The sequence below is a fragment of the Oncorhynchus mykiss genome, chromosome 12, assembly GCF_013265735.2.
Source record: "Oncorhynchus mykiss isolate Arlee chromosome 12, USDA_OmykA_1.1, whole genome shotgun sequence".
NCBI lineage: Eukaryota > Metazoa > Chordata > Actinopteri > Salmoniformes > Salmonidae > Oncorhynchus > Oncorhynchus mykiss.
In genome coordinates, this window is record NC_048576.1 from 94,713,243 (window position 1) to 94,857,421 (window position 144,179).

At 45.3% G+C, this 144,179-nt stretch overlaps 1 protein-coding gene across 3 annotated transcripts; it reads right to left on the reverse strand.

The window, feature by feature from the left end:
* Positions 1–701: 701 nt before the first annotated feature.
* On the reverse strand, positions 702–73,029 carry LOC110485321 (protein tweety homolog 2-like). 3 transcript variants are annotated; one of them, XM_036939323.1, is made up of 15 exons: positions 72,547–73,029; positions 62,197–62,369; positions 48,110–48,221; positions 25,875–26,095; positions 22,479–22,574; positions 20,400–20,472; positions 15,387–15,456; positions 14,649–14,704; positions 13,758–13,850; positions 12,638–12,730; positions 12,261–12,403; positions 11,544–11,729; positions 9,640–9,718; positions 6,896–6,908; positions 702–2,361 (listed from the first exon to the last, which is right to left on the reverse strand). In XM_036939323.1, exons 1-15 carry the CDS (start codon positions 72,673–72,675, stop codon positions 2,321–2,323), a joined length of 1,578 nt encoding a protein of 525 aa, XP_036795218.1. In that variant the 5' UTR covers positions 72,676–73,029; the 3' UTR covers positions 702–2,320. The 3 variants fall into 3 exon arrangements, with proteins under 3 accessions (XP_036795218.1, XP_036795217.1, XP_036795219.1); XM_036939322.1 differs by lacking the exon at positions 6,896–6,908; XM_036939324.1 differs by lacking the exons at positions 6,896–6,908; positions 25,875–26,095; positions 48,110–48,221; positions 62,197–62,369; positions 72,547–73,029 and adding an exon at positions 25,606–25,644.
* Between the last annotated feature and the right edge of the window lie 71,150 nt (positions 73,030–144,179).

Here is a 144,179-nt window from a genome sequence, read left to right on the forward strand (position 1 = left end):
GACTGTTGAGGGCCCCTGCAGTACTGTGATGGGTTATCTGACTGTTGAGGGCCCCTGCAGTACTGTGATGGGTTATCTGACTGTTGAGGGCCCCTGCAGTACTGTGATTGTGTCCAACTCGTAGTAAACAAACAAACAAAAATAAAGTTAGAAGCAAAATATGAGTAATATGTCTGGTTGGGATTGTAAAAATGTCAAAGTGTTCTTTAAGACAGCATGAAGAGATATGTTAGGTTATGTCCAACTCGTGGTAAACAAACAAACATCCAATAAACATCACATCAGTGATAATACTAATAGTAATTCACCATCAACACCATTTCCGTTGTTGATGGTTTCCTCTCATCCTAATCCAGGGAATGTTTAACACGCTAATGTACAGGCAGTAGGCCGATAAGTCTAGAATCCAAAGGAAATATCGCTGTAATTCAGACGGTGCAACCCAATGCTCTCTCCATCCTCCTGAAGTGTGAACTCATTCACTACTCCCTACAAGTTCCAACGCATTGGATTGGTGTAGACTCGGGTTAGTGGAACAGTCATTTCCTTTCCATGCAGGGAAGTGAACAAGTGAGAGATTATTGGGACACAGCCACAGATTCAAGTGACACAATAGTGAACCAGAGCAATATTCAGTGTAGGTGCCAAGCTACGGTAAAGCCCTCGGCGTCGTCCTGAAATGAACTGGCATGGAACCGAAACTGAATATCACTGTTTTATTCCTTTTGATGATTCGCTGACACAATAATGAAACGGACTGATATTCAGTCGGAGATCCAGGCTAGAATTGAGCAGGACACAGCATGCAGGATGACACAGCATAGGAGAACAGAGAGAAACAGGTTACAGGAAATAAAGGCTTTAGAAACATCATCATGCATCCTTTCTCCTCAGTCCCCCTTACACATACATATAGAGTTACACGCTTAGAAAACAGGGTTCTAAATAGGGTTCTTCGGCAGTCCCCATAGGAGAATCCCTTTCGGTTCCAGGTAGAACCCTTTTTGGTTCCAGGTAGAACCCTTTCCGGTTCCAGGTAGAACACTTGAGTTCCATCCTTTTGGGGTTCTACATGGAGCCCCGAAAGGTTCTACCTGGAACCAGAAGGGTTCTACCTGGAACCATAAACGGTTCTTTAAAGGGTTCTCCTATGTGGACAGCCAAAGAACCCTTTTAGGTTCTAGACAGTACCTTTTTCTCTAAGAGTGTAGACATCATCACAATTTCAATGAATGATCTGTTTTCCAGTCACATTTAAAAAATAAGTCCATTATATTCTTCCTCGATATCAATGAATAACCTGACAGATAAGTGACAATAAATACGTGGTCCGTTTTCATCAAGTTTGACTCATCACTCTGACGGAAGACATCATGAAGACTTTGGGTTGTGTCAAATGTGTAAGAGCTGAGTCGTCGAGTGTAAGAGCTGTGTCGTCAATGTGTAAGAGCTGAGTCGTCGAGTGTAAGAGCTGTGTCGTCAATGTGTAAGAGCTGTGTCGTCAATGTGTAAGAGCTGTGTCGTCAAGTGTAAGAGCTGCGTCGTCAAGTGTAAGAGCTGTGTCGTCAAGTGTAAGAGCTGTGTCGTCAAGTGTAAGAGCTGCGTCGTCAAGTGTAAGAGCTGTGTCGTCAAGTGTAAGAGCTGTGTCGTCAAGTGCAAGAGCTGTGTCGTCAAGTGTAAGAGGAGCTGAATGCTAGACTGGTTAGATGACAGCTTGTAATAGCGATGACAGGTTGGGGAAGACTGAAGACAGTTCATGTAATAACCATTTATGGCTGTGAAGGAAATCGATCTGGTTATTTGCTGTCCCCTGAAATCCATCAAAGGTGACGTCACTCACAGGACAATATATAAACGTTCAACTTGGTTCATAACAATCATGTCTTCTGATCTGGCTCGAGACGAACACTCACATTTGAAGAAAACACATAACTGAATTGTTGGTTTGTTTGGGGAGAGATGCAAGTGCACTTTACACTCAGGGTTCTATGTAGTCTCCTGGTTTCTACACGTACAGTACAGGACTTTGAGAGTGTCAGTGTGTTCCTGAGCCATTGTTGACCCCATACCTCCTGCATTTAAGTAACAGATGGCCAGGAGAGCAGGATGAGACATCCATGGACAGGGTGATCTGTAAACTCTGCTTCCTCAGTACAGTGGTAGTCCCAGACAGACCCTTCCTCAGTACAGTGGTAGTCCCAGACAGACCCTTCCTCAGTACAGTGGTAGTCCCAGACAGACCCTTCCCGAGGGGGACCGGTAGGCCATAGTTGGGGGCTATACCTGCTGGAAGTCTGTCCCAAAGTGTCTGATCTGTGCGTCAGTCATAGACAGGTAGGTAGTTCTCATTCTGGGAGAATACTGCAGGAGGAAGGAACAAAACACACGTTAGATCCCATAACTGTGTGAAAGAAAAATGGTTTCAATCAAATCAATCAATCAAACTTTGAAACATTTTCAGACATTTGTTTTGATTAGGAGGTGCTAGGTGGTGGGTAAGTTAGAGAGTCGTACGACTCAGTGTTCTGAACTACAAGGTAGTTAAAGTCGGCAGGACACAGGTATAAAAAGATCCTATAGGTAACAATGTAGGCCTATCTAATATTAGTTTAAATATATATATTTCAAAAGAAAAGCCAATTGGATTGGATTGTAAACCTTGGGAGAAGGGGCGTGTGGCCGAAATTTGGGTTAGTGGCGGGAGGGCACATCACATGAAAAGTTCCACTCACAGGTTAACACACTGAGGACACAACATCGCCAGAGGTTAGAGGTCACAGAGCTTAGAGAGGTCACATTGGGGTCAGGACCAAACGAGCTAATAATGTGGGTTAATAACGGGTTAATAATGGTCAGTCTCCTTCCGGAGGTGTAGGGTTACAAAAGCAATAATTAGAACTAAGAACTAGAACTAAGAACTAGAACTAAGAATTACAAGTAAGACTTAGAACCACCTCTTATTAGACGGGCGGAAGGAGAATGAGAGCGGTACAACAAAGGAAACTATCCTCCTTAACAAAGGAAAGGGAGTGTAAAGGTACAGTAAGGTTGTGTGTAGTGTATCCTCCTTAACAAAGGAAAGGGAGTGTAAAGGTACAGTAAGGTTGTGTGTAGTGTATCCTCCTTAACAAAGGAAAGGGAGTGTAAAGGTACAGTAAGGTTGTGTGTAGTGTATCCTCCTTAACAAAGGAAAGGCAGTGTAAAGGTACAGTAAGGTTGTGTGTAGTGTATCCTCCTTAACAAAGGAAGGGGAGTGTAAAGGTACAGTAAGGTTGTGTGTAGTGTATCCTCCTTAACAAAGGAAAGGGAGTGTAAAGGTACAGTAAGGTTGTGTGTAGTGTATCCTCCTTAACAAAGGAAAGGGAGTGTAAAGGTACAGTAAGGTTGTGTGTAGTGTATCCTCCTTAACAAAGGAAAGGGAGTGTAAAGGTACAGTAAGGTTGTGTGTAGTGTATCCTCCTTAACAAAGGAAAGGGAGTGTAAAGGTACACAGTAAGGTTGTGTGTAGTGTATCCTCCTTAACAAAGGAAAGGGAGTGTAAAGGTACAGTAAGGTTGTGTGTAGTGTATCCTCCTTAACAAGGAAAGGCAGTGTAAAGGTACAGTAAGGTTGTGTGTAGTGTATCCTCCTTAACAAAGGAAAGGGAGTGTAAAGGTACAGTAAGGTTGTGTGTAGTGTATCCTCCTTAACAAAGGAAAGGCAGTGTAAAGGTACAGTAAGGTTGTGTGTAGTGTATCCTCCTTAACAAAGGAAAGGGAGTGTAAAGGTACAGTAAGGTTGTGTGTAGTGTATCCTCCTTAACAAAGGAGAGGGAGTGTAAAGGTACAGTAAGGTTGTGTGTAGTGTATCCTCCTTAACAAAGGAAAGGCAGTGTAAAGGTACAGTAAGGTTGTGTGTAGTGTATCCTCCTTAACAAAGGAAAGGGAGTGTAAAGGTACAGTAAGGTTGTGTGTAGTGTATCCTCCTTAACAAAGGAGAGGGAGTGTAAAGGTACAGTAAGGTTGTGTGTAGTGTATCCTCCTTAACAAAGGAAAGGGAGTGTAAAGGTACAGTAAGGTTGTGTGTAGTGTATCCTCCTTAACAAAGGAAAGGGAGTGTAAAGGTACACAGTAAGGTTGTGTGTAGTGTATCCTCCTTAACAAAGGAAAGGGAGTGTAAAGGTACAGTAAGGTTGTGTGTAGTGTATCCTCCTTAACAAAGGAAAGGCAGTGTAAAGGTACAGTAAGGTTGTGTGTAGTGTATCCTCCTTAACAAAGGAAAGGCAGTGTAAAGGTACAGTAAGGTTGTGTGTAGTGTATCCTCCTTAACAAAGGAAAGGCAGTGTAAAGGTACAGTAAGGTTGTGTGTAGTGTATCCTCCTTAACAAAGGAAAGGGAGTGTAAAGGTACAGTAAGGTTGTGTGTAGTGTATCCTCCTTAACAAAGGAAAGGGAGTGTAAAGGTACAGTAAGGTTGTGTGTAGTGTATCCTCCTTAACAAAGGAAAGGGAGTGTAAAGGTACAGTAAGGTTGTGTGTAGTGTATCCTCCTTAACAAAGGAAGGGGAGTGTAAAGGTACAGTAAGGTTGTGTGTAGTGTATCCTCCTTAACAAAGGAAGGGGAGTGTAAAGGTACAGTAAGGTTGTGTGTAGTGTATCCTCCTTAACAAAGGAAGGGGAGTGTAAAGGTACAGTAAGGTTGTGTGTAGTGTATCCTCCTTAACAAAGGAAAGGGAGTGTAAAGGTACAGTAAGGTTGTGTGTAGTGTATCCTCCTTAACAAAGGAAGGGGAGTGTAAAGGTACAGTAAGGTTGTGTGTAGTGTATCCTCCTTAACAAAGGAAAGGGGAGTGTAAAGGTACAGTAAGGTTGTGTGTAGTGTATCCTCCTTAACAAAGGAAAGGGAGTGTAAAGGTACAGTAAGGTTGTGTGTAGTGTATCCTCCTTAACAAAGGAAGGGGAGTGTAAAGGTACAGTAAGGTTGTGTGTAGTGTATCCTCCTTAACAAAGGAAAGGGGAGTGTAAAGGTACAGTAAGGTTGTGTGTAGTGTATCCTCCTTAACAAAGGAAAGGGAGTGTAAAGGTACAGTAAGGTTGTGTGTAGTGTATCCTCCTTAACAAAGGAAAGGGAGTGTAAAGGTACAGTAAGGTTGTGTGCAGTGTATCCTCCTTAACAAAGGAAAGGCAGTGTAAAGGTACAGTAAGGTTGTGTGTAGTGTATCCTCCTTAACAAAGGAAAGGGAGTGTAAAGGTACAGTAAGGTTGTGTGTAGTGTATCCTCCTTAACAAAGGAAGGGGAGTGTAAAGGTACAGTAAGGTTGTGTGTAGTGTATCCTCCTTAACAAAGGAAAGGGAGTGTAAAGGTACAGTAAGGTTGTGTGTAGTGTATCCTCCTTAACAAAGGAAAGGGAGTGTAAAGGTACAGTAAGGTTGTGTGTAGTGTATCCTCCTTAACAAAGGAAAGGGAGTGTAAAGGTACAGTAAGGTTGTGTGTAGTGTATCCTCCTTAACAAAGGAAAGGCAGTGTAAATGTACAGTAAGGTTGTGTGTAGTGTATCCTCCTTAACAAAGGAAAGGCAGTGTAAAGGTACACAGTAAGGTTGTGTGTAGTGTATCCTCCTTAACAAAGGAAGGGGAGTGTAAAGGTACAGTAAGGTTGTGTGTAGTGTATCCTCCTTAACAAAGGAAAGGGAGAGTAAAGGTACAGTAAGGTTGTGTGTAGTGTATCCTCCTTAACAAAGGAAAGGGAGTGTAAAGGTACAGTAAGGTTGTGTGTAGTGTATCCTCCTTAACAAAGGAAAGGCAGTGTAAAGGTACAGTAAGGTTGTGTGTAGTGTATCCTCCTTAACAAAGGAAAGGCAGTGTAAAGGTACAGTAAGGTTGTGTGTAGTGTATCCTCCTTAACAAAGGAAAGGCAGTGTAAAGGTACAGTAAGGTTGTGTGTAGTGTATCCTCCTTAACAAAGGAAAGGGAGTGTAAAGGTACAGTAAGGTTGTGTGTAGTGTATCCTCCTTAACAAAGGAAAGGGAGTGTAAAGGTACAGTAAGGTTGTGTGTAGTGTATCCTCCTTAACAAAGGAAAGGGAGTGTAAAGGTACAGTAAGGTTGTGTGTAGTGTATCCTCCTTAACAAAGGAAAGGGAGTGTAAAGGTACAGTAAGGTTGTGTGTAGTGTATCCTCCTTAACAAAGGAAGGGGAGTGTAAAGGTACAGTAAGGTTGTGTGTAGTGTATCCTCCTTAACAAAGGAAAGGGAGTGTAAAGGTACAGTAAGGTTGTGTGTAGTGTATCCTCCTTAACAAAGGAAAGGCAGTGTAAAGGTACAGTAAGGTTGTGTGTAGTGTATCCTCCTTAACAAAGGAAAGGGAGTGTAAAGGTACAGTAAGGTTGTGTGTAGTGTATCCTCCTTAACAAAGGAAAGGGAGTGTAAAGGTACAGTAAGGTTGTGTGTAGTGTATCCTCCTTAACAAAGGAAAGGGAGTGTAAAGGTACAGTAAGGTTGTGTGTAGTGTATCCTCCTTAACAAAGGAAAGGGAGTGTAAAGGTACAGTAAGGTTGTGTGTAGTGTATCCTCCTTAACAAAGGAAAGGGAGTGTAAAGGTACAGTAAGGTTGTGTGTAGTGTATCCTCCTTAACAAAGGAAGGGGAGTGTAAAGGTACAGTAAGGTTGTGTGTAGTGTATCCTCCTTAACAAAGGAAAGGGAGTGTAAAGGTACAGTAAGGTTGTGTGTAGTGTATCCTCCTTAACAAAGGAAAGGCAGTGTAAAGGTACAGTAAGGTTGTGTGTAGTGTATCCTCCTTAACAAAGGAAAGGGAGTGTAAAGGTACACAGTAAGGTTGTGTGTAGTGTATCCTCCTTAACAAAGGAAAGGGGAGTGTAAAGGTACAGTAAGGTTGTGTGCAGTGTACAACAGAACACTTACTGTTTCTAAATGTCTGCGGGTAACAGAAAAGATAAAAAATTAAGTTAGAAGCAAAATATGAGTAAGATGTCTGGCTAGGATTGTAAAAATGTCAAAGTGTTCTTAAAGACAGCATGAAGAGATATGTTAGGTTCTGGCCCATACCCTATATGGTAGATGTAGAAAAAACAAAAGGCCAGTATGATTGGCACACAAACAGGTTTTCGTCTCTGTCATTCGTACCAAAAATATTATATTTTTTACAATATAGGATGGACAACTGCATATTGGCAACGGCTTAGAAACATCAACGGCTTAGAAACATCAACGGCTTAGAAACATCAACGGCTTAGAAACATCAACGGCTTAGAAACATCAACGGCTTAGAAACATCAACGGCTTAGAAACATCCAGTAGAATATATAACGCTTCATGAATAAATAGGTTCCATCGATCCACATAAATCCACATCTGAATTGGATCTGTTTAAAAGACAGCTTCCTAGCATCTCGTCCCACTTGTTTCCTGATGCCAGAGACTGACCCTGTGTGTTAGCGGTAGCATCTCGTCCCACTTGTTTCCTGATGCCAGAGACTGACCCTGTGTGTTAGCGGTATCATCTAGTCCCACTTGTTTCCTGATGCCAGAGACTTGACCCTGTGTGTTAGCGGTAGCATCTAGTCCCACTTGTTTCCTGATGCCAGAGACTGACCCTGTGTGTTAGCGGTAGCATCTTGTCCCACTTGTTTCCTGATGCCAGAGACTGACCCTGTGTGTTAGCGGTAGCATCTTGTCCCACTTGTTTCCTGATGCCAGAGACTGACCCTGTGTGTTAGCGGTATCATTTATTAAACAGCGGCTGACATTGTAGCTGTTCAGTTCTAATAACACGACCACTGGGCCTCTCCTCTCATGGCAGGGTATACAGCACACCCTGTGTTCTGTAGAACAAGAAGTGCTCTTGTCTTGACTTCCGTGCAGACTTAAGTGCTCTGTAGTCTCCCTTGCGCGTGTGTGTCTGTCTGTGTGTAAGAAGAGACTAAGTGTTTTGACTCTGAAGAGTTTGATTCTCTCCCTGCACACAGCAGCACTAGAACAATGGTTCTGATTCACAGCAACATCCTGTAACATTACCAGTCAGGTCATACTGTAACATTACCATACTGTAAAATTACCATACTGTAACATTACCATACTGTAACATTACCATACTGTAACATTACCAGTCAGGTCATACTGTAACATTACCAGTCAGGTCATACTGTAACATTACCAGTCAGGTCATACTGTAACATTACCAGTCAGGTCATACTGTAACATTACCAGTCAGGGCATACTGTAACATTACCAGTCAGGCCATACTGTAATATTACCAGTCAGGCCATACTGTAACATTACCAGTCAGGCCACACTGTAACATTACCAGTCAGGCCATACTGTAACATTACAGTAGCATCTCTCGAGGGTCATTAGCAGGCTAGCCTCTCTCTACGGTCAGTAGCAGGCTAGCATCTCTCTACGGTCATTAGCAGGCTAGCCTCTCTCTACGGTCATTAGCAGGCTAGCATCTCTCTACGGTCATTAGCAGGCTATCCTCTCTCTACGGTCAGTAGCAGGTTAGCCTCTCCCTGGGGTCATTAGCAGGCTAGCATCTCTCTACGGTCATTAGCAGGCTAGCCTCTCTCTACGGTCATTAGCAGGCTAGTCTCTCTCTAGGGTCATTAGCAGGCTAGCCTCTCTCTACGGTCATTAGCAGGCTAGCATCTCTCTACGGTCATTAGCAGGCTAGCCTCTCTCTAGGGTCATTAGCAGGCTAGCATCTCTCTAGGGTCATTAGCAGGCTAGCATCTCTCTACGGTCATTAGCAGGCTAGCCTCTCTCTAGGGTCATTAGCAGGCTAGCATCTCTCTAGGGTCATTAGCAGGCTAGCGCCTCTCTACGGCCATTAGCAGGCTAGCGTCTCTCTAGGGTCATTAGCAGTCTAGCATCTCTCTAGGGTCATTAGTAGGCTAGCCTCTCTCTAGGGTCATTAGCAGGCTAGCATCTCTCTACGGTCATTAGCAGGCCTGCATCAGAGCATCAGGCCAAATAATGGCACAAGGGAGAAGAGCGTGTACTGTTTTGTCGGTATTTCAGTCCATGACCAGCAGAGAGCAGTCTTTCACCATAATGTGCAGTGGAAGGGCCAATCCCAAATCAACCCTAGTGGAAATCTGAGAGTATTTTATTGGTATAAGCAATATGACGCAACGTCCAGATAGCCTATCAGATAGCAAGGTGGATCACAAGTGCATAGGGCGCAGGTTTTAGGAGACGATTTAGGACTGGGCCAATTATCTGGACCAGACGCTCTTATCCAGAGAGATTTACAGGAGCAATTAGGGTTAAGTGCCTTGCTCAAGGGCACATCAAATAGTCAGCTCAGAGATTTGAACCAGTGACCTTACGGTTACTGGCCCAACACTCTTAACCGCTAGGCTACCTGCCTCCCACAGGAGGTTTCTGTCAGGTTGTGGATACTGTACGGTAGACACAGTGAAGGCAGCAGGGTGTCTTGGAGAATGTCTGTGGTCCTTCAGTACAATATGTGTTAGTGTTGATGCCATTATCTAACAAGGGGACCTGTCTGGTCTCTGGCTCTACACACAGTAACTCTATACATGAGTGTGTCTGTGGTCCCTCAGTAGAACGGAGCGCTGTTAATGTTAATGTCAGTGACATCATCACACGAGGGACCTGGCCTCTAATGTTAGTGGCCAACGCACCGAGGGTGGCGGGGATCCCCTCCCGATCAGAGGAACGTTCTCATAACGAGGGTTCCCTCCAAACAGCATGGACTGATTCCTATGGGAGAGAGACATTGGGAAGAGGAGAAAGAGAGAGTGAGGGGGGGTGGAGAGAGAGAGAGAGAGAGATAGAGAGAGAGAGGATGTAGAGAGAGAGGAGAGAGAAAGAGAGAGAGAGAAACAGACAGAAAGAGAGAGTGAGGGGAGGTGGAGAGAGAGAGAGAGAGAAAGAGAGGGGATGTAGAGAGAGGAGAGAGAAAGAGAGAGTGAGAGAAACAGACAGAAAGAGAGAGTGAGGGGGGTTGGAGAGAGAGAGAGAGAGAGAGAGAGAGAGAGAGAGAGGGGATGTAGAGAAAGAGGAGAGAGACAGAGAGAGTGAGAGAGGGAGTGAGAGAGGGAGAGAAAGAGTGAGAGTGAGAGAAAGAGAAACAGAGAGAGAGTCAACTTATCTGATAAAACAAACACAGTGCTGCTTATTCCAGACACACACACATGGGCACAGATACGGACAGGGACACGCAGACCTGGACACAGATACGGACAGGGACACGCAGACATGGGCACAGATACGGACAGGGACACGCAGACCTGGACACAGATACGGACAGGGACACACAGACCTAGACACAGATACGGACAGAGACACGCAGACCTGGACACAGATACGGACAGGGACACGCAGACCTGGACACAGATACGGACAGGGACACGCAGACCTGGACACAGATACGGACAGGGACACGCAGACCTGGACACAGATACGGACAGGGACACGCAGACACATGGACACAGACATGGACAGGGACATGCAGACACATGGACATAGATACGGACAGGGACACGCAGACACATGGACACAGACATGGACAGGGACACGCAGACACATGGACATAGATACGGACAGGGACACGCAGACACATGGACACAAACATGGACAGGGACACGCAGACACATGGACATAGATACGGACAGGGACACGCAGACACATGGACATAGATACGGACAGGGACACGCAGACACATCGACACAGACATGGACAGGGACACGCAGACACATGGACATAGATACGGACAGGGACACGCAGACACATGGACACAGACATGGACAGGGACACGCAGACACATGGACATAGATACGGACAGGGACACGCAGACACATGGACACAGACATGGACAGGGACACGCAGACACATGGACACAGATACGGACAGGGACACGCAGACACATGGACACAAACATGGACAGGGACACGCAGACACATGGACATAGATACGGACAGGGACACGCAGACACATGGACATAGATACGGACAGGGACACGCAGACACATGGACACAGACATGGACAGGGACACGCAGACACATGAACATAGATACGGACAGGGACACGCAGACACATGGACACAGACATGGACAGGGACACATGGACATAGATACGGACAGGGACACGCAGACACATGGACACAGACATGGACAGGGACACGCAGACACATGGACACAGATACGGACAGGGACACGCAGACCTGGACACAGATACGGACAGGGACACGCAGACACATGGACACAGATACGGACAGGGACACGCAAACACATGGACACAGATACGGACAGGGACACGCAGACACATGGACACAGATACGGACAGGGACACGCAGACACATGGACACAGACATGGACAGGGACACGCAGACACATGGACATAGATACGGACAGGGACACGCAGACCTGGACACAGATACGGACAGGGACACGCAGACACATGGACACAGATACGGACAGGGACACGCAGACCTGGACACAGATACGGACAGGGACACGCAGACACATGGACACAGATACGGACAGGGACACGCAGACACCCTACCGCACCTCCTCTCTCTACTTACATGTACTCTGAGGTGGGGAGGATGGCGGCAGTCTGTGGTGGAGGGTGTGGACTGGCCTGGCTGTCCAGACTGCTGCTGTAGCTACAGAAGCTCTGTACATGGCTGGCTCTACTGGGGTTGAAGGTCATATGACGGGCCTGGGGGTTAAACGGATCCTCCTCATCGATGTCGTCATAGGCCCTGTCCCTGAGATCACCACAGGGGAGAGCACAGTCAGTCAGAGCCAGGCTTTCTGTTAGTTTCATTTCAAGGAAGGGCACAATGGGGCCCAAAGCAACATCCAGGCCCTCTAGCATCAACATCCAGACCCTCTAGCATCAACATCCAGGCCCTCTAGCACACAGGAGGTTGGTGACACCTCTATTGGGGAGGACAGGCTCATGGTATTGGCTGGAGCTGGAGTCGGTGGAATTCTATGAAGTACATCAAACACATGGTTGCCATGGTTTCCAGGTGTTTGATGCCATTCCATTCGCTCTGTTTCCAGACATTATTATGAGCCGTCCTCCCCTCAGCAGCCTCCACTGGTCTAACATCAACATGGTTAATTGAAACCTATAAACACGAAAGAACCACTAGAGCAAACATCTTTTAGGCCGTGAATCTCCCAGTCCTTATTTGGTTAGGCTTAGGCGTAAAGGTCAAGGTTGGGGTTGGGGATGTGGTTACAGGTAGGTTGAACACACGCAGACCAGATACAGTGTTACCAGTGCCTACCTGCTGGTGATGAGGGTCCATGCCCGGGGGATGGCACACAGCATGGCACAGAAGGCACTGACCGACAGCAGAGAGAAGAGGCAGAGGTAGAGGAGACCCTCCACCCCGTCATAACACACCCCCATCAGACCATCGAGGTAGTTCTACAACAACAACATACCCTCACTGTTACCCTCACTGTTAAGGTTATAACTCATTTTCTATTTCTGGTATAGTCACAAAGTGGAGTGTTGTGAGATAATAGTTTTGGGGGGATTTCAAAGAACCTAAGAGCACCTTTTGTCTTTTCATTCAAGAGTCTCTGGGTATGTTCTCATTCTACAGACGCATTCTGACTGTAACCATGACGTCCTCTCGTGTCAGGGTAATCATCTCACCTTATGGAGCCCCCTGCAGTCTAGTAGGGCTGTTAACTGGTTCAGGTTGAACTCTGTAGAGTTCAGCAGGCGCTGGATGCCCAGAAGATCTCTCTGTAGACAAGGTATAAAGACAGTGTGAGGAAGAACACTCCTGTAACTCTATGTATCCTCCTGTAACTCTATGTATCCTCCTGTAGCACTATGTGTCCTCCTGTAGCACTATGTATCCCCCTGTAACACTATGTGTCCTCCTGTAACACTTTGTGTCCTCCTGTAACACTATGTGTCTCCCTGTAACACTTTGTGTCGTCCTGTAACACTATGTGTCCTCCTGTAGCACTATGTGTCCTCCTGTAACTCTGTGTCCTCCTGTAGCACTATGTGTCCTCCTGTAACTCTATGTGTCTTCCTGTAACACTATGTGTCCTCCTGTAACTCTATGTGTCCTCCTGTAACTCTATGTGTCCTCCTGTAACTCCATGTGTCCTCCTGTAGCACTATGTGTCCTCCTGTAGCACCATGTGTCCTCCTGTAGCACTATGTATCCTCCTGTAGCACTATGTGTCCTCCTGTAACTCCATGTGTCCTCCTGTAACTCTATGTGTCCTCCTGTAGCACTATGTGTCCTCCTGTAACTCTATGTGTCCTCCTGTAACTCTATGTGTCCTCCTGTAGCACTATGTGTCCTCCTGTAACTATATGTGTCCTCCTGTAGCACTATGAGTCCTCCTGTAACACTATGTGTCCTCCTGTAGCACTATGTGTCCTCCTGTAACTATATGTGTCCTCCTGTAGCACCACGTGTCCTCCTGTAACTCTATGTGTCCTCCTGTAGCACTATGTGTCCTCCTGTAGCACTATGTGCCCTCCTAGCTCTACTAGTCTAAGGATAACATTTCATTATTCTATACACAGTGGCACAGAGCACTAATTAACCCTAACATGTTAAACAGACATGCAGGCTTTGAGAATTCCTCTCCAGGAGGGCGTTAACAGCGTTTTAACACTCTGTCCTTACACGTTGAGAAGAGAACATTGTCACCATGAGCACCAGATGTTGAGCTCCATAGAGATCTATGTACTGAATATAATAAATATAATGTTATTTCTATGTTGACGGCTGCTCCATCCCCCCCACCTCAGCAGTAGGGAAGACAGGTACAGAGAACTGCAGTAGTCCTTGTATCTGGATCTGCATGGTGGTCAGAGACCTCTGGAAGATAGTCAGAGACTGACACGCACATACACACACACACACACACCACATGCACACACGCACAAATTGTAGAGTCAAAGTTGTGTGGAAACATGAGTGAAAATAAGTCATAAAGTGTGTCATTATGGACACTTAATGGAGGACACGTTCATTTCAGATGGAGGGCCCCAGATTATCCGGATTACCCCCCCCCCCCCCCCCCCCCCCCCCGCTCTGATCCCTAGCACAAATAACAGACAATATTTCCATTGGCTCAGCCATAAGAGGGCACATTATCCGTGTCTACTTAACAAGGCATAACACAAAGCTTTGAATGGATACTGCTGTGTGTGTGTGTGTGTGTGTGTGTGTGTGTGTGTGTGTGTGTGTGTGTGTGTCTACTGGCCATGAGGGTGTATCTACTGCTTGTATATTACCTCAATACACAGACCATTAATGCCCTTTCAGTACGTTATATCCCCGGCATGGTAAATAAATACAAGGGATTTGGGGATGGAGGGGGGGTTGGTCTCTGTGTGTGTGTGTGTGTGTGTGTGTGTGTGTGTGTGTGTCTGGACTGTGTAGTCCTTGAGGCAGACTATACACACTGTCTATGTCTACACCCCACGCATGATCTCCAAATCTCACAGATAAAAAGGACTTGGATCAAAGTGTATTTTTGTTATGAGCTTGAAGTCATTAAATTAGTAGCGCTGCTTTTTTTAATCCCCAGACGTTTTCATTAACATCTGCTTCTGAACTAATCAAACTAATGAAGGAAAACTACTGTAAAAACTAAAATATCACTAATGTGTTAGAACGTGATTTCAGTACCTGTTGGAAAGGGTTGGGTAGACTCTGACTGCAATACAGGTAGTAGTGTGTCACTTCTGTTAGGAGGAGAGAGAGAGGAGAGAGAGAGAGAGGGGGGGGAGAGAGCAAATGAGAGGGAGAGTGTGAGAGGAGAGAGAGGGTGGGAGAGAGAAAGGGGGAGACAAAGAGAGCGAAAGATGGATGGAAGTGGAGAGAGAGGCGAGAGAGTGGCAGGGAGAGAGAGATAGAGAGGGGGAGGGGGATAGGGAGAGAGGGGGGGAGAGAGAGAGTGAGAGAAGGAGAGAGGGACAGGAAGAGAGAGAGGGACAGAGAGGGGGGGGGAGATTGGAGAGCATGACAGAGAGAGAGAGAGAGAGAGAGAGAGTCAAACAACCAAAGCTCATCCCAATGAAGATGAACCCAAACACACACTGTACTAATTATGTTAATTCATTTTAGAAAGAAAAGACAACATAAACACATCTTAATTAACATGTAGGATTTGCTCTGAATCAGTGGTTATATCTGGCCAGTGGTTCTATCTGACCAGTGGTTCTATCTGACCAGTGGTTCTATCTGACCAGTGGTTCTATCTGACCAGTGGTTCTATCTGGCCAGTGGTTCTATCTGGCCAGTGATTCTGTCTGATCAGTGATTCTGTCTGACCAGTGTGAGCCAGTGTGGACTGTGAAGATTGCAGAAATCCCTGTGTTAGTCTGTTATTAGTCAAACTTAAACTTGAACTTGAAGGTACTTCACCTGCACTGAGGAACTCTTTGGTCCTGTTTGCTATGAACTTGTCTGGAGACACACAGAAGTCACTGGTGCCCTGAAGGGAAAACAAGATAATATACTGTCAGAAGTCACTGGTGCCCTGAAGGGGAAACAAGATAATATACTGTCAGAAGTCACTGGTGCCCTGAAGGGAAAACAAGATAATATACTGTCAGAAGTCACTGGTGCCCTGAAGGGGAAACAAGATAATATACTGTCAGAAGTCACTGGTGCCCTGAAGGGAAAACAAGATAATATACTGTCAGAAGTCACTGGTGCCCTGAAGGGAAAACAAGATAATATACTGTCAGAAGTCACTGGTGCCCTGAAGGGAAAACAAGATAATATACTGTCAGAAGTCACTGGTGCCCTGAAGGGGAAACAAGATAATATACTGTCAGAAGTCACCGGTGCCCTGAAGGGGAAACAAGATAATATACTGTCAGAAGTCACTGGTGCCCTGAAGGGAAAACAAGATAATATACTGTCAGAAGTCACTGGTGCCCTGAAGGGGAAACAAGATAATATACTGTCAGAAGTTACTGGTGCCCTGAAGGGGAAACAAGATAATATACTGTCAGAAGACACTGGTGCCCTGAAGGGAAAACAAGATAATATACTGTCAGAAGTCACTGGTGCCCTGAAGGGGAAACAAGATAATATACTGTCAGAAGTCACTGGTGCCCTGAAGGGGAAACAAGATAATATACTGTCAGAAGTCACTGGTGCCCTGCAGGGGAAACAAGATAATATACTGTCAGAAGTTACTGGTGCCCTGAAGGGGAAACAAGATAATATACTGTCAGAAGTCACTGGTGCCCTGAAGGGAAAACAAGATAATATACTGTCAGAAGTTACTGGTGCCCTGAAGGGGAAACAAGATAATATACTGTCAGAAGTCACTGGTGCCCTGAAGGGAAAACAAGATAATATACTGTCAGAAGTCACTGGTGCCCTGCAGGGGAAACAAGATAATATACTGTCAGAAGTTACTGGTGCCCTGAAGGGGAAACAAGATAATATACTGTCAGAAGTCACTGGTGCCCTGAAGGGAAAACAAGATAATATACTGTCAGAAGTTACTGGTGCCCTGAAGGGGAAACAAGATAATATACTGTCAGAAGTCACTGGTGCCCTGAAGGGAAAACAAGATAATATACTGTCAGAAGTTACTGGTGCCCTGAAGGGGAAACAAGATAATATACTGTCAGAAGTTACTGGTGCCCTGAAGGGGAAACAAGATAATATACTGTCAGAAGTCACTGGTGCCCTGAAGGGGAAACAAGATAATATACTGTCAGAAGTCACTGGTGCCCTGCAGGGGAAACAAGATAATATACTGTCAGAAGTCACTGGTGCCCTGAAGGGGAAACAAGATAAAATACTGTCAGAAGTCACTGGTGCCCTGAAGGGGAAACAAGATAATATACTGTCAGAAGTCACTGGTGCCCTGAAGGGGAAACAAGATAAAATACTGTCAGAAGTCACTGGTGCCCTGAAGGGGAAACAAGATAATATACTGTCAGAAGTCACTGGTGCCCTGAAGGGAAAACAAGATAATATACTGTCAGAAGTCACTGGTGCCCTGAAGGGGAAACAAGATAATATACTGTCAGAAGTCACTGGTGCCCTGCAGGGGAAACAAGATAATATACTGTCAGAAGTCACTGGTGCCCTGAAGGGGAAACAAGATAATATACTGTCAGAAGTCACCAGTGCCCTGAAGGGGAAACAAGATAATATACTGTCAGAAGTCACCAGTGCCCTGAAGGGGAAACAAGATAATATACTGTCAGAAGTCACTGGTGCCCTGAAGGGGAAACAAGATAATATACTGTCAGTGTTGGAGTCAACTCCATTCGAAATGGACAGTGATCTTACAGAACAAAGAAAATTGAGGACCCGTCATAAACACTTCAGACTCAAATCCCTTCCCAGAATCTCAATGACTGTTTTGTTTTATTAGACCGTCGATGGAGGCTGTGACAGAAAATAACATATTGTCAAAGTAAATCAACCACTGATCACACAAGAGGGCTGTTAGTAACAACAGTCTACACGCCTCTTTAACCTGTGCTGAACGTAGCAGAACCAACCATGGCATACAGTCTGTGCGTGTGTGTGTGTGTGTGTGTGTGTGTGTGTGTGTGTGTGTGTGTGTGTGTGTGTGTGTGTGTGTGTGTGTGTGTGTGTGTGTGTGTGGTTAGTGCTATCCGGGATCCTTGGGACATCCCAACCCTAAACTCTAACCATAACCCTAACCTTAACCCTTACCTCAACCATTTCACATTTCAATTTTAATGGGGTGACCTCAGAGTTAGATGTCCCAGGGAAACCAGATAGCAAGGACCGTGCATGCGTGTGCGTGTTTGTGTGTGTAGGGAGAGAGCCTGTTGATGTGCATGCATAAGCAGTTACTGGCAGGTCCAAAAAAATCCTCATACACATAGAAATACAATGACATGTCTAGAAGTTTAGAGGTAATCTATATAGTCATGATCTATTGACATTATATTTCTATGACCAAATATTTATCTCCCTCTCTTATTGTTGGGAGAGGAGGAGTTGAGGAATAGCAATGATCTGGGTTGAGGAGGAGGAGGAACAATGATCTGGGTTGAGGAGGAGGAGGAACAATGATCTGGGTTGAGGAGGAGGAGGAGGAACAATGATCTGGTTTGAGGAGGAGGGGGAACAATGATCTGGTTTGAGGAGGAGGAGGAGGAGGAACAATGATCTGGGTTGAGGAGGAACAATGATCTGGGTTGAGGAGGAGGAGGAGGAGAAGGAGGAGGAACAATGATCTGGTTTGAGGAGGAGAGGGAACAATGATCTGGTTTGAGGAGGTGGAGGAGGAGGAGGAGGAGGAGGAGGAGGAACAATGATCTGGGTTGAGGAGGAGGAGGAACAATGATCTGAGTTGAGGAGGAGGAGGAGGAACAATGATCTGGTTTGAGGAGGAGGAGGAACAATGATCTGGTTTGAGGAGGAGGAGGAGCAATGATCTGTTTCGAGGACGAGGAGGAGGAGGAGGAGGAGGAGGAACAATGATCTGGGTTGAGGAGGAGGAGGAGGAGGAGGAACAATGATCTGTTTCGAGGACGAGGAGGAACAATGATCTTGTGGATAAACTGGTCAGTGATGTCAACATGGCATGCATTACTGTAATTCTGACTGTTGTTGTGATACTGTTGCAGGGTATTTTCTGGTAAAATAAATGTAGACTCATGATTTCCTCATGTCACTCCCTCCCTCCCTCCCTCCCTCCCTCCCTCCCTCCCTCCCTCCCTCCCTCCCTCCCTCCCTCCCTCCCTCCCTCCCTCCCTCCCTCCTGCCTGCCTGCGTCAGAAGCACAGCTGCCCAGCCTCTGGATAATCCTAGTCCCATCATGCTGGCTCCTCTCTGGGATGGAGGGAGGGGGAGAGGGATCCTGAATGGCCCTGTTATTAACAAAGTCTGCCCCATTAACCCCACTAAGACTAGACATACTGTAGACACACATACACTACATGGCCAGGAGGAGGAGGAGGAACAATGATCTGGTTTGAGTAGGAGGAGGAACAATGATTTGGGTTGAGGAGGAGGAGGAACTCGTGATCTGGTTTGAGGAGGAGGAGAAGGAGGATGAGGAGGAGGAACAATGATCTGGGTTGAGGAGGAGGAGGAACAATGATCTGGTTTGAGGAGGAACAATGATCTGGTTCGAGGAGGAGGAACAATGATCTGGTTTGAGGAGGAGGAGGAGGAACAATGATTTGGGTTGAGGAGGAGGAGGAACAATGATCTGGTTCGAGGAGGAGGAACAATGATCTGGTTTGAGGAGGAGGAACAATGATCTGGTTTGAGGAGGAGGAACAATGATCTGGTTTGAGGAGGAGGAGGAGGAGGAACAATGATCTGGGTTGAGGAGGAGGAGGAGGAGGAGGAAGAGGAGGAGGAGGAGGAGGAGGAGGAACAATGATCTGGTTTGAGGAGGAGAGGGAACAATGATCTTGTGGATAAACTGGTCAGTGATGTCAACATGGCATACATTACTGTAATTCTGACTGTTGTTGTGATACTGTTGCAGGGTATTTTCTGGTAAAATAAATGTAGACTCATGATTTCCTCATGTCACTCCCTCCCTCCCTCCCTCCCTCCCTCCCTCCCTCCCTCCCTCTCCCTCCTCTCTCCTCCCTCCCTCCCTCCCTCCCTCCTGCATGCGTCAGAAGCACAGCTGCCCAGCCTCTAGATAATCCTAGTCCCATCATGCTGGCTCCTCTCTGGGATGGAGGGAGTGGGGAGAGGGATCCTGAAAGGCTCTGTTATTAACAAAGTCTGCCCTATTAACTGCACTAAGACTAGACATACTGTAGACACACATACACTACATGGCCAGTATGTGGACACCTGCTCCTCAAACAAACTGGCTCGCAGTCGGTGTTCCAATTCATCCCAAAGGTGGAGATGGAGTTGAGGTCAGGCTCTGTGCAAGCCAGTCAAGTTCTTCCAGCTTGTGTGGCCTACCACTTTGTGGCTGAGCCGTTGTTGCTCCTAGACGTTTCCACTTCACAATAACAGCACTTACGGTTGACCAGGGCAGTGCTAGCAGGGCAGATATTTAATGAACTGCCTTGGAGGAAAGGTATCATCCTATGACGGTGTCACATTGAAAGTCACTGAGCTCTTCATTAAATCCATTCTACTGCCAATGTTTGTATATGGTGTATGTATGGATGTATGCTCGACTTTATATACCTGTCAGCAATGGGTGTGGCTGAACTACCTGAATACACTCATTTGAAAGGGTGTCTACATACTTTTGCATAGATAGTGTATGTGTAGGACAGGTCATAGTTTGGTTGTTATCTGGCCAGATAATCAAATTATAACCAGTGAAAGACTGGCAATCAGAACACAACCTGACCATGACATCACTAAAGACATAGGAATGAGAACTTGAATCCGTTTTTTTAATTCGAGCATGTTTGGCGATGACGGGACAGAACAGACACTTACCACGGCAGTAGCAGTGCCTGCTCCCAGTGATGCCCAGCTCAGGACCAGAGATATCACCCCAAACACCATGATCCTGAAACAGACAGAGCGAGAGAGAGAGAGAGAGAGAGAGAGAGAGAGAGAGAGAAACAGGGCGAGGTAGAGAGAGAGAAAGAGAGAAAGAGAGAAACAGGGCAAGGTAGAGAGAGAGAGAAAGAGAAACAGGGAGAGGTAGAGAGAGAGCGAAAGAGCAAGACAGAAAGAGAGAAACAGGGAGAGGTAGAGAGAGAGAGACAGAAAGAGAGAAACAGGGAGAGGTAGAGAGAGAGACAGAAAGAGAGAAACATGGAGAGATAGAGAGAGAAAGAGAGAAACAGGGAGAGGTAGAGAGAGAGAGACAGAAAGAGAGAAACAGGGAGAAGTAGAGAGAGACAGAAAGAGAGAAACAGGGAGAGGTTGAGAGAGAGAAAGAGAGGAACAGGGAGAGGCAGAGAGAGAGAGAGAAACAGGAAGGGGTAGAGAGAGAGAAAGAGAGAAACAGGGAGAGGTAGAGAGAGAGACAGAAAGAGAGAAACAGGGAGAGGTAGAGAGAGAGAAAGAGAGAAACAGGGAGAGGTAGAGAGAGAGACAGAAAGAGAGAAACAGGGAGAGGTAGAGAGAGAGAGACAGAAAGAGAGAAACAGGGAGAGGTAGAGAGACAGAAAGAGAGAAACAGGGAAAGGTAGAGAGAGAGAGAAAGAGAGAAACAGGGAGAGGTAGAGAGAGATAAAGAGAGAAACAGGGAGAGGTAGAGAGAGAAAGAGAGAAACAGGGAGAGGTAGAGAGAGAGAAAGAGAGAAACAGGGAGAGGTAGAGAGAGAGAAATAGAGAAACAGGGAGAGGTAGAGAGAGAAGACAGAAAGAGAGAAACAAGCAGCGGTAGAGAGAGAGAGAGAGAGAGAGAGAGAGAAACAGGGAGAGGTAGAGAGAGAGAGAAAGAGAGAAATAGGGAGAGGTAGAGAGAGAGAGAAAGAGGGAGAGGTAGAGAGAGAGAGAAAGAGGGAGAGGTAGAGAGAGAAGACAGCAGCAGAAAGATAAATAGATTGAGTAAGAAAGCAAAGGGCTCCCAGATGGTTGTTAAAAGGCTGGGGATGGTTTCAGCTCATATCTCTCCTCTGGTAGTCTTACAGCAGCAGTAGAGTGGCTGAAAGCTCTTGATAATGAGTTAAGGGTATAGTAGTACACATACTGGAGAGCAGGCCGGTCGATAGACATTAGTGGACACCATCAGAGAGAAGAAGAGAAGTCTTCAGCAGAACTGTTCAACATCACTGATACAGTCAGACACAGACATATTAAAGGGGAATGAGATTTGAGGATAATTACTGGGATGTTGTTGACTTGTTTAAACTTTGCTGCTGGACACAGATATTGAATAGTGAGGTTGGTTTCTTGTTAAGTTTTGTGTCGAGTCTATATAACTGGGCTATTGTGTCCATTGTCCAGAGGGGGTAAGAAACCACCTCTACAGTAACTTACTGTATGTGGTTGGTAGTCACCTCAGCTCTACAGTAACTTACTGAATGTGGTTGGTAGTCACCTCAGAACTACAGTAACTTACTGTATGTGGTTAGTAGTCACCTCAGCTCTACAGTAACTTACTGTATGTGGTTGGTAGTCACCTCAGAACTACAGTAACTGTTACTGTATGTGGTTGGTAGTCATCTCAGCTCTACAGTAACCTACTGTATGTGGTTGGTAGTCATCTCAGCTCTACAGTAACCTACTGTATGTGGTTGGTAGTCACCTCAGAACTACAATAACCTACTGTATGTGGTTGGTAGTCACCTCAGAACTACAGTAACTTACTGTATGTGGTTGGTAGTCACCTCAGAACTACAGTAACTTACTGTACGTGGTTGGTAATCACCTCAGAACTACAGTAACTTACTGTACGTGGTTGGTAGTCGTCTCAGAACTACAGTAACTTACTGTACGTGGTTGGTAGTCGTCTCAGGGGAGATGGGTGATGAGATAATATGTGTTAATGTGTTTGTGTTAAAACCTGTCCATATCTGCTGATCAGCTTTACACAGAGCAGAGTGGGGACCAGTTACTTACATGGTGAGTAGCCACCGGGACTGCTTTGCCACCCCCAGACAGGCCACCAGGCATATAACCAGGTCTAGGATCAGCAGTAGCAGGTAGGTCAGCCACCTAGAGAACAGAGAGGGCACAGTGTTACAGGTCTAGGATCAGCAGTAGCAGGTATGTCAGCCACCTAGAGAACAGAGAGGGCACAGTGTTACAGGTCTAGGATCAGCAGTAGCAGGTAGAAGGGAGGGGGAACGAGCACCAAAACAAAGGCGCTGCAGATATGACCCAGGTACGGAGATGAAACTAGAGGTTTCTGTCTGAACGCTTGGATCAGGTGCCTCAGAGGGAGAGAATGCCTCTATACTGTGAGTGTAATGTTTACTGTTCGATTCTTTATTTCACCTCTGTGTGAATTGAAATTGAAAGGTTGTTTGAGTTTGAGTGAGTGAATAAATGAATGAGTAAGCAGAGTCTGTCTGTCTGTCTGTCTGTCTGTCTGTCTGTCTGTCTGTCTGTCTGTCTGTCTGTCTGTCTGTGGTCACATCTTTGTGTGTGTGTGTGTGTGTGTGTGTGTGTGTGTGTGTGTGTGTGTGTGTGTGTGTGTGTGTGTGTGTGTTAGTCTCTTAGTTAGATCTGCAGCAGGTCATTTCCAGTACGTTAAGTTAATAATTGAACAGGACAAATCCATGGACATAGATAATACATGTCCTACAGTGTCTCCTATAGGAACTAACCTCTCTCTCTCTGTCTGTCTGTCTGTCTGTCTGTCTGTCTGTCTGTCTGTCTGTCTGTCTGTCTGTCTGTCTGTCTGTCTGTCTGTCTGTCTGTCTGTCTGTCTTTCTTCTATGTAAATGTGTATTTGCAGTATGTGTGTGTGTGTGTGTGTGTGTGTGTGTGTGTGTGTGTGTGTGTGTGTGTGTGTGTGTGTGTGTGTGTGTGTGTGTGTGTGTATGTGTGTGTGGTGTCCACATAAAGCCACGTTTCCACTGCACTGGCCCCTGTGGAAAAATCATGAAGCTTCTAGCTTTCAATAAGAGGGATGTTGAGGTCAAAGTGCAAACCTACAGTCACCTCTAGCGCTATTGTGACATCATACTTGGCGAACTGGGGGAGAATCCATAGTGTGAGATTGTCTTGAAACGGAATGGAATGGGCCCCAAACCACTTATCTGTTTGGTAACCCCACACCACGATAGCCTGCAGTAAAATGACCACACATACCTTTATAGAGAAGAGACTGGGTGGGTGAGGAGCGGCACTAAGAGATCGCTATGCTATTACATTTGTCTGGAGAAATGTCTGTATAAATGCAGACAAATGTGTTTTAATGAAAGGAAGCAAAGGAGAAAGTGAGAGAGAGAAAGAGAGAGAGGTAGGAGGTGGGAGTGGGAGTGAGAGTGAGAGAAAGAGAGAGAGGTAGGGGGTGAGAGTGAGAGAAAGAGAGGTATGGGGTGGGAGTGAGAGTGAGAGAGAGAAAGAGAGAGAGGTAGGGGGTGGGAGTGAGAGAGAGAAAGAGAGAGAGGTAGGAGGTGGGGGTGGGAGTGATAGAAAGAGAGAGAGGTAGGGGTGGGAGTGGGAGTGAGTGAGAGAAAGAGAGAGAGGTAGGGGTGGGAGTGGGAGTGAGAGAAAGAGAGAGAGGTATGGGGTGGGAGTGGGAGGAAGAGAGAGAAAGAGAGAGAGGTAGGGGGTGGGAGTGGGAGTGAGAGAGAGAAAGAGAGAGAGGTAGGGGTGGGAGTGGGAGTGAGAGAAAGAGAGAGATATGGGGTGGGAGTGAGAGTGAGAGAGAGAAAGAGAGAGAGGTAGGGGTGGGAGTGGGAGTGAGAGAAAGAGAGAGAGGTATGGGGTGGGAGTGGGAGTGAGAGAAAGAGAGAGAGGTATGGGGTGGGAGTGAGAGTGAGAAAGAGAAAGAGAGAGAGGTAGGGGGTGGGAGTGGGAGTGAGAGAGAGAAAGAGAGAGAGGTAGGAGGTGGGGGTGGGAGTGAGAGAAAGAGAGAGAGGTAGGAGGTGGGAGTGGGAGTGAGAGAAAGAGAAAGAGAGAGAGGTAGGGGGTGGGAGTGGGAGTGAGAGTGAGAGAAAAAGAGAGAGGTAGGAGGTGGGAGTGAGAGAGAGAGGTATGGGGTGAGAGTGGGAGAAAGAGAGAGAGAGAGAGGTATGGGGTGGGAGTGGGAGTGAGAGTGAGAGTGAGAGTGAGAGAAAGAGGTAGGGGGTGGGAGTGGGAGTGAGAGTGAGAGTGAGAGAAAGAGAGAAAGGTAGGGGGTGGGTGTGGGAGTGAGAGTGAGAGTGAGAGAAAGAGAGAGAGGTAGGGGGTGGGAGTGGGAGTGAGAGTGAGAGAAAGAGAGAGGTAGGGGGTGGGAGTGGGAGTGAGAGTGAGAGAAAGAGAGAGAGGTAGGGGGTGGGAGTGGGAGTGAGAGAGAGAGGTAGGGGGTGGGAATGGGAGTGAGAGAAAGAGAGAGAGGTAGGGGGTGGGAGTGGGAGTGAGAGAACGAGAGAAAGAGAGAGAGAGGTAGGGGTGGGAGTGGGAGTGAGAGAACGAGAGAAAGAGAGAGAGGTAGGGGGTGGGAGTGAGAGAAAGAGAGAGAGGTAGGGGGTGGGAGTGGGAGTGAGAGAACGAGAGAAAGAGAGAGAGGTAGGGGTGGGAGTGGGAGTGAGAGTGAGAGAAAGAGAGAGAACAAGAGAAAGAGATAAATAAAGAGTGCCTTCCATCCCCCTCTGCCCTCAGTGAAACAACACCTCTTCATCAATACATACCGGATCCTCCACTGGCACAGTACCCCCTCTAGCAGTCACTTCATAACACACTGGCTCACCAGCCTTGGAAAACCAATATATATAGGTGTCAGATTACACCAGTCAGTCAGGCCGGAGCAACAGGCCCAGTCTAGAGCCTTGACTACAGTCAAGAGACACATAGACTGGCTGGTAGTCACCATGAGGAGTTATAATAGACATAGGTCAGTGACAGCAGCACTTCACTGGTCTGTCTGTCTGTCTGTCTGTCTGTCTGTCTGTCTGTCTGTCTGTCTGTCTGCCTGCCTGCCTGCCTGCCTGCCTGTCTGTCTGTCTGTAATCTGTCTGATCAGCGATGGCCGACAGGTCTGTCTGTCTGTCTGTCTGTCTGTCTGTCTGTCTGTCTGTCTGTCTCCTCCTCTCACCTGTAGTACTCTACGTAATCTGTCTGATCAGCGATGGCCGACAGGTCTGTCTGTCTGTCTGTCTGTCTGTCTGTCTGTCTCCTCCTCTCACCTGTAGTACTCTACGTAATCTGTCTGATCAGCGATGGCCGACAGGTCTGTCTGTCTGTCTGTCTGTCTGTCTGTCTGTCTCCTCCTCTCACCTGTAGTACTCTACGTGATCTGTCTGATCAGCGATGGCCGACAGGTCTGTCTGTCTGTCTGTCTGTCTGTCTGTCTCCTCCTCTCACCTGTAGTACTCTACGTAATCTGTCTGATCAGCGATGGCCGACAGGTCCACCTTGGCCTTGCTGAGGTCCGGCATGGCGGTCAGCTGTCTGATGATGTTGTCAGCCATCTGACCCATGAACCTCAAGGCCTGGACATAGTCTCCCCGCGCAGCAAAGATCTCATCCAGACGATTCAGGTGCTGCTGCAGACCCACCTCCATACTGCCCAGAGAACTGGAGACCTGGAAGAGAGAGAGAGAGAGATGAGATAGAGAAGATGGAGGGCGAGAGAGAGAGAGATGAGATAGAGAAGATGGTGGGCAGGAGAGAGAGAGATGAGATATAGAAGATGGAGGGCGAGAGAGAGAGATGGGATAGAGAAGGGGTCGAGAGAGACATGGAGAAGGGAAGAGAGATGGAGAAGGGGAGAGAAAATGAGAGCGAGAGAGAGAGGTTATTAACAACATCTCATTCAGGTCTTTTACATGCTGCTGCAGAACCACCTCCATAATAAAGGTGGAGAGAGAGAGAGAGAGAGAGAGAGAGAGAGACTAGAAGGACAAAGGGGAAGAGGGAGAGGGAGATTTATTGACTGTTCAATAGGGTTAAAGGGAGTGTTTTTGTACTAGAGAGATAGTTAACATGACAGGACAGATTTAGGAGTCATGTACAGCTCTGTATAATGTATGTACAGCACGTACGTGTGTGTGTGTGTGTGTGTGTGTGTGTGTGTGTGTGTGTGTGTGTGCACCGAAGTGAATGTTGGCATGTATATGCATATCTGTGATCTAGAATGGCCCTACTGAAGAGTTCAGTGACTTTCAACGTGGCACCACCATAGGATTGCCACCTGTCCAACAAGTCAGTTCATAAAATCTCTGCCCTGCTAGAGCTGCCCTGCACTCATCATCCTCAGCTTCCCATTGGCTCATTAATCATCCTCAGCTTCCCATTGGCTCATTCATCATCCTCAGCTTCCCATTGGCTCATTCATCATCCTCAGCTTCCCATTGGCTCATTCATCATCCTCTGCTTCCCATTGGCTCATTCATCATCCTCAGCATCCCATTGGCTCATTCATCATCCTCAGCATCCCATTGGCTCATTCATCATCCTCAGCTTCCCATTGGCTCATTCATCCCACCTCCCCACTGTACCTCTTCCCCAGGTCGTTGGTGTAAAAGAACATGTGTTAAAATCAACTTACCAGGTGAACTGAGGGTGTAGTGGCTCGGTTCTAACATCTACAGATGGCCACTTCTAGAGACACTTTCCCCGGCTCGGTTCCAACATCTACAGATGGCCACTTCTAGAGACACTTTCCCCGGCTCGGTTCCAACATCTACAGATGGCCACTTCTAGAGACGCTTTCACGGTTCCAACATCTACAGATGGCCACTTCTAGAGACGCTTTCACCGGCAGGGTTCCAACGTGTTTCCCCGTTAAAGGACTTGACAGAGTTCTTGTTCTTGTGTCAACTACTCACAAAAAGGTCCAGGTTTGTCGCACAGACTCCAGTTGATGAATGGTTCAACCGTTGCGCCACTCGGGCGGCCTCAAATCTAATCTTAACAACATCTTTCCAAGTTATGGAGTTGGAACTGTAGAACACTTCATCTTTATCATTGAACTGAATTGGAAATCAATATTTAAACATTTCCCAGTTTATTGGAATTTATTTGTAAAATAATTGACTGCGGGATTTCTTTAAAATCATTTAAACTTTCAAAAAGGGACTCGCACATCTGAGCTATCTTTGTTGTAGGTGCATGGTAACAGATGAATAAGATGAGAAAAAACATAAACCTCTTGCTAGTATCCTTATCCACTCCGCTGTCCCTGTGCCTGGGCTGCAGTCCTCTCTCTTCCCTCTCCTCTCTCTTCCCTCTCCTCTCTCTTCCCTCTCCTCTCTACTCCCTCTCCTCTCTCTTCCCTCTCCTCTCTCTTCCCTCTCCTCTCCTCTCTACTCCCTCTCCTCTCCTCTCTACTCCCTCTCCTCTCCTCTCTACTCCCTCTCCTCTCTCTTCCCTCTCCTCTCCTCTCCTCTCTATTCCCTCTCCTCTCTACTCCCTCTCCTCTCTCTTCCCTCTCCTCTCTCTTCCCTCTCCTCTCTACTCCCTCTCCTCTCTACTCCCTCTCCTCTCTCTTCCCTCTTCTCTCCTCTCTCTTCCCTCTCCTCACTCTTCCCTCTCCTCTCTACTCCCTCTCCTCTCTCTTCCCTCTCCTCTCTACTCTCTACTCCCTCTCCTCTCTACTCCCTCTCCTCTCTACTCCCTCTCCTCTCCTCTCTTCCCTCCACTCTCTACTCCCTCTCCTCTCCTCTCTCTCCTCTCTCTACTCCCTCTTCCCTCTCCTCTCTCTCCTCTCTACTCCCTCTCCTCTCTACTCCCTCTCCTCTCTCTTCCCTCTCCTCTTTCTTCCTCACTCTGCTTCTCTCTCCTCTTCCACTCTGCTGCTCTGCTGTCCCTGTGTCTGGGCTGCAGTCCTCTGGGTCTTCAGGGAAGTCTGGTCTCTTCTTCTCCTGGTCTTCAGGTTTACAGTGATCACAGCACAGACCATCCCCAGAAGAGCACAGCCCATCAGTGAAGAGTACACTCTGTAGAACGTGGAGTTGATGCCAAACGGGTCCCACACCAGCAAGAGGGTCTTAGTTACTGAGACGCACATCCCTTCATAGAAGACAGCACACCAGTACTCCCCACTGTCCGCCAGTGAGAGCTTAGAGAGGACCAGAAAGGAGGGAGGGTGAGATGCATTCATTCGGCCAACCAAGTCTTGGGGCAAGTTTGCTAGTTGTAATCTTGTGTCCAGAATGACATTGTCCACCTGAGCAGTCCGTCTGTACCACACTACCCTGTTAGACTCAGTGAGATTATAGTTACAGCCGAGAACAACCTCTTCTCCCTCTGAGAAAAACTCTGTGAGAGGCTCAGCCTTGGGGCACACCAGGAGAGCATAGCGTTTTGTGTATCTGTACGTTCCTTGTAACTTCTCAGAGCACCCATACCACCCTGAGTGGTTGAGCATCAGTGATGGGATGACCAGGGAGAAGTTCCCTGATGTTCTTCCGTCTGTCAGGTACATCTGCTTCCCTCCGCTAGTGAGATGACTGGGGACCCAGCTGATGTATCCAAAGCGGATACTCTCCCACCTCGTCTCTGTCCCAGTGGGGTCATCATGGTTAAAGCAGGGCAGTACAGCCTCCTCTCCTACTGAGAGAACAACATACTGTAACTTATGTCCCAGATTAAAGACCAGGCTGTAAACACAAAGCTGTCCCCCCAGTCCCATGCACCAGTAATACGACTCCAGGTCCTTTATGGTGATGTTGGCGATGTGGAGAGAGGAGCTGTTCTCAGCTAGCTGCACTCTGTTGTCTCCGTTTTCATCCTCCCTGAACCATCTGACTGTCATGTTGGCATCTTCCCTTGTGCCCTCACACTGCAACTCTACCCTGTGTCCTAAATTAACCTGCAGAATCGTTTCTTCATTTGATCCACTGCAGACTAGGAGGTCCTTGCTGTCCCGGCGTGACACCCTGCCATCTGTCCAACACTCCATCCTGTACCGTCCAGAGTCTGACTGAGTGAGACTGTTGACATAGAGAAGTGGTTTCTCCAGTACCAGTCGATCCCTAAACTCAGCAGCCAGGGTGGAATTCTCAAGTGGGTTTGAAGTGTTCCACAGTAGCAGGCTCTCTCCAGCTGAGGATCTTAACATCAAACAGTAGTCTTCTCCTTCATCATTAGGAATGTAAAAGGTACAGTTGTCTCCTTCATCTTTGATGTCCTGGTCTGTAAGGACAGTTCTGATTAGAACAGCCAGTTGAATGACGAGATGTATGAGCCAAGCCATTCTACTCTGAGAAGTCTGTCAAGCATGTGAATCTTATATGAGACATTTCTGTTATGTTTTCACTCTGATGATACAGTTGATCATATCTATTAATCTGAGTTTCTGGAGGCCGGAAGAGGCAGGGAAGAGTTAGCAGAGGTGTTAAAACACCACAGAAGACAACACGATGACGATGGTGGAAAGAGGTGTTTTTATTTTAACGTTGTGGTCTGAAGGTTGCGTATCTTTTAGATGTCCTTTCTGAGATCAGAAGTTTATCCTAATATTCTCTCCCTGCAGACACACAGGACAAGCAGTACTGCTTAGTTTATCTGTGACTCAGTATTCATTTACTTTATTCAACTTTATAGTTTTTTAATTATTATTTAACCTTTATTTATGTATATTGTTTCCATCCAAAGTTTTTATGAGAATAAAGTAATGCGCAGCCTACCTGCACAGTCTACCTGCACAGCCTACCTGCACAGCCTACCCGCACAGCCTACCCGCACAGCCTACCTGCACAGCCTACCTGCACAGCCTACAGCCTACCTGCACTGTACCTGTGAGCTGTTGGCTTGAGCACACACGCCAAGACCAGAGTAGGCAAATGTCCGTAACGCACCAGTTTTTGTGACGACTGTTGAAAATGGAAACTTTTGATGTTTATTCGGTACATGAAAACTCAGGTGAAAAAGTCCATTGTGTGTGTGCACTATGTCATCACATACTAATTTATATCCCCAACAAGTCTGTTTGGTGGAAACACCACCACTGGTTGGATAATGCTCTTTTTGTTTTATATTTGCATGAAAATCTGGTCGCCAACTGGATGGAAACCTAGCTACAGAGATAAAAATGTATTTCACAAGAAAGACCTGTTGGACAGTTTGCTTGAAGGGGACCATGGTTCTGCCGTGGGTAGCCTAAGAGCCCTGGCGTGTCCCTGTACCATAGGCGATTTGCCAAGGGGGATGGGGGGGACATGTCCCTCCTCAATATTCAGAACAGATCAATTCTTTATCCAAAATAATTTATTTAAAATGACATTTAAAAAAATGGGGTCCCCAGATATCACATGAACACGTCATAAACAACGGCATAAACAACGTCATAAACAACGTCATAAACAACGTCATAAACAACGTCATAAACAACGTCATGAACACGTCATAAACAACGTCATAAACAACGGCATAAACAACGGCATAAACAACGTCATAAACAACGTCATAAACAACGTCATAAACACGTCATAAACAACGTCATGAACACGTCATAAACACGTCATAAACAACGTCATAAACAACGGCATAAACAACGTCATAAACACGTCATAAACAACGTCATAAACAACGTCATAAACAACGTCATAAACAACGTCATAAACAACGTCATAAACAACGTCATAAACACGTCATAAACAACGTCATAAACAACGGCATAAACAACGTCATAAACACGTCATAAACAACGTCATAAACAACGTCATAAACACGTCATAAACACGTCATAAACAACGTCATAAACACGTCATAAACAACGTCATAAACAACGGCATAAACAATGTCATAAACAACGTCATAAACACGTCATAAACACGTCATAAACACGTCATAAACAACGTCATAAACAACGTCATAAACAACGTCATAAACAACGTCATAAACAACGTCATAAACACGCCATAAACACGTCATAAACACGTCATAAACAACGGCAAAATGTGTAGAATTGCAGGAAATCAGCTTTAACGGTTTGACTTTGTGCCCTAAAAATGGTCCAAATCCTTCTCTTTCTCAATGTTCAAACAGAAATAAATAGGGTGTGCCTTTGGTAAAAAAATATATATTTCTTAAGTGTATTAATTATGAAATGATGAAAAATATGAACAACATTCCACCCATGAGGCCACTGGAGGGCGATTTGGTCATTTGACGACAGGAAAGGGGAACCAGAATATAACGTTTTGAAAGTGATATTTTCACTGGACAGTTACTGTAAAACGTTTTCTCTCAGCTTCATGGCAAAATGTTTCACTCTGCCCCATGACAAAATGTGTAGAATTGCTAAAAATGTGCTTTAAAACTGCAACATTTTCTCTCGGACTCATGACAAAATGTGTAGAAATGTTTCTCTCTGCCAATGTACAAATGTGTTGAAATGTTTTTCTAAAATAAAAATCTTGGGGGTTGGGGGACAATCCACTTATCCATCCACTTATCCATCCACTTATCCATCCCCTTATCCATCCACTTATCCATCCCCTTATCAATCCACTTATCCATCCACTTATCCATCCACTTATCCATCCACTTATCCTTCCACTTATCCATCCACTTATCCATCCACTTATCCTTCCACTTATCCATCCACTTATCCTTCCACTTATCCATCCACTTATCCTTCCACTTATCCATCCACTTATCCATCCACGTATCCATCCACTTATCCTTCCACGTATCCATCCACGTATCCATCCACTTATCCATCCCCTTATCAATCCACTTATCCATCCACTTATCCATCCACTTATCCATCCACTTATCCTTCCACTTATCCATCCACTTATCCATCCACTTATCCATCCACTTATCCTTCCACTTATCCATCCACTTATCCATCCACTTATCCTTCCATTTATCAATCCACTTATCAATCCACGTATCCTTCCACTTATCCTTCCACTTATCCACCCACTTATCCATCCACTTATCCATCCACTATCCCATCCACTTATCCATCCACTTATCCTTCCACTTATCCTTCCACTTATCCACCCACTTATCCATCCACTTATCCATCCACTATCCATCCACTTATCCATCCACTTATCCATCCACTTATCCATCCACTTATCCTTCCATTGATACTGTTTTCAAATGACCCCTCCATATACAGTACTTCCCAAAATACCCCTCAAGAGAGGCATATACAGTAAGACATGTCAAATGGTTTAGAATAGCAGGAAATGCATTTTAAAAATGTTCCCAAAACAATTCAGGGGGAGGACCCCCCGTCGCCTGTTCTTCCTCCCCAATATCTACACCACAATTTTGCCCTTTATAGACACAGATTTAGACTTAGAGCAAAAGGTTACATAAGCCTCATGATCATCTTACAGAGTGATTTCTGGTTTTAAAATGTTCTTCATCAATGTGCGTTATAAGGAGGCGATTATTTACCTTTAGTTTAGTCAACTGAGAAATACATAAGTAACCCTAACCCTTTTTAAATTCAGTTGAAGAAAACTTTTAAATTGGAAAGAACATCATATCTTTGCAACCCTCATAAGACACAGAATCTTCAAACCACAAAACTTTAAAATACCCACTTGTTTTTCCATCATCAGCTTCCTGTTTTTACATGTGGTATTTAACCACGTCTGCTAGCTCTGCTCTGACACTTCAGCTCCTCAGAGGAAACCACATCTTATCAGAGTACTGCTAGGCGTTATCTAGGGATCTATGGGCTCTGGTCAAAAGTATATAGGGAATAGGGTGCCATTTGGCATGTAACCTATAACATGCTAATGTTGCCATGGTGAAGGGAGAGAGTAGTAATAACAAGATGTCTGTCTGTCCGTCCGTCCGTCCGCCCGCCTGCCCACCTACACCATGATGGCCATCATTTAGTTGTGCGGCTGCCAGCCAAATAACGTTGTACATCTGTTGTCATCAGATTCATGTATTTTCTGTGAACAGCCCCCACCCCCCCCCCGACACACGTCAATTTCTATGGGAACAAACACTGTTCATAATATTCTTGTTGGCAGAAAGAACATGTTGCAATTTTAGAGATAATTTTCTTGCAATTCTATACATTTTGCCATGTCTAATGTGTGTTCATGTGATATTTGAGTGACTCAAACATTACAACAAAATCTAAGGGCTAAAAACCATTAGCTGACATGGGCTAGTTGGTGGACATTTCTGACAGGTTATACATATCTCTCTAAGGTCTGTAATGACTGACATGACAAGAGGAACTGATGATGTGCTACCCAATTTCCAAAGTGCACCTTGTGCATTCTACTATTACAACTTCAAGAGACCCCCTTACGGGGCGCGCCCCGCAGTTTGGGAACCACTACTCTATAGCAGCAAAAAAAAAAAACACTGTTGACTTTCAATATAAAATGCAACCCCTGTCAATACACAGCTGGACTCACCTGCTCCCACTTTCATCGTTGTGCTCTTTACAAACACGTGATAGACCAGCTGTTCTGGCGAACTATAGTACGTTTTATAATGTGTAGTAAGAAAGCAGCCCATCTCCTGTTTCCATAGTGTGAGGAAGCTTAATGTACCAGTACACCACTTGGACAGGATGCTAGTCTACCCCCAATCTAGCGACTTAATGCACCAGTACACCACTTGGATAGGATGCGAGTCTACCCCCAATCTAGCTCCTTAATGCACCAGTACACCACTTGGACAGGATGCTAGTCTACCCCCAATCTAGCTCCTTAATGCTGAGCGCCAAGCAGTGACGCATTAGGCCACATTTTTACAGTCTTCGGTGTGACTCAGCTGGGGATTGAACTCATAACCCTTCACATTCTGAGGGCAGACCTCTAACCACAAGGCCACTGAGTCAGACAAAAGAAGAACGTGATCTGCTTTATATCCTAATGTAAGTAGAGTGGGTGTGGAGGGGTTGGAGGGAGGGAGGATAGGGAGAGAGCATATGTGTAATGATGTACACATGCACATGTGTGTGTGTGACTGTCAGATGTGGGGGGGTGTGGTGGGATACAGATGGTCGCGGGTTGATGATATCACAATGAGTGTATCTGCCATTGATACATTCCGTAGATTATAAATGACTGTCAAATAACTGTCAGCTTTGATTCAAATCAAATCAAATCAAATGTTATTTGTCACATACACATGGTTAGCAGATGTTAATGGTCACATACACATGGTTAGCAGATGTTAATGGTCACATACACATGGTTAGCAGATGTTAATGGTCACATACACATGGTTAGCAGATGTTAATGGTCACATACACATGGTTAGCAGATGTTAATGGTCACATACACATGGTTAGCAGATGTTAATGGTCACATACACATGGTTAGCAGATGTTAATGGTCACATACACGTGGTTAGCAGATGTTAATGCGAGTGTAGCGAAATGCTTGTGCTTCTAGTTCCGACAATGCATTAATAACCAACAAGTAATCTAACTAACAATTCCAAAACTACTGTCTTGTACACAGTGTAAGGGGATAAAGAATATGTACATAAGGATATATGAATGAGTGATGGTACAGAGCAGCATAGGCAAGATACAGTAGATGGTATTGAGTACAGTATATACATATGAGATGAGTATGTAAACAAAGTGGCATAGTTGAAGTGGCTAGTGATACATGTATTACATAAGGATACAGTCGATGATATAGAGTACAGTATATACGTATGCATATGGGATGAATAATGTAGGGTAAGTAACATTATATAAGGTAGCATTGTTTAAAGTGGCTAGTGATATATTTACATCATTTCCCATCAATTCCCATTATTAAAGTGGCTGGAGTTGAGTCAGTGTCAGTGTGTTGGCAGCAGCCACTCAATGTTAGTGGTGGCTGTTTAACAGTCTGATGGCCTTGAGATAGAAGCTGTTTTTCAGTCTCTCGGTCCCAGCTTTGATGCACCTGTACTGACCTCGCCTTCTGGATGATAGCGGGGTGAACAGGCAGTGGCTCGGGTGGTTGATATCCTTGATGATCTTTATGGCCTTCCTGTGACATCGGGTGGTGTAGGTGTCCTGGAGGGCAGGTAGTTTACCCCCGGTGATGCGTTGTGCAGACCTCACTACCCTCTGGAGAGCCTTACGGTTGAGGGCGGAGCAGTTGCCGTACCAGGCGGTGATACAGCCCGCCAGGATGCTCTCGATTGTGCATCTGTAGAAGTTTGTGAGTGCTTTTGGTGACAAGCCGAATTTCTTCAGCCTCCTGAGGTTGAAGAGGCGCTGCTGCGCCTTCTTCACAATGCTGTCTGTGTGAGTGGACCAATTCAGTTTGTCTGTGATGTGTATGCCGAGGAACTTAAAACTTGCTACCCTCTCCACTACTGTTCCATCGATGTGGATAGGGGGGTGTTCCCTCTGCTGTTTCCTGAAGTCCACAATCATCTCCTTAGTTTTGTTGACATTGAGTGCGAGGTTATTTTCCTGACACCACACTCCGAGGGCCCTCACCTCCTCCCTGTAGGCCGTCTCTGAAGATGTTGCAGGGTCTCCCTATCCAGCAGGACCTGAGCCAGGAGGACCTCAGCAGGACCCGAGCCAGGAGGACCTCAGCAGGACCTGAGCCAGGAGGACCTCAGCAGGACCTGAGCCAGGAGGCCCTCAGCAGGACCTGAGCCAGGAGGCCCTCAGCAGGACCTGAGCCAGGAGGACCTCAGCAGGACCTGAGCCAGGAGGACCTCAGCAGGACCTGAGCCAGGAGGACCTCAGCAGGACCTGAGCCAGGAGGACCTCAGCAAGACCTGAGCCAGGAGAACCTCAGCAGGACCTGAGCCAGGAGGCCCTCAGCAGGACCTGAGCCAGGAGGACCTCAGCAGGACCTGAGCCAGGAGGACCTCAGCAGGACAGTTTCCAACCAGACAGTTTCTGGACAAACCACCCGCAACACCTGCAAAATTAACACTTCTATGTCTAGTACTGACCTCTAGTAGAACTCTACCATGTCTAGTACTGACCTCTAGTAGAACTCTACCATGTCTAGTACTGACCTCTAGTAGAACTCTCCTATGTCTAGTACTGACCTCTAGCAGAACTCTACCATGTCTAGTACTGGTCTCTAGCAGAACTCTACTATGTCTAGTACTGGCCTCTAGCAGAACTCTCCCATGTCTAGTACTGGCCTCTAGCAGAACTCTACTATGTCTAGTACTGACCTCTAGCAGAACTCTACTATGTCTAGTACTGACCTCTAGCAGAACTCTCCCATGTCTAGTACTGGCCTCTAGCAGAACTCTCCCATGTCTAGTACTGGCCTCTAGCAGAACTCTACTATGTCTAGTACTGACCTCTAGCAGAACTCTACTATGTCTAGTACTGGCCTCTAGCAGAACTCTCCCATGTCTAGTACTGGCCTCTAGCAGAACTCTACTATGTCTAGTACTGACCTCTAGCAGAACTCTACTATGTCTAGTACTGACCTCTAGCAGAACTCTCCCATGTCTAGTACTGGCCTCTAGCAGAACTCTCCCATGTCTAGTACTGGCCTCTAGCAGAACTCTACTATGTCTAGTACTGACCTCTAGCAGAACTCTACTATGTCTAGTACTGACCTCTAGCAGAACTCTCCCATGTCTAGTACTGGCCTCTAGCAGAACTCTCCCATGTCTAGTACTGGCCTCTAGCAGAACTCTACTATGTCTAGTACTGACCTCTAGCAGAACTCTACTATGTCTAGTACTGACCTCTAGTAGAACTCTACCATGTCTAGTACTGGCCTCTAGCAGAACTCTACTATGTCTAGTACTGACCTCTAGCAGAACTCTCCCATGTCTAGTACTGGTCTCTAGCAGAACTCTACCATGTCTAGTACTGGCCTCTAGCAGAACTCTACTATGTCTAGTACTGACCTCTAGTAGAACTCTACCATGTCTAGTACTGGTCTCTAGCAGAACTCTACCATGTCTAGTACTGGCCTCTAGCAGAACTCTACTATGTCTAGTACTGGCCTCTAGCAGAACTCTACTATGTCTAGTACTGACCTCTAGCAGAACTCTCCTATGTCTAGTACTGGCCTCTAGCAGAACTCTCCATTTCCATGCTCCACCCAACTGTTAAATGACACACCATATAGCCCAGGGGCCTATGAAATGCCTACCTAAGAACATTATTAGAGCCAATGCCTTAAATCTGCGCCCCCAAATATTGTTGTTGTAGTATATACAGTACCAGTCAAAAGTTTGGACACACCTACTCATTCAAGGGTTTTTATATATTTAAAAACAGTTCAGCTAGTATCTTAGACTTGGCTATGTTGACAGTATCAAAACCAATCCTAGTTCAGCTAGTATCTTAGACTTGGCTATGTTGACAGTATCAAAACCAATCCTAGTTCAGCTAGTATCTTAGACTTGGCTATGTTGACAGTATCAAAACCAATCCTAGTTCAGCTAGTATCTTAGACTTGGCTATGTTGACAGTATCAAAACCAGTCCTAGTTCAGCTAGTATCTTAGACTAGGCTATGTTGACAGTATCAAAACCAGTCCTAGTTCAGCTAGTATCTTAGACTAGGCTATGTTGACAGTATCAAAACCAATCCAGTTATGTGCTAGTAAATTGCATCACCATGCTTCAGTCTCCACCTTGGTGTTGTTGACATTCTCCTCAGGCCCCCTCAGTTTCCTGAATGAGTCCCAGTAGTTAGCTAGTGTTGTAACGCCACAGTTTCCTGAGCTGCATAACACACACACTGACGCACACACACACACAAAATACCATACCATACAGAACCAATCAAATGTTTGAACACACCTACTCATTCAAGAGTTTTTCTGTATTTGTACTATTTTTTCTAAATTGCAGAATAATAGTGAAGACATCAAAATGATGAAATAACACACATGGAATCATATAGTAACCAAGAAAAAGTTCAACAAATCAAAATCCATTTTAGATTTTACATTCTTAAAAATAGCCACCCTTTGCATTGATGACAGCTTTGCACACTCCTGGCATTCTCTCAACCAGCTTCATGAGGTAGTCACCTGGAATGCATTTCAATTAACAGGTGTGCTTTGTTAAAAGTAAATTTGTGGAATTTCTTTCCTTCTTAATAATGCGTTTGAGGCAATTAGTTGTGTTGTGACAAGGTAGGGGTGGTATACAGAAGATACCCCTATTTGGTAAAATACCAAGTCCATATTATGGCAAGAACAGCTCAAATAAACAAAGAGAAACAACAGTCCATCATTACTTTGAGACAGAAAGTTTCTTCAAGTGCAGTCGCAAAAAACCATCAAGCGCAATGTAGAAAATAGTAAAAATAAAGAAAAACCCTTGAGTAGGTGTGTCTAAACTTTTGACTGGTAGTGTATATACAGTAAATAGTATTATTGTTCCTGCTGTATCGGTCAACAGTAGTGAAATTCATAGGGAAGAGAGTACCACTTGGAACACAGTAACCTGACAGTATGGAGCCAGAGAGAGCAGCTATGTGGTAAGACAGTAAGGACACAATGTAACACATCCTCGTCTCCTCCCCAGGTCCCTCGGGAAGGTCTCTGATTGCCAGGAAACTGCTCTGATGCCCTGCCCCCACCACACACCACAACGTTCATCTTTCACCCCAGCCCGACCAACAGGAAGGAGAGGTGGAAGCCTCACAGCCTTTAGGTCTACCTGGTCTGGAAGGAGAGGTGGAAGTCTCACAGCCTATAGGTCTATAGGTCTACCTGGTCTGGAAGGAGAGGAGGAAGCCTCACAGCCTATAGGTCTACCTGGTCTGGAAGGAGAGGTGGAAGTCTCACAGCCTATAGGTCTACCTGGTCTGGAAGGAGAGGTGGAAGCTTCACAGCCTATAGGTCTACCTGGTCTGGAAGGAGAGGTGGAAGCCTCACAGCCTATAGGTCTATAGGTCTACCTGGTCTGGAAGGAGAGGTGGAAGCCTCACAGCCTATAGGTCTATATGTCTACCTGGTCTGGAAGGAGAGGTGGAAGCCTCACAGCCTATAGGTCTACCTGGTCTGGAAGGAGAGGTGGAAGCTTCACAGCCTATAGGTCTACCTGGTCTGGAAGGAGAGGTGGAAGCCTCACAGCCTATAGGCCTATAGGTCTACCTGGCCTGGAAGGAGAGGTGGAAGCCTCACAGCCTATAGGTCTATAGGTCTACCTGGTCTGGAAGGAGAGGAGGAAGCCTCACAGCCTATAGGTCTATAGGTCTACCTGGCCTGGAAGGAGAGGTGGAAGCCTCACAGCCTATAGGTCTATAGGTCTACCTGGTCTGGAAGGAGAGGAGGAAGCCTCACAGCCTATAGGCCTATAGGTCTACCTGGTCTGGAAGGAGAGGAGGAAGCCTCACAGCCTATAGGCCTATAGGTCTACCTGGCCTGGAAGGAGAGGTGGAAGCCTCACAGCCTATAGGTCTATAGGTCTACCTGGTCTGGAAGGAGAGGAGGAAGCCTCACAGCCTATAGGTCTATAGGTCTACCTGGTCTGGAAGGAGAGGTGGAAGCCTCACAGCCTATAGGTCTACCTGGTCTGGAAGGAGAGGTGGAAGCCTCACAGCCTATAGGTCTACCTGGTCTGGAAGGAGAGGTGGAAGCCTCACAGCCTATAGGTCTATAGGTCTACCTGGTCTGGAAGGAGAGGTGGAAGCCTCACAGCCTATAGGTCTATAGGTCTACCTGGTCTGGAAGGAGAGATGGAAGCCTCACAGCCTATAGGTCTACCTGGTCTGGAAGGAGAGGTGGAAGCCTCACAGCCTATAGGTCTACCTGGTCTGGAAGGAGAGGTGGAAGCCTCACAGCCTATAGGTCTACCTGGTCTGGAAGGAGAGGTGGAAGCCTCACAGCCTATAGGTCTATAGGTCTACCTGGTCTGGAAGGAGAGGTGGAAGCCTCACAGCCTATAGGTCCACCTGGTCTGGAAGGAGAGGTGGAAGCCTCACAGCCTATAGGTCTGCCTGGTCTGGAAGGAGAGGTGGAAGCCTCACAGCCTATAGGTCTACCTGGTCTGGAAGGAGAGGTGGAAGCATATCTCTGGATCATACCGTACATGTATAAAGTAAACTATACATTCAGAGAGACACTGTATTCGGAGACATACTGTAAGTAAGATATATATATTGTATAGTGTCTGAGTCTCCAGCTAACTGGGGTCTTTCTCTGTTGTAAATTAAATCCAGAATTCATCAAATTCCATAACAGTCACACCGTATTGTTCTTTTTCATTGACGTCATGCAACCTCAAAAAAAATCTTTATTTGTCCTACTTCCTCATTGATTTCTTTTATATATATTTTTTTTGAATTTTACCCCTTTTTCTCCCCAATTTCGTGGTATCCAATTGTTGTAGTAGCTACTATCTTGTCTCAACGCTACAACTCCCGTACGGGCTCGGGAGAGACGAAGGCTGAATGTCATGCGTCCTCCGATACACAACCCAACCAGCCGTACTGCTTCTTAACACAGCACACCTCCAACCCGGAAGCCAGCCGCACCAATGTGTCGGAGGCTACACCGTGCACCTGGCAACCTTGGCTAGCGCGCACTGCGCCCGGCCCGCCACAGGAGTCGCTGGTGCGCGATGAGACAAGGAGATCCCTACCGACCAATCCCTCCCTAACCTGGACGACGCTAGGCCAATTGTGCGTCGCCCCACGGACCTCCCGGTCGCGGCCGGTTACGACAGAGCCTGGGCACGAACCCAGGGACTCTGATGGCACAGCTGGCAGTACCGTACAGCGCCCTTAACCACTGCGCCACCCGGGAGGCCCTCCTCATTGATTTCTAAGCAGCACACCCTGGTAACAAATGGCCTTCAGAGAACTTATGAGAGAAATGAAGAATTCCCCCCAAAAATAACCACATAGTGGTGGAGGTGTGGCTAACTATCAATGTAACGTATGGATCTGTTCGTCCCTGCATCTAACAGACTAGAACTGATAGTCTTGGGCCCTGTTCAGTAAGGGGCATGACATCCCAAAATGTTTTGTAACACAACATGAATATCTGTCTTCTTAAAGAGACAGGTAATACCTTCTCGTTTCGAAACGTTTCCACCTTCTGAACACTACCCAGGTAATGACTAGTCTAGCAGGTTTCCAGAGTAGAGTGGTTATTTACATGGGGCCGAGGCCTGCCGCCAAACCATCAGTGGCCCTGTGCCCCGTTTCACTCTGTGGCCCCTGACTGTGTGGGCCCTGGCTGTGTGGTTGTGTGGTCCCTGGCTGTGTGGCCCCTGACTGTGTGGCCCCTGGCTGTGTGGCCCCTGGCTGTGTGGTTGTGTGGCCCCTGGCTGTGTGGCCCCTGGCTGTGCGGACCCTGGCTGTGCGGCCCCTGGCTGTGTGGCACCTGGGCTGCTCTCAACTCAGTCTCTCACCACAGAGAGAAGAGGCTGCCAGCACTGTCACACAGTGACAGACACAGGTTGTGTCTCAAGTTGCACTCCATTCCCTAAATAGTGACCAGGCTGGTCAAAAGTAGTGCACTACATAGGGAATAGAGTGGCATTTGGGACACAAGACAGAGAGCTGATAGAACCACTGTTAATTTAAGAGGGGGGATTTTACCAGACAACACGCCCCAGCGTCATCAAACCAGATAAGCTGGTTGGAATAGGGAAGCATTTGAGGAGACATCTTAGGACCTTTGGGGAGATTCCAACACTCTACCTCAGTGCATTTACAACTGCCACAAATTATATTTATAAAACATGTTTGTTACTACTTCCTGTTCTGGTTTAAATAAGGAAGTCTCTGTTTGTTTCCCCGGAGGACTGTTCACTACAATCAATCCCAGCATAGATGGCAGGCCCCAGGAATCACACTGGACCACAATGGGAAACTCCCGGGACACAAAACAACCTGGAGGTACCCTGCCGTTCAAAAGTTTGGGGTCACTTAGAATTGTCCTTGTTTTTGAAAGAAAAGCATTTTTTTTTGTCCATTAAAATAACATCAAATTGATCAGAGATACAGTGTAGACATTGTTGTAAATTGCTATTGTAGTTGGAAATTTTCTGATTTCATGTGGAATATTTACACAGGTGCGTAGAGGCCCATTATCAGCAACCATCACTCCTGTGTTCCACTGGCACGTTGTGTTAGCTAATCCAAGATTATCATTTTAAAAGTCTAATTGATCATTAGAAAACCCTTTTGCAATCATGTTAGCTCAGCTGTAAACTGTTGCCCTGATTAAAGAAGCAATAAAACTGGCCTTCTTTAGACTAGTTGAGTATCTGGAGCATCTGGAGTGTGTGTGTGCTTGGTGTGAATGGTGTGTGTGTGCGTGGTATGTGTGTGTGAGTGATGTGTGTATGTGTGTGCATGTGTGAGTGGTGTGTGTATGTGTGTGTGTGTGCATGTGTGAGTGGTGTGTGTATGTGTGTGTGTGCATGTGTATAACCTGGATGTTTATAGGGAGTTATGAGAGTAATGTGTCCAGAAACACTGAAAGGAGCTGAACCACCATTAGTACAGACAGATGGAGAGATAATCCCTGTTCTACTTCCTGACTAACAGACCCTCTACTACCCCAGACTATTACTACCTTCTAACAGACCCTCTACTACCCCAGACTATTACTACCTTCTAACAGACCCTCTACTACCCCAGACTATTACTACCTTATAACTAACAGACCCTCTACTACCCCAGACTATTACTACCTTCTAACAGACCCTCTACTACCCCAGACTATTACTACCTTCTAACAGACCCTCTACTACCCCAGACTATTACTACCTTCTAACAGACCCTCTACTACCCCAGACTATTACTACCTTCTAACAGACCCTCTACTACCCCAGACTATTACTACCTTCTAACTAACAGACCCTCTACTACCCCAGACTATTACTACCTTCTAACAGACCCTCTACTACCCCAGACTATTACTACCTTCTAACTAACAGACCCTCTACTACCCCAGACTATTACTACCTTCTAACAGACCCTCTACTACCCCAGACTATTACTACCTTCTAACTAACAGACCCTCTACTACCCCAGACTATTACTACCTTCTAACAGACCCTCTACTACCCCAGCCTATTACTACCTTCTAACAGACCCTCTACTACCCCAGACTATTACTACCTTCTAACTAACAGACCCTCTACTACCCCAGACTATTACTACCTTCTAACAGACCCTCTACTACCCCAGACTATTACTACCTTCTAACAGACCCTCTACTACCCCAGACTATTACTACCTTCTAACAGACCCTCTACTACCCCAGACTATTACTACCTTCTAACAGACCCTCTACTACCCCAGACTATTACTACCTTCTAACAGACCCTCTACTACCCCAGACTATTACTACCTTCTAACAGACCCTCTACTACCCCAGACTATTACTACCTTCTAACAGACCCTCTACTACCCCAGACTATTACTACCTTCTAACTAACAGACCCTCTACTACCCCAGACTATTACTACCTTCTAACAGACCCTCTACTACCCCAGACTATTACTACCTTCTAACAGACCCTCTACTACCCCAGCCTATTACTACCTTCTAACAGACCCTCTACTACCCCAGACTATTACTACCTTCTAACAGACCCTCTACTACCCCAGACTATTACTACCTTCTAACAGACCCTCTACTACCCCAGACTATTACTACCTTCTAACAGACCCTCTACTACCCCAGACTATTACTACCTTCTAACAGACCCTCTACTACCCCAGACTATTACTACCTTCTAACTAACAGACCCTCTACTACCCCAGACTATTACTACCTTCTAACAGACCCTCTACTACCCCAGACTATTACTACCTTCTAACAGACCCTCTACTACCCCAGACTATTACTACCTTCTAACAGACCCTCTACTACCCCAGACTATTACTACCTTCTAACAGACCCTCTACTACCCCAGACTATTACTACCTTCTAACTAACAGACCCTCTACTACCCCAGACTATTACTACCTTCTAACAGACCCTCTACTACCCCAGACTATTACTACCTTCTAACAGACCCTCTACTACCCCAGACTATTACTACCTTCTAACAGACCCTCTACTACCCCAGACTATTACTACCTTCTAACAGACCCTCTACTACCCCAGACTATTACTACCTTCTAACTAACAGACCCTCTACTACCCCAGACTATTACTACCTTCTAACAGACCCTCTACTACCCCAGACTATTACTACCTTCTAACAGACCCTCTACTACCCCAGACTATTACTACCTTCTAACAGACCCTCTACTACCCCAGACTATTACTACCTTCTAACACCCTGCTACTGCACCTCACCCCTCTAACTCTCCCCTATTCATCACCCTGTTACTACACCTCACCCCTCTACCTCTCCTCTACCTCTCCTCTACCTCTTCTCTATTCATCACCCTGTTACTACACCTCACCCCTCTACCTCTCCTCTACCTCTCCTCTATTCATCACCCTGTTACTACACCTCACCCCTCTACCTCTCCTCTATTCATCACCCTGTTACTACACCTCACCCCTCTACCTCTCCTCTACCTCTCCTCTATTCATCACCCTGTTACTACACCTCACCCCTCTACCTCTCCTCTACCTCTTCTCTATTCATCACCCTGTTACTGCACCTCACCCCTCTACCTCTCCTCTACCTCTCCTCTATTCATCACCCTGTTACTACACCTCACCCCTCTACCTCTCCTCTACCTCTCCTCTACCTCTTCTCTATTCATCACCCTGTTACTACACCTCACCCCTCTACCTCTCCTCTACCTCTCCTCTACCTCTTCTCTATTCATCACCCTGTTACTGCACCTCACTCCTCTACCTCTCCTCTACCTCTCCTATATTCATCACCCTGTTACTGCACCTTACCCCTCTACCTCTCCTATATTCATCACCCTGTTACTGCACCTCACCCCTCTACCTCTCCTCTACCTCTCCTCTATTCATCACCCTGTTACTGCACCTCACCCCTCTACCTCTCCTCTACCTCTCCTCTATTCATCACCCTGTTACTGCACCTCACCCCTCTACCTCTCCTCTACCTCTCCTCTACCTCTCCTCTACCTCTCCTCTACCTCTTCTCTATTCATCACCCTGTTACTGCACCTCACCCCTCTACCTCTCCTCTATTCATCACCCTGTTACTACACCTCACCCCTCTACCTCTCCTCTATTCATCACCCTGTTACTGCACCTCACCCCTCTACCTCTCCTCTACCTCTCCTCTATTCATCACCCTGTTACTGCACCTCACCCCTCTACCTCTCCTCTACCTCTCCTCTATTCATCACCCTGTTACTGCACCTCACCCCTCTACCTCTCCTCTACCTCTCCTCTACCTCTCCTCTATTCATCACCCTGTTACTGCACCTCACCCCTCTACCTCTCCTCTACCTCTCCTCTATTCATCACCCTGTTACTGCACCTCACCCCTCTACCTCTCCTCTACCTCTCCTCTATTCATCACCCTGTTACTGCACCTCACCCCTCTACCTCTCTTCTACCTCTCCTCTACCTCTTCGCTATTCATCACCCTGTTACTGCACCTCACCCCTCTACCTCTCCTCTACCTCTCCTCTATTCATCACCCTGTTACTGCACCTCACCCCTTTACCATTTCTCTATTCCATCACCCCTGTTACTACACCCCCCCACTTCCATTCCATCCACCCCCTCTAAACCCCCACTTGAATTCCATCACCCCCCGCCACACTCCACGGGCTGGAAGCAGGTCACCACCAGAAGGGACCAGGCTCCACCACCAGTCACCCCCTACCAGGACTGGGGGATCATAAGGGGATAGAGCCCCCCCCCCCCCATTTTACTGGGACAGATGATGAACCCTCCATTAACAAAGGAAACCTTTGTTGCGTGTAAAATAAGCTGGTAGTTGTTATTTACCGAACTGGATAACAACAGACCACTACAGTGATATTTACAGAGTCCATAACAACATACCACTACAGTCATATTTACAGAGTCCATAGCAACAGACCACTACAGTGATATTTACAGAGTCCATAACAACAGACCACTACAGTGATATTTAAAGAGTACATAACAACATACCACTACAGCGATATTTACAGAGTCCATAACAACATACCACTACAGTGATATTTACAGAGTCCATAACAACAGACCACTACAGTGATATTTACAGAGTCCATAACAACAGACCACTACAGTCATATTTACAGAGTCCATAACAACAGACCACTACAGTCATATTTACAGAGTCCATAACAACATACCACTACAGTCATATTTACAGAGTCCATAACAACATACCACTACAGTGATATTTACAGAGTCCATAACAACAGACCACTACAGTCATATTTACAGAGTCCATAACAACAGACCACTACAGTCATATTTACAGAGTTCATAACAACATACCACTACAGTCATATTTACAGAGTCCATAACAACATACCACTACAGCGATATTTACAGAGTCCATAACAACAGACCACTACAGTGATATTTACAGAGTCCATAACAACAGACCACTACAGTGATATTTACAGAGTCCATAACAACAGACCACTACAGTCATATTTACAGAGTCCATAACAACAGACCACTACAGTCATATTTACAGAGTCCATAACAACATACCACTACAGTCATATTTACAGAGTCCATAACAACATACCACTACAGTGATATTTACAGAGTCCATAACAACAGACCACTACAGTCATATTTACAGAGTCCATAACAACAGACCACTACAGTCATATTTACAGAGTCCATAACAACATACCACTACAGTCATATTTACAGAGTCCATAACAACATACCACTACAGCGATATTTACAGAGTCCATAACAACAGACCACTACAGTGATATTTACAGAGTCCATAACAACAGACCACTACAGTGATATTTACAGAGTCCATAACAACAGACCACTACAGTGATATTTACAGAGTCCATAACAACAGACCACTACAGTGATATTTACAGAGTCCATAACAACAGACCACTACAGTCATATTTACAGAGTCCATAACAACAGACCACTACAGTGATATTTACAGAGTCCATAACAACAGACCACTACAGTGATATTTACAGAGTCCATAACAACAGACCACTACAGTCATATTTACAGAGTCCATAACAACATACCACTACAGTGATATTTACAGAGTCCATAACAACATACCACTACAGTGATATTTACAGAGTCCATAACAACAGACCACTACAGTGATATTTACAGAGTCCGTAACAACAGACCACTACAGTGATATTTACAGAGTCCATAACAACATACCACTACAGTCATATTTACAGAGTCCATAACAACAGACCACTACAGTCATATTTACAGAGTACATAACAACAGACCACTACAGTCATATTTACAGAGTCCGTAACAACAGACCACTACAGTCATATTTACAGAGTCCATAACAACATACCACTACAGTCATATTTACAGAGTCCATAACAACAGACCACTACAGTGATATTTACAGAGTCCATAACAACAGACCACTACAGTCATATTTACAGAGTCCATAACAACAGACCACTACATTGTAGCTAGAAGGACTGGGGTTATACAAGACAAATAGCTACTAGCTGTATTGAATATTGAAAAACAACATTTTAATGGGAGACTGGCATGAAAATGGAAGCTACGCACACTGACCTCAAGTTACAATTCTGCCCCTTAGCCAACTGTACCAGTGTACAGGACTCTACTGAGCTGTGTCCTGGTATCTTACCAAGCTGTTGAGGCCACCCAGAGTGTGGTTGGCATTGTGGAGGGAGTAGGTCAGCTGATACACCCCGTCATTGGTCTGACTGTTACCATAGAAACCCACTCCAACAGCAGAGCTGCAACAGAAGAAATCAACATTAAAAACAGAGAACTTTTTAACATTTCTTCATGTTCACATTGGAACTAAATCTTGGTCCAAATCAAGTATCAAACAAAATTGCTTTTACAAAATAGTCGCGGGAAAGATTTGAGGGGAGGGGCACTTTGTTTCATCTTCATCTGTAACTCAATCAAACCAATGAAAACGTCTGAATCAAAGGCACAAAGAAGAGTGCTATTGAACTGAGATGTATCCCACAATACTGCCTGTCTGCCATATGCAGCCTATTACACTGCAGCTCTCTATAGGAAGAAGAGAGGTCTCTGAAGGGTGATTATAGCTCTCGCCTATTACACTGCAGCTCTCTATAGGAAGAAGAGAGGTCTCTGAAGGGTGATTATAGATCTCGCCTTTCCTTCTCTCTTTTCTCCAATATATCCTCCTTCTTTCCTTCCTTCCGCTCATCTGTCTCCTCACCCCGTCGCTAGACTTCACACTGAGCAACATGTGTCATTGTGTCGTTGTGACACATTGGTTAAATATATCCTCTTTCTCTGTAGAGGAAACGTCTCTCTCTCTCAAGTACAGGACACTCTGATACCCTGTTTCACACAACTGAGCTAAGCTGAGCTGCACTGGCATGGTTACCTCTATACCAGGCGGTGTCAGAGGACCTGTATCCCAGAATGGACAGGCTGCTCTGACATGGATAATGACTCCAGTACATCACTGGGACCCAGCTCCCTGCCACCCAGGACCTCTATACCAGGCGGTGTCAGAGGACCTGTACCCCAGAATGGACAGGCTGCTCTGACATGGATAATGACTCCAGTACATCACTGGGACCCAGCTCCCTGCAATCCAGGACCTCTATACCAGGCGGTGTCAGAGGACCTGTACCCCAGAATGGACAGACTGCTCTGACATGGATAATGACTCCAGTACATCACTGGGGCCCAGCTCCCTGCCATCCAGGACCTCTATACCAGGCGGTGTCAGAGGACCTGTACCCCAGAATGGACAGGCTGCTCTGACATGGATAATGACTCCAGTACACCACTGGGACCCAGCTCCCTGCCATCCAGGACCTCTATACCAGGCGGTGTCAGAGGACCTGTACCCCAGAATGGACAGGCTGCTCTGACATGGATAATGACTCCAGTACATCACTGGGGCCCAGCTCCCTGCCATCCAGGACCTCTATACCAGGCGGTGTCAGAGGACCTGTACCCCAGAATGGACAGGCTGCTCTGACATGGATAATGACTCCAGTACACCACTGGGACCCAGCTCCCTGCCATCCAGGACCTCTATACCAGGCGGTGTCAGAGGACCTGTACCCCAGAATGGACAGGCTGCTCTGACATGGATAATGACTCCAGTACATCACTGGGGCCCAGCTCCCTGCCATCCAGGACCTCTATACCAGGTGGTGTCAGAGGACCTGTACCCCAGAATAGACAGGCTGCTCTGACATGGATAATGACTCCAGTACATCACTGGGACCCAGCTCCCTGCCATCCAGGACCTCTATACCAGGCGGTGTCACATTTTTTCCACATTTTGTTATATGACAGCCTTATTCTAAAATAGATTAAATACATTTTTCCCTCACCAATCTACACACAATACCCCATAATGACATCACAATACCCCATAAAAATACCCCGAAAACACCCTCAAGACACCCCCAAAACACCCTCAAGACACCCCCAAAACACCCCAAAAATACCCCAAAGCAAAAACCTTTTTTTATTTAGAAATGCACCTTTTTTGGTACCCTTCTCCAGATCTGTGTCTCGACACAATCCTGTCTCTGAGCTCGATGGATAATTCCTTCAACCCCATGGCTTGGTTCTTGCTCTGACATACACTGTCAACTGTGGGACCTCATATAGACAGGTGTGTGACTTTCCTAATCATCATGTAGGTGGACTCCAATCAAGTTGTAAAAATTAAATAATTGTTCTAATCACACCGGTTTGAGCGAACACTGCAGAGACCACTGTTGAATGATCACACTCGTGTGTTCGTAAGTGTCAACGGGTTAAATCAACCCAAATCCCCAAAACCACAGCCCCAAGGGACGAGACACGGACAGAAACCTGTCTGGCACCATGCATTCTCAACCTTCCTTTAGGCTGTGTTGTAACAGGACACGTTTGCCTAGACATTACAATGCTACTACCTCCCAGTAGACCTGTACTCATGTCCCCCATTAATAATTATACTTGTCCATCACATCTGGTACCAGTGAGGTCATTATGTTAGAGGTCATAGGTTAGACACACTGGGACAGGTTTTAGGGAGGTTCTGTGTCCCTGAGGATGTAAGTCATCAATCACTGTATTGGACAGTGTCACACCCTGACCATAGTTTGCTTTGTATGTTTCTATGTTTTGTTTGGTCAGGGTGTTATCTGAGTGGGCATTCTAAGTTGTGTGTCTAGTTTGTCTGTTTCTGTGTTTGGCCTGATATGCCTCAATCAGAGGCAGGTGTTAGTCATTGTCTCTGATTGGGAACCATATTTAGGTAGCCTGTTTGGTGTTGGGTTTTGTGGGTGATTGTCTCCTGTGTCAGTATTTGTACCACACGGGACTGTTTCGGGTTTTCACAGTTCTTGTAGTTTATTCATGTGTAGTTTCTTTATTAAAGAACCATGAATTATAACCACGCTGCATTTTGGTCCGCCTCTCCTTCCCAGGAAGAATCCCGTTACAGACAGAGCAGACCAGGATCTCTGTCATGGTGCACCAACCCCCATCCCACCCTGTATGCACACTGACCTTCATATCCATCAGTCATTCACTAGCTGCCAATGTTCTAGTCTGGTCACTAACTGTACATGTTCTAGAGTCTGGTCACTAACTAACTGCCAATGTTCTGGAGTCTGGTCACTAACTAACTGCCAATGTTCTGGAGTCTGGTCACTAACTAACTGCCAATGTTCTGGAGTCTGGTCACTAACTAACTGCACATGTTCTAGAGTCTGGTCACTACCTAACTGCCAATGTTCTGGAGTCTGGTCACTAACTGCACATGTTCTAGAGTCTGGTCACTAACTAACTGCCAATGTTCTGGAGTCTGGTCACTAACTAACTGCCAATGTTCTGGAGTCTGGTCACTAACTAACTGCACATGTTCTAGAGTCTGGTCACTAACTAACTGCCAATGTTCTGGAGTCTGGTCACTAACTGCACATGTTCTAGAGTCTGGTCACTAACTAACTGCCAATGTTCTGGAGTCTGGTCACTAACTAACTGCCAATGTTCTGGAGTCTGGTCACTAACTAACTGCCAATGTTCTAGAGTCTGGTCACTAACTGCACATGTTCTGGAGTCTGGTCACTAACTAACTGCCAATGTTCTAGAGTCTGGTCACTAACTGCACATGTTCTAGAGTCTGGTCACTAACTAACTGCCAATGTTCTGGAGTCTGGTCACTAACTAACTGCCAATGTTCTGGAGTCTGGTCACTAACTAACTGCCAATGTTCTGGAGTCTGGTCACTAACTAACTGCACATGTTCTAGAGTCTGGTCACTAACTAACTGCCAATGTTCTGGAGTCTGGTCACTAACTGCACATGTTCTAGAGTCTGGTCACTAACTAACTGCCAATGTTCTGGAGTCTGGTCACTAACTAACTGCCAATGTTCTGGAGTCTGGTCACTAACTAACTGCACATGTTCTAGAGTCTGGTCACTAACTAACTGCCAATGTTCTGGAGTCTGGTCACTAACTGCACATGTTCTAGAGTCTGGTCACTAACTAACTGCCAATGTTCTGGAGTCTGGTCACTAACTAACTGCCAATGTTCTGGAGTCTGGTCACTAACTAACTGCACATGTTCTAGAGTCTGGTCACTAACTAACTGCCAATGTTCTGGAGTCTGGTCACTAACTGCACATGTTCTAGAGTCTGGTCACTAACTAACTGCCAATGTTCTGGAGTCTGGTCACTAACTAACTGCCAATGTTCTGGAGTCTGGTCACTAACTAACTGCCAATGTTCTAGAGTCTGGTCACTAACTGCACATGTTCTGGAGTCTGGTCACTAACTAACTGCACATGTTCTAGAGTCTGGTCACTAACTGCACATCTTCTAGAGTCTGGTCACTAACTAACTGCCAATGTTCTAAAGTCTGGTCACTAACTGCACATGTTCTAGAGTCTGGTCACTAACTAACTGCCAATGTTCTAGAGTCTGGTCACTAACTGCACATGTTCTAGAGTCTGGTCACTAACTAACTGCCAATGTTCTAAAGTCTGGTCACTAACTGCACATGTTCTAGAGTCTGGTCACTAACTAACTGCCAATGTTCTGGAGTCTGGTCACTAACTAACTGCACATGTTCTAGAGTCTGGTCACTAACTAACTGCCGATGTTCTAGAGTCTGGTCACTAACTAACTGCACATGTTCTGGAGTCTGGTCACTAACTAACTGCACATGTTCTAGAGTCTGGTCACTAACTAACTGCACATGTTCTAGAGTCTGGTCACTAACTAACTGCACATGTTCTAGAGTCTGGTCACTAACTAACTGCCGATGTTCTAGAGTCTGGTCACTAACTAACTGCACATGTTCTGGAGTCTGGTCACTAACTAACTGCACATGTTCTGGAGTCTGGTCACTAACTAACTGCACATGTTCTAGAGTCTGGTCACTAACTAACTGCCAATGTTCTGGAGTCTGGTCACTAACTAACTGCCGATGTTCTGGAGTCTGGTCACTAACTAACTGCCGATGTTCTAGAGTCTGGTCACTAACTAACTGCACATGTTCTAGAGTCTGGTCACTAACTAACTGCCAATGTTCTGGAGTCTGGTCACTAACTGCACATGTTCTAGAGTCTGGTCACTAACTAACTGCCAATGTTCTGGAGTCTGGTCACTAACTAACTGCCAATGTTCTGGAGTCTGGTCACTAACTAACTGCCAATGTTCTAGAGTCTGGTCACTAACTGCACATGTTCTGGAGTCTGGTCACTAACTAACTGCCAATGTTCTAGAGTCTGGTCACTAACTGCACATGTTCTAGAGTCTGGTCACTAACTAACTGCCAATGTTCTGGAGTCTGGTCACTAACTAACTGCCAATGTTCTGGAGTCTGGTCACTAACTAACTGCCAATGTTCTGGAGTCTGGTCACTAACTAACTGCACATGTTCTAGAGTCTGGTCACTAACTAACTGCCAATGTTCTGGAGTCTGGTCACTAACTGCACATGTTCTAGAGTCTGGTCACTAACTAACTGCCAATGTTCTGGAGTCTGGTCACTAACTAACTGCCAATGTTCTGGAGTCTGGTCACTAACTAACTGCACATGTTCTAGAGTCTGGTCACTAACTAACTGCCAATGTTCTGGAGTCTGGTCACTAACTGCACATGTTCTAGAGTCTGGTCACTAACTAACTGCCAATGTTCTGGAGTCTGGTCACTAACTAACTGCCAATGTTCTGGAGTCTGGTCACTAACTAACTGCACATGTTCTAGAGTCTGGTCACTAACTAACTGCCAATGTTCTGGAGTCTGGTCACTAACTGCACATGTTCTAGAGTCTGGTCACTAACTAACTGCCAATGTTCTGGAGTCTGGTCACTAACTAACTGCCAATGTTCTGGAGTCTGGTCACTAACTAACTGCCAATGTTCTAGAGTCTGGTCACTAACTGCACATGTTCTGGAGTCTGGTCACTAACTAACTGCACATGTTCTAGAGTCTGGTCACTAACTGCACATCTTCTAGAGTCTGGTCACTAACTAACTGCCAATGTTCTAAAGTCTGGTCACTAACTGCACATGTTCTAGAGTCTGGTCACTAACTAACTGCCAATGTTCTAGAGTCTGGTCACTAACTGCACATGTTCTAGAGTCTGGTCACTAACTAACTGCCAATGTTCTAAAGTCTGGTCACTAACTGCACATGTTCTAGAGTCTGGTCACTAACTAACTGCCAATGTTCTGGAGTCTGGTCACTAACTAACTGCACATGTTCTAGAGTCTGGTCACTAACTAACTGCCGATGTTCTAGAGTCTGGTCACTAACTAACTGCACATGTTCTGGAGTCTGGTCACTAACTAACTGCACATGTTCTAGAGTCTGGTCACTAACTAACTGCACATGTTCTAGAGTCTGGTCACTAACTAACTGCACATGTTCTAGAGTCTGGTCACTAACTAACTGCCGATGTTCTAGAGTCTGGTCACTAACTAACTGCACATGTTCTGGAGTCTGGTCACTAACTAACTGCACATGTTCTGGAGTCTGGTCACTAACTAACTGCACATGTTCTAGAGTCTGGTCACTAACTAACTGCCAATGTTCTGGAGTCTGGTCACTAACTAACTGCCGATGTTCTAGAGTCTGGTCACTAACTAACTGCACATGTTCTAGAGTCTGGTCACTAACTAACTGCACATGTTCTGGAGTCTGGTCACTAACTAACTGCACATGTTCTAGAGTCTGGTCACTAACTAACTGCCAATGTTCTGGAGTCTGGTCACTAACTAACTGCCGATGTTCTGGAGTCTGGTCACTAACTGCACATGTTCTAGAGTCTGGTCACTAACTAACTGCCGATGTTCTAGAGTCTGGTCACTAACTAACTGCCGATGTTCTGGAGTCTGGTCACTAACTAACTGCCGATGTTCTAGAGTCTGGCCAGGAAAACAGAGAGAGGGAGAGTAGCAGAGCAGAGAAATGTGTGATTCAACACATTTAAATCATTGTTACTAGGTAGAACACTTTACTTCTGATGTAACTACCTACATTTTTGGTTTAATATGTTCAATGAACCACTTGTGGAGTATCACCACCTGCTGCAATAAAAGCATTATATTACGGTCCACACCACAGAATGAATACAAGACATCTTTAAACAGATGCAGGCGGCCAGATGGACAGAACAAGCATACTGTTATCACCCCCCACCGGAGAGCCAGAGGCAGGGAGGCGGGGAGTGGGAGAGGTGTTATGACGGAAGCACATCCTGTAAGTGTGTGTGTGTGTGTGTGAGAGGGAGAGGGGGAGAGAGAGAGAGAGAGAGATGTACCACTGTGCACCCTGTCTCTGGAGCATCATAACCATGATTGATACCAGTCTGTATCTCTACCATCCATTACTCCAGAACCCTGAGACTAGGATGGTCTGTATCTCTACCATCCATTACTCCAGAACCCTGAGACTAGGATGGTCTGTATCTCTACCATCCATTACTCAAGAACCCAGAGAGTAGGATGGTCTGTATCAAAACACAGGGTTGAACCCAAACAAACACATATACAAAACACAGGGTTGAACCCAAACAAACACTTAACAAAACACAGGGTAGAACCCAAACAAACACATAACAAAACACAGGGTAGAAACCCAAAACAAACACATATACAAAACACAGGGTTGAACCCTAACAAACACGTATACAAAACACAGGGTTGAACCCTAACAAACACCATACAAAACACAGGGTTGAACCCAAACAAACACATATACAAAACACAGGGTAGAAACCCAAAACAAACACGTATACAAAACACAGGGTTGAACCCTAACAAACACCATACAAAACACAGGGTTGAACCCAAACAAACACATATACAAAACACAGGGTAGAAACCCAAAACAAACACCATACAAAACACAGGGTAGAAACCCAAAACAAACACGTAACAAAACACAGGGTTGAACCCAAACAAACACATATACAAAACACAGGGTAGAACCCAAACAAACACATATACAAAACACAGGGTAGAAACCCAAAACAAACACCATACAAAACACAGGGTAGAAACCCAAAACAAACACGTAACAAAACACAGGGTAGAACCCAAACAAACACATATACAAAACACAGGGTAGCAACCCAAAACAAACACCATACAAAACACAGGGTAGAAACCCAAAACAAACACGTAACAAAACACAGGGTTGAACCCAAACAAACAAGTAACAAAACACAGGGTTGAACCCAAACAAACACATATACAAAACACAGGGTAGAAACCCAAAACAAACACCATACAAAACACAGGGTAGAAACCCAAACAAACACATATACAAAACACAGGGTAGAAACCCAAAACAAACACGTAACAAAACACAGGGTTGAACCCAAACAAACACATATACAAAACACAGGGTAGAAACCCAAAACAAACACCATACAAAACACAGGGTAGAAACCCAAAACAAACACGTAACAAAACACAGGGTAGAACCCAAACAAACACATATACAAAACACAGGGTAGAAACCCAAACAAACACATATACAAAACACAGGGTAGAAACCCAAACAAACACGTAACAAAACACAGGGTAGAAACCCAAACAAACACGTAACAAAACACAGGGTAGAAACCCAAAACAAAAGAGTGAGGAGCACCTCGAATAAATAACACGCGCCCACAATGTTGAACACACGGGACGAGACCCGTAATCATCTGCGCAATCCACAAGGGCACGAAAGACCAAACACACAGCACAGGCACTCACACACACCAACAGACATAGATACAATAATCTACCGCCCAATGGAAACCAAAGGGCACATATAATGGGGCAAAAAAGTATTTAGTCAGCCACCAATTGTGCAAGTTCTCCCACTTAAAAAGACGAGAGAGGCCTGTAATTTTCATCATAGGTACACTATGACAGACAAAATTAGAAAACAAATCCAGAAAATCACATTGTAGGATTTTTTATGAATTTATTTGCAAATGATGGTGGAAAATAAGTATTTGGTCAATAACAAAAGTTTATCTCAATACTTTGTTATATACCCTTTGTTGGCAATGACAGAGGTCAAACGTTTTCTGTAAGTCTTCACAAGGTTGAAGTGTACCTATGATGAAAATTACAGGCCTCTCTCATCTTTTTAAGTGGGAGAACTTGCAAAATTTGTGGCTGACTAAATAGTTTTTTGCCCCACTGTATATACCACTACAATCAGTGGGAATAGGGGCCAGGTGTGCGTAATGAAAGTTCTGGAGGGATCAGTGACAACACTACATTACCTCACTCCCTCTCTTGGCCTCTCTTTGTAAGTGACCTTGATTTAACACCTGTGTGTTTACCAGTTTCTTTATGAACATATTTAGTGAACTCCATGACAGTAGCTAAAGCAAAGTGCTATAGGTAGCAGCACACAAATGCATGCTGGGCCGGACATGCCCTGAGCTGGTGAACTGAGCGCTACTGGAGCGGTAATGGAGCGGAGGAGAAGAGCTCTGCACACCATCAAATTGGGCACGCTCCGCTCCTCTCTCCAGCTCCACTCCAGCTCCGCTCCTCACTCCAGCTCCACTCCGCTCCTCACTCCAGCTCCACTCTGCTCCTCACTCCAGCTCCACTCCACTCCTCACTCCAGCTCCACTCCGCTCCTCACTCCAGCTCCAGCTCCACTCCTCTCTCCAGCTCCACTCCTCTATCCAGCTCCACTCCACTCTTCGCTCCACTCCACTCCTCTCTCCAGCTCCACTCCTCTCTCCAGCTCCACTCCTCTATCCAGCTCCAGCTCCACTCCTCTCTCCAGCTCCACTCCTCTCTCCAGCTCCACTCCACTCCTCTCTCCAGCTCCACTCCACTCACATACTCTGACTCAATGATACAACAGTCACTACCTCCACCCATACCATCTAACATGTTAGGCCTGGTTGAATCATCTGAAAGAAATGTTATAATATCTGTACATTACAATTCTACCTGTGATTACAAAAGTACAATGATTCATTGCTTCAGCTTGAGATTAAGAATCAGTGGTAGACTTTGCAAGTGCATGAAGAGGTCAACTGTACAAAAGTCATATATGCCTGCTTGTTGAAACTATATTTTCAGTTCCTGTTGATGCTATGTTCCAGTCTTACTTCTGCTAGCACATGATAGCAATAGGAGGAAGAAGGATTGGGATAATAATAATAACCTGAACTCCGCCTAGCAGAAACATCTTATGTATTAGCAACTATTATTTATGAGTTTGTGTTGTATTAAAGTTAAGGGGCAACACCATCTTGAGAACTGAGTGTCTTGCTTGTAAATTGCTGTAAGTGTAAACTCCGGATCTCAATCCTTATTAAACAAACTAACTTCTGATCAAAGAAGTTTCCTGTGGTCTTTTGTATAACATAGGGCTGAATTCCCTTACAGATCCAACAGTCACTACCTCCACCCATACCATCTAACATGTTAGGCCTGGTTGAATGATCCAACAGTCACTACCTCCACCCATACCATCTAACATGTTAGGCCTGGTTGAATGATACGACAGTCCAAGTTAATCAGAATGATATATTCCAATTAGAGAAGGTAATAGAATGGAATAACATGATATAACAGGAAACTGCCCGGTGACATCATCCAATCATAAAAACCCTGTGACTCATAACACAAAGGACAGAGAAATAAAAAAGACAGGCTATTGGATTAAAGTCTTCGGGTTATAATAAAAACCATTAGACAACATAAAAACAACCGGCTATCAGTGGGCACTAGTCCTGGGGGCTGCAACGGGCATTACACACTTTTGTTCCAGCCCAGCACTAAACCCTACTAGCTATAGCGAATCAAGGACACCGTTTCCCTCCAAGGCAACGTTGAAACATTTTTCAGTAGAAGTCTCCTGTCCAACAACTCAGCCACCAGATGAGAGGAGCTACATCAGACAAACGACTGTTATTGAGCTTGTTGATTTATGGAAGACCACATCTGAAAATAACCTTGTACAGGAAACCAAACCACATTCCCAAATCACATTAACAAGAACAGGACCTCATTTAAGACCAGGACAGAGCATCCAGTCACTCAGGCTCTCGTGGAGAAGGTGAGTAGCTGAGAGGTGGAGGACGGAGGTCATTAATGTGTTAGTGTCACTAGGCTTTTCCCCTATTACAGCAACCACATGGACAATTACAGAAATCAAATCAAATTGTATTGGTCACATGCGCTGAATACAACAGGTGTAGAATTCACAGTGAAATGCTTACTTACATAAACACCATAAAACACATTCCCAAAGTTACATGACCAAGGTTCCAGGTTGGCTTGGCCATTCCCAAAGTTACATGACCAAGGTTCCAGGTTGGCTTGGCCATTCCCAAAGTTACATGACCAAGGTTCCAGGTTGGCTTGGCCATTCCCAAAGTTACATGACCAAGGTTCCAGGTGGGCTTGGCCATTCCCAAAGTTACATGACCAAGGTTCCAGGTTGGCTTGGCCATTCCCAAAGTTACATGACCAAGGTTCCAGGTTGGCTTGGACATTCCCAAAGTTACATGACCAAGGTTCCAGGTTGGCTTGACCGTTCCCAAAGTTACATGACCAAGGTTCCAGGTTGGCTTGGCCATTCCCAAAGTTACATGACCAAGGTTCCAGGTTGGCTTGGCGCCATTCCCAAAGTTACATGACCAAGGTTCCAGGTTGGCTTGGCGCCATTCCCAAAGTTTACATGACCAAGGTTCCAGGTTGGCTTGGCTGTAGAAAAGGGAAACTGATATTCGCCCAAAAGTCCAGGCACACATATTACAGTTGTATTTTATTTCCTACAGGAGTAGTTAACTGAAAGCTGTGAGCCTGTTTAGTTATATCACCACAATAGTAGAGGTTTTACTAGACCCAGCTGTACCGAGGAAAGGTGAAAGCCAACCAGAACCCAGACAGAAAAGGTTTCACACAGCACTTGTTGGTTAAATAAACATTTTATTATGCTTTTCAAAATTAGATAAGATAGTATTTCATATAAGGGTAGTAAGCTGAATGCTCTGTGATCCTGTTACAACGCAAAGTCACGTTTGCAGTCTGGCCCCAGACAGTGAAGGGTTAACACGTTTCATATCATAATACTAAGATAGTATTTCCTACAGGGGGGGGTAGGTTGCTGAATTGTGTGAGCTTTAAAATGTTAATGGAGTGACGTATAGCGAAACAGAGAGCCGTTCAGAGCCCAGACATTCAAGAGTTTACACAGCGCTCCTTGGTCAGGCTGAACAGCATCATGCCATAGCACTTAGCACCACACTAGGTTTGGTGTAAGAGAGACCAATCAGAGCTGGGATTGCCCCCCCCCCCCCCCGCCCTGGAATGTTATCAGCTAACTAACTCAATTACCTTCAGCACTTAGAGCTCTGTCACAAGATTAAGCTCTTCACAGTGCCAACTCAATCAAGCACTTTGGCGAGGGGGAATAATTTGATGTTCTATTTCATTGGGAGGAGGAATCATTTGTTGTTCTCTTTCATTCGAAGGAGGAATCATTTGTTGTTCTCTTTCATTCGGAGGAGGAATCATTTGTTGTTCTCGTTCATTGGTAGGAGGAATCATTTGTTGTTCTCTTTCATTGGGAGGAGGAATCATTTGTTGTTCTCTTTCATTGGTAGGAGGAATCATTTGTTGTTCTCTTTCATTCGGAGGAGGAATCATTTGTTGTTCTCTTTCATTCGGAGGAGGAATCATTTGTTGTTCTCGTTCATTGGTAGGGGGAATCATTTGTTGTTCTCTTTCATTGGGAGGAGGAATCATTTGTTGTTCTCTTTCATTGGTAGGAGGAATCATTTGTTGTTCTCTTTCATTCGGAGGAGGAATCATTTGTTGTTCTCTTTCATTTGGAGGAGGAATCATTTGTTGTTCTCTTTCAAGCCCTGTAGGTCCTATAGTGATGAGGTGGGCAGGTCCTATAGTGATGAGGTGGGCAGGTCCTATAGTGATGAGGTGGGCAGGTCCTATAGTGATGAGGTGGGCAGCCCAACAGGTCCTATAGTGATGAGATGGGCAGCCCAACAGGTCCTATAGTGATGAGGTGGGCAGCCCAACAGGTCCTATAGTGATGAGGTGGGCAGCCCTACAGGTCCTATAGTGATGAGGTGGGCAGGTCCTATAGTGATGAGGTGGGCAGCCCTACAGGTCCTATAGTGATGAGGTGGGCAGGTCCTATAGGGATGAGGTGGGCAGGTCCTATAGTGATGAGGTGGGCAGGTCCTATAGTGATGAGGTGGGCAGGTCCTATAGTGATGAGGTGGGCAGGTCCTATAGGGATGAGGTGGGCAGGTCCTATAGGGATGAGGTGGGCAGGTCCTATAGGGATGAGGTGGGCAGGTCCTATAGTGATGAGGTGGGCAGGTCCTATAGTGATGAGGTGGGCAGGTCCTATAGTGATGAGGTGGGCAGGTCCTATAGTGATGAGGTGGGCAGCCCAACATACAGATCCAAAAAGGGACTTTGTGCTTGTGGTAGTGAGACAACGCACAACATTGTGAATGTTGCAAACCACAATCTCAGAGGACAAAGGATAACGCCTCAATGGACACTGTTCTGTGCACACCCAGGACACATGAATAGATAGTGTAGGGTAATGTAGTCTAGTGATAGTGTAGGGTAGACAGTGCATAGTGTAGTCTGCTTTAGACACAATGAGAGCAGGACTGTCATCAGGGAACATGGTTAGTCACAGTGACCTCAGTCCACAACATCCTGTGTCAAAGTGGATCAGGCCAAAGTGACCATCTGGTCTCTTCAGCACATCAGCCTGTGTGTGTGAGTTAATGAGGTCAGAGGTCAACTCCTGAATGTCAAAGATCACATCAAAGCTTTTTCCAAGAACACAGGAGGGCGGTCTAGGGTTGTCCAATTCCCCTCCTGGAGTTTCACTCGAACCCTAAACACTTTATTTGACTAATTAGCTGCTGGCCAGGACCTTGATTAGCTATACCAGCTGTGGTACATCACTATCACAGAACCAGAGTTGTAGAACCCTGATCGAGACACTAAAGGAGCCCCACATACTAGATTTGGTTTGCTTCTAGTGGAACTTGGCTAGGTGAAGAGAACGTCTGTGCCTTGCATACTGCCTTTAAAAGACCTTGGCTTGTAATTCTGTAATATAAGACAACACCTCTCACCATAGGATGAACCTCACCCGGGACAGACTGAAGAAAGGTCCCTGTAACACTACTACTGTAGTACAGTACTGTTAGATACAATCAGTTACAGTGGTACCACTCACCATAGGATGAGCCCAGTGATGACAGCGGTCCAGGAGACACAGCAGGAGTCAGGCCTCTTGGTCTCCTCCTCCTCCTCCTTCCTGCAGCAGCACACACTGGTCAGGTAGACAGACAGCAGCAGGAGGCTCAGGACTAGTCCAGCAGCTGATATACAGGCTAGGAAGACCAGAGACTGGGGGAGGACGGGGAGGGAGGGAGGGAGGGAGGGAGGGAGGGAAACAGAGAGATGAGCATGTTATAATACATTTATTATTGACTAATAAGAAGAAAAATACAACTGCCACACTGAGAGAACTTATTTTGCAAAGCACCATTTCTTCAGACAACCAGCATTTATTATCATGTCAGGGCCTGAGTTGATACAAGCCCTGTGATTGGTTACTGTGTAGAGTGACCCCACTCTGACGGAAAGGGAGACACTGGAATCAAGTGAGTCTAATATGAAAATATATACTGGGTCAAAAGTCACGTTGGTTTCATCAGTCATCATCACTAGCAGGTCTCTGTGTGAAGCCAGAGATAGGGAGAGAGAGAAGGGGAGGGAGAGAGAGATGGGGGAGGGGAGAGAGAGAGAGACAGAGAGAGAGAGACAGAGAGAGAGAGAGACAGAGAGAGAGAGAGAGGGAGAGAGAGAGAGAGAGAGAGAGAGAGAGAGAAGGGGAGGGAGAGAGAGAAGGGGAGGGAGAGATAGATGGGGGAGGGGAGAGAGATAGAGACAGAGACAGAAAGAGAGAGAGAGAGCTGGGGGGAGGGGGTGGCTCACTGAATATACCCCAGGATTGTGTTCAGTAGGGTACGAAGTAGCAAGTATTAAAAATCCAAAAATGAACATGAAGGTTTCTCATTGGACAAGTATAGGTATTCATTCTCTGAGTTATCAGTTTGGTGTTTAATGAACATGACCTGGTGTTGCTGGTTTAAGAGGTACCGGGGGTCTAATGAATATGACCTGGTGTTGCTGGTTTAAGAAATACCTGGGGTCTAATGAACATGACCTGGTGTTGCTGGTTTAAGAGATACCTGGGGTGTAATGAACATGACCTGGTGTTGCTGGTTTAAGAGATACCTGGGGTCTAATGAATATGACCTGGTGTTGCTGGTTTAAGAGATACCTGGGGTCTAATGAATATGACCTGGTGTTGCTGGTTTAAGAGATACCTGGGGTCTAATGAACATGACCTGGTGTTGCTGGTTTAAGAGATACCTGGGGTGTAATGAACATGACCTGGTGTTGCTGGTTTAAGAGATACCTGGGGTCTAATGAATATGACCTGGTGTTGCTGGTTTAAGAGATACCTGGGGTCTAATGAATATGACCTGGTGTTGCTGGTTTAAGAGATACCTGGGGTGTAATGAACATGACCTGGTGTTGCTGGTTTAAGAGATACCTGGGGTCTAATGAATATGACCTGGTGTTGCTGGTTTAAGAGATACCTGGGGTGTAATGAACATGACCTGGTGTTGCTGGTTTAAGAGATACCTGGGGTCTAATGAATATGACCTGGTGTTGCTGGTTTAAGAGATACCTGGGGTCTAATGAACATGACCTGGTGTTGCTGGTTTAAGAGATACCTGGGGTCTAATGAATATGACCTGGTGTTGCTGGTTTAAGAGATACCTGGGGTCTAATGAACATGACCTGGTGTTGCTGGTTTAAGAGATACCTGGGGTGTAATGAACATGACCTGTTGTTGCTGGTTTAAGAGATACCTGGGGTCTAATGAATATGACCTGGTGTTACTGGTTTAAGAGATACCTGGGGTCTAATGAATATGACCTGGTGTTGCTGGTTTAAGAGATACCTGGGGTGTAATGAACATGACCTGGTGTTGCTGGTTTAAGAGATACCTGGGGTCTAATGAATATGACCTGGTGTTGCTGGTTTAAGAGATACCTGGGGTGTAATGAACATGACCTGTTGTTGCTGGTTTAAGAGATACCTGGGGTGTAATGAATATGACCTGGTGTTGCTGGTTTAAGAGATACCTGGGGTCTAATGAATATGACCTGGTGTTGCTGGTTTAAGAGATACCTGGGGTCTAATGAATATGACCTGGTGTTGCTGGTTTAAGAGATACCTGGGGTCTAATGAACATGACCTGGTGTTGCTGGTTTAAGAGATACCTGGGGTCTAATGAATATGACCTGGTGTTGCTGGTTTAAGAGATACCTGGGGTCTAATGAATATGACCTGGTGTTGCTGGTTTAAGAGATACCTGGGGTGTAATGAACATGACCTGGTGTTGCTGGTTTAAGAGATACCTGGGGTCTAATGAATATGACCTGGTGTTGCTGGTTTAAGAGATACCTGGGGTCTAATGAATATGACCTGGTGTTGCTGGTTTAAGAGATACCTGGGGTGTAATGAATATGACCTGGTGTTGCTGGTTTAAGAGGTACCTGGGGTCTAATGAATATGACCTGGTGTTGCTGGTTTAAGAGATACCTGGGGTCTAATGAATATGACCTGGTGTTGCTAGTTTAAGAGATTCCTGGGGTCTAATGAATATGACCTGGTGTTGCTGGTTTAAGAGATACCTGGGGTCTAATGAATATGACCTGGTGTTGCTGGTTTAAGAGATACCTGGGGTGTAATGAACATGACCTGGTGTTGCTGGTTTAAGAGATACCTGGGGTGTAATGAACATGACCTGGTGTTGCTGGTTTAAGAGATACCTGGGGTCTATTGGACTTCTACTATTAACATGTGTCATTCAACAGACACTTTTATCCGACGCAACTCACAGTCATGCTCGCCAACATGCATCCATCTTACATATGGGTGGCCCCGGGTCTCTGACCCACAACCCTGGTGGTGTAAGCACCACTCTCTACCATCTGACCCACAACCCTGGTGGTGTAAGCACCACTCTCTACCATCTGATCCACAACCCTGGTGGTGTAAGCACCACTCTCTACCATCTGACCCACAACCCTGGTGGTGTAAGCACCACTCTCTACCATCTGATCCACAACCCTGGTGGTGTAAGAACCACTCTCTACCATCTGATCCACAACCCTGGTGGTGTAAGCACCACTCTCTACCATCTGACCCACAACCCTGGTGGTGTAAGCACCACTCTCTACCATCTGATCCACAACCCTGGTGGTGTAAGCACCACTCTCTACCATCTGATCCACACAGGAGGTTGGGTGTTAGTGGAGGAAACAGTGCTGATCAGAGGCTGCTGGAGTCTCAGCTCAACGTCAGGTGACAAAACGGCCTCCCTCCAAAACAGTCTTGTGATTCCCTGACTGAGGTTACCCTCAGAGCATGAATGATGGAGGGGTAGCCAGGGTAGGAAAGGAGAGAGTGAGAGAGAGAGAGAGCGAGCGAAAGAGAGAGCGAGCGAGAGAGAGAGCGAGCGAGAGAGAGAGCGAGCGAGAGCGAGAGAGAGAGAGAGGGACAGAGAGAGAACGAGAGAGAGAGAGAGAGGGACAGAGAGAGAGAGAGAGAGAGAGAGAGAGAGAGAGAGAGAGAGAGAGAGAGAGAGAGAGAGAGAGAGGGACAGAGAGAGAGAGAGAGAGAGAGAGAGAGGGACAGAGATAGAACAAGAGAGAGAGAGAGAGAGAGAGAGAGAGAGAGAGAGAGAGAGAGAGAGAGAGAGAGAGGGGGACAGAGATAGAACGAGAGAGAGAGAGAGAGAGGGACAGAGAGGGGGGTATAGAAAGCAGAACATGGGGGGTCTACTGTAGCCATATGTCTTTGTTTTTGAGATTAGGTACGCCGGAAGTTTGTACCTTTCATTTCGATGAAAGTGATCAAACATAGTGTACTACACAAGTACAACTACACACAGCCATTTACAGAAATACAACTACACACACAGCCATTTACACAAGTACAACTACACTCAGCCATTTACAGAAATACAACTACACTCAGCCATTTACAGAAATACAAATACACACACAGCCATTTACAGAAGTTGACAAAAGTTCAGCCCATGGTTTGGAGTGTTGAGGAGTTCAAAATTCAAGAACTGAAATAAAAGCCAAGTGGAACCATGGGGTTTTGGCCAAATATGGTTGACTCTCAAATGGCACCCTATTCCCTATATAGTGCACTACTTTTGACTAGAGCCCTATGGGCCCATGTTGTTTCTCCACACTCCTACCTGGCATGGTTTCATGACTCTAACAAGTTACTGTTTGTCTCCACAGAACCTTTGCTGATTCAATTTGACTGATCAAGTTATGGGTTCTGGCATCATGTTCTGACCACGGTCTTGACCAAGGTTTCAGATTCAGACAGGGCCGAGCAGCGGAAACTAAAGTCTCATGTAATATTTCTCATCCAACCAGCGTCTAAATCACTGTAACTACCTGTATTTGGGGATCCCATGTGTCACAGTGGTCTAAGACCCTGGTTCCATTCCATCACAGTGGTCTAAGGCCTGGTTCCATTCCAAACTGTATCACAGTGGTCTAAGACCCTGGTTCCATTCAGACTGTATCACAGTGGTCTAAGACCCTGGTTCCATTCCAGACTGTATCACAGTGGTCTAAGACCCTGGTTCCATTCCAGACTGTATCACAGTGGTCTAAGACCCTGGTTCCAGTCCATCACAGTGGTCTAAGGCCCTGGTTCCATTCCAGACTGTATCACAGTGGTCTAAGACCCTGGTTCCATTCAGACTGTATCACAGTGGTCTAAGACCCTGGTTCCATTCCAGACTGTATCACAGTGGTCTAAGACCCTGGTTCCAGTCCATCACAGTGGTCTAAGACCCTGGTTCATTCCATCACAGTGGTCTAAGACACTGGTTCCATTCCAGACTGTATCACAGTGGTCTAAGGCCCTGGTTCCATTCCAGACTGTATCACAGTGGTCTAAGACCCTGGTTCCATTCCAGACTGTATCATAGTGGTCTAAGACCCTGGTTCCATTCAGACTGTATCACAGTGGTCTAAGGCCCTGGTTCCATTCCATCATAGTGGTCTAAGACCCTGTTTCCATTCCAGACTGTATCACAGTGGTCTAAGACCCTGGTTCCATTCCAGACTGTATCACAGTGGTCTAAGACCCTGGTTCCATTCCAGACTGTATCACAGTGGTCTAAGACCCTGGTTCCATTCCAGACTGTATCACAGTGGTCTAAGGCCCTGCATCTCAGTACTAGAGGAGTCACTACAGACCCTGGTTCCATTCCAGACTGTATCACAGTGGTCTAAGGCCCTGGTTCTATTCCAGACTGTATCACAGTGGTCTAAGACCCTGGTTCCAATCCAGGCTGTATCACAACCGGCCGTGATTGGGAGTCCCATAGGGCGGTGCACAATTTGCCCCGCGTCATCCGGGTTTGGCCGGTGTAGGCCGTCATTGTTAACTGACTTGCCTAGTTCAATATAATAAATGTAACCATGTAAGTCATTGAGAACACATCCTCTTCCACATCAATGACGGGGAAAGTAAGATAAAACTGCTATTCAAACTCCTGTGGTAAAACTCCTGGACCCAAACAAGAGTTCAACTGTACCAAGTCATTAAAGTGATCATATTCTGGGCTCTGTCCTCAACCCCACCTCTCCATCTGAAATGGTCCCGTTGGTCCAGAAGGATGTGCCAGCAGGAGGAAGGTCCACGTTGTTCAGAACTGCTTTAGAAGATAATCTGACCGTGTTACACATCATGTGGTCTTTAATCACAGAGGACAGACTATGGTGTTACACATCATGTGGTCTTTAATCACAGAGGACAGACTACGCTGTTACACATCATGTGGTCTTAATCACAGAGGACAGACTACAATGTTACACATCATGTGGTCTTAATCACAGAGGACAGACTACGCTGTTACACATCATGTGGTCTTAATCACAGAGGACAAACTACGGTGTTACACATCATGTAGTCTTAATCACAGAGGACAGAATACGGTGTTACACATCATGTGGTCTTAATCACAGAGGACAGACTACGCTGTTACACATCATGTAGTCTTAATCACAGAGGACAAACTACGCTGTTACACATCATGTGGTCTTAATCACAGAGGACAGACTACGCTGTTACACATCATGTGGTCTTAATCACAGAGGACAGACTACGGTAGTCTTTAATCACAGAGGACAGACTACGCTGTTATACATCATGTGGTCTTTAATCACAGAGGACAGACTACAGTGTTACACATCATGTGGTCTTTAATCACAGAGGACAGACTACAGTGTTACACATCATGTGGTCTTTAATCACAGAGGACAGACTACAGTGTTACACATCATGTGGTCTTTAATCACAGAGGACAGACTACGCTGTTACACATCATGTGGTCTTTAATCACAGAGGACAGACTACGCTGTTACACATCATGTAGTCTTTAATCACAGAGGACAGACTACAGTGTTACACATCATGTGGTCTTTAATCACAGAGGACAGACTACAGTGTTACACATCATGTGGTCTTTAATCACAGAGGACAGACTACGGTAGTCTTTAATCACAGAGGACAGACTATGGTGTTATACATCATGTGGTCTTAATCACAGAGGACAGACTACGGTAGTCTTTAATCACAGAGGACAGACTACAGTGTTACACATCATGTGGTCTTTAATCACAGAGGACAGACTACGGTAGTCTTTAATCACAGAGGACAGACTACGCTGTTACACATCATGTGGTCTTAATCACAGAGGACAGACTACGCTGTTACACATCATGTGGTCTTAATCACAGAGGACAGACTACGGTAGTCTTTAATCACAGAGGACAGACTACGCTGTTATACATCATGTGGTCTTTAATCACAGAGGACAGACTACAGTGTTACACATCATGTGGTCTTTAATCACAGAGGACAGACTACAGTGTTACACATCATGTGGTCTTTAATCACAGAGGACAAACTACGCTGTTACACATCATGTGGTCTTTAATCACAGAGGACAGACTACAGTGTTACACATCATGTGGTCTTTAATCACAGAGGACAGACTACAGTGTTACACATCATGTGGTCTTTAATCACAGAGGACAGACTACAGTGTTACACATCATGTGGTCTTTAATCACAGAGGACAGACTACAGTGTTACACATCATGTAGTCTTTAATCACAGAGGACAGACTACGGTAGTCTTTAATCACAGAGGACAGACTACGGTGTTATACATCATGTGGTCTTAATCACAGAGGACAGACTACGGTAGTCTTTAATCACAGAGGACAGACTACGCTGTTACACATCATGTGGTCTTAATCACAGAGGACAGACTACGCTGTTACACATCATGTGGTCTTTAATCACAGAGGACAGACTACGGTAGTCTTTAATCACAGAGGACAGACTACGCTGTTACTACTTACACAAACATACTAAACTCAGAGACAGACACACAGTCAGACAGAGAAGTGAATCTGTTAGCATCACACAGCCTCCATTGACCTGTCTATTCAGCAACGCAGGTCAATATGACAATGTAAAGTAGTATAGAGGTACTACAACACACAACAGCAGCATTCACAAACAACCCCCCACACAGAGAAGTGAATCTGTTAGCATCACACAATCACCGGGCTGTGAACGACAACAGCTTAGAAGATGTGGTTTACAACATCAGAGTCAGTAAAGAGGTGTTTTATGACATGTTTATGACTCATTTCTTTCCCACCTGTTCACATCAAATGGAACTTTTGTGTTTAGCTTTGAGGTACACGGAGAGAAACTCGAGCTGAAGTTATTTTCAAATAGGCACTTAGAGATGCCAAAAACATTTAACAAACTCTACAACACATCCAATTCACAGGACAAAAATCTAATCAAGGAGACGCAAAACCAACTAAATTACTGCACAATACGTACATTCTAGAAAAACCGCCACATTCCTCAGGAAGTAGTTCCCCGATCAGTAGTTTAAATGGCAATTGGACGCTATGGGACTTTAATGAGGACCAGACAACCTTTTTGATACAGGAAGCAGTGATGCATGTTAAAACTGTCGTCTGTGATGAAGCGACGGGCGCTCTGCTAGACGACATTCACTGCCAGACTAGTGGCTGCTGCAATCTGGTAAATGGTGTCACCATAGTCAAGAACTGGCAGGAAAGTTGACTGTACAATCTGCTTCCTGCTGTTTAGGGAGAGGCAATTCCTATTTCTAAAAAAAGTAGCCTACTTTAAATCATAGCTTTTTAACTAGCTCATCTGTATGTTTCTTAAACATTAAGTCTTTGTCAATCCAAATGCTCAGATATACAGGATATAGATGGGAACCTGATCAATGCAGGAGCTCATTTACAACATGTCATTTACAACTGCACACTGGCCAAGATACGCATATATAGTGTTATATAGTGGTAACCAGTGTTATGTAGTGGTAACCAGTGTTATGTAGTGGTAACCAGTGTTATGTAGTGGTAACCAGTGTTATGTAGTTATAACCAGTTTTATATAGTTATAGCCAGTGTCATGTAGTTATAACCAGTGTTATGTAGTGGTAACCAGTGTTATGTAGTGGTAACCAGTGTTATGTAGTGGTAACCAGTGTTATGTAGTGTTAACCTCTGTGTTATGTAGTTATAACCAGTTTTATATAGTTATAGCCAGTGTTATGTAGTGGTAACCAGTGTTATGTAGCTATAGCCAGTGTTATGTAGTGGTAACCAGTGTTATGTAGTGGTAACCAGTGTTATGTAGTGGTAACCAGTGTTATGTAGTGGTAACCAGCGTTATGTAGTGGTAACCAGTGTTATGTAGTGGTAACCAGTGTTATGTAGTGGTAACCAGTGTTATGTAGTGGTAACCAGTGTTATGTAGTGGTAACCAGTGTTATGTAGTGGTAACCAGTGTTATGTAGTTATAGCCAGTGTTATGTAGTGGTAACCAGTGTTATGTAGTGGTAACCAGTGTTATGTAGTGGTAACCAGTGTTATGTAGTGGTAACCAGTGTTATGTAGTGTTAACCTCTGTGTTATGTAGTTATAACCAGTGTTATGTAGTGGTAACCAGTGTTATGTAGTGGTAACCAGTGTTATGTAGTGGTAACCAGTGTTATGTAGTGGTAACCAGTGTTATGTAATGGTAACCAGTGTTATGTAGTGGTAACCAGTGTTATGTAGTGGTAACCAGTGTTATGTAGTGTTAACCTCTGTGTTATGTAGTTATAACCAGTTTTATATAGTTATAGCCAGTGTCATGTAGTGGTAGCCAGTGTTATGTAGTGGTAACCAGTGTTATGTAATGGTAACCAGTGTTATGTAGTGGTAACCAGTGTTATGTAGTGGTAGCCAGTGTTATGTAGTGGTAACCAGTGTTATGTAGTGTTAACCTCTGTGTTATGTAGTTATAACCAGTTGTATATAGTTACAGCCAGTGTCATGTAGTGGTAGCCAGTGTTATGTAGTTATAACCAGTGTTATGTAGTGTTAACCTCTGTGTTATGTAAGTTATAACCAGTTTTATATAGTTATAGCCAGTGTCATGTAGTGGTAACCAGTGTTATGTAGTGGTAACCAGTGTTATGTAGTGGTAACCAGTGTTATGTAGTGGTAACCAGTGTTATGTAGTGGTAACCAGTGTTATGTAGTGGTAACCAGTGTTATGTAGTGGTAACCAGTGTTATGTAGTGGTAACCAGTGTTATGTAGTGGTAACCAGTGTCATGTGGTGGTAACCAGTGTTATGTGGTGGTAACCAGTGTTATGTAGTGGTAGCCAGTGTTATGTAGTGGTAACCAGTGTTATGTAGTGGTAACCAGTGTTATGTAGTGGTAACCAGTGTTATGTAGTGGTAACCTCTGTGTGAACATCTCTGTGTGTGCCCCTGATCTCTGACACTGTGGCTACGTTCCAGGACGTCTTTATGCAGTCACGCTGCACATCTCACATCTCAGAACACTGCTATGGTGTGTAATGTGGCTATTGACAGGGTACACACTTCTCCTGGTGTAGTGAGATATGGGGCTGTGTCTAGCAAGTGTCCTGGAGCAGGAGTACTGATCTATATAGGATCAGTTTTGCCCCTTAGATCACAATGAATAGGATTACATGGACGGGACGGGGGACGGGACGGGGGACGGGGGGACGGGGGGGGCTGATCCTAGATCAGCAATCCTATTGTGAGAAGCTTAACACATATTCATCTATGGAGCACTACTGCAATAAAGAAGACAACCAGGAACATGCCCAGTCTCAGACACTGAAGGCTGGTAACAGACAACCAACCAGCCAGATTGGCACTAGTTTGGCTACCAGTAGTTTGGCTACCATCTTTGAACAACAAAGTCGTTTCAAATCATTTGTCTAGATATGTGGCCTGTCAGTGAAGGTCTTTCAGTGAGCCCTCTCTCTAGTCTAGAAGAGAAACGTGGCCGCGCTTTACGCGCAGCGGGTAGTAGGTACCAACCTGGTGGTAGCTCGCCTCCCCGGGTCTGAAGGTGTTATCAACGGGCTGGAAGGTGAAGTTGAAGTGGGGGAAATTGTGCAGCCAGTAGGTCCACCATGGAGCGATATAGTCCAGCCGTGCCGTGGCCATTCCTTATTACAAAAAGTGCTTCTGGACCCTTAAAATCTTAAGGACTCGAGAACCCGTCAATATAGCCTAATCCTCGGTTCTGGACAAAAACAAATCATGAATGCGCGACTTCTTGTTGGAAAACACTTTACAATGTAGCGCAGGAGAATAAACAATACAAAACTACTTCCTTTGACTCTTTGCCCTCAGAACAAGGCATTACAACAGCATTATCTCGGTATCTCCGTGGTCCCGTGTCGTGTTCTGCAGATAGACAGCTGTTTTAACTTCTCGGAGGCGCATTCACGGGTGAGCTCGTTCCAGTAGAAGCCGCTTTTTCTGACTGGACCGCGCGCGACGCGCACTCATCCAAGGCACGAGACTGACTGACGATAGCGCCCTTCAATACACAGTGCGTGACCGGTTTTAAACCATTTACAGCTGCGGCCAAGAAAGCATGACCTAGTGGACAATTATATGGCTACAGTGAAGACGATGCGGTTATTACATTCAGGTCATGAAATTAAATATATAATGATAATGGTATTAGAATAAAACCCATAGGCTCATATCTGGAATAAAACTGCCGGTTATCAGAGCAGAATGTATCTCATGTAATCCGACGGCTAAAACTGGATATAGCACTATAGTAGTGAACCATTCATGAAAGGCTGTGGTTTGTGTGAGTGTGGTGTAGGTTCTGATTAAACCAATCACGGCCGGATGTGATACAACCTGTTGTAGTTACGGGACATTCTGCTAACTGCCAACCTCGTTGTAGTTACGGGACATTCATGTGCTCATGGGGAAAGTGGGAAACGGTGAAGTCGGAAGCAATAAATCCAACTCAATGAATGCACCAGTAGCCCATTCACCATTTATATGACTATTTAAAAACCCAATTCAACCCACATGTGGAAGCAATGCATTTAAAATCACGGAGGATAACACAAAAACACGTTTAACAAAGTATTTCCAGTGGGATCCTCTTGCAGGCCTGCTATATAACATGACCACGGAGTAAAGTGTATGGATGCATGGATCATGTGTGTAGTGCTAATTAGTACTAAGGTAAGTAGACTGTTACACACATGTTATCTGATGTGTGTGCTGGCGTGAAGTTACTGAGATGAACGTGCATGAATGACTAGGCCTGTGTTCGTGTATAGGCCTATCGCCGTGTCAGTGCTTCTTACTCCGTAGGGCACGGAGTAGATATTGCACAGAGTAGATATTGTCATTTTCATGTGAGCTGTTTTACGGTCAGCTCAATGTAGGCTGATATCTCGGCTACCAGCCACTTGATTCATCTTGATAACTGATATTTTAAGATGCCTCCTGACATCAGTAACGGAATGCCTTATAGGCCTGCACCTGCTCTGGAATCCATAGGAAGTCCGGGGAAACTACAGGTGTACTGTAGTATCTATCTATCTATCTATCTATCTATCTATCTATCTATCTATCTATCTATCTATCTATCTATCTATCTATCTATCTATCTATCTATCTATCTATCTATCTATCTATCTATCTATCTATCTATCTATCTATCTATCTATCTATCTATCTATCTATCTATCTATCTATCTATCTATCTATCTATCTATCTATCTCCTCTAATCCGCATTTGATTGGCTAGTGGGGAATCTATTTCACTTCACATTAGTAATCATATTATTAAAACATACACAAACATTTTCTGGGTTTCTGAGGTCAATGAGATCAGGCCTACCATTAGACCTACAACAGAGCCAGAGAGAGAAAAAGTGTGTGTGAGAGAGAGAGACATAGAGAGAGAGAGACATAGCGAGAGAGAGGACAGACACACAGACAGGTGTAGATGAAGCTTGACCTCTGGTGGAGATTACAGAGAAGTGCAGCAAACAGATATGAGTTGATTAATGTCTCTCTCTTTCTCTCTTAGAGACTGACAAGGAGAGAATGAACCAGATGGTGGCAGCACAAGATAGCTCATGTAACCTAGTTCAGAGAGAGAGAGAGAGAGAGGGGGAGAGAGGGGGAGAGAGAGGACTGGAGAGAGAGAGAGAGAGAGGGAGAGAGAGAGAGAGGACTGGAGCGAGAGGGAGAGAGAGGACTGGAGAGAGAGGGGGAGAGAGAGAGAGTGGGGGAGAGAGGACTGGAGAGAGAGGGAAAGAGAGGACTGGAGAGAGAGGGAAAGAGAGGACTGGAGAGAGAGGGAAAGAGAGGACTGGAGAGAGAGGGAAAGAGAGGACTGGAGAGAGAGGGAAAGAGAGGACTGGAGAGAGAGAGAAAGAGAGGACTGGAGAGAGAGGGAAAGAGAGGACTGGAGAGAGAGGGAAAGAGAGGACTGGAGAGAGAGGGAAAGAGAGGACTGGAGAGAGAGGGAAAGAGAGGACTGGAGAGAGAGGGAAAGAGAGGACTGGAGAGAGAGAGAAAGAGAGGACTGGAGAGAGAGGGAAAGAGAGGACTGGAGAGAGAGGGAAAGAGAGGACTGGAGAGAGAGGGGAGAGAGAGAGAGTGGGAGAGAGAGAGAGGGAAAGAGAGGACTGGAGAGAGAGGGAAAGAGAGGACTGGAGAGAGAGGGAAAGAGAGGACTGGAGAGAGAGGGAAAGAGAGGACTGGAGAGAGAGGGAAAGAGAGGACTGGAGAGAGAGGGAGAGAGAGGACTGGAGAGAGAGGGGGAGAGAGAGAGAGTGGGGGAGAGAGAGAGGGAAAGAGAGGACTGGAGAGAGAGGGAAAGAGAGGACTGGAGAGAGAGGGAAAGAGAGGACTGGAGAGAGAGGGAAAGAGAGGACTGGAGAGAGAGGGAAAGAGAGGACTGGAGAGAGAGGGAAAGAGAGGACTGGAGAGAGAGGGAGAGAGAGGACTGGAGAGAGAGGGGGGGAGAGAGAGAGTGGGGGAGAGAGAGAAGGAAAGAGAGGACTGGAGAGAGAGGGAAAGAGAGGACTGGAGAGAGAGGGAAAGAGAGGACTGGAGAGAGAGGGAGAGGACTGGAGAGAGAGGGAAAGAGAGGACTGGAGAGAGAGGGAAAGAGAGGACTGGAGAGAGAGAGAAAGAAAGGACTGGAGAGAGAGGGAAAGGGAGGACTGGAGAGAGAGGGAAAGAGAGGACTGGAGAGAGAGGGAAAGAGAGGACTGGAGAGAGAGGGAAAGAGAGGACTGGAGAGAGAGGGAAAGAGAGGACTGGAGAGAGAGAGAAAGAGAGGACTCGAGAGAGAGGGAAAGAGAGGACTGGAGAGAGAGGGAAAGAGAGGACTGGAGAGAGAGGGAAAGAGAGGACTGGAGAGAGAGGGAAAGAGAGGACTGGAGAGAGAGGGAAAGAGAGGACAGGAGAGAGAGGGAAAGAGAGGACTGGAGAGAGAGGGAAAGAGAGGACTGGAGAGAGAGAGAAAGAGAGGACTGGAGAGAGAGGGAAAGAGAGGACTGGAGAGAGAGGGAAAGAGAGGACTGGAGAGAGAGGGAAAGAGAGGACTGGAGAGAGAGGGAAAGAGAGGACTGGAGAGAGAGGGAAAGAGAGGACTGGAGAGAGAGGGAAAGATAGGACAGGAGAGAGATGGAAAGAGAGGACTGGAGAGAGAGGGAAAGAGAGGACTGGAGAGAGAGAGAAAGAGAGGACTGGAGAGAGAGGGAAAGAGATGACTGGAGAGAGAGGGAAAGAGAGGACTGGAGAGAGAGGGAAAGAGAGGACTGGAGAGAGAGGGAGGGGGAGAGAGGGGGAAAGAGGGGACTGGAGATAGAGGGAAAGAGAGGACTGGAGAGAGAGGGAAAGAGAGGACTGGAGAGAGAGGGAAAGAGAGGACTGGAGAGAGAGGGAAAGAGAGGACTGGAGAGAGAGGGAGAGAGGGGGAGAGGGAGAGGACTGGAGAGAGAGAGAGAGGGAGAGAGAGCAAGAGAGAGTGAGGGAAAGAGAGGGGGAGAGAGAGAGGGAAAGAGAGGACTGGAGAGAGAGGGGGAAAGAGAGGACTGGAGAGAGAGTATGTAACCTAGTTCAGAGAGAGAGAGGGGGGAGAGAGTGAGTGAAAGAGAGGACTGGAGAGAGAGGGAAAGAGAGGACTGGAGGGAGAGGGAAAGAGAGGACTGGAGAGAGAGGGAAAGAGAGGACTGGAGAGAGAGGGAAAGAGAGGACTGGAGAGAGAGGGAAAGAGAGGACTGGAGAGAGAGGGAAAGAGAGGACTGGAGAGAGAGGGAAAGAGAGGACTGGAGAGAGAGGGAAAGAGAGGACTGGAGAGAGAGGGAAAGAGAGGACTGGAGAGAGAGGGAAAGAGAGGACTGGAGGGAGAGGGAAAGAGAGGACTGGAGAGAGAGTATGTAACCTAGTTCAGAGAGAGAGAGAGGTGGGAGAGAGAGAGGGAAAGAGAGGACTGGAGAGAGAGGGAAAGAGAGGACTGGAGGGAGAGGGAAAGAGAGAACTGGAAAGAGAGGGAAAGAGAGGACTGGAGAGAGAGTATGTAACCTAGTTCAGAGAGAGAGAGAGAGAGAGGGGGGGAGAGAGTGAGGGAAAGAGAGGACTGGAGAGAGAGGGAAAGAGAGGACTGGAGGGAGAGGGAATGAGAGAACTGGAAAGAGAGGGAAAGAGAGGACTGGAGAGAGAGGGAAAGAGAGGACTGGAGAGAGAGGGAAAGAGAGGACTGGAGAGAGAGGGGGAGAGAGATAGGGAAAGAGAGGACTGGAGAGAGAGTATGTAACCTAGTTCAGAGAGAGAGAGAGAGATGGGGAGAGAGTGAGGGAAAGAGAGGACTGGAGAGAGAGGGGGAGAGAGGGAAAGAGAGGACTGGAGAGAGAGGGAAAGAGAAAACTGGAGAAAGAGGGAGAGAGAGGACTGGAGAAAGAGGGAGAGAGAGGACTGGAGAGAGAGGGAAAGAGAGGACTGGAGAGAGAGGGAAAGCGAGAGAGAGAGTGGGTGCAGTCAAGCATCTCTTCACTCTTCATCTCTCTTCATCCATCAGAGTAATGTAGCAGAGAATTCCCATCCTATTCTAGTGTTATTGTATCTGAGAAGAATTATATTCCTGAACACCTCATTCTAAGTGCTCCTCTCTGTGTGTGTGTGTGTGTGTTTGTGCATTATACCGCCTGTGAAGTTAGATCTAATCCCAATGAACTGTAGCTTATCATGAATAATGGCATCTGGGACATAACCAAAGGGTCTCTTGGGGCAGCAGAGCAGAGCAGAACACTGGAGCTAATTTAGTGTTGGAGCAGAAACAATATCATGAAAGAAGTCTTTGAAGTAGACCTTGGTCCTGTGGTGTCTATGGTCCTGTTGTGTCTATGGTCCTGTGGTGTCTATGATCCTGTGGTGTCTATGGTCCTGTTGTGTCAATGGTCCTGTGGTGTCTATGATCCTGTGGTGTCTATGGTCCTGTGTCTATGATCCTGTGGTGTCTATGGTCCTGTGGTGTCTATGATCCTGTGTCTATGGTCCTGTGTCTATGGTCCTGTGGTGTCTATGGTCCTGTGGTGTCTATGATCCTGTGGTGTCTATGATCCTGTGGTGTCTATGGTCCTGTGGTGTCTATGGTCCTGTATCTATGGTCCTGTGTCTATGGTCCTGTGGTGTCTATGGTCCTGTGGTGTCTATGATCCTGTGGTGTCTATGATCCTGTGGTGTCTATGATCCTGTGGTGTCTATGATCCTGTGGTGTCTATGATCCTGTGGTGTTTATGGTCCTGTGTCTATGGTCCTATGTGGCTCAGTCAATTAGATCAGGGCACAGGAACAGTTCATGTGTTGTACAGTATGGTTGTGTTTTACAGAAGAGGAGTTGAGGAAGCTACCCAGCTAACAGTTCTACGGAGAGAGAATGTTTTTGTAATGTCACACGTAATGTTCCCTTAATGTTTGGGTGTCCAGTTTTCCATCAGTTAGGGGAACGTTCTATACGTATATGTTAGAAAGAACCTTCTGAGAACCTTTTTAGCAATTTTTGGAGAACATTACCTTAACATCAAACAGAACATACCCAGAATGTGGTTACCATGTTCTCAGAGAACAAGGGAATGGTATTTTGGAAACATTCCTGTGGAAACGTTAGTAAATGTCCTAATGAAACTTCCTCTTTGGGAAAGGTGGGGCACTAGCGCCCCATCTCGACAACACAGTGAAATTGCAGAGGGTGAAATTGAAAAATACAAAAATCATAATATTAAACATTCATAAAAATACAAGTGTCATACATCATTTAAAAGCTTAACTTCTTGTTAATCCAGCCTATTTGTCAGATTTCAAAAAGGCTTTACGGCAAAAGCACACCATGCAGTTATCTGAGGACAGCTCCCCGCATACAAAAGCATTAAAAACATTTTCCAAACCAGCAGAGGCGTCACAAAAGTCAGAAATGGCGATAAAATAAATCACTTACTGTCACGCCCTGGCCATAGAGAGGCTTTTATTCTCTATTTTGGTTAGGCCACGGTGTGACTAGGGTGGGCATTCTAGTTTCTTTATTTCTATGTTTCCTATTTCTTTGTGTTTGGCCGGGTGTGGTTCTCAATCAGAGGCAGCTGTCTATCGCTGTCTTTGATTGGGATTCATACTTAGGCAGCCTCTTTTGCATTTGTGGGTAGTTGACTTTGTTAGTGGCATTATTGCCCTCGTTAAGCTTCACGGTTGTTTCCTTGTTTTGTTGTTTTGTTGGCGACATTCATTTAAAATAAAAATAAATGTACGCTCATCACGCTGCGCTTTGGTCCGGTCATTTCCAGGAAGACGGTCGTGACACTTACCTTTGAAGATCTTCCTCTGTTTGCAATCCCAAGAGTTCCAGCTACACAACAAATGGTAATTTTGTTCAATAAAGTCCTTCTTTATATCCCAAAAAGTCAGTTTAGTTGGCGCTCTTGATTCAGTAATCCAACTGCATACAAAGGAATCCCAAAAGTTACCAATAAACTTAGTCCAAACAAGTCGAACAATGTTTCTAGTCAATCCTCAGGTACGCTAATATGTAAATAAACAATCAAATTTAAGATGGAGAATAGTGTGTTCAATAACGGAGATAATTAATGAAGTGATTCCCTCATCCACGTGCGCCACAAGACTATAGTCCAAATGAGAGCCACCTTGAAAAACTACAAATTCTAGCTCATTTTTTCAAAAAACAAGCTTAAAACCCTTTCTAAAGACTGACATCTTGTGGAAGCCATAGGAACTGCAATCTGGGACTATTTCCTTTGCATTTCCCATAGACAAGCATTTCAATGGGTGGTCACCTCAAAAAATAGATTTTCCGGATGGATTCTCCTCAGGTTTTCGCCTGCCATATCAGTTCTGTTATACTCATAGACATTATTGTAACAGTTTTAGAATCTCCTGCGTGTTTTCTATCCAATACTACCAATTATATGCATAACCTAGCTTCTGGGCCTGAGTAACAGGCTGTTTACTTTGGACACGTCAGTCATCCGAACTTCCGAATACTTCCCCTTATCCCTATTGGGAATAGGGTGCCATTTTGGAATGCATCTCCCTCCTTCATGGTTATTGCTATTTGGGATTTTCATCGACTTAAATCCTCTTTGCTCTATATTGAGAGATTTATACATATGAATTTTTTTATTTTTTTTATTTTACCTTTATTTAACCAGGCAAGTCAGTTAAGAACAAATTCTTATTTTCAATGACGGCCTAGGAACAGTGGGTTAACTGCCTGTTCAGGGGCAGAACGACAGATTTGTACCTTGTCAGCTCGGGGATTTGAACTTGCAACCTTCCGGTTACTAGCCCAATGCTCTAACCACTAGGCTACCCTGCCGCCCCGAATGAAGGAAGTGCATCCTAAATGACACCCTAGTCCCTATATAGTGCACTACATTCGACCAGGACCCATAGGGAGTAGGGTGCCATTAGGGATGCTGACCAGGTTTATGGCTCAACGGAGGGGTGTTACCCAATCAGACCGCCACGCTCTGGGACTGACCAGGTTTATGGCTCAACGGAGGGGTGTTACCCAATCAGACCGCCACGCTCTGGGACTGACCAGGTTTATGGCTCAACGGAGGGGTGTTACCCAATCAGACCGCCACGCTCTGGGACTGACCAGGTTTATGGCTCAACGGAGGGGTGTTACCCAATCAGACCGCCACGCTCTGGGACTGACCAGGTTTATGGCTCAACGGAGGGGTGTTACCCAATCAGACCGCCACGCTCTGGGACTGACCAGGTTTATGGCTCAACGGAGGGGTGTTACCCAATCAGACCGCCACGCTCTGGGACTGACCAGGTTTATGGCTCAACGGAGGGGTGTTACCCAATCAGACCGCCACGCTCTGGGACTGACCAGGTTTATGGCTCAACGGAGGGGTGTTACCCAATCAGACCGCCACGCTCTGGGACTGACCAGGTTTATGGCTCAACGGAGGGGTGTTACCCAATCAGACCGCCACGCTCTGGGACTGACCAGGTTTATGGCTCAACGGAGGGGTGTTACCCAATCAGACCGCCACGCTCTGGGACTGACCAGGTTTATGGCTCAACGGAGGGGTGTTACCCAATCAGACCGCCACGCTCTGGGACTGACCAGGTTTATGGCTCAACGGAGGGGTGTTACCCAATCAGACCGCCACGCTCTGGGACTCCTGAGATTGTGTTAAAGTTTAATATCAAAGTATGAAATCCTCTGGGATATTGTCTGTGTGTGTGTGTGTGTGTGTGTGTGTGTGTGTGTGTGTGTGTGTGTGTGTGTGTGTGTGTGTGTGTGTGTGTGTGTGTGTGTGTGTGAGAAAGTTTGTCTGTGTGTGTTTGTGTGAGAGAGTGTCTGATTCTGTGTGTGTGACTGTCTAATTGTGTGTGGGTGTAAGTGTGTGTACGTGTCTACATTGTGTGTAAGTATACATGCTTGCTTGAGGTTCACCGCCATCCAATTCTGTGGTCTTACAGTGTGATCTAGGGGGATTTATCTGTTTAGGTCATGATTCATTGACAGAGGGGATTTATCTGTTTAGGTCATGATTCATTGACAGAGGGGATTTGTCTGTTTAGGTCATGATTCATTGACAGAGCAGAGAGGATTTGTCTGCTTAGGTCATGATTCATTGACAGAGGGGATTTGTCTGTTTAGGTCATGATTCATTGACAGAGGGGATTTATCTGTTTAGGTCAGGTATCATGGAAAAGCTGCCAGTGAGATCGACTGCTGCGTAATGAATGAATAGGGACGTTGCCTGAATCCCAAATGGCATCCTATTCCCTATATAGTACACTACTTTTGAGCAGGGCGCAAAGGACACTCTTTTAAAGAAGTGCACTATATAGAGAATAGATACAGACTATGCGCTCTGAGGGAAACAATTAAACAGACAGTAGGTGTGCAGTTATTTGTCAGCGATATGCAGGGAAATGAGTCTCAGACAGACCTCGTTTTGACAGTGTTATTACTACGTTTTTAAATGAGTATTGATTTTGGGGATGATTAAACTGCGCTAATCAAACATATTCCTCTTTTTGAATTGTTCATTACTTTTCTAATCAAGGGCACGCAGAAACGTTTACTTGGGCCAACACACACACACACACACACACACACACACACACACACACACACAATATCATTACAAATGGTGTCTGATGGTCATAATTGCAGCAGCTTGTTATCGATCTACTGCAGAGGAGGGATAGAAAAAACTCTGCCTCCCTGGGCTTTGGTCAAATGGACTCTACTATATAGATAGGGATACTATATAGATAGAGATACTATATAGATAGGGATACTATATAGATAGGGATACTATATAGATAGGGATACTATATAGGGAATAGGGTGTCATTTGAGACACAACTAATAATTAGTCAATTTCATTGGCTATATTGGATTGTTTGTTTGTTTTTATGTGGCTTTGAGAGGTACCAGTGAAGCATTGAGGAAACAACCAGGAGGCTGTAGGTTGTATTACCTGGCTGATGGCATTGTGACAGCAGGCTGTAGGTTGTAATACCTGGCTGATAGCATTGAGATATGACACATAGCAGACTGTAGGTTGTATTGCCTGGCAACAGTGATACTGATCTAGGGCAGTAGTTCCCATACAGATGTGTCTAGTGCACCCTATGAGGTCTAGTGCACCCTATGAGGTCTAGTGCACCCTATGAGGTCTAGTGCACCCTATGAGGTCTAGTGCACCCTATGGGTCCTAGTGCACCCTATGGGTCCTAGTGCACCCTATGGGTCCTAGTGCACCCTATGGGTCCTAGTGCACCCTATGGGTCCTAGTGCACCCTATGGGTCCTAGTGCACCCTATGAGGTTTAGTGCACCCTATAGGTCCTAGTGCACCCTATGGGTCCTAGTGCACCCTATGGGTCCTAGTGCACCCTATGGGTCCTAGTGCACCCTATGGGTCCTAGTGCACCCTATGGGTCCTAGTGCACCCTATGGGTCCTAGTGCACGCTATGAGGTTTAGTGCACCCTATGGATTCTAGTGCATCCTATAAGGTTTAGTGCACCCTATGGAGTCTAGTGCATCCTTTGGAGTCTAGTGCACCCTATGGAGTCTAGTGCACCCTATGGAGTCTAGTGCACCCTATGGAGTCTAGTGCACCCTATGGGCCCTGGTCCAAAGTAGTGCACTGTTACAGTATGGGGAATAGGGTGCATTTGTGGACAGAGAAGAGCCCTAGCACGAGGGTGTACCGGTAGTGCAAGTCTCCCTCTTATGAGGGAGTGAAAAGAGTTTGGAAAATTTTTCATATGCAATCTTCAAATGTCTAAAGTCAGATTCAGATGGGAGTCACACAATAACATGGTCTCTGTGGTGGAACGTTTTTTCTGAATCAAGTTTCCTGATTTCAGATAGAAACTCTTCTGGCAAATCTTGTAAACGTCTTTACAGTTTTTTTCGATTGCTAAATGTGCAAAACTCTAACTACAGTCTGCACAGCAGCAGTTCATGTGGACCAAACTCTAGTTTGTTTTTCATTGCTTGAACACAGTTTTCAAAACTCTACACACTTATCCCATGACTTTAACCACAACCTGCACAACACTGTGGATTTACAGCACTTTGTTCAAATGCTAACACACTGCTGTCAAAACTGTGAACCACACATTCAAAACGGAATAGATTTCAGCCTTGTGCCTTTCAAACACTGCTGATTGCAATTTCAGCTGAAAGGCTAAGCAGGTGTCTTGTTTTAGACTTGTTAGTGAACACACACACATATTACAGTATATATAGGTAGAGCTCAGAAAGACTCATTTTGGAAATGGAACAAGGAACATGGGTTCGTGGAGGGAGAAGGATGGCAGGGAGAGGGCGGATGCGTGGAGGAAGACAAAGAAGACAAAGAGCTGTTATTTCAGATGAAATAAGGGCTACACTTATAGACCATGTCGTGAACCATGGTCTCTCATTGAGAGAGGCAGGGTTGAGGGTGCAACCCAATCTGCAAAGATCCACAGTGGCATCTGTAATGCGAATTTTCCATCATGCAAACAGGTGAGAGTTACATCCTTACAGTAAATGAAAACATTACAGGACTCTATTTTGTATTGCAATTATAGAATATTTACACAGATATATATTACAGTAAGTTTGACTGTAAAATATATTTTTACAACAGGACCCAAAGGCTGCCCCCAACAGGGGGAAGAGGAAAAATATTTTCAGATGCGCAGGAAAATGCTATTGTTGACATGGTTGTTGTCAACAATGCAATAAAACTGCGGGAGATTCAAGATAGAGTGCTGGCTGATAATGATATATTTGAAAATGTTAATTCTGTCAGCACAACAACTATTGCTCGAGTCCTAAAGAAACACCAAGTTACAATGAAACAGTTATACACTGTACCGTTCGAGAGAAACAGTGAACGGGTAAAAGAGCAAAGATACCAATATGTCCAGGTAAGACGTCTGAGGTTACGTACACAGCTATACAAAATATTTACAGTAAAAAAAAACACTAGCATTTCTACAGTAAAACTGTGCACTTACTGTTTTTCAGAGAGTAATGGAGGTGGAAGCACTGGAAAGACCACATTCATTTGTATTTATCGATGAAGCTGGATTTAACCTTGCCAAAACACGGCGCAGAGGAAGGAATGTTATAGGTCAAAGGGTCACTGTGGAGGTTCCAGGCCAAAGGGGGGGAAATATCACCATGTGTGCTGCAATGGCCAATGATGGTTTGCTTCTCAACACACCACTCATTGGCCCATACAACACAGAAAGGCTTATAGCTTTCCTAGAACAGCTCTATGCTCAGCTAGTGCCAGCAGAACAGGGGGAGCCCGTAAGAAACCCCCAAGTTTTTGTCATATTTTGCGATAACGTTGCTTTTCACCACTCTGCAGCTGTCACAGATTGGTTTGCAGCACATCACAGATTTATGGTTTTGTACCTGCCTGCATATTCACCCTTCCTCAACCCAATAGAGGAGTTTTTCTCTGCCTGGAGGTGGGAAGTGTTTGGTCACCACCCACATGACCAAATGTCTCTTTTGGAAGCCATGCGTGCCGGATGTGAGGACACGAGTCCAGAGGACTGCCAGGGATGGATAAGGCACTCCAGAAGGTTCTTCCCCAGGTGCATGGCAAGAGAAAACATTAGATGTGATGTTGAAGAAAACCTGTGGCCTGATGCTAGAGAGAGGCAGGATTAGCCCCTCAATTATTTGTTTGAATTACAGTATGTACTTTTAGTTTCTACCTTTTTTTTCTAATTTCTGTAATTCCGTAAATTACTACAGACTATTGAAGCAAACTGCTAATTTTCATTTACCTTAAAGAATTGTTATGTTCTAAAAAAAATATATAAATCATGTGAAAGAATGTCACTCTTTTCTTTGAAGAAAATATTACTTTGTATGAAGTCACTGAAATTGTTCAAACTGTAAAGATGAAAAGTTTGTATTTTCTGTATTGGTGTTTGATGCTAGTGTTTTTACTCTCAGTGTGTTCTGAGTGACAGTGTGTGTTATCTCAGTGAGGGTTGTGCATAGTGTTTGGCTGCACTGAGCGTGTTTTGAGCCATGTGTTAAGAGTTGTGTTGCTTGGAATGAGTTTTGCAGGTGATGTGAACTGTTTAGCTCAGGTGACTGTTGGTAGTGCAGACTGTAGTTAGAGTTTTGCACATGTGACTCCAGTTGTGCCCACTGTCGTTTAGCAATCGAAAAAAACTGTAAACTAACTATTATATTCATCTGACTATCCACAACAATCGTATTTTTGTGAGCATGCAACCGTAGTCATTGATGGTAGGAGTATTATCCATTGTCATAGCCTCCTCTACACGACTCTTTGGTGTGAGGTTGACGGTATGTCAATTGTGTGTGACTGTGTGTGTGTGTGACTGTGTGTGTGTGTGTGTGTGTGTGTGTGTGTGTGTGTGTGTGTGTGTGTGTGTGTGTGTGTGTGTGCGTGTGTGTGTGTGCGTGTGTGTGTGTGTGTGTGTGACTGTGTGTGTGTGTGACTGTGTGTGTGTGTGTGTGTGTGTGTGTGTGTGTGTGTGTGTGTGTGTGTGTGTGTGACTGTGTGTGTGTGTGTGACTGTGACTGTGTGTGTGTGTGTGTGTGTGTGTGCGTGTGTGTGTGTGTGTGTGTGTGTGTGTGTGTGTGTGTGTGTGTGTGTGCGTGTGTGTGTGTGTGTGTGTGTGTGTGTGTGTGTGTGTGTGTGTGTGTGTGTGTGTGTGACTGTGACTGTGTGTGTGTGTGTGTGTGTGTGTGCGTGTGTGTGTGTGCGTGTGTGTGTGTGTGTGAGAAACCATCTACAGGTCACATAAAGTACAAGCTACTGTACATGATACCTGTATGTAGTGATCTGGACAAAGTGAAGACAGGAGAGCATGTGGAGGTGAATGGCCTTGATGATGTGTTTGTATTTCAGACATTCCCCCTGTCTGTCTATATGGATGAATCCTTGTTGGGTAGACGGAGTCAGACTGTGTTCCAAATGGCACCATATTCCCTATGTAGTGCCCTGCTGTTGACCAGGGCCCAGGTAGTATATGCCCTATGTAGTGCACTGCTGTTGACCAGGGCCCAGGTAGTATATTCCCTATGTAGTGCACTGCTGTTGACCAGGGCCCAGGTAGTATATTCCCTATGTAGTGCACTGCTGTTGACCAGGGCCCAGGTAGTATATTCTCTATGTAGTGCACTGCTGTTGACCAGGGCCCAGGTAGTATATTCCCTATGTAGTGCACTGCTGTTGACCAGGGCCCAGGTAGTATATTCTCTATGTAGTGCACTGCTGTTGACCAGGGCCCAGGTAGTATATTCTCTATGTAGTGCCCAGCTGTTGACCAGGGCCCAGGTAGTATATTCCCTATGTAGTGCCCTGCTGTTGACCAGGGCCCAGGTAGTATATTCCCTATGTAGTGCCCTGCTGTTGACCAGGGCCCAGGTAGTATATTCCCTATGTAGTGCCCTGCTGTTGACCAGGGCCCAGGTAGTATATTCCCTATGTAGTGCCCTGCTGTTGACCAGGGCCCAGGTAGTATATTCTCTATGTAGTGCACTGCTGTTGACCAGGGCCCAGGTAGTATATTCCCTATGTAGTGCCCTGCTGTTGACCAGGGCCCAGGTAGTATATTCCCTATGTAGTGCCCTGCTGTTGACCAGGGCCCAGGTAGTATATTCCCTATGTAGTGCCCTGCTGTTGACCAGGGCCCAGGTAGTATATTCCCTATGTAGTGCACTGCTGTTGACCAGGGCCCAGGTAGTATATTCCCTATGTAGTGCCCTGCTGTTGACCAGGGCCCAGGTAGTATATTCCCTATGTAGTGCACTGCTGTTGACCAGGGCCCAGGTAGTATATTCCCTATGTAGTGCACTGCTGTTGACCAGGGCCCAGGTAGTATATTCCCTATGTAGTGCACTGCTGTTGACCAGGGCCCAGGTAGTATATTCCCTATGTAGTGCACTGCTTTTGACCAGGGCCCTGGTAGAGAAGGAGGGGTATGATGTAAAGTGAATGGGAAGAGGACTCATTGTTGAATCAGTTAACACGCACACACACACACACACGCGCACACACACGCGCGCGCACACACACCACAGATACCACTGTGTTGGGAGGATTTCTGCAACAGTGGCTGCGTTATTCTCTAAATCTGATGATATCCCTCAACGGGCTCTAATCGTTGCATTTCAAGTCGTTTTTTCTCCCCGTGTTTAAAAAGCAGTTAGTTGTATAATTAGAAGAGTAATAATGGAAATCAATGGAATGGAAAGACAGAGGTTAATTAAACACATAGTCTTCTCCCAAATGGCACCCTATTCCCTGTATAGCGCACTCCTTTTGACCAGGGTCCATAGGGAAGTAGAGCACCCTAAAGGGAACAGAGTGCCATTTGGAATCCAGACATAAGTCTTCCAGCTGGAATAATGTCCAGTTGTCTAGACAGCAGGAGAGAATAACAGGTATAACAAACAGACAGACAGATTTAACAGACAGACAGGTATAATAGACAGACAGACAGGCATAACAGACAGACAGGTATAACATTTTCTCTCTTCACCATTTGCTACCTCATCATCTTATGAGTTCTGACTGCTGGGCTGAACTTACGAGGCATGTATAGGTTACATTCTTCAAGAATCAATGGGTATTTAACATGCATTTAATAGTTCAAAACAGTTTGCTCCTTTAAAGATCCTTACATAACACCTAGCAGTACTCTGGTAATGATAAGATCTGGTTTCCTCTGCTAGATAACACCTAGCAGTACTCTGGTAATGATAAAATCTGGTTTCCTCTGCTAGATAACACCTAGCAGTGCCTTGGTAATGATGAGATGTGGTTTCCTCTGAGTAGCTGGAGGGTTGACATGTAAGATCAGAGCTAGCAGAGATGGTAAAATACCACAGATAAAAACATGTTGACGATGAAAAACAGGTATCTATTTTAAATGACAGAGCATGCACAGACCAGCTGGCTGGAGTGTTTACGGACATATTCAATCTCCCCTCTCCCAGTCTGCTGTCCCTACTTGCTTCAAGATGTCCACCATTGTTCCCGTACCCAAATCAAATCAAATCAAATTATTTATATAGCCCTTCGTACATCAGCTGATATCTCAAAGTGCTGTACAGAAACCCAGCCTAAAACCCCAAACAGCAAGCAATGCAGGTGTAGAAGCACGGTGGCTAGGAAAAACTCCCTAGAAAGGCCAAAACCTAGGAAGAAACCTAGAGAGGAACCAGGCTATGTGGGGTGGCCAGTCCTCTTCTGGCTGTGCCAGGTGGAGATTATAACAGAACATGGCCAAGATGTTCAAATGTTCATGAGTGACCAGCATGGTCCAATAATAATAAGGCAGAACAGTTGAAACTGGAGCAGCAGCACGGCCAGGTGGACTGGGGACAGCAAGGAGTCATCATGTCAGGTAGTCAGTCCTGAGGCATGGTCCTAGGGCTCAGGTCCTCCGAGAGAGAGAAAGAAACAGAGAAAGAGAGAATTAGAGAGAGCACACTTAAATTCACACAGGACACCGAATAGGACAGGAGAAGTACTCCAGATATAACAAACTGACCCTAGCACATAAACTACTGCAGCATAAATACTGGAGGTTGAGATAGGAGGGGTCAGGAGACACTGTGGCCCCATCCTCGGACACCCTCGGACAGGGCCAAACAGGAAGGATATAACCCCACCCACTTTGCCAAAGCACAGCCCCCACACCACTAGAGGGATATCTTCAACCACCAACTTACCATCCTGAGACCCAAGAAAGCAAAGGTAACTAACTGAACTAAATGACTATCGGGCCAAAGCACTCACCTCTGTCATCATGAAGTGCTTTGAGAGACAAGTCAAGGATCATATCACCTCTACCTTACCTGTCACCCTAGACCCACTTCAATTTGATTACCGCCCCAATAGATCCACAGACGGTGCAATCACCATCGCACTGCACACTGCCCTAACCCATCTGGACAAGAGGAATGCCCATGTAAGATTGCTGTTAATTGACTACAGCTCAGCCTTCAACACCATAGTACCCTCCAAGCTCATCATTAAGCTCGGGGCCCTGGGTCTGAACTCCGCCCTGTGCAACTGGGTCCTGGATTTCCTGACAGGCCGCCTGGTGAAGGTAGGAAACAACACCTCCACTTCGCTGATCCTCAACACTGGGGCCCCACAAGGGTGCATGCTCAGCCCCCTCCTGTACTCCCTGTTCACCCATGACTGCGTGGCCGAGCATGTCTCCAACTCAATCATCAAGTTTGCAGACGACACAACAGTAGTAGGCCTGATTACCAAGAACAACGAGAGCCCACATGGAGGAGGTGAGGCCCTGGCGGAGTGGTGTCAGGAAAATAACCTCTCCCTCAATGTCGACAAAACGATGGGGCTGATGGTGGACTTCAGGAGACAGCAGAGGGAGCACGCCTCCATCCACATCGACGGGACTGCAGTGGAGAAGGTGAAAAGCTTAAAGTTCCTCGGCGTACACATCACTGACAATCTGAAATGGTCCATCCACACAGACAATGTGGTGAAGAAGGCTGAACAGCACCTCTTCAACCTCAGGAGGCTGAAGAAATTCAGCTTGGCCCCTAAGACCCACAAACCTTTACAGATGCACCATTGAGAGCATCCTGTCGGGCTGAATCACCACCTGGTAAACCAACTACACCGCCCACAACCGCAGGGCTCTCCAGAGGTTGGTGCGGTCTGTCCAACGCATCACCTGGGGCACAGGAAGTCACAAGAAGGCCAAAAAGATAATTAAGGACATCATCCACCCGAGCCACGGCCCATTCACTCCGCTATCATCCAGAAGGCGAGGTCAGTACAGGTGCATCAAAGCTGGGACCGAGAGACTGAAAAACAGCTTCTCTCTCAAGGCCATCAGACTGTTAAATAGCCATCACTTGCCGACTACCACCCGGTTACGCAACCCAATGTACATAGACATGGAATCACTGGTCACTTTAATAACGGAACACTGGTCACTTTAATAATGGAACACTGGTCACTTTAATAATGGAACACTGGTCACTTTAATAATGGAACACTGGTCACTTTAATAATGGAACACTGGTCACTTTAATAATGGAACACGGGCCACTTTAATAATGGAACACTGGTCACTTTAATAATGGAACACTGGTCACTTTAATAATGGAACACTGGTCACTTTAATAATGGAACACTGGTCACTTTAATAATGGAACACTGGTCACTTTAATAATGGAACACTGGTCACTTTAATAATGGAACACTGGTCACTTTAATAATGGAACACTGGTCACTTTAATAATGGAACACTGGTCACTTTAATAATAGAACACTGGTCACTTTAATAATGGAACATTGGTCACTTTAATAATGGAACACTGGTCACTTTAATAATGGAACACTGGTCACGTTAATAATGGAACACTGGTCACTTTAATAATGGAACACTGGTCACTTTAATAATGGAACACTGGTCACTTTAATAATGGAACACTGGTCACTTTAATAATGGAACACTGGTCACTTTAATAATGGAACACTGGTCACGTTAATAATGGAACACTGGTCACTTTAATAATGGAACACTGGTCACTTTAATAATGGAACACTGTCACTTTAATAATGGAACACGGGTCACTTTAATAATGGAACACTAGTCACTTTAATAATGGAACACTGGTCACTTTAACAATGGAACATGGGTCACTTTAATAATGGAACACGGGTCACTTTAATAATGGAACACTGGTCACTTTAATAATGGAACACTGGTCACGTTAATAATGGAACACTGGTCACTTTAATAATGGAACACTGGTCACTTTAATAATGGAACACTGGTCACTTTAATAATGGAACACTGGTCACTTTAATAATGGAACACTGGTCACTTTAATAATGGAACACTGGTCACTTTAATAATGGAACACTGGTCACTTTAATAATGGAACACTGGTCACTTTAATAATGGAACACTGTCACTTTAATAATGGAACACGGGTCACTTTAATAATGGAACACTAGTCACTTTAATAATGGAACACTGGTCACTTTAACAATGGAACATGGGTCACTTTAATAATGGAACACGGGTCACTTTAATAATGGAACACTGGTCACTTTAATAATGTTCACATACTGTTTTACTCATGTCAGATATACATACTGTATTCTATTCTACTGTATTCTAGTTAATGCCACTCCGACATTGCTCGTCCTAATATTTATATATTTCTTATGTCCATTCTTTTACTTTTAGATTAGTGTGCATTGTGGTGAATTGTTAGATATTACTGCACTGTTGGAGCTAGCATTTCGCTACACCCGCAATAACATCTGCTAAATATCTGTGTGACCAATACAATTTGATTTGATTTGAAGGGTGGGCGGGTGCAACTTCATTTTTAGAAACATTTTCTTCACGTTTTGTCCCCTCAGTGTAATGTATACGACTGTCATAGATCTGTTAGCTTTGATTGGACTGGTCCCAGTAGATTGTCATCTACTGTTAGAAGCTTTTCAAGTTAATGTTTCTTTATTTGTAGAAATAGGAAAAGAAGCAGAGAAGCAGAACATGATCTACACCGTAATAAACAAACCAACATGTAAATACTCAACCACTTTGACTACTACTACTAATTATGCTGCTGCTACTACTACTACTAATTATACTGCTGCTACTACTACTACTAATTATGCTGCTGCTACTACTACTAATTATGCTGCTACTACTACTACTACTAATTATACTGCTGCTACTACTACTACTAATTATACTGCTACTACTACTACTACTAATTATGCTGCTACTACTACTACTACTAATTATGCTGCTACTACTACTAATTATGCTGCTACTACTACTAATTATGCTACTACTACTACTACTACTAATTATGCTACTACTACTACTAATTATACTGCTGCTACTACTACTACTAATTATGCTGCTGCTACTACTACTACTAATTATACTGCTGCTACTACTACTACTAATTATGCTGCTGCTACTACTACTACTAATTATACTGCTGCTACTACTACTACTACTAATTATGCTGCTGCTACTACTACTAATTATACTGCTGCTACTACTACTACTAATTATGCTGCTACTACTACTACTAATTATGCTGCTGCTACTACTACTAATTATACTGCTGCTACTACTACTAATTATACTGCTGTGACTACTACTACTACTACTAATTATGCTGCTACTACTACTACTACTAATTATACTGCTACTACTACTACTACTAATTATACTGCTGTGACTACTACTACTACTAATTATGCTGCTGCTACTACTACTACTAATTATGCTACTACTACTACTAATTATGCTGCTGCTACTACTACTACTAATTATGCTGCTACTACTACTACTACTAATTATACTGCTGCTACTACTACTACTAATTATGCTGCTACTACTACTACTACTAATTATGCTGCTACTACTACTACTACTAATTATACTGCTGTGACTACTACTACTACTAATTATGCTGCTGCTACTACTACTACTAATTATGCTGCTACTACTACTACTACTAATTATGCTGCTACTACTACTACTACTAATTATACTGCTGCTACTACTACCACAATTTACAATTCACTTCACGTAGACAGCAAACACTGGACATTAAACGTTATGTCAGGTTACATCAAGAAAGGTCAGGTTTAAGGTTACATCAGAAGGAGAGTTCAAAATGACTGTACCGATGTAGGATCTTAATTTGATCCAGTTTGCTACAGTAGGAAAATAATCCTGCAGCAACAGGAAATGTGAATTATTATGTGGATTGTAATTAATGGATGTTTTTGTAGGGGTTGATACGTTTTTCAGAAGGGAGTATGAAGTCTGAAAGTCCTAAGTGGAAATGACAAACTTCAGAAGCCTTTTTAACCCTCAAAAAAGTTATCCTGCTACAGGGTGATCAAATTAAGATCATACATCTGTATGTAGTATTGAAGTCAATTTTGTCAATCAATTCAACATAGAACTCTTATATTTAACATTGTGTATTCTGGCAGCAGAAAGTTCAATTTGTGCTGAGTCTAAGTATTTCTGTTTCTACTGAAATGTACTTTGTGCCAGAGTACAGATGTAGGATCTTAATTTGATCACTCTTTTGTTGTTTCTTCCTCTCTTCTAACATACATCAGGTCTTACAAGGTGGACATTTCCTTACTGCTAAAGTTTCACCTCAGAACCTTAAAATCACATCCATCTTCCTCTCTCTTTTTACTCAGCTCTGTCCACACCCTCCTCTTTCTTCTTCAGTCTCTTCCCTCACCCCTTTAGTCTTCTCTGTTTCCTCTCTCTCCTCACTCACTTCCCTTGTCTATCCTCTCTCTTCCCTCTCCACTTTCTTCCTCACTCTCCTCTCTCCTCTTCCACTCTGCTGCTCTGCTGTCCCTGTGTCTGGGCTGCAGTCCTCTGGGTCTTCAGGGAAGTCTGGTCTCTTCTTCTCCTGGTCTTCAGGTTCACAGTGATCACAGCACAGACCATCCCCAGCAGAGCACAGCCCATCAGTGAAGAGTACACTCTGTAGAACGTGGAGTTGATGCCAAACGGGTCCCACACCAGCAAGAGGGTCTTAGTTACTGAGACGCACATCTCTTCATAGAAGACAGCACACCAGTACTCCCCACTGTCCGCCAGTGAGAGGTTAGAGAGGACCAGAAAGGAGGGAGGGTGAGATGCATTCATTCGGCCATCCAAGTCTTGGGGCAAGTTTTTTAGTCGTAATCTTGTGTCCAGAATGGCATCGTCCACCTGAGCAGTCCGTCTGTACCACACCACCCTGTTAGACTCAGTGAGATTATAGTTACAGCCGAGAACAACCTCTTCTCCCTCTGAGAAAAACTCTGTGAGAGGCTCAGCCTTGGGGCACACCAGGAGATCATATTCTTTTATGTATTCAGCCTTTTTGGGGGGTTTACCAGAGCATTCATACCACCCTGAGTGTTTGAGCATCAGTGATGGAATGACCAGGGAGAAGTTCCCTGACGTTCTTCCGTCTGTCAGGTACATCTGCTTCCCTCCGCTAGTGAGATGACTGGGGACCCATCTGATGTATCCAAAGCGGCTGGTTAACCACACCGTCTCTGTCCCTTTGGGGTCATGGTTAAAGCAGGGCAGTACAGCCTCGTCTCCTACTGCGAGAACAACATACTGTCTCTTTCGCCTTGTATAAAATAGATGTCTAGAAACACAAAGCTGTCCCTCCAGTATCATGCACATGTAATATGACTTCAGATCCTCCATAGTAACGTTGATGAGGAGACAGAAGCTTTTCTCAACCAACTGCTCTCTACCGTCCAGTCTAGGGGCAGAGTCTCTCTCCCTGAACCATCTGACTGTCATGTTGGCACCACTCCTTGTACCCTCACACTGCAGCTTTACTGTCTCTCCTAAATGAACATGCAGAATCGTTTTTTCATTTGATCCACTGCAGACTAGGAGGTCCTTGCTGTCCCGGTGTGACACCCTGCCATCTGTCCAACACTCCATCCTGTACCGTCCAGAGTCTGACTGAGTGAGACTGTTGACATAGAGAAGTGGTTTCTCCAGTACCAGTCGATCCCTAAACTCAGCAGCCAGGGTGGAATTCTCAAGTGGGTTTGAAGTGTTCCACAGCAGCAGGCTCTCTCCAGCTGAGGATCTGAACATCAAACAGTATTCACCGTATTCACCATAATAATTTATGTTTAACAAGATATGGTATTCCCCTTCTTTCTTGATGTCCTGGTCTGTAAGGACGGTTCTGATCAGAACAGCCAATAGAATGCCGAGCTTCATGACCCAAGCCATTCTACTCTGAGAAGTCTGTCTGCCTGGTAATGCACACTGCTGCACACTGCTGTTTCTGCTTCGTTTAGGTCCCAACGTACAAGCCAGTGATCTTATATGAGTGATTATGACACCTCTCTCTCTCTCTCGCTGATCATATCTATTCATCTGAGTTGCTGAAGGCTGGAAGTGTCAGAGTAGAGTTAGCAGAATACCACACATAAAAACAAGGGTGAACTTTGTGGTTTGAAGGTTCTACATCTTTTAGGTTGATCCTAATATTCTCTCCCTGCAGACACACAGGACATGCAGTACTGCTTGGTTCATCTCTGACTCAGCATTAATCTATATTATTAAACTTGAAAAATAGGTAAATTGTTTCAGGTTATTCCAGTGGTTCCCAATCTGGGGGTCGTGACCCCATGTGGGGTAGCCTGATATGAAAATGGGTTTGCGGGAGAATTTCCTGAAAAACAACATACATATTATAATATATATTTGCATCTCAAAATCATTGTAATGTGGTTAACATAAAAAATATAAATGACAATTATTCAAATATAAAATATAAAATTCAACCAAGAGAGCGCCCTTAGATCATATTGACGAAAAACAGTCTCCATAGGATCGAATGGTGGGCTTTTATACAGATGGGGCCTCCGTCTATGGTGGGACGGTGGGCAGGCCTCTGCTCTCTAGTTATTAATGTGTCTGCCTCTGCCATATAGACACATTGTATGTGCAGAGAGCAACTGGCGGCAAAAGAGCTGTTCACAGAACTCTGAGATATACTGCAGCAGGTAGCTTCCATTGTAAACCACATCCACTGTAGACACGCCTGTTCACAGAACTCTGAGATATACGGCAGCAGGTAGCTTCCATTGTAAACCACATCCACTGTAGACACGCCTGTTCACAGAACTCTGAGATATACTGCAGCAGGTAGCTTCCATTGTAAACCACATCCACTGTAGACACGCCTGTTCACAGAACTCTGAGATATACTGCAGCAGGTAGCTTCCATTGTAAACCACATCCACTGTAGACACGCCTGTTCACAGAACTCTGAGATATACTGCAGCAGGTAGCTTCCATTGTAAACCACATCCACTGTGCACACGCCTGTTCACAGAACTCTGAGATACACTGCAGCAGGTAGCTTCCATTGTAAACCACATCCACTGTGCACACGCCTGTTCACAAAACTATGTGGAGACGTGGGATCAGAGCATGACGATGTTCTATTTCACACCGAGGCTTGGTGGTTGTCGAGGGGGAGTCTTGGAAAGATTTTTCACGTTAAGAGAGGAACTGTTGTCATTCAAAATGAATGTAAAAACACAGATTTGCTTGACTTTCTGTGTAATGAAAAGAAAATGTGTCTCCTTGCCTATATAACAGACATATTTGGGAAACTGAACGAACTGAATGCAAGCACACAGAGGATATACAACAACATTCTACAGGTGAGTGACGGAATCAGTGGATTCAGAGGAAACAATTCTTATTGGAGAGAGTATTTCAAAACGAACCCCGCCCCCTTCCCTTGGCTGTGCATGTTTCTAACAGAAAACAGCATCAGTAATTGTCCAACACCAGGGATGACTGCTCACCTCCCACGTTTGGAAGAGCTCTTTGGGACCTACTTCCCAATCCGTTTGACTGTGATCCTGGCTCAGTTGACATGCCGGTAAAATCGAATAGCTGATCGAGCTGTCATTTGACCGAATTCTGACCGACAACTCATTCACGGGTCACTACGGAGGAGTTTTTGTTTCTGACTCAAAGGGAATACTCTGCCGTCTCCGTCTGAGCACTAATGCAGCGTTCAAAACAACTGGGAACTCGCAACTTGAAAGTCGGAAAATCTCCGACTTCCGACTTTAGTGAGTTCAGGACAACTGGGAACTTTGAGAAAAATGAGCTCCGACGTTTTGAACAGTCATCCAACTAGGAATTCCAACTCGGGAACTCGGGCCTCTTTCAAGAACTCTGACTTCCAAAAATCGAATCAAATCCAACTTTATTTGTCACATGCACCGAAAACAACATGCGTAGACCTTACTGTGAAATGCTTATTTACAAGCCCTTAACCAACAGTGCAGTTCAAGAGGTGTTAAGAAAATATTTACCAAATAAACAAAAAATAATTAAAAGTAACACAATAAAATAACAATAACGAGGCTATATACAGGGGGTACCGGTACTGAGTCAGTGTGCGGGGGTACCTTGGCTTGGCTTGGAGGTACAGTATATGTCCTTGGTGCACAGGGTACTTGGACGTCTGTTCGAGCATGACCTGTACGTCAAGGCTGAGAAATGCCTGTTCTTCCAGCAGGCCGTCTCCTTCCTAGGGTATCGCATTTCCACATCTGGGGTGGAGATGGAGAGTGACCGCATTTCAGCCATGCGTAATTGTCCGATTCCACCACGGTAAAGGAGGTGCAGCGGTTTTTAGAGTTTGCCAATTACTACCGGAGATTTATCCGGGGTTTTGGCCAGGTGGCTGCTCCAATTACCTCACTGCTGAAGGGGGGTCCTGTACGTTTGCAGTGGTCGGCTGAGGTGGACAGGGCTTTTGGGCACCTAAGGGCTCTGTTGACCTCGGCTCCCGTGCTGGCCCATCCGGATCGCTTTTTGGTGTTCAAAATGGAGGTGGACGCGTCCGAGGCTGGGATAGGAGCCGTGCTCTCTCAGCGCTCGGGCACGCCACCGAAGCTCCGCCCCTGTACCTTCTCAAAGAAGCTCAGCCCGGCGGAGCAGAACTATGATGTGGGGGCCCGGGAGCTGTTGGCTGTGGTGAAGGCGTTGAAGGCATGGAGACATTGGCTTGAGGGGGCTGAACACCCTTTTCTCATCTGGACTGACCACCGCAACCTGGAGTAAATCCGGGCAGCTAGGAGACTGAATCCTCGTCAGGCAAGGTGGGCCATGTTCTTTACCCGTTTTCTGTTTACCCTGTCCTACAGACCCGGTTCCCAAAATGTTAAGGCAGACGCGCTGTCCCGGCTGTATGACACAGAGGAGCGGCCCATGGATCAGACTCCCATACTCCCGGCCTCCTGCCTGGTAGCACCGGTCGTGTGGGAACTGGACGCGGACATTGAGCAGGCGTTACGTACAGAACCCGCTCCCCTCCAGTGTCCCGTCGGGCAGCTGTCTGTCTGTCTGTCTGTCTGTCTGTCTGTCTGTCTAACACTGTGTGGAAGAACGACGAAGGAGAGCGAGAGAGGGGGAGAGAAAGAGGTTGAGACGGAGATGAGTGACAGAGAGAGAGAGACAGAGATAGAAAGAGAGTGAGACAGAGAGACAGAGAGATGAGAGAGAGCAAGAGGGAGAGAGAGAGAGGAGAGAGAGAGATACACAAAGAGAGAGATGCAGAGAGCGAGATCAGAGTGAGAGAGAGATGAGAGAGGCAGACATAAATGTTCCTGGCTTCGATTACAAGGACACATGAGGAGCAGAGCAACATCGTTCTCCATTCAGCTCCTCTTGTTGGGTGTTTTTATGTGGCAGTGGAGTGGAGAGGTTGAGAAGGGAGGGGAGAGGATAGGGAGTATGTTGAGGGTGGGGAGCATGTGAGAGTGATTTAGTGTACTCCAGGAATATGGTCTGGGTTCGTGTCTGTAGTCACAATTTAGATTTGAGAGAGAGAGAGAACTGCAATCAGAGAGGCGGTAATCAATTTCTGGAGTGTCTGTCTGTCTGAGGAGAGGCTTTGGACTGGGGCCATGGAGGAACAGAACAGAACAGTCATATGGTCCACACTTGGGTTCAAACACTATTCAAAATCATTTCCCATACTTTTTCTGTGCTGATTGAGCTTGCCTGGCATCATTTAACCAATAGAATAGTCACTTGAAGGCATACTCCGCCCATATGGCACTCCAGGCAGGCTAAAGCAAATGCTCAAAGTATTTGAAAGATTTCTAATGGTATTTGAACCCAGGTCTGCTGTGGTATCTTAGTCTATGCCGCTCTGACATTGCTCGTCCATATATTTATATTTTCTTAATTCCATTCCTTTACTTAGACTTGTGTGTATTGTATATATGTTGTGTAATTGTTAGATACTACTTGTTAGATATTACTGCCCTGTTGGAGCTAGAAACACAAGCATTTCTCTACACCTGCAATAACATCTGCTAAACACGGGTAAGTGACCAATACAATTTGATTTGCCTGGTCCATCGTGGTCTGGTCCATCGTGGTCTGGTCCATCGTGGTCTGGTCCATCGTGGCCTGGTCCATCGTGGCCTGGTCCATCGTGGCCTGGTCCATCGTGGTCTGGTCCATCGTGGTCTGGTCCATCGTGGTCTGGTCCATCATGATCTGGTCCATCATAGCCCTGCGGCTTCCTTGCACAAACACAATATACACTACTCAAACACAATATACACTACTCAAACACAATATACACTACTCAAACACAACATACAATATACACTGCTCAAACACAATATACAATATACACTGCCAAAACACAACATACACTGTTCAAAGCACAGGGAGCCATGTAACTGGGATTGTAATGCTCTGTTAGGCATCATGTGGTGGTTTATGTGTCTATTTGGTCGTTTTGTGGCTTTTTCCATTCATGTATGATGCTGTTCACGTCCTGTTGGTCTGCTGGACAGAATGATCCATGGGGGAGTCAATTAGACTGGAATCAGTAAAAATACATGTTCTGATCTAAAGTATCTAAAAAAACATCTTGTAATCTCTTTAAGTAACTCAAATCTAAACATTCATCTTCTGTAATGTATTCACAATTAAATCAGAGGCCAGTTGTTCTAGTCCAAGGAGCTGCCCATTGGAAGACGTATTTGCGCTAGCTACGTTTATCAGGACATTTCATTGGCTACTTTATTTCATGTTGATGACAGTAGGCCATCTGGGTCTTCATTAGTCCTAAACACAAGTGTGCTCCTGGCTGACAGAGAGACAGAACTGTAGTCTTTCCCCAAATGGCATCCTATTCCTTATACAGTACACTACTTTTGACCAGAGGCCTATGGGGAAATCCTAGGGTAGTACACTACTTTTGACCAGAGGCCTATGGGGAAACCCTAGGGTAGTGAGCTAAATAAGGAGCAGGGTGTCATTTGGGATGCCACCATGTGTTGATCCTCTGTGGATGAGCGAGGGAAGACAGATGGGCGTTACACTAAAGAGAGTGTTTTCACCATGAACACCATCAGTCTACATTACAAATAACCAGGATCTGCTGCTGTGGATGCTGCTTGGTACCAAGCACTCCATAATGCCAAGCACTCCCAGCTAGCAGTAGAGAACATTAGAGCTCTGAACACAAACCCAGCTAGCAGTAGAGAACATTAGAGCTCTGAACACAAACCCAGCTAGCAGTAGAGAACATTAGAGCTCTGTACACAAACCAAGCAGGCAGTAGAGACCATTAGAGCTCTGAACACAAACCCAGCTAGCAATAGAGAACATTAGAGCTCTGAACACAAACCCAGCTAGCAATAGTGAAGATTAGAGCTCTGTACACAAACCCAGCTAGCAATAGTGAAGATTAGAGCTCTGTACACAAACCCAGCTAGCAATAGAGAACATTAGAGCTCTATACGCAAACCCAGCTAGCAATAGAGAACATTAGAGCTCTGTACACAAACCCAGCAGGCAGTAGAGACCATTAGAGCTCTGAACACAAACCCAGCTAGCAATAGAGAACATTAGAGCTCTGTACACAAACCCAGCTAGCAATAGAGAACATTAGAGCTCTGTACACAAACCCAGCTAGCAGTAGAGAACATTAGAGCTCTGTACACAAACCCAGCAGGCAGTAGAGACCATTAGAGCTCTGTACACAAACCCAGCTAGCAATAGAGAACATTAGAGCTCTGTACACAAACCCAGCTAGCAATAGAGAAGATTATAGCTCTATACACAAACCCAGCTAGCAATAGAGAACATTAGAGCTCTGTACACAAACCCAGCTAGCAATAGAGAACATTAGAGCTCTGTACACAAACCCAGCTAGCAGTAGAGAACATTAGAGCTCTGAACACAAACCCAGCTAGCAAGAGAACATTAGAGCTCTGTACACAAACCCAGCTAGCAGTAGAGAACATTAGAGCTCTATACACAAACCCAGCTAGCAATAGAGAAGATTAGAGCTCTATACGCAAACCCAGCTAGCAATAGAGAACATTAGAGCTCTGTACACAAACCCAGCAGGCAGTAGAGACCATTAGAGCTCTGAACACAAACCCAGCTAGCAATAGAGAACATTCGAGCTCTGTACACAAACCCAGCTAGCAATAGAGAAGATTAGAGCTCTATACACAAACCCAGCTAGCAATAGAGAACATTAGAGCTCTGTACACAAACCCAGCTAGCAATAGAGAACATTAGAGCTCTGTACACAAACCCAGCTAGCAGTAGAGAACATTAGAGCTCTGAACACAAACCCAGCTAGCAAGAGAACATTAGAGCTCTGTACACAAACCCAGCTAGCAGTAGAGAACATTAGAGCTCTATACACAAACCCAGCTAGCAATAGAGAAGATTAGAGCTCTATACGCAAACCCAGCTAGCAATAGAGAACATTAGAGCTCTGTACACAAACCCAGCAGGCAGTAGAGACCATTAGAGCTCTGAACACAAACCCAGCTAGCAATAGAGAACATTCGAGCTCTGTACACAAACCCAGCTAGCAATAGAGAAGATTAGAGCTCTATACACAAACCCAGCTAGCAATAGAGAACATTAGAGCTCTGTACACAAATCCAGCTAGCAATAGAGAACATTAGAGCTCTGTACACAAACCCAGCAGTAGAGAACATTAGAGCTCTATTCCCAAACCCTGCTAGCGGACTCCGCTCCCAGGTGACCAGGCTACGGTACCCTGCCTTTAGTTTGGTAAACAGAGAGCATAGAGGCTGTATCTATGATACAATAAAATGATCAACACTAAGATGCATGTAGCTCTGGTGTGATCAATATAAGATTCTCTATGATGAAATTATAGAAGTATGACATTTATTTTTATTTAACTAGGCAAGTCAGAACAAGTTCATATTTACAATGGCAGCCTACCGGGGAGCAGTGGGTTAACTGGTCTAGGAACAGTGGGTTAACTACCTTGTTCAGGGGAACAGTGGGTTAACTGGTCTAGGAACAGTGGGTTAACTGCCTTGTTCAGGGGAACAGTGGGTTAACTGGTCTAGGAACAGTGGGTTAACTGCCTTGTTCAGTGGCAGAACGGCAGATTTTTACCTTGTCAGCTTGGGGATTCGATCTACCAACCTTTCGGTTACTGGCCCAACGCTCTAACCACTAGGCTACCTGCCGCCCCATGAAATATAGAAGTATGAAATATGAAAAATGTACTCCTAGAGGTGTGTTTATTACTGTGTGAGCCTGTCTGTGCTGGTATCAGACCCTCTAGCAACAAAACCAGTCAGAAACCAGATGTTCTGGTTATGTTCTCTTCACTCTGCTACCTCTGGTTGTTTACCCAAATGGTGCTTTATTAGCCCAATGGACACTGGTCTAAAGTAGTGCACTACAGAGGGATTAGCCCAATGGGCCCTGGTCTAATGTAGTGCACTACAGAGGGATTAGCCCAATGGATCCTGGTCTAATGTAGTGCACTACAGAGGGATTAGCCCAATGGGCCCTGGTCTAATGTAGTGCACTACAGAGGGATTAGCCCAATGGATCCTGGTCTAAAGTAGTGCACTACAGAGGGATTAGCCCAATGGGCCCTGGTCTAAAGTAGTGCACTACAGAGGGATTAGCCCAATGGATCCTGGTCTAAGGTAGGGCACTACAGATGGATTAGCACAATGGACCCTGGTCTAAAGTAGTGCACTACAGAGGGATTAGCCCAATGGGCCCTGGTCTAAAGTAGTGCACTACAGAGGGATTAGCCCAATGGGCCCTGGTCTAATGTAGTGCACTACAGAGGGATTAGCCCAATGGACCCTGGTCTAAAGTAGTGCACTACAGAGAGATTAGCCCAATGGGCCCTGGTCTAATGTAGTGCACTACAGAGGGATTAGCCCAATGGGCCCTGGTCTAATGTAGTGCACTACAGAGGGATTAGCCCAATGGGCCCTGGTCTAATTTAGTGCACTACAGAGGGATTAGCCCAATGGACCCTGGTCTAATGTAGTGCACTACAGAGGGATTAGCCCAATGGGCCCTGGTCTAATTTAGTGCACTACAGAGGGATTAGCCCAATGGACCCTGGTCTAATGTAGTACACTACAGAGGGAATAGGGTACCATTTGAGATGCAGACAGTCTTTTCCTGCCTGGTGACCAGCAGACGTCAAAGGGAGGCGTAAATGTAATCACTACAACACAGCTGGAGACATAATGAACCAGAGAGGAAGGTGTTTTACTGGCAAGCCGTCTGTCTGTCTGTAACTTTCTGTCTGTCTGTACCTGTCTCTCTCAGCCTGTCTGTCTCTCTGTCTCTCTGTCTGTCTGTGTATGTGTGCCTGTCTGTGTGTGCCTGCCTGTCTGTCTGCATGTGCATTGAGAGGAGAGGACATGAGAGGAGAAGTAAGGAGGAGAGGAGAGAAAAGAAGAAGGAAGGAGAAGGAAGGTGAGAAGTGAAGGAGGGAATGAGAGGAGAGAAGGGAGGAGAGGAGAAGGAGAGAAGAAGAGAAGGAGAGAAGGAGAGAAGAAGGGAGAAGAAGGAAGGAGAGAAGAGAAGGGAGGAGAGACGAAGGAAGGAGAGAAGAAGGGAGGAGAAGAAAGGAGAGAAGAGAAGGGAGGAGAGAAGAAGGAAGGAGAGAAGAAGGAGAGAAGAGAAGGGAGGAGAGAAGAAGGAGAGAAGAAGAGGAGGAGAGAAGGAGAGAAGAGAAGGGAGGAGAGAAGAAGGAAGGAGAGAAGAAGGGAGGAGAAGGAAGGAGAGAAGAGAAGGGAGGAGAGAAGAAGGAGAGAAGAAGAGAAGGAGAGAAGGAGAGAAGAGAAGGGAGGAGAGAAGAATGAAGGAGAGAAGAAGGGAGGAGAAGGAAGGAGAGAAGAGAAGGCAGGAGAAAAGAAGGAAGGAGAGAAGAGGAGATGTAGTCTTGTAGTATCTCTGTTTCATCTATCAGACGAACCAACATCAGAGCTGCCCACCCGCTGCCCGTCATATGGTCTTTAAATCAACCTGGTCGACTGGACAGATGTAATAATGAGACTGTATGATCCTCTGGAGCGCGGGACCGAACACACTGCAATGTACATGTAGCATCAGGAGAGAGAGATAGATCAAGGAGAGACTCCTCAGAGCTCCCTGTCTCCACAGCATCCTGCCTTCCTCACATCAATACCATGCATTTTAATTAGGCCTGTGTCCCAAATGGCATCCTACTCCTTATGTAGTGCACTATTTCTGACCGGGACCCATAGGGTTCAGGTCAAACGTAGTGCACTATATAGGGAATAGGTTTGCCATTTTGGACACAAACCTCTGTGTAGCAGCTCTGCTCTGCACACCTCCTAATTTAAACAGCGAGCTTCAATCCCTCCCTCAAAAGAGGCGTAACAGGATGACATGATGAGACAGCGAGCGTATGTACTGTAAAATGAGTCATTTGATGTCCCGGGTCTGTCTGTGTAATCAAACACTGATAACATGGTCTCTGGATGTCACTGATGTAGAGACAGGGTTTGTGTCCCAAATGGCAGCCTATTTCCTATATTGTGCACTACTTTTAACCAGGGGCTTGGTACTATAGTGCACTATATAAGGCAATAGGGTGCCCGTTGGGATGCGGCCTAGGAACTCTCCCTCTCCCTCATTATTGGCGATGTGCGCTGGTTGTAGCAGGGGGACAGAGATAGGAGTGACACACACAGTCAATGAACTTGGGCTGAACATGACAAGGTGTCAGCAGATGGGTTAGAGACAGGAGACTAGCAGTCTACATGCTATACAGCAGATGGGTTAGAGACTAGCGGTCTACATGCTATACAGCAGATGGGTTAGAGACTAGCAGTCTACATTATATACAGCAGATTAATTAGACTAGCAGTCTACATTATATACAGCAGATGAGTTAGAGACTAGCAGTCTACATTATATACAGCAGATGGGTTAGAGAATAGCAGTCTACATTATTAACAGCAGATGATTTAGAGACTAGCAGTCTACATTATTAACAGCAGATGAGTTAGAGACTAGCAGTCTACATGATATACAGCAGATGGGTTAGAGACTAGCAGTCTACATTATATACAGCAGATGAGTTAGAGACTAGCAGTCTACATGATATACAGCAGATGAGTTAGAGACTAGCAGTCTACATGATATACAGCAGATGAGTTAGAGACTAGCAGTCTACATGATATACAGCAGATGAGTTAGAGACTAGCAGTCTACATGATGTACAACAGATGAGTTAGAGACTAGCAGTCTACATTATATACAGCAGATGAGTTAGAGACTAGCAGTCTACGTTATATACAGCAGATGTGCTAGAGACTAGCAGTCTACATGATATACAGCAGATGGGTTAGAGACTAGCAGTCTACATTATATACAGCAGATGGGTTAGAGACAGGGGACTAGCAGTCTACATGATATACAGCAGATGGGTTAGAGACTAGCAGTCTACATTATATACAGCAGATGAGTTAGAGACTAGCAGTCTACATGATATACAGCAGATGGGTTAGAGACTAGCAACTACATTATATACAGCAGATGGGTTAGAGACTAGCAGTCTACATGACATACAACAGATGGGTTAGAGACAGGAGACTAGCAGTCTACATTATATACAGCAGATGGGTTAGAGACTAGCAGTCTACATGACATACAACAGATGGGTTAGAGACAGGAGACTAGCAGTCTACATTATATACAGCAGATGGGTTAGAGACTAGCAGTCTACATTATATACAGCAGATGGGTTAGAGACTAGCAGTCTACATTATATACAGCAGATGAGTTAGAGACAGGAGACTAGCAGTCTACATGATATACAGCAGATGGGTTAGAGACTAGCAGTCTACATTAAATACAGCAGATGGGTTAGAGACTAGCAGTCTACATTAAATACAGCAGATGGGTTAGAGACTAGCAGTCTACGTTATATACAGCAGATGTGCTAGAGACTAGCAGTCTACATGATATACAGCAGATGGGTTAGAGACTAGCAGTCTACATGCTATACAGCAGATGGGTTAGAGACTAGCAGTCTACATTATATACAGCAGATGAGTTAGAGACTAGCAGTCTACATGATATACAGCAGATGGGTTAGAGACTAGCAGTCTACATTATATACAGCAGATGGGTTAGAGACAGGAGACTAGCAGTCTACATGAAATACAGCAGATGGGTTAGAGACTAGCAGTCTACATGATATACAGCAGATGGGTTAGAGACTAGCAGTCTACATTATATACAGCAGATGGGTTTGAGACCAGGAGACTAGCAGCCTACATGAAATACAGCAGATGGGTTAGAGACTAGCAGTCTACATGAAATACAGCAGATGGGTTAGAGACTAGCAGTCTACATTATATACAGCAGATGAGTTAGAGACTAGCAGTCTACATAGTATACAGCAGATGGGTTAGAGACTAGCAGTCTACATAGTATACAGCAGATAGGTTAGATACCAGGAGACTAGCAGCCTACATGATATACAGCAGATAGGTTAGAGACCAGGAGACTAGCAGCCTACATGATATACAGCAGATAGGTTAGGGACCAGGAGACTAGCAGTCTACATGATATACAGCAGATAGGTTAGAGACCAGGAGACTAGCAGTCTACATTATATACAGCAGATGAGTTAGAGACCAGGAGACTAGCAGCCTACATGATATACAGCAGATGAGTTAGAGACTAGCAGTCTACATAGTATACAGCAGATAGGTTAGAGACCAGGAGACTAGCAGTCTACATGATATACAGCAGATGGGTTAGAGACTAGAAGCCTACATGATATACAGCAGATAGGTTAGAGACTAGCAGCCTACATGAGGTACGGAAAGATATCATGGATGGAGCTGACATTGTGTTATTTCAATGGCCATCCATATAATTGGAATGGTACAACCATGGCCAATATGACAGAGTTTTATAGCTATGGCAGGGCTCTCCAACCATGTTCCTGGAGAGCTACCGTCCTGTAGGTTTTCACTCCCAACCTATTCACGAACAACTCTAATAATTAGCTGAATCAGGTTAGTTACAACAACTGGGATAGGTGCACAAACCTACAGGATTGTTCTCTCCAGGAACAGGGTTAGAAAGGCCTGCCTTATGGCCCACAGGAACAGGGTTAGAAAGGCCTACCTAATGGCCCACAAGAACAGGGTTGAAAAAGGCCTGCCCTATGGCCCACAGGAACAGGGTTAGAAAGGCCTGCCTAATGGCCCACAGGAACAGGGTTAGAAAGGCCTGCCTAATGGCCCACAGGAACAGGGTTAGAAAGGCCTGCCTAATGGCCCACAGGAACAGGGTTAGAAAGGCCTGCCTAATGGCCCACAGGAACAGGGTTAGAAAGGCCTGCCTAATGGCCCACAGGAACAGGGTTAGAAAGGCCTGCCTAATGGCCCACAGGAACAGGGTTAGAAAGGCCTGCCTAATGGCCCACAGGAACAGGGTTAGAAAGGCCTGCCTAATGCCCCATGGGTACAACACCATGTTACAGTACATTTATTGTTATGTTTCATTCTGATGTTGCTTGTTCTCCCTTACATCTACCTTCAGAGAACAATGAACAAGGTGTTTGAGAGACAGAGAGAGAGACACACACAGAGAGAGAGAGACACACAGAGAGAGAGAGACACACAGAGAGAGAGAGACACACAGAGAGAGAGAGAGAGAGAGAGAGAGAGAGAGAGAGAGAGAGAGAGAGAGAGAGAGAGAGAGATTATGAGAAGTGTGGGGCTGTATTGTCGGAAGAGAACACTAGGTGATTCTCCACACAATAACATTTCCTCCGGTCGTGTCCCTGTTCAAGCAGACGACGTGAATAAATCCCTAGAGGTGTAGCTTTCTGGGTAGCGGAAGATATCAACAAAAATAGAAGAGGAATTGATGAGTTTCATACATAGTTCAACATTCCCCCGGGTGAGACATCCATCTGAGCCAGGAGAGTGTTGTTCTAACGAGATGACTCCTCCTCCTCTTGTAATGGATTTCACTCTGGAGAGACAAAGCCCACGTCCCAAGATGGAACACTATTCTTTATAGAGCCCTAATGGACCCTTGTCAAAAGTAGTGCACTATATAGGGAATAGGGTGCTGTTTGGGAAGCAACCCAAAGTGATCTAGCTGCATCAATTCCCTTGTTTACAGAAAATGATAACATTGTCACCCTCCTCCACCCCCAGACAGACAGGCACAGCAGCTGATGCATTATTGCGGGAATCAATCCTCTCCTCGGCCTCACGATCCACTTCCTCGTTTGTCAACCCGAGCAAAGACCTTTTCACTGTGTTTTTTTATTTTCTCTCTCTCTCAGCTCCCCTGGGGGAAAGAACTGTACAGATTGCTGCGAAAGTTTGGCAGAGAGAGGAGTAATGAGATAGATACCCATTTCATTTGGCACTCACTTAGAACATCACTTTGTGCACACTCAGCCATCCAGGCAGTAGTGGAGAGTGTCAGACAGCCACGTACCTCAGTGTCCTTTCACCTGAAACACTCTTCTCCCTTGAAGCCTTTGCCTAAGAGCATTGCCAGAGGTTGTAGAGACAGGCTGAAGTGTCTACCAGGGGCAGAGAGAAAACATCGTAGGCAGGTTAGTGTTGTCTACCAGGGGGAGAGAGAAGACATCGTAGGCAGGTTAGTGTTGTCTACCAGGGGCAGAGAGAAGACATCATAGGCAGGTTAGTGTTGTCTACCAGGGGGAGAGAGAAGACATCGTAGGCAGGTTAGAGTTGTCTACCAGGGGCAGAGAGAAGACATCGTAGGCAGGTTGGTGTTGTCTACCAGGGGGAGAGAGAAGACATCGTAGGCAGGTTAGTGTTGTCTACCAGGGGGAGAGAGAAGACATCGTAGGCAGGTTAGTGTTGTCTACCAGGGGGAGAGAGAAGACATCGTAGGCAGGTTAGTGTTGTCTACCAGGGGGAGAGAGAAGACAGCGTAGGCAGGTTAGTGTTGTCTACCAGGGGCAGAGAGAAGACATCATAGGCAGGTTAGTGTTGTCTACCAGGGGGAGAGAGAAGACATCGTAGGCAGGTTAGAGTTGTCTACCAGGGGCAGAGAGAAGACATCGTAGGCAGGTTGGTGTTGTCTACCAGGGGGAGAGAGAAGACATCGTAGGCAGGTTAGTGTTGTCTACCAGGGGAGAGAGAAGACATCGTAGGCAGGTTAGTGTTGTCTACCAGGGGGAGAGAGAAGACATCGTAGGCAGGTTAGTGTTGTCTACCAGGGGGAGAGAGAAGACAGCGTAGGCAGGTTAGTGTTGTCTACCAGGGGGAGAGAGAAGACATCGTAGGCAGGTTAGAGTGTTAGAGGCAGGTTAGTGTTGTCTACCAGGGGGAGAGAGAAGACATCGTAGGCAGGTTAGTGTTGTCTACCAGGGGGAGAGAGAAGACATCGTAGGCAGGTTAGTGTTGTCTACCAGGGGCAGAGAGAAGACATCATAGACAGGTTAGTGTTGTCTACAAGGGGGAGAGAGAAGACATTGTAGGCAGGTTAGTGTTGTCTACCAGGGCGAGAGAGAAGACAGCGTAGGCAGGTTAGTGTTGTCTACCAGGGGCAGAGAGAAGACATCGTAGGCAGGTTAGTGTTGTCTACCAGGGGCAGAGAGAAGACATCGTAGGCAGGTTAGTGTTGTCTACCAGGGGGAGAGAGAAGACATCGTAGGCAGGTTAGAGGGTTAGAGGCAGGTTAGAGCGTTAGAGGTAGGTCAGTGTTGTATACCACGGGGAGAGTGGAAGTTGTACATTAGAGGCTGGTTAGACCATGTGCCATGGGTATAGAGGCCATGATGGGAGAAGCCTGGAGAGGAGAGGCCTGGCGCATCATGCTCATGTTGATTAATCGACTTCTCTCAGCCTACTGGAAGTTGGAGACTAGAGGCAGGATAGACTGTGTGCCAGAGGCATTTGTAGAGCCAGGTTAGTGTGGTGCCTCAGGCCCAGAAACAGAGGCCTGGAGCATCATGCTCATGTTGATTAATGGACCTCAGAACCTGAGTGAAAAATGATACCAGGGCTCAGTGTTACTGAGCGAGCAGCACGCAGCGGCTCCACACCACAACAACAGCTACAGCTTAGCACCACGCTGGCAGCAGGACTCACCGTTCAGCTCAGCATAACTTTACAGCTTAGCACCATGCTGGCAGCAGGACTCACCGTTCAGCTCAGCATAACTTTACAGCTTAGCACCACGCTGGCAGCAAGACTCACCGTTCAGCTCAGCATAACTTTACAGTTTAGCACCACGCTGGCAGCAGGACTCACCGTTCAGCTCAGCATAACTTTACAGCTTAGCACCACGCTGGCAGCAGGACTCACCGTTCAGCTCAGCATAACTTTACAGCTTAGCACCACGCTGGCAGCAGGACTCACCGTTCAGCTCAGCATAACTTTACAGCTTAGCACCACGCTGGCAGCAGGACTCACCGTTCAGCATAACTTTACAGCTTAGCACCACGCTGGCAGCAGGACTCACCGTTCAGCTCAGCATAACTTTACAGCTTAGCACCACGCTGGCAGCAGGACTCACCGTTCAGCTCAGCATAACTTTACAGCTTAGCACCACGCTGGCAGCAGGACTCACCGTTCAGCTCAGCATAACTTTACAGCTTAGCACCACGCTGGCAGCAGGACTCACCGTTCAGCTCAGCATAACTTTACAGCTTAGCACCACGCTGGCAGCAGGACTCACCGTTCAGCATAACTTTACAGCTTAGCACCACGCTGGCAGCAGGACTCACCGTTCAGCTCAGCATAACTTTACAGTTTAGCACCACGCTGGCAGCAGGACTCACCGTTCAGCTCAGCATAACTTTACAGCTTAGCACCACGCTGGCAGCAGGACTCACCGTTCAGCTCAGCATAACTTTACAGTTTAGCACCACGCTGGCAGCAGGACTCACCGTTCAGCTCAGCATAACTTTACAGCTTTTCTGTTATCTGGACCTTCATACCTTTAACTCCAATACACTCAATTCCAGAGGTTTATGATTATGAAATGATGACAAGCCATTTCACAAGAATCTTATCTATGATAATGAAACCCTCTATAACTCTGGATTTCTGAGAAACTGCTGCTACTGAGGTTGATAGGCATCATGATAAACCCCATGTGTGTCCCAAATGGCACCCTTTTCCCTTTATAGTGCACTACGTTTGGGGCTTCTGGGGGCTTCAACTTATTAGTGCATCTGCTACTGGGAAGAGGAGAGACAGAGACTGGTGATGCATGCTGGGTGAATGAGTTGAACTGTAGTAGGGCTGCTGCTACTGGGAAGAGGAGAGACAGAGAGAGACTGGTGATGCATGCTGGGTGAATGAGTTGAACTGTAGTAGTGCTGCTGCTACTGGGAAGAGGAGAGACAGAGACTGGTGATGCATGCTGGGGGAATGAGTTAAACTGTAGTAGGGCTGCTGCTGCTGGGAAGAGGAGAGATAGAGACTGGTGATGCATGCTGGGTGAATGAGTTGAACTGTAGTAGGGCTGCTGCTACTGGGAAGAGGAGAGACAGAGAGAGACTGGTGATGCATGCTGGGTGAATGAGTTAAACTGTAGTAGGGCTGCTGCTACTGGGAAGAGGAGAGACAGAGAGAGACTGGTGATGCATGCTGGGTGAAGGAGTTGAACTGTAGTAGGGCTGCTGCTACTGGGAAGAGGAGAGACAGAGACTGGTGATGCATGCTGGGGGAATGAGTTAAACTGTAGTAGGGCTGCTGCTGCTGGGAAGAGGAGAGATAGAGACTGGTGATGCATGCTGGGTGAATCAGTTGAACTGTCGTAGGGCTGCTGCTACTGGGAAGAGGAGAGACAGAGACTGGTGATGCATGCTGGGTGAAGGAGTTGAACTGTCGTAGGGCTGCTGCTACTGGGAAAAGGAGAGACAGAGACTGGTGATGCATGCTGGGTGAAGGAGTTGAACTGTAGTAGGGCTGCTGCTACTGGGAAGAGGAGAGACTGAGACTGGTGATGCATGCTGGGTGAATGAGTTAAACTGTAGTAGGGCTGCTGCTACCGGGAAGAGGAGAGACAGAGAGAGACTGGTGATGCATGCTGGGGGAATGAGTTGAACTGTAGTAGGGCTGCTGCTACTGGGAAGAGGAGAGACTGGTGATGCATGCTGGGTGAATGAGTTAAACTGTAGTAGGGCTGCTGCTACTGGGAAAAGGAGAGACAGAGACTGGTGATGCATGCTGGGTGAAGGAGTTGAACTGTAGTAGGGCTGCTGCTACTGGGAAGAGGAGAGACAGAGAGAGACTGGTGATGCATGCTGGGTGAATGAGTTGAACTGTAGTAGGGCTGCTGCTACTGGGAAGAGGAGAGATTGATAGAGACTGGTGATGCATGCTGGGTGAATGAGTTGAACTGTAGTAGGGCTGCTGCTACTGGGAAGAGGAGAGACAGAGACTGGTGATGCATGCTGGGTGAAGGAGTTGAACTGTAGTAGGGCTGCTGCTACTGGGAAGAGGAGAGATAGAGAGAGACTGGTGATGCATGCTGGGTGAAGGAGTTGAACTGTAGTAGGGCTGCTGCTACTGGGAAGAGGAGAGACAGAGAGAGACTGGTGATGCATGCTGGGTGAAGGAGTTGAACTGTAGTAGGGCTGCTGCTACTGGGAAGAGGAGAGACAGAGACTGGTGATGCATGCTGGGTGAATAAGTTGAACTGTAGTAGGGCTGCTGCTACTGGGAAGAGGAGAGATAGAGAGAGACTGGTGATGCATGCTGGGTGAAGGAGTTGAACTGTAGTAGGGCTGCTGCTACTGGGAAGAGGAGAGACAGAGACTGGTAATGCATGCTGGGTGAATAAGTTGAACTGTAGTAGTGCTGCTGCTACTGGGAAGAGGAGAGATAGAGACTGGTGATGCATGCTGGGTGAAGGAGTTGAACTGTAGTAGGGCTGCTGCTACTGGGAAGAGGAGAGACAGAGACTGGTGATGCATGCTGGGTGAAGGAGTTGAACTGTAGTAGGGCTGCTGCTACTGGGAAGAGGAGAGACAGAGACTGGTGATGCATGCTGGGTGAAGGAGTTGAACTGTAGTAGGGCTGCTGCTACTGGGAAGAGGAGAGACAGAGACTGGTGATGCATGCTGGGTGAAGGAGTTGAACTGTAGTAGTGCTGCTGCTACTGGGAAGAGGAGAGACTGGTGATGCATGCTGGGTGAAGGAGTTGAACTGTAGTAGTGCTGCTGCTACTGGGAAGAGGAGAGACAGATGATGCAGGATACATTCATTGCACAAAGTATTTGTTTGACTGCCCCTGTTCTCATTTAACACTGTGTTATGCATGAAGATGAGCAATGTCCCTAACAAATGCTATTTTATATGTATGTATGAATGACTATGGTTATATCCTCTGAGACACAGAGAGAGGACTTGCTGTCATGTCCTCTTGGGTTCGCCTCCTGAAAATGCTCCTGTTTGGAACACAGTGTTAACCAAGACAAGATATATGCTATTTCAGAATCATATTAGCCTTTAAATGATTGTAATCATTTTTACCAAAAAGCCATGCGTCAGTTGTGGATAATGTGCTCGTCTAATGTATAATTTGTGTTGTGATAATGTCTGTATTTGATGCTACATGGAATCAGTATCAGGGAAGTCATTTCCTCAGCAGGTGTGCCAGCCACAGGTGTAGATAACATTCCATTACAGGAATAAGACCTTTCCAGAAAGATTTGTTCAATAACTGCTTTTTAAAACATATGTTTGAAATTTGTAGTCTACCCTTCATGTCCTCTCACAACCTCTTTCCATCTCTCTCTTTTTTTTGTCTCCCTCTTTATCTCTCTATCTAGATTTCTCTTTCTCCGTCTCTCTCAACAGGTCTCCGTTTACGCCTCACATCTCTCTCTCTCTGTCTCTCTCGGTCTATTTCTCTGTCTCTCTCTCTGTCTCTCTGTATCTCTCAATCTATTTCTCTGTCTGTCTCTCTCTCTCTCTCTCTCTCTCTCTCTCTCTGTCTTCATGTCTCACATCTCTATATCGCTGCAACACGGTGATATGGAAATTGAGTGGGAGGTAGGAGGGCAGGGGAGCCAGGTAAGATGTTAGAGTCTGGAAGTGGACCTCCCCCCCAAAAAACAACCATTTACGCCTCTCTCTCTTTTCTCTCTCTCTATCTCAACAATAGTATTGTTAAAATATGTTATTTGTTTTGGGGTCCACTTCCAGACTCTAACATCTTACCTGGCTGTGTTTGAGTGATATAGAGATGTGAGACAGAGAGACAGAGACAGAGAGCGAGAGAGAGAGAGAGAGAGACCTCATCACCCCTCTCAGGTCTGTAGTTCCAACACCTCATCACCCCTCTCAGGTCTGTAGTTCCAACACCTCATCACCCCTCTCTGGTCTGTAGTTCCAACACCTCCTCACCCCTCTCAGGTCTGTAGTTCCAGCACCTCATCACCCCTCTCAGGTCTGTAGTTCCAGCACCTCATCACCCCTCTCAGGTCTGTAGTTCCAGCACCTCATCACCCCTCTCAGGTCTGTAGTTCCAGCACCTCATCACCCCTCTCAGGTCTGTAGTTCCAGCACCTCATCACCCCTCTCAGGTCTGTAGTTCCAACACCTCATCACCCCTCTCAGGTCTGTAGTTCCAGCACCTCATCACCCCTCTCAGGTCTGTAGTTCCAGCACCTCATCACCCCTCTCAGATCTGTAGTTACAGCACCTCATCACCCCTCTCAGGTCTGTAGTTCCAGCACCTCATCATCCCTCTCAGGTCTGTAGTTCCAACACCTTACAGCAATAATGACAGGCCTCTAACACCATATAACATAACTGCAGAACATGCCCCGATAGATAGGGCAGCCGTGCTTGTAGTTCCTAGGCAACTTTACAGTATTTTGTTTTTTTTATGTTATTCACAAGCATTTCATTTTCACAACTGCAGAACATCATCCCTCTCAGGTCTCCAACACTGTACAGCAATAACTACAGAACATCATTCCTCTCAGGTCTCCAACACCATACAGCAATAACTACAGAACATCATCTCTTCTCAGGTCTCCAACACAGTACAGCAACAACTCCAGAACATCATCCCTCTCAGGTCTCCAACACCATACAGCAATAACTACAGAACATCATCCCTCTCAGGTCTCCAACACGGTACAGCAACAACTCCAGAACATCATCCCTCTCAGGTCTCCAACACCGTACAGCAACAACTACAGAACATCATCCCTCTCAGGTCTGTAGTCCCAACACCTTGAAGACAACAACAGTGAAGACAGACATTACATCACTGTGAGAGAGTAGAGCTTTAGGGCAGCTGTCCCGTCCAGACTGTCAGACGTAGCTCATCTCATTATGCTGTGTTCTGTGGTTCAGGTTGAACCAGCTTGGTTCCAGAAAGACCAGGTCACATCTAAACTGACAGGTCCACGGAGGTGGTGACAGCTGGACAGGAAACAGATGGACAGGAAACAGATGGGATTGAAACTGGGGGAAGACATTTTGAGGTGAACACATTTCGGCCGTCTGAAAGTAATGAGAAATGAATGAGGATATAATAGTAAGCTAGCAGTTTTTCTATTGGTAATAATTCAACGTAATGATAGCAGTGATTTTAGACCAATTTGAGCATTTTTTTTTTGGTGTGAGGAAGGTTGGATAAGAATCCATGCAGGGTGACAAGGTGACGTTATTATGTGGAAGATATTGATGTGGAAGGACACAAATCGTCCAATCAAAATTGAATATGCTCTGCCCCAAACAACCCATTAGTCGATCAGTGATTAAACACGCAATTGTATGACTCATGAATCTGTTGGACTGCTCAACACCCCCTGTATATTAGGTGGGAGTCATGAGAACGGTACACCACCTGTATATTAGGTGGGAGTCATGAGAATGGTACACCACCTGTATATTAGGTGGGAGTCATGACAACGGTACACCACCTGTATATTAGGTGGGAGTCATGACAACGGTATGGTACACCACCTGTATATTAGGTGGGAGTCATGACAACGGTACACCACCTGTATATTAAGTGGGAGTCATGACAACGGTACACCACCTGTATATTAGGTGGGAGTCATGACAACGGTACACCACCTGTATATTAAGTGGGAGTCATGACAACGGTACACCACCTGTATATTAGGTGGGAGTCATGAGAACGGTACGGTACACCACCTGTATATTAGGTGGGAGTCATGACAACGGTACACCACCTGTATATTAGGTGGGAGTCATGAGAACGGTACACCACCTGTATATTAGGTGGGAGTCATGAGAACGGTACACCACCTGTATATTAGGTGGGAGTCATGACAACGGTACACCACCTGTATATTAGGTGGGAGTCATGAGAACGGTACACCACCTGTATATTAGGTAGGAGTCATGACAACGGTACACCACCTGTATATTAGGTGGGAGTCATGACAACGGTACACCACCTGTATATTAGGTGGGAGTCATGACAACGGTATGGTACACCACCTGTATATTAGGTGGGAGTCATGACAACGGTACACCACCTGTATATTAGGTGGGAGTCATGAGAACGGTACACCACCTGTATATTAGGTGGGAGTCATGACAACGGTACACCACCTGTATATTAGGTGGGAGTCATGACAACGGTACACCACCTGTATATTAGGTGGGAGTCATGACAACGGTACGGTACACCACCTGTATATTAGGTGGGAGTCATGAGAACGGTACACCACCTGTATATTAGGTGGGAGTCATGACAACGGTACACCACCTGTATATTAGGTGGGAGTCATGACAACGGTACACCACCTGTATATTTGTTGGGAGTCATGAGAACGGTACACCACCTGTATATTAGGTGGGAGTCATGAGAACGGTACACCACCTGTATATTAGGTGGGAGTCATGACAACGGTACACCACCTGTATATTAGGTGGGAGTCATGAGAACGGTACACCACCTGTATATTAGGTGGGAGTCATGACAACGGTACACCACCTGTATATTAGGTGGGAGTCATGACAACGGTACACCACCTGTATATTAGGTGGGAGTCATGAGAACGGTACGGTACACCACCTGTATATTAGGTGGGAGTCATGACAACGGTACACCACCTGTATATTAGGTGGGAGTCATGACAACGGTACACCACCTGTAGATTAGGTGGGAGTCATGAGAACGGTACACCACCTGTATATTAGGTGGGAGTCATGAGAACGGTACACCACCTGTATATTAGGTGGGAGTCATGACAACGGTACACCACCTGTATATTAGGTGGGAGTCATGAGAACGGGCTAGTGCTGTAACCTACAGTATGATTGACAGCACCAGACCATACCTACTAAATAACGATTTCTCTCTTGCTCCCTGTCTCTTTCCAGAACCAACCGCTGTACATAAGAGAATCACAGTGCAGTAGAGAGGAATGCATTCAGTCAAGGAGAGATAACCGAGGAGGAAGATAGCGAGGTTAATAAAATATAAATCAGTACATCTTCCATTTTGTTTTTCTTTATTGGACGTTGTAAGGACTGGTCTTCGGTCAACAGGGCCCCTCCTGATGTTATTTCATTTCTGTGTGTGTCTGTGTCTGTGTCTGTGTGTGAGTACATCCTTCTGGAAATGTCCCCCGTGAGAGGTCAGACATCAATCTACAGTTTGTTCCTTTCATGAAGGACTGGTCGTTGATTTAGGAAACAGAAAGTCTTTTTGGGGGAGGGACAGAAAACAGTATTTGTCCAGGCGGTACACTTGGTAGTTCTTTATTAAGTAATACATTACACAATGTCAACATCGAAATGGTGTGTGGTCATCACTACAACAAAGTACTGTGTTCCAAATTGCATCCGACTATCTATATAGTGTACAACTTTAGGCCAGGATGCATAGGCCTCTGGTCTGAAGTAGTGCACTGCACAGGGAATAGGGTGCCATTGGGAACGCAGGGGGGAACCGTAACGATAGTTTCTTCCCCAGCTACGACACCTACAGTATACAAAGTATTTTCTGAGCACAATAAATGATCATCCCAATAGACATCATGAAGACCATTCTCCCCAAAAAGACAATATTAAAAACACCCTACAAAAACAACAAGTTAATCATTAAAAAAAAGCACATCTCTTTTCTGGCGTATTGGACTGTCAAGGAGCACAGGAGCATTGCTGAAAAATACTTTCTACAGATAAAAAGACAGTTTGGAAGAAGGAAGATTCACCTCAGCAGTGAAGAATAGGCCAACACGGTACGGTAGTCCAGTCTATGAATGGCACAGTTCTGTATCGGACTCAACGCACTTGGTTTTTAGACACTTGAGAACGATGAAGAGAGACATTCTGTATATACAGGAGAGAGAGAGACATTCTGTATATACAGGAGAGAGAGAGAGAGAGATACTGTATATACAGGAGAGAGAGAGAGAGACATACTGTATATACAGGAGAGAGAGAGAGAGACATACTGTATATACAGGAGAGAGAGAGAGAGACAGAGACATACTGTATATACAGGAGAGAGAGAGAGAGACATACTGTATATACAGGAGAGAGAGAGAGAGACATTCTGTATATACAGGAGAGAGAGAGAGAGAGACATACTGTATATACAGGAGAGAGAGAGAGAGACAGAGACATACTGTATATACAGGAGAGAGAGAGAGAGAGAGAGAGACATACTGTATATACAGGAGAGAGAGAGAGAGACATTCTGTATATACAGGAGAGAGAGAGAGAGAGACATACTGTATATACAGGAGAGAGAGAGACACACTGTATATACAGGAGAGAGAGAGACATACTGTATATACAGGAGAGAGAGAGACATAATGTATATACAGGAGAGAGAGAGAGAGAGACATACTGTATATACAGGAGAGAGAGAGAGAGAGAGACATACTGTATATACAGGAGAGAGAGAGAGAGAGAGAGACATACTGTATATACAGGAGAGAGAGAGAGAGACAGAGAGACATACTGTATATACAGGAGAGAGAGAGAGAGCGAGATAGACATACTGTATATACAGGAGAGAGAGAGAGAGCGAGAGAGACATACTGTATATACAGGAGAGAGAGAGAGAGAGAGAGAGATACTGTATATACAGGAGAGAGAGAGAGAGAGAGAGACATACTGTATATACAGGAGAGAGAGAGAGAGAGACATACTGTATATACAGGAGAGAGAGAGAGAGCGAGAGAGACATACTGTATATACAGGAGAGAGAGAGAGAGCGAGAGAGACATACTGTATATACAGGAGAGAGAGAGAGAGACATACTGTATATACAGGAGAGAGAGGCTGCATAGCCTGTATCCTCACAACCTGCCTGGCACCCTATTATCTATGGACACTATTCCCCCTGGTCAGCAGTAGTGCACTATGGAGGGAATAGGGTGCCATCTGGAACACAGCCTATGAGCCCTTTTCCCATCCAAGCCACTGTGTTAGGATAAGGATGAAGTAGTGCACTATGAACATGGGACACAGCCGATGAGCCCTTTTCCCATCCAAGCCACTGTGTTAGGATAAGGATGATCAGGTTTCATACCTGGTACATTCTGGTGTCATCCTGTAAGCACCGTTATATTGACAATTTGGCATGAAAAAAGAACGTTGTCTCTAGCTCCGCTCTCATCTCTCTCTCTCTGCCCCCCTCCGTATCGGTCCCCCTCCTCTCTCCACAACAAACATCATTTCCCCTCACAGCAGAGTGTTCCCGGTGGTACAGTCTCTCCACAACAAACATCATTTCCCCTCACAGCAGAGTGTTCCCGGTGGTACAGTCTCTTCTCCGGTATGAATACGTTTCCACCTACTCCCTGCGTGATCTTCCAGTTTTCAAAAGGCCACTTGGTGGCATGAACAATGTGTTCGTGTTTGTGCATACATACTGCCTGCTGGGCCTAGCCTACTGCCTGTTCCCTCCCCAGCTGGAGCTCTGCATATACAGCAGCAGGACAGGGTCATGTTCATTAGGGCACACCGTTTCAAGATGTTTTACAACAGAAAAGGAAAACAAGTATTATTGCCACAAGGACGTGAAATACAGGATACGCGTCACATGCCTTCCTGCTTGGCTCCAGGGTGCTGATTCTATTGGCTGTAAGGCACAGGGCGGGTCCAGGGTGTGTGTCTTGTTAGATGGCTGGATCCCAGGTGATCCACCCATGGGAGAGTGGCCTACCGGTCCTATTGTTCACAGCTCTCTGTACAGCTGCCATGGGAATGAGAGCAGGTCTGACCTCAGGGAGTCACAGCTCTGTGAGAGAGGAGGTATGGAGGACAAATGACTTCTGTTCCTGATACACGGATTACTTCTTCACTGTGTTAGGAATGTTGATTACATAATGTACATTACACATTTAGTCTTTATTCATTCATGTTGATTAATGCGTTATAGTATGCCGTGAAACATTGTATACCTGTCTGGTTAGTGCCAACTTGCTCTGTAATATCATAACATGAAATTACTAATTTTGTCTTAGATGACGCATTAACATACAGTATAAAACAGCCGCTATGTTCCAATGTTCACATTAGCATACCCTTTAGAACACATGGCCAGGTAGGATCCTAGTAAGGGCACTGGGACACAGCTGGTGTTCAGAACACATGGCCAGGTAGGATCCTAGTAAGGGCACTGGGACACAGCTGGTGTTTTGACATCCTTATTTCCCCTGAGGTTGTCATCTCTGAAATACTTACAGACAAACATGCGGATGCACATTCCACACATGGCACAGACGTTGGCAATCTGAAGAGCCCGCCCACACTCTCCACTCATCACGCAGTTCCTGGTCTTCAGACAGCACGTCTTACAGCCGCTGTCCCCCCTGTGCTTCGTGTCCCCCTCTCCTTCCCCGTCAGACCCGCTGAAGCAGCAGCCCATGTCTGGCTGGCTGTCGGGTGAGTTCTGAAAGAGAGGAGGGAAAAGTTTCCATAAATGTATTAATATCAAATCAATATAGTGATTTGCCAATGTTTTCAGCTGTCTGGTCACTGCCGAGAGAGCGAAGGGGGGGGGGGACACCCTCTACCTGAAGACATGGACTAAACCACATCTAGTGACATCAGAGGAACCCTCTACCTGAAGACATGGACTAAACCACATCTAGTGACATCACAGAGGAACCCTCTACCTGAAGACATGGACTAAACCACATCTAGTGACATCACAGAGGAACCCTCTACCTGAAGACATGGACTAAACCCCATCTAGTGACATCACAGAGGAACCCTCTACCTGAAGACATGGACTAAACCACATCTAGTGACATCACAGAGGAACCCTCTACCTGAAGACATGGACTAAACCACATCTAGTGACATCACAGAGGGACCCTCTACCTGAAGACATGGACTAAACCCCATCTAGTGACATCACAGAGGAACCCTCTACCTGAAGACATGGACTAAACCACATCTAGTGACATCACAGAGGAACCCTCTACCTGAAGACATGGACTAAACCACATCTAGTGACATCACAGAGGGACCCTCTACCTGAAGACATGGACTAAACCACATCTAGTGACATCAGAGGAACCCTCTACCTGAAGACATGGACTAAACCACATCTAGTGACATCAGAGGAACCCTCTACCTGAAGACATGGACTAAACCACATCTAGTGACATCACAGAGGAACCCTCTACCTGAAGACATGGACTAAACCACATCTAGTGACATCACAGAGGGACCCTCTACCTGAAGATATGGACTAAACCACATCTAGTGACATCAGAGGAACCCTCTACCTGAAGACATGGACTAAACCACACCAGAGACACACCCACATACTCAGCACCACAATCAACAGAGTTCCCCTCCGTGGAATTGAACCCTATACTAACCCTTATTAGGCACAGTATGATGGAGTCATTTACCATGGTAGATATAAGTTAATTGTAATATGATTACCAGTTCTGATTTGCTGCTAGATCTAGCTACACAGTCATCCTTTCATCAAATACCTGTTTATATCTAAAACTAGGGCACCGTTTTTGGAATTAGGAACTGAAGCCACCAGAGAACTTTCTAATTTAAATAAATGGGGTAAACATCCCGATTGGCTGCCTGTGCTGTTTAAACATCCCGATTGGCTGCCTGTGCTGTTTAAACATCCCGATTGACTGCCTGTGCTGTTTAAAACCACAGCTGTTAATGAAGTACATTTTACCACATATTTTGTTGCCTTGAACGTAGGTGGGGAGATAACTTGGTAGAAGAAGAATGGAGCGTTGCTAAGGATACAACAGATATTTGTAGAGGGAAGGTGCCCTTCAGTAAAATAGTTAAATAGTCAAAAACAACGAGGACTTCATATAATGAAAAATACTCTGTTATGAACAATGAGTCTGTATTGAAGACGACAGTGAAGAACTGTACAAGGCTGAGGCACAGTGAAATTGGTCATTAAAGCAAAAACAAAAACAAGAGAATTGTATAGTATTGTTTTTTTCAATGTTACCTTTCACCGCTTCAACAGGTTCGACTCCCACTCCTATATCAAAAAATATCCTTTATATAAAAAAAAATAAAACACTTCTAACTTTCTCTTAAAGTAAACTAAAAGTGATTGTTTTCTAAGTATTGTCTTATTCGCAGAGCAGCTCTTGGTGTGTGTGGATCATCATCCTTCCTGAAGTGTCTCTTGACACAGTGAAACGGAGGTAACACCTCTCAGAGGTAGATGCCAGACAGGATGGGTGTGTATTCAGGTTTTTCTTCTTTGTCCCAGCCAAACGCACCGCCCAATAACACATACCAGTTTAATTCAGTGGAGGCTGGTGAGGGAAGGATAGTTCATAATTATGGCTGGAATCAGACCACATGTTTAATACTGTTCCATTTGTACCATTACAGCCTTTACTATGAGCCCATCCTCCTTCATGTAAAATGGCCACCGGTGATTCACAGCAGCAAATATTTCACACCAAGGTGAGTGAGCGGTTTATAAGCTGCTGTCACTGAGGTTGAGGGACTGGTGGCACTGATGAACACCTGGTGGAAAAACTGGAAGGCATGCTGCTAAAGGACAGTCTAGAACAGGGCAGAGCTGCTAAAGGACAGTCTAGAACAGGGCAGGGCTGCTAAAGGACAGTCTAGAACAGGACAGAGCTGCTAAAGGACAGTCTAGAACAGGACAGAGCTGCTAAAGGAGAGTCTAGAACAGGGCAGAGCTGCTAAAGGACAGTCTAGAACAGGGCAGAGCTGCTAAAGGAGAGTCTAGAACAGGACAGAGCTGCTAAAGGACAGTCTAGAACAGGGCAGAGCTGCTAAAGGAGAGTCTAGAACAGGACAGAGCTGCTAAAGGACAGTCTAGAACAGGACAGAGCTGCTAAAGGAGAGTCTAGAACAGGGCAGAGCTGCTAAAGGAGAGTCTAGAACAGGACAGAGCTGCTAAAGGACAGTCTAGAACAGGGCAGAGCTGCTAAAGGAGAGTCTAGAACAGGACAGAGCTGCTAAAGGACAGTCTAGAACAGGGCAGAGCTGCTAAAGGACAGTCTAGAACAGGACAGAGCTGCTAAAGGACAGTCTAGAACAGGGCAGAGCTGCTAAAGGACAGTCTAGAACAGGACAGAGCTGCTAAAGGACAGTCTAGAACAGGGCAGAGCTGCTAAAGGAGAGTCTAGAACAGGACAGAGCTGCTAAAGGACAGTCTAGAACAGGGCAGAGCTGCTAAAGGAGAGTCTAGAACAGGACAGAGCTGCTAAAGGACAGTCTAGAACAGGGCAGAGCTGCTAAAGGAGAGTCTAGAACAGGGCAGAGCTGCTAAAGGACAGTCTAGAACAGGACAGAGCTGCTAAAGGACAGTCTAGAACAGGACAGAGCTGCTAAAGGAGAGTCTAGAACAGGGCAGAGCTGCTAAAGGAGAGTCTAGAACAGGGCAGAGCTGCTAAAGGACAGTCTAGAACAGGGCAGAGCTGCTAAAGGACAGTCTAGAACAGGGCAGAGCTGCTAAAGGAGAGTCTAGAACAGGGCAGAGCTGCTAAAGGAGAGTCTAGAACAGGACAGAGCTGCTTGCTAAAGGACAGTCTAGAACAGGACAGAGCTGCTAAAGGAGAGTCTAGAATAGGGCAGAGCTCCTAAAGGAGAGTCTAGAACAGGGCAGAGCTGCTAAAGGACAGTCTAGAACAGGGCAGAGCTGCTAAAGGAGAGTCTAGAACAGGGCAGAGCTGCTAAAGGAGAGTCTAGAACAGGGCAGAGCTGCTAAAGGAGAGTCTAGAACAGGGCAGAGCTGCTAAAGGACAGTCTAGAACAGGGCAGAGCTGCTAAAGGAGAGTCTAGAACAGGGCAGAGCTGCTAAAGGAGAGTCTAGAACAGGGCAGAGCTGCTAAAGGAGAGTCTAGAACAGGGCAGAGCTGCTAAAGGAGAGTCTAGAACAGGGCAGAGCTGCTAAAGGAGAGTCTAGAACAGGGCAGAGCTGCTAAAGGAGAGTCTAGAACAGGACAGAGCTGCTAAAGGACAGTCTAGAACAGGATAGAGCTGCTAAAGGACAGTCTAGAACAGGGCAGAGCTGCTAAAGGAGAGTCTAGAACAGGGCAGAGCTGCTAAAGGACAGTCTAGAACAGGGCAGAGCTGCTAAAGGAGAGTCTAGAACAAGGCAGAGCTGCTAAAGGAGAGTCTAGAACAGGGCAGAGCTGCTAAAGGAGAGTCTAGAACAGGACAGAGCTGCTAAAGGACAGTCTAGAACAGGACAGAGCTGCTAAAGGACAGTCTAGAACAGGGCAGAGCTGCTAAAGGAGAGTCTAGAACAGGGCAGAGCTGCTAAAGGAGAGTCTAGAACAGGGCAGAGCTGCTAAAGGACAGTCTAGAACAGGGCAGAGCTGCTAAAGGAGAGTCTAGAACAGGGCAGAGCTGCTAAAGGATAGTCTAGAACAGGGCAGAGCTGCTAAAGGACAGTCTAGAACAGGGCAGAGCTGCTAAAGGAGAGTCTAGAACAGGACAGAGCTGCTAAAGGACAGCCTAGAACAGGGCAGAGCTGCTAAAGGAGAGTCTAGAACAGGGCAGAGCTGCTAAAGGAGAGTCTAGAACAGGGCAGAGTTGCTAAAGGAGAGTCTAGAACAGGGCAGAGCTGCTAAAGGAGAGTCTAGAACAGGGCAGAGCTGCTAAAGGAGAGTCTAGAACAGGGCAGAGCTGCTAAAGGAGAGTCTAGAACAGGGCAGAGCTGCTAAAGGAGAGTCTAGAACAGGGCAGAGCTGCTAAAGGACAGTCTAGAACAGGGCAGAGCTGCTAAAGGAGAGTCTAGAACAGGGCAGAGCTGCTAAAGGACAGTCTAGAACAGGGCAGAGCTGATAAAGGACAGTCTAGAACAGGGCAGAGCTGCTAAAGGAGAGTCTAGAACAGGGCAGAGCTGCTAAAGGAGAGTCTAGAACAGGGCAGAGCTGCTAAAGGAGAGTCTAGAACAGGACAGAGCTGCTAAAGGAGAGTCTAGAACAGGGCAGAGCTGCTAAAGGAGAGTCTAGAACAGGGCAGAGCTGCTAAAGGACAGTCTAGAACAGGGCAGAGCTGCTAAAGGAGAGTCTAGAACAGAACAGGGCAGGGCAGAACAGAACAGAACAGCAATGAGGCAGGCAAGCCTGGTCCTGGTGCACCGCAGGCACTTCATGTTTTTGGTTCAACTGACCTGGAAGACCAGGTGTGTTGAATTTAATCAATCGCTGAACTGATTGATTAGCTCAGTTGGGGTACCTGGCTGGATCAACATTCTGCAGTACCTGAGGCACTCCAGGAACAGGGTTGCCTTCCCCTGGTATTGAAGGTTGGCTCCCAAGTGGTGCAGTGGTCTAAAGCACTGCATCTCAGTGCTAGAGGCATCAGTACAGACCCTGGTTCAATTCCAGGCTGTATCACAACCGGCCGTGATTGGGAGTTACATAGGGCAGCGCACAATTGGCCCAGCATCATCCAGGTTAGGGTTTGGCCGGGGTAGACAGTCATTGTATATAACAAATGTGTTCTTAACTGACTTGACTAGTTAAATAAGTAACAATTGTATGGGCTACCACAGTTGTGTGTCAACAAGGACAGAGGACAAGCTAGAGTACAGTTTAAAGGGGTAGGTAAATAAATCAATGGCTCATCAACATTACTGGCGGTTCCAGCTTGCAGATAGCCGTTCAGATGATGGCAGTGTTAAGGGGAAGCAGGACACGTTCTACCAACCTTTACTTAGCGATACTATCTCAATTCCCAACTTGGAAAGCCACAGCTGTCTTCTAAACTGCCATGGCAAATAGCAGGTGGAATGTTGACATGTATAAATATTTACCTTCAGGTGAGTGTATTTAAGGCCTGTCTGCACCACTGATTGCCTTCAGGTGAGTGTATTTAAGGTCAGTCTGCACCACTGATTGCCTTCAGGTGAGTGTATTTAAGGTCAGGCTCCACCACTGATTGCCTTCAGGTGAGTGTATTTAAGGTCAGGCTCCACCACTGATTGCCTTCAGGTGAGTGTATTTAAGGCCTGTCTGCACCACTGATTACCTTCAGGTGAGTGTATTTAAGGCCAGTCTGCACCACTGATTACCTTCAGGTGAGTGTATTTAAGGTCAGGCTCCACCACTGATTGCCTTCAGGTGAGTGTATTTAAGGTCAGGCTCCACCACTGATTACCTTCAGGTGAGTGTATTTAAGGTCAGGCTCCACCACTGATTGCCTTCAGGTGAGTGTATTTAAGGTCAGTCTGCACCACTGATTGCCTTCAGGTGAGTGTATTTAAGGTCAGTCTGCACCACTGATTGCCTTCAGGTGAGTGTATTTAAGGTCAGGCTCCACCACTGATTGCCTTCAGGTGAGTGTATTTAAGGCCTGTCTGCACCACTGATTACCTTCAGGTGAGTGTATTTAAGGTCAGGCTCCACCACTGATTACCTTCAGGTGAGTGTATTTAAGGTCAGGCTCCACCACTGATTACCTTCAGGTGAGTGCATTTAAGGCCAGTCTGCACCACTGATTACCTTCAGGTGAGTGTATTTAAGGTCAGGCTCCACCACTGATTACCTTCAGGTGAGTGTATTTAAGGTCAGTCTGCACCACTGATTGCCTTCAGGTGAGTGTATTTAAGGTCAGTCTGCACCACTGATTGCCTTCAGGTGAGTGTATTTAAGGCCAGGCTCCACCACTGATTGCCTTCAGGTGAGTGTATTTAAGGTCAGTCTGCACCACTGATTGCCTTCAGGTGAGTGTATTTAAGGCCAGACTGCACCACTGATTGCCTTCAGGTGAGTGTATTTAAGGTCAGGCTCCACCACTGATTACCTTCAGGTGAGTGTATTTAAGGTCAGTCTGCACCACTGATTGCCTTCAGGTGAGTGTATTTAAGGCCAGTCTGCACCACTGATTACCTTCAGGTGAGTGTATTTAAGGTCAGTCTGCACCACTGATTGCCTTCAGGTGAGTGTATTTAAGGTCAGGCTCCACCACTGATTACCTTCAGGTGAGTGTATTTAAGGTCAGGCTCCACCACTGATTACCTTCAGGTGAGTGTATTTAAGGCCAGTCTGCACCACTGATTACCTTCAGGTGAGTGTATTTAAGGTCAGGCTCCACCACTGATTACCTTCAGGTGAGTGTATTTAAGGTCAGTCTGCACCACTGATTGCCTTCAGGTGAGTGTATTTAAGGTCAGTCTGCACCACTGATTGCCTTCAGGTGAGTGTATTTAAGGCCAGGCTCCACCACTGATTGCCTTCAGGTGAGTGTATTTAAGGTCAGTCTGCACCACTGATTGCCTTCAGGTGAGTGTATTTAAGGCCAGACTGCACCACTGATTGCCTTCAGGTGAGTGTATTTAACGTCAGGCTCCACCACTGATTACCTTCAGGTGAGTGTATTTAAGGTCAGTCTGCACCACTGATTGCCTTCAGGTGAGTGTATTTAAGGTCAGGCTCCACCACTGATTACCTTCAGGTGAGTGTATTTAAGGTCAGTCTGCACCACTGATTACCTTCAGGTGAGTGTATTTAAGGTCAGGCTCCACCACTGATTACCTTCAGGTGAGTGTATTTAAGGTCAGGCTCCACCACTGATTACCTTCAGGTGAGTGTATTTAAGGTCAGGCTCCACCACTGATTGCCTTCAGGTGAGTGTATTTAAGGCCAGGCTCCACCACTGATTGCCTTCAGGTGAGTGTATTTAAGGTCAGGCTCCACCACTGATTACCTTCAGGTGAGTGTATTTAAGGCCAGTCTGCACCACTGATTACCTTCAGGTGAGTGTGTTTAAGGTCAGGCTCCACCACTGATTACCTTCAGGTGAGTGTATTTAAGGCCAGTCTCCACCACTGATTACCTTCAGGTGAGTGTATTTAAGGTCAGGCTCCACCACTGATTACCTTCAGGTGAGTGTATTTAAGGTCAAGCTCCACCACTGATTGCCTTCAGGTGAGTGTATTTAAGGTCAGGCTCCACCACTGATTACCTTCAGGTGAGTGTATTTAAGGTCAGGCTCCACCACTGATTGCCTTCAGGTGAGTGTATTTAAGGTCAGGCTCCACCACTGGGGGAGAAACAGGATTGGGTTGAGCGAAATATGTCACTGGAGTGGGTGGAATTTCCTACACCAGGGCTACGTCCCAAATGACATCCTAGTCCCTACAATGGCTGTGTTTACACAGGCAGCCCAATTCTGATTTTTTTTTTCTTCAGTAAATGGTCTTCTGACAAATCAGATGAGCGCTGGAAAAAGATCTGATGTGATTGGTCAAAAGACCAATTAGTGGAAAAAAACTATTAGAATGGGGCTGCCTGTCTAAACGTTGCCAAAGTAGACTTGAGAAAAGGGTGCCATTTGGGACAAAAGGTGAGGAGGCCTAATGTCAGAGATGGAAACCTGGGGTCTATTCAGGACAGTGCAACGGCCTAGCACTTTCACATAGAAATGTGTTGTGTAGAACGATAGGAGTTTTATCATGTAGAATAGGGAATCGTGTCAGCTGGCTCTATAGCTCTATTTCTGCAACATTCAGAATGTTTCACTGCTCGGAATACACTCCTGGTGCCTCTTAGTGAAGTGTCATTGTCTTGTCTAGCTAGCTGGCTGAGCCACAGTACAACGTGCTAGCCGCACAACTCAGTTGGCCGTCTGTGACTGGCCTCCGTTGATAAATGAATACAAGGAAGAGACAAGGTTTTAGTCATTATTGTCAGTGTGTCTTGGGGATCACAGGGCTTAGAGGAGGGATCTGGGCCAGATAGGCCTGCTGTTACTCTATCATATTACTGGAATGCAGTGGCGTCCGGGGACGGACTGGGACGAGGCATCTGGCATTTTCGGGCATTTCTAACAGACGGCCCATTTGTATTCCTTAAGGCCCTCATTGTTGGCCAAATAATGAATGTTCTGCATCAAACACGATTTCGACAGGCTTGCTGGGCTTAAGATGGACCAGCCCATCTGGCATTTGCCGGAGCTGCCCTATGGTAGTCAGTCTCTTAGTGACATATATGATATCTTATCAGTGGAATGCAGTTGGATGTAAACAATGGACGAATCTGGAGTGAAGCCACAGCATCACAAAGGCTTGGCCATGCAGATTGTGTAGGGGTCAACCCAGATTAGAGGACATGAAACAGAACTCAAACTCTCTTAGAAGTGGAGTTATTATTTAGTTAGTTACATACTACTCAGACCTGGGTTCTAATACTATTTAAAATCATTAAAATCTTTGAGCATTTTTCTTCCGTGTGGCGAGATTGGTGGGGTTTGTAATTTGGAGACTATTCTATTGGTTAATTAAGCCAGACAGGCTTGATTAGGCACAGATTAAGTATTTGAAATGATTTTGAATAGTATTTGAACCCAGGTCTGACGCGGCACGACTATCCCAAAACACACGATAGACTGCTTCATTCATTCAGCAGTCATTTGATATCATTCCAATTAACGGGGCAAAAAAAGCTGTACTTTGCACTATGAGCATTTTCTCAATGATAAGTGCCAATTAAAAAATACAATCTTGTCATATATAAACATGTACACTACCGGTGAAAAGTTTTATAACACCTACTCGTTCAAGGGTTTCGCTTTATGTTTTACCCTTTTCTACATTGTAGAATATTAGTGAAGATATAAAAACTATGAAATAACACATATGGAATCATGTAGTAACCAAAAAAGTGTTCAACGCTAATATTTTATATTTGAGATTCTTCAAATAGCCACCCTTTGCCTTGATGACAGCTTTGCACACTCTCAACCAGCTTCATGAGGTAGTCACCTGGAATGTATGTCACCTCGGATATGCATATCATTAGTATATTTGGATAGAAAACACTTTGAAGTTTCTAAAATGGTTGGAATTCTGTATGTGAGTATAACAGAACTCATATGAAAGGCAAAAACCTGAGAAGAAATCCAACCAGGAAGTGGGAAATCTGCGGATTGTAGTTTTTCAATTAATTCCCTATAGAAGATACAGTGGGATATTGGTCATGTTGCATTTCCTAAAGCTTCCACTAGATGTCCACAGTCTTTAGAACCTTGTTTGATGCTTCTACTGTGAGGTGGGGGCGAATGAGAGGGGAATGGGTCGGAGGTCTGGCAGAGTGCCACGAGCTCAGTCCCGCGTGCTCACGTGAGAGTTAGCTCTGTTCCATTGCATTTCTACAGACAAAGGAATTCTCCGGTTGGAACATTATTGAAGATGTATGTTAAAAACATCCTAAAGATTGATTCTATACTTCGTTTGAAGATCATCAAAGGTAAGTGAACATTTATAATGCTATTTCTGACTTTTGTTGACTACACAACATGGCGGATATCTGTTTTTTCTTGTTTTGGTCTCTGAGCGCTGTACTCATATTATTGCATGGTGTGCTTTTTCTGTAAAGCTTTTTTGAAATCTGACACAGCGGTTGCATTAAGGAGAAGTTTATGTAAAGTTCCATGTTGTCACGGTCGTCCTCCTCTTCATCTGAAGAGGAGAGGCGAGATGGATCGGAGGACCAAAATGCGGCGTGGTATGTGTTCATCATTTATTTTAATACAGAAAACATTGAACACTGAAACCCTATACAAAAACAATAAACGAAATAACAACCGTGAAGCTAATCCAAACTGCGCTAAAACAAGCAATCAACATAGACAATCACCCACAAACAAATAGTGCAACCCAGGCTACCTAAGTATGATTCTCAATCAGAGACAACTAATGACACCTGCCTCTGATTGAGAATCATACTAGGCCGAAACATAGAAATCCCAAATCATAGAAAATCAAACATAGACTGCCCACCCAACTCACGCCCTGACCATACTAAATAAATACAAAACAAAGGAAATAAAAGGTCAGAACGTGACACATGTATAACACTTGTATTTTCATCGACATTTATGATGAGTATTTCTGTAAATTGATGTGGCTCTCTGCAAAATCACCGGATGTTTTTGGAACTACTGAACATAACGCGCCAATGTAAACTGAGTAAACTGAACTTTATCGAACAAAATATACATGTATTGTGTAACATGAAGTCCTATGAGTGTTATCTGATGAAGATCATCAAAGGTTAGTGATTAATTCTATCTCTATTTCTGCTTTTTGTGACTCCTCTCTTTGGCTTGGAAAATGGCTGTGTTTTTCTGTGACTTGGCTCTGACCTAACGTAATCGTTTGTGGTGCTTTCACCGTAAAGCCTATTGGAAATCGGACACTGTGGTGGGATTAACAAAAAGTGTGTCTTTAAAATTGTGTAAAATACTTGTATGTTTGAGGAATTTTAATTCTGAGATTTCTGTTGTTTGAATTTGGCGCCCTGCACTTTCACTGGCTGTTGTCATATCGATCCCGTTAACGGGACCTCAGTTAACAGGTGTGCCTTCTTAAAAGTTAATTTGTGGAATTTCTTTCCTTCTTAATGCGTTTGATCGAATCCGATGTGTTGCGACAAGGTAGGGGTGGTATACAGAAGATGGCTCTATTTGGTAAAAGACCAAGTCCATATTATGGCAAGAACAGCTCAAATAAGCAAAGAGAAATGACAGTCCATCATTACTTTAAGACGGGAAGGTCAGTCAATACGGAAAATGTCAACCTTGAAAGTTTGTTAAAGTGCAGTCGCAAAAACAATCAAGCACGACGATGAAACTGGCTCTCATGAGGACCGGCACAGGAATGGAAGACCCAGATTTACCTCTGCTGCAGAGGATAAGTTCATTAGAGTTACCAGCCTCAGAAATTGCAGCCCAAATAAATGCTTCAAGGAGTTCAAGTAACAGACACATCTCAACATCAACTGTTCAGAGGAGACTGCATGAATCATGCCTTCATGGTTGAATTACTGCAAGGAAAACGCTAATAAAGTACATCAATAATAAGAAGAGACTTGCTTGGGCCAAGAAACATGAGCAATAGACATTAGACCGGTGGAAATGTGTCCTTTCTTCTGGAGTCCAAATTGGAGATTTTTGGTTCCAACCGCCGTGTCTTGGTAGACGTGTTGTGGGTGAACGTATGATCTCCGCATGTGTAATTCCCACCGTAAAGCATGGGGGAGGAGGTGTTATGGTGAGGGGGTGCTTTGCTGGTGACACTGTCTGTGATTTATTTAGAATTCAAGGCACACTTAACCAGCATGGCTACCACAGCATTCTGCAGCGAGACGCCATCCCATCTGGTTTGGGCTTAGTTGGAGTATCATTTGTTTTTCAACAGGACAATGACCCAACACGCCCAAGATGGAGAGTGATGGAGTGCTGCATCAGATGACACTACCCTCGACAATCCCCCGACCTCAACCAAATTGAGATGGTTTGGGATGAGTCGGACAGCAGAGTGAAGGAAAAGCAGTCAAAAGGTGCTCAGCATATGTGGGAACTCCTTCAAGACTGTTGGAAAAGCATTCCAGGTGAAGCTGGTTGAGAGAATGCCAAGAGTGTGCAAAGTTGTCATCAAGGCAAAGGGTGGCTATTTGAAGAATCTCAAATATAAATTAGATTTAGATTTGTTTTACACTTTTTTGGTTACTACATGATTCCATATGTGTTATTTCCTAGTTTGACGCCTTCACTAACATGAGTAGGTGTTCTAAAACTTTTGACTGGTAGTGTATATTATCTTGAACAATGCAACATTCTCAATTTCTCCAATCTGCATTTTATGCTACACTGGTATAACAGAGAAGGCTTGATATTCATCTCTGAATTACAACAACATGTAAATAAATACTGCAGAAAATAAATGCATGCAAAAATATCATCAGCGCTATTACAGATGCTCAGTAGAGCTGTTCATTAGTCTGGTCCTGGTTACAGTCTCTATAGTAGTGAACCTGTTAGTAGAGCTGTTCATTAGTCTGGTCCTGGTTACAGTCTCTATAGTAGTGAATCTGTTAGTAGAGCTGTTCATTAGTCTGGTCCTGGTTACAGTCTCTATAGTAGTGAATCTGTTAGAGCTGTTCATTAGTCTGGTCCTGGTTACAGTCTCTATAGTAGTGAATCTGTTAGAGCTGTTCATTAGTCTGGTCCTGGTTACAGTCTCTATAGTAGTGAATCTGTTAGAGCTGTTCATTAGTCTGGTCCTGGTTACAGTCTCTATAGTAGTGAATCTGTTAGTAGAGCTGTTCATTATTCTGGTCCTGGTTACAGTCTCTATAGTAGTGAATCTGTTAGAGCTGTTCATTAGTCTGGTCCTGGTTACAGTCTCTATAGTAGTGAATCTGTTAGTAGAGCTGTATATTAGTCTGGTCCTGGTTACAGTCTCTATAGTAGTGAATCTGTTAGAGCTGTTCATTAGTCTGGTCCTGGTTACAGTCTCTATAGTAGTGAACCTGTTAGAGCTGTTCATTATTCTGGTCCTGGTTACAGTCTCTATAGTAGTGAATCTGTTAGAGCTGTTCATTATTCTGGTCCTGGTTACAGTCTCTATAGTAGTGAATCTGTTAGAGCTGTTCATTATTCTGGTCCTGGTTACAGTCTCTATAGTAGTGAATCTGTTAGAGCTGTTCATTATTCTGGTCCTGGTTATAGTCTCTATAGTAGTGAATCTGTTAGAGCTGTTCATTATTCTGGTCCTGGTTCTAGTCTCTATAGTAGTGAATCTGTTAGTAGAGCTGTTCATTAGTCTGGTCCTGGTTACAGTCTCTATAGTAGTGAATCTGTTAGAGCTGTTCATTATTCTGGTCCTGGTTCTAGTCTCTATAGTAGTGAATCTGTTAGTAGAGCTGTACAATAGTCTGGTCCTGGTTCTAGTCTCTATAGTAGTGAATCTGTTAGAGCTGTTCATTAGTCTGGTCCTGGTTCTAGTCTCTATAGTAGTGAACCTGTTAGTAGAGCTGTTCATTATTCTGGTCCTGGTTACAGTCTCTATAGTAGTGAATCTGTTAGTAGAGCTGTTCATTATTCTGGTCCTGGTTCTAGTCTCTATAGGAGTGAATCTGTTAGAGCTGTTCATTATTCTGGTCCTGGTTACAGTCTCTATAGTAGTGAATCTGTTAGAGCTGTTCATTATTCTGGTCCTGGTTCTAGTCTCTATAGTAGTGAATCTGTTAGAGCTGTTCATTAGTCTGGTCCTGGTTACAGTCTCTATAGTAGTGAATCTGTTAGAGCTGTTCATTATTCTGGTCCTGGTTACAGTCTCTATAGTAGTGAATCTGTTAGTAGAGCTGTTCATTATTCTGGTCCTGGTTACAGTCTCTATAGTAGTGAATCTGTTAGAGCTGTTCATTAGTCTGGTCCTGGTTACAGTCTCTATAGTAGTGAATCTGTTAGTAGAGCTGTATATTAGTCTGGTCCTGGTTACAGTCTCTATAGTAGTGAATCTGTTAGAGCTGTTCATTAGTCTGGTCCTGGTTACAGTCTCTATAGTAGTGAACCTGTTAGAGCTGTTCATTATTCTGGTCCTGGTTACAGTCTCTATAGTAGTGAATCTGTTAGAGCTGTTCATTATTCTGGTCCTGGTTACAGTCTCTATAGTAGTGAATCTGTTAGAGCTGTTCATTATTCTGGTCCTGGTTACAGTCTCTATAGTAGTGAATCTGTTAGAGCTGTTCATTATTCTGGTCCTGGTTATAGTCTCTATAGTAGTGAATCTGTTAGAGCTGTTCATTATTCTGGTCCTGGTTCTAGTCTCTATAGTAGTGAATCTGTTAGTAGAGCTGTTCATTAGTCTGGTCCTGGTTACAGTCTCTATAGTAGTGAATCTGTTAGAGCTGTTCATTATTCTGGTCCTGGTTCTAGTCTCTATAGTAGTGAATCTGTTAGTAGAGCTGTACAATAGTCTGGTCCTGGTTCTAGTCTCTATAGTAGTGAATCTGTTAGAGCTGTTCATTAGTCTGGTCCTGGTTCTAGTCTCTATAGTAGTGAACCTGTTAGTAGAGCTGTTCATTATTCTGGTCCTGGTTACAGTCTCTATAGTAGTGAATCTGTTAGAGCTGTTCATTATTCTGGTCCTGGTTCTAGTCTCTATAGTAGTGAATCTGTTAGAGCTGTTCATTATTCTGGTCCTGGTTACAGTCTCTATAGTAGTGAATCTGTTAGAGCTGTTCATTATTCTGGTCCTGGTTCTAGTCTCTATAGTAGTGAATCTGTTAGAGCTGTTCATTAGTCTGGTCCTGGTTCTAGTCTCTATAGTAGTGAATCTGTTAGAGCTGTTCATTATTCTGGTCCTGGTTACAGTCTCTATAGTAGTGAATCTGTTAGAGCTGTTCATTATTCTGGTCCTGGTTACAGTCTCTATAGTAGTGAATCTGTTAGAGCTGTTCATTAGTCTGGTCCTGGTTACAGTCTCTATAGTATTGAATCTGTTAGAGCTGTTCATTAGTCTGGTCCTGGTTACAGTCTCTATAATAGTGAATCTGTTAGAGCTGTTCATTATTCTGGTCCTGGTTCTAGTCTCTATAGTAGTGAATCTGTTAGTAGAGCTGTTCATTATTCTGGTCCTGGTTACAGTCTCTATAGTAGTGAATCTGTTAGTAGAGCTGTTCATTATTCTGGTCCTGGTTCTAGTCTCTATAGTAGTGAACCTGTTAGTAGAGCTGTTCATTATTCTGGTCCTGGTTCTAGTCTCTATAGTAGTGAACCTGTTAGTAGAGCTGTTCATTAGTCTGGTCCTGGTTACAGTCTCTATAGTAGTGAATCTGTTAGAGCTGTTCATTATTCTGGTCCTGGTTACAGTCTCTATAGTAGTGAATCTGTTAGAGCTGTTCATTATTCTGGTCCTGGTTACAGTCTCTATAGTAGTGAATCTGTTAGAGCTGTTCATTATTCTGGTCCTGGTTACAGTCTCTATAGTAGTGAACCTGTTAGAGCTGTTAATTATTCTGGTCCTGGTTACAGTCTCTATAGTAGTGAATCTGTTAGAGCTGTTCATTATTCTGGTCCTGGTTCTAGTCTCTATAGTAGTGAATCTGTTAGTAGAGCTGTTCATTATTCTGGTCCTGGTTCTAGTCTCTATAGTAGTGAACCTGTTAGTAGAGCTGTTCATTATTCTGGTCCTGGTTACAGTCTCTATAGTAGTGAATCTGTTAGAGCTGTTCATTAGTCTGGTCCTGGTTACAGTCTCTATAGTAGTGAATCTGTTAGAGCTGTTCATTATTCTGGTCCTGGTTACAGTCTCTATAGTAGTGAATCTGTTAGAGCTGTTCATTATTCTGGTCCTGGTTACAGTCTCTATAGTAGTGAATCTGTTAGAGCTGTTCATTATTCTGGTCCTGGTTACAGTCTCTATAGTAGTGAACCTGTTAGAGCTGTTCATTATTCTGGTCCTGGTTACAGTCTCTATAGTAGTGAATCTTCTAGAGCTGTTCATTATTCTGGTCCTGGTTCTAGTCTCTATAGTAGTGAATCTGTTAGTAGAGCTGTACATTAGTCTGGTCCTGGTTCTAGTCTCTATAGTAGTGAATCTGTTAGAGCTGTTCATTATTCTGGTCCTGGTTCTAGTCTCTATAGTAGTGAATCTGTTAGTAGAGCTGTTCATTATTCTGGTCCTGGTTCTAGTCTCTATAGTAGTGAATCTGTTAGAGCTGTTCATTATTCTGGTCCTGGTTCTAGTCTCTATAGTAGTGAATCTGTTAGAGCTGTTCATTATTCTGGTCCTGGTTCTAGTCTCTATAGTAGTGAATCTGTTAGTAGAGCTGTTCATTATTCTGGTCCTGGTTCTAGTCTCTATAGTAGTGAACCTGTTAGTAGAGCTGTTCATTAGTCTGGTCCTGGTTCTAGTCTCTATAGTAGTGAATCTGTTAGTAGAGCTGTTCATTATTCTGGTCCTGGTTACAGTCTCTATAGTAGTGAATCTGTTAGAGCTGTTCATTATTCTGGTCCTGGTTACAGTCTCTATAGTAGTGAATCTGTTAGTAGAGCTGTTCATTATTCTGGTCCTGGTTCTAGTCTCTATAGTAGTGAATCTGTTAGAGCTGTTCATTATTCTGGTCCTGGTTCTAGTCTCTATAGTAGTGAATCTGTTAGAGCTGTTCATTATTCTGGTCCTGGTTACAGTCTCTATAGTAGTGAATCTGTTAGAGCTGTTCATTAGTCTGGTCCTGGTTCTAGTCTCTATAGTAGTGCATCTGTTAGAGCTGTTCATTATTCTGGTCCTGGTTCTAGTCTCTATAGTAGTGCATCTGTTAGAGCTGTTCATTATTCTGGTCCTGGTTCTAGTCTCTATAGTAGTGAACCTGTTAGTAGAGCTGTACATTAGTCTGGTCCTGGCTCTAGTCTCTATAATAGTGAACCTGTTAGTAGAGCTGTACGTTAGTCTGGTCCTGGTTCTAGTATCTATAATAGTAGTTGCAGTGAATCTGTTTAGATAAATGCATGTCTGAATCCAGCATGCCATCTACAACACAAACCATTTACTGTGGGAAGGAACAAACAAAGGAATGAACAAATTAATGACTTGTTACTCACATTCACATTGAGTCTCTGAGGTCCCAGGCTGTTGTCGGTCTGTGTTGAAGACGGCGGTGCAGTTCTGTCCGAGGCCGAGGCAGAGAGTGAAGAAGGTGTAGCTACAGTCTGCTGAGCAGCAGGTGAAGCAGCCATCCAGACACACCTGGCAGGTCAGGTCACAGCAGCGGTCAGGACAGAACTCCCAGCTGTGACACTCACACAGGCACCTCTCCCCAGACCCTGCAGCCACCTGGCAGGAATCTGCACATTGTGGACAGTGATCGCACAGCTTGGAGGAAAGCAACCCCATTGGTCAGGCTTCACACATACACATATAGAGAGAGAAATAGTCACTAACTTTAGTGGGGAAAAAATAATAGTTGTGATGACAAAAATAAAAGATCCCTTCTGCTTCTGCCCAAACGTATTCAGCATAATACCCCAATGTGCACTGAGCCTGCAGTTCCAAGACACTTGGTCAGATGACTTTCTCAACCACATCCTGGACCATGCCTTCTTGGAAGTGAGCACGACTACATAACAACTTGATTCAGGGGATCAAAGTTCTGACCTCTTCTTTGCTTTATGTATCTGCTTCTATTGATGTAATAATATTAGCTGCTCCGTGATGATAACAGCACGTCCTACTTTGACCGAGTGGAATGTCTGTTAAGGCGCCCCTCCACAGAGTCAACCTAACTGATAAGAACTCCATACTGCAACGCTGACACTGTATCTATCAGAGCCCTGTGACTAACTGTGATGACACAGACTAGGAGAAAGGGGTAAGTCATCATTGGGATTGTGTTCATTAGTCACCGAACAGAAGAAAACAGACTGAAACAGGGAGGGACAACATGTTCCAATAAAACGCTATTATTATTATTTTTCTTCATTGCTCAACATTTGGACCATTTCTATTGTGTGGCATAATGAACAGGAGCCAGATCTGACTCACCTCATCTCCACCCTCAACAGCAGAAGAGAGGGCTGCTGGAGGACATTTAAAAGCCCTGACTAACCCATTGGATGAGCCATTTGGAGCCCTCGGTTTCTAAGAATGAAAACCAACGTCAAAATAACGTCAGTGTTCTTCGAACAGACCCGGTCTTTGTTGATCACAAAACCCACCACTCTCTCTACACCAGTGAGGTCTCTCCTCATGTCCCGACGAGGCCAGGGGTGTGTTCAGAAGTGTGAAAGGTTACGTTGGTTCAGATATGTAACGTATGAAATCGTTCGCTGTTGTACAAGACAGAGCGTCGTACAGTATCTCTTATGCAAAATGCATTTTTATCCGAACAGACCCGTTTTGGACCGAGGCGGGGTTGGTGCACTGTGTGAACTGTCCTGTTACATGTGTAGATTTACACTGTGTGCATAATGTTGGTTACATGTATGGATTTACACTGTGTGAACTGTCCTGTTACATGTGTAGATTTACACTGTGTGCATAATGTCTGTTACATGTATGGATTTACACTGTGTGAACTGTCCTGTTACATGTGTAGATTTACACTGTGTGAACTGTCCTGTTACATGTGTAGATTTACACTGTGTGCATAATGTTGGTTACATGTGTAGATTTACACTGTGTGCATAATGTCTGTTACATGTATGGATTTACACTGTGTGAACTGTCCTGTTACATGTGTAGATTTACACTGTGTGCATAATGTTGGTTACATGTGTAGATTTACACTGTGTGCATAATGTCTGTTACATGTATGGATTTACACTGTGTGAACTGTCCTGTTACATGTGTAGATTTACACTGTGTGCATAATGTCTGTTACATGTATGGATTTACACTGTGTGAACTGTCCTGTTACATGTGTAGATTTACACTGTGTGCATAATGTCTGTTACATGTATGGATTTACACTGTGTGAACTGTCCTGTTACATGTGTAGATTTACACTGTGTGAACTGTCCTGTTACATGTGTAGATTTACACTGTGTGCATAATGTTGGTTACATGTGTAGATTTACACTGTGTGCATAATGTCTGTTACATGTATGGATTTACACTGTGTGAACTGTCCTGTTACATGTGTAGATTTACACTGTGTGCATAATGTTGGGTACATGAGTAGATTTACACTGTGTGCATAATGTTGGTTACATGTGTAGATTTACACTGTGTGCATAATGTCTGTTACATGTATGGATTTACACTGTGTGAACTGTCCTGTTACATGTGTAGATTTACACTGTGTGCATAATGTTGGGTACATGTGTAGATTTACACTGTGTGCATAATGTCTGTTACATGTGTAGATTTACACTGTGTGCATAATGTTGGTTACATGTATGGATTTACACTGTGTGCATAATGTCTGTATCTGATCTGTTATTAAGAAGGGACACATAACATTCCAGAAAAAGGTACATTCCTGGAGTGTTGATAGGCCTATGGACTCACTGCTAATGGCTGACTGTCTCAAAGCCATGAAAGACAGGATTACCTTGGTTGTAAAAACGCTCCAGTAGGTCAGTACAGTTGAGGAATTAAAGAGATCTACAGAAAGCTGGGACCATCCTCTCTGTAAAAACACTGGTTGCTTTCAATATTTTTTTCTCTTTTTTTTTCTTCTCACAATTGCTTTGAAATATGATTTCCTTTGTCCCAGAGGGGACATTTGTCTTGGACAATAAATGTTGTGTAATGATCCTTTTATGATCGCTTATGAAATAAAGGACGGGGGCACATTCCAGGAAAATTAAAGCACATTACCAGAGTGATTCCCTTCCTTTATAATTATCAGCTAATCACCTGTCTCCCTGTAACAACATCGTTTATGACATCACTCTGAGTGGGTGTGGTCTCTCCTCCAATGCCTGTCTCAGTACAATGCATCTGTGGTCTCTTGTACACTGTGCTATTTGTCATCAAGTTTTCTTCCTAGAAATGTTCCTCTGCGCATTACTGTAAAACTGCAGATGCAGAGAGCTCAAGTTCAAAACATGTTGTCATGTTGTCAGTGACAGATATAGCCTGAGAAATGTCTCACTTTGGAACACAGATTTCTCTCTCTAAAACTCTGACATACATCTGTTTTTAAAATCCTAACCATTAACCAATGGAAAAACACCATAAACATTCAAACAGTTCAACCCCATGAAGGCCAGAGGTTGAGGTGACAGAGGCCTACTGGGACTTTGAAAAGCTGAAACACAATTAGAATATCAAAACAATAAAAACAACTTACTCAGTGTATTTTTCAAAAACATCTAATTCGTTTGTTCATGTCAAAATGTCTCTGGGGAGGGCTTCTCACTCAGAATTTTATTTGGAATGTCCGTGCAGAAGAGCACCACAAGTCGGCCATTATGGTAGAGCACGTGACCATAACAGGAAGTGACTGGGACGTCACCGGTCGACCATATTATGTGTGTAAAACAACAAACACAGCGGCCATCTTCAGTCCTTTGCTAACAAAGGGGCCAAAGCTGTACTGCCTGAGTAAATACTGAAGATGCATGTAACCATACCAAAGAGCGAAATATACAGAATGTGTATCATGACTTGTACACATGCATATACCAACAAGTACCAATATATTATAGTGGAACAAGACATGTAAAAGAATGTAGTCACATAGTAGCATGGAGCTAATAACATGTTCAGATTAAAGATATACCAAATTAACCATAACTGGTTATAAGTCCACTTACATGGTTAGAGACACAGTCAACACCAGCTATTGAGTGTCCAGAGACAGGCTTGTCCATGTTAGATAGGCTTGTCCATATTAGAAATGCTTGTCCATGTTAGAAAGGCTTGTCCATGTTAGAAAGGCTTGTCCATGTTAGATAGGCTTGTCCATGTTAGAAAGGCTTGTCCATGTTAGAAAGGCTTGTCCATGTTAGATAGGCTTGTCCATGTTAGATAGGCTTGTCCATGTTAGATAGGCTTGTCCATGTTAGAAAGGCTTGTCCATGTTAGAAATGCTTGTCCATATTAGAAATGCTTGTCCATGTTAGATAGGCTTGTCCATGTTAGAAAGGCTTGTTCATGTTAGATAGGCTTGTCCATGTTAGAAATGCTTGTCCATGTTAGATAGGCTTGTCCATATTAGAAAGGCTTGTCCATGTTAGATAGGCTTGTCCATGTTAGATAGGCTTGTCCATGTTAGATAGGCTTGTCCATGTTAGATAGGCTTGTCCATGTTAGATAGGCTTGTCCATGTTAGAAAGGCTTGTCCATATTAGAAAGGCTTGTCCATGTTAGATAGGCTTGTCCATATTAGAAAGGCTTGTCCATGTTAGATAGGCTTGTCCATATTAGAAATGTCTATTGTGACTTGAGGTGGTGCAGCTGTTGTCGCTCTGTCTGCACCTCTGGAACCAACTGAAGTAGCTTTCAGACAAAACACACATTTCACATGTTCAGAGACCTCTGATTGGCTGACCATGGTCAGATGACCCAGGTCAGAGGTCCGGTGTAGCAAGTCTCGCGGGATGAGATCTGGAAGGGGTGAGAGTTCAGAGGTGTGACTATGCGGGTATTGGTTTTCTACACTGAGAACATTTGAAGCCTATAGTCTAAGTAGGAAAGTCTATGTTGAATGCATCAATGATAATTAACTTTAACCAAATTGCACAGAGTTGTTTTTATCATGTACATTAATTAAAGCAGACTGGTCATTTGTGTTGTTTATGTTGAGGTAGTTATGTATTTCTTGCTCATTATGGCTAATAGTGTAATGATGCTGGACGGAATTCCTAAAATATTGTGTTTTAATTGGCATTGCTCCACTGATATTCTCTCTCTCTCTCTCTCTCTCTCCCTCTCTCTCTCACACACACACACACACACAAACACACACACACACACACACACACACACACACACACACACACACACACACACACACACACTAACAATCTTGCATTCTCCCAAGCATACACACACACATACTCACACATTCATACAAACAAATTAATTGATCAGTCTTTGACTCTCATACAAGAGTACAAGTAACCAGAGACCCTTAATTGAACAGAGAGGAGCAGAAGTTGAGCCAGTAACAGTACGAAGGTGAACGGTAGCTCAGTGTTCAGAAAGATGAGCCAGTAACAGTACGAAGGTGAACGGTAGCTCAGTGTTCAGAAAGATGAGCCAGTAACAGTACGAAGGTGAACGGTAGCTCAGTGTTCAGAAAGATGAGCCAGTAACAGTACGAAAGGTGAACGGTAGCTCAGTGTTCAGAAAGATGAGCCCAAGCCTACAATCTGCCACTACAATCTGCCACTCACGGCCGGTCGATTGAAAGACGCCATATGTCCACAAAATGTATCACATCCTGTCTTGGGGCTTGAAGGCTTCTCCCTGTCTAGGGATCTGGCAGCAGACAATGAATAGCAGTTTAACCAATAAAAACACTGTGAGATTTAGTGAGGCTGACGCCGGGGGACATGGCAGAGCAGGTTGATATACGACAGGCACGCAGGGCACTGAGGAAGACAAGAAGGATCAGACCACTCCAGCATTTCATCTGGATTGACAAAACACATTTCACCCACCCCCCATCCATCCCTCCATCCCTCCCTCCATTCCTTGAGAGCTGTGCCCCAGCACCTTGTGTATCTCCATCACTCTTACCAATTGGCTGTGACGGACAGACAGACAGACAGGGGGGTGATAGGCAGGCAGGAGGAAGAGGAGATAAAGAGAAGGAGGAGCAGAAGAGGAGAAGGAGATTAAGAGGAAACAATGAGAAGATGAGGAAGAGAGGAGGAAGAGGAGGAAGAGGAAGATGAGGAAGAGAGTAGGAGAAGGAAGGGGAGGAGGAGGAAGATGAGGAAGAGGTAGGAGGAGGAAGATGAGGAAGAGAGTAGGAGAAGGAAAAGGAGGCGTATGTGAATAGTAGCTCTGTGGACAGTTACAGTTTACAGTAGATGAATAGGAG

Bases quoted from the DNA above. Each gene is read 5' to 3' on its own strand.
- LOC110485321 (XM_036939322.1), bottom strand. From the start codon at position 72,675: ATGGCCACGGCACGGCTGGACTATATCGCTCCATGGTGGACCTACTGG. The intron at 15,457-20,399 runs GTAAGTGTCTGT...TTTTCCCTTCAG, and splicing joins CAGGCACTGCTACTGCCGTG to GGCACCAGTGACTTCTGTGT. The intron at 12,731-13,757 runs GTGGGGGGGATG...CCTTGTCTACAG, and splicing joins CTGTCTTCCCTACTGCTGAG to AGAGATCTTCTGGGCATCCA.